At 46.9% G+C, this 143,105-nt stretch overlaps 4 protein-coding genes, 2 non-coding genes and 1 pseudogene across 7 annotated transcripts; 4 read left to right on the top strand and 3 right to left on the bottom strand.

Annotated features, from left to right (window-relative positions):
• The first annotated feature begins 10,627 nt into the window (after positions 1-10,627).
• LOC120844349 lies at positions 10,628-13,271 on the top strand (annotated as a pseudogene).
• Positions 13,272-29,579: 16,308 nt separating this feature from the next.
• Positions 29,580-29,652, top strand: Trnas-gga. Its single transcript has one exon. It is a non-coding gene; the product is annotated as a tRNA-Ser (tRNA).
• A 640-nt stretch (positions 29,653-30,292) lies between these two features.
• On the top strand, positions 30,293-30,365 carry Trnas-gga. The gene has a single exon. It is a non-coding gene; the product is annotated as a tRNA-Ser (tRNA).
• Positions 30,366-37,513: 7,148 nt separating this feature from the next.
• LOC8035530 (immediate early response 3-interacting protein 1) lies at positions 37,514-43,685 on the bottom strand. Its single transcript, XM_002399636.3, has 3 exons — positions 43,511-43,685; positions 43,319-43,414; positions 37,514-37,671 (listed from the first exon to the last, which is right to left on the bottom strand). The coding sequence occupies exons 1-3, from the start codon at positions 43,599-43,601 to the stop codon at positions 37,616-37,618; spliced, it is 243 nt and encodes an 80-aa protein (XP_002399679.2). The 5' UTR covers positions 43,602-43,685; the 3' UTR covers positions 37,514-37,615.
• A 220-nt stretch (positions 43,686-43,905) lies between these two features.
• LOC8035528 (CDK-activating kinase assembly factor MAT1) lies at positions 43,906-73,485 on the top strand. Of its 2 annotated transcripts, none has more exons than XM_002399637.4 (5): positions 43,906-44,109; positions 49,214-49,455; positions 52,416-52,600; positions 63,886-64,174; positions 70,445-73,485. In XM_002399637.4, the coding sequence occupies exons 2-5, from the start codon at positions 49,216-49,218 to the stop codon at positions 70,667-70,669; spliced, it is 939 nt and encodes a 312-aa protein (XP_002399680.2). In that variant the 5' UTR covers positions 43,906-44,109; positions 49,214-49,215; the 3' UTR covers positions 70,670-73,485. The 2 variants fall into 2 exon arrangements, with proteins under 2 accessions (XP_002399680.2, XP_029839035.2); XM_029983175.3 differs by having other exon boundaries at positions 43,914-44,109; positions 49,211-49,455.
• An 851-nt stretch (positions 73,486-74,336) lies between these two features.
• On the bottom strand, positions 74,337-99,322 carry LOC8035524 (39S ribosomal protein L10, mitochondrial). Its single transcript, XM_042289019.1, has 6 exons — positions 99,286-99,322; positions 98,671-98,853; positions 89,616-89,806; positions 85,526-85,660; positions 80,782-80,956; positions 74,337-74,687 (listed from the first exon to the last, which is right to left on the bottom strand). The coding sequence occupies exons 1-6, from the start codon at positions 99,320-99,322 to the stop codon at positions 74,443-74,445; spliced, it is 966 nt and encodes a 321-aa protein (XP_042144953.1). The 3' UTR covers positions 74,337-74,442.
• On the bottom strand, positions 92,985-98,731 carry LOC115322800. Its single transcript, XM_029983174.3, has 3 exons — positions 98,365-98,731; positions 96,116-96,688; positions 92,985-94,109 (listed from the first exon to the last, which is right to left on the bottom strand). The coding sequence occupies exons 1-3, from the start codon at positions 98,585-98,587 to the stop codon at positions 93,988-93,990; spliced, it is 918 nt and encodes a 305-aa protein (XP_029839034.2). The 5' UTR covers positions 98,588-98,731; the 3' UTR covers positions 92,985-93,987.
• Positions 99,323-143,105: the final 43,783 nt, after the last annotated feature.

Below are 143,105 nucleotides of genomic sequence, written 5' to 3'. Positions count from 1 at the left end.
CCTTTAACAAATTTTCCTTTGTAGAGCTTTTTATTGGTTCTTATTTAACTCGCACGACAGATTCGGTACCTTGAATTCTCACTCGGCATCAACAGTTTTATATATTGATGTATTAGTGAAAGACAAGATGTATGGTCTTGAGTACGGCCCAACAAGCACAGATGTTGAGAAAAATACTGAAGAAAACTCAAATGTCAAAATAAAAATAAGCTGGAATGTGGATACAATTAAGGACATGGTCATGAATACAGTAGCAGATTCAATATGAAGAATACGTGTTAGACGCACGCTCAAAGAAACCTGTTGCATCTATATTCATGCAAATTACTTCGCAGAACCCAGCGCTGCAGTCTCGGGTGCGAGTTCGCTGAATGAGTCCACTGAAAATGAGTGCAGACGGAAAAAGCAGTTTGATCTGCGACAATGAGCATTACATAGGCAAGTGACATGTCATTGTTACTGTTACAGTGCCGAATGTTTCAAACTGCCAGTCGCATCATTCTGGAATTCCATCCGTATATTACAGGGTTTGGCTCTCTCGAATGCTTTGCGAGAAAAATTATCAACTGGAAATGTCTAGCGTAGTTCTAGAAAAACTACTTCCAGAATCCTAACTCAGCATCGTAAAGAATATAAAAAGTTTCTAGAGATAAGGTTAGTGCAGGAGTTGAATAAACTAAATACTTAGTTTTGCGAAACCATCTTGCCGTGGTAAACGTATGAAGTTCCCCTAGGTAGAGCTAGTCATTACGGATGATTGTGCCCATTGCATACTATAAAAATTTAATTTGCGACCTACAATATTTACAGACTCAACCAACTCTGAATAAGTGGAACACTTGGCACTAAAGATTGGTCTCACCATGACTGTCTGCAAACATCCACATAATAATTTCCATAAACCTATGCATTTCAAGAAAATATTTGGAGCGAGCTGTTTAAACTGACTTAACACTTTTTAACACTAATAGAAAGCCTGTAGTGGGCCACAACTTGAGCAGTTTTTACTTCATTATGAAGGGCAATAACAAATATGTGAAGCTTAAAACTAGGCCTGCACTGAATTGCTTTCTTAAGTTGAACGTGCTATGCTCGGTTCAATTTATTATCTTTGCAGAGCTGACAATGTGCAAGTTCCCATTTTTTTATATTTCACATCTCCCGACTGCTGGGTGGGGTAGGTACATAAGATTGATGACACCAACGTAACACAATGATTATTTTAAGAATTTGTTTGTGTATAGCACTAGCGAAGCCATCTGCGGGAAGTTATTTCTGTGACTCTGTCGAACCTACATCCGTGGGCTTTAAGTTCACATGTGAATCATGTCTGCAGACGCCTTTTTGTAATTGGAACTCCATCCAACCCGAGATTTGAATGTTTTTTGCATTTTAAGCTTAGTAGTGGTTTTGCTGTTTCACTTCAAGAAGAGGTAAGAATGCTTATTTCGAGTAGCATACCTAACACTTGGTGGCATGAGGACTCCCTTGTCGTGATGCTAATCGAAAGTCACAGGCAGGGAGATACTGTGATGCTCTTGTTGCTGGGATTACCTCCCCCATGGTCCTGGCCGGACCACAGAAGAAGATTGAGTCCAAGCTTGTGGCCACTAGGATCTCCAGATCTTGAGGCAACCAAGTAGCTGGAAATAAAAACAAATCACAATCAAGTACTTGGCAGAGCTACATTAGAATGGCTAGCATATTCTTTCGTGATCAGCACAGAGATCCTTTTGTTTTTATACTTTGTACGTGCACCTATTAAAAAACTGCTCCTTCACAGCCACAGTCATAGACACACCCCAGGACAAGGCCACACAGGCCTTGAAATGATGGGTACCGAATTAAGGCGAATGATCAAATGCATTCATTTAACCCTCTTTCACCCCAACCAGGGAGATTTCTGTCAAATATTCACATTTAACTCTAAAGACTATAAAAAAAAAATACTACTGCAATGCAGAGCCGTATAGTGGGAGAGTTTAACCAGTGGGCGTGGTGACAAACGTGACGGAGAGGAGGAAAAGGAGGAGAGCGCCGAAGGAGGGAGAGAGAAGGCAGCAAAAAGGAGACGACCGCTATTTTGACGCAACGCTGTTGGCGCGAAGCACTGCTGAGGCTATGTGTCGTCTGCTACTGGCTTAATTGATTTTTGCCTTTATAAAACTTTGCGTTTAAACATGAAGAAACTTCTTTCTTTAGGTTTTTAAGCCACCGAGGAATAACACTGTATTATTTTATTGCCAAAGCCTGCCAAATAAAAGCAAAGGGCAGTTGTCTGGATAGAAAGAGTTTAGTTGGCGCACCAAGAGGCTAACCAATAAAAATGGGTACCACTCTGCGCAAAATGCCTAAAAAGCGTGCATCTCTACTTGACACTAACAGCAGCACACACTATCTATTTTACTGACTAAAGGGTACTAGATCATTATTTTCAGCTAACTAGTCAAAACAGACAACGGCTAAAAAAAAAAGCAATGGCAAAACCAACAATCGAATTCGCCTGCTCTCCAGTAGCACGACATCTATAGAAGGCAGACCTGCAGAATGAACAAGCAGTCTAAAGAAAAGTATGTCCCATGTATAATTTGTTTCCATGCTGCAAAGCAAGTGCTGGAAAGAGGTTTCACGACATTAACACAAAATTTCTTTCAATCAGTTGAGAACAAGTTAGAGCAGTGAACTTGTCCTTGCCCTTGGCATAACGTTGTTGCCCATGGAAACTCAAATAAATTTGTGAATAAAAACAAAAAAAGACTAACCTTCATAAAAAAAAATCTAACTTTCGCAAAGAAAAGTTATCTTGAACAAAATATGCGGGATACAGTTGTACAGCATCCATTTTTGTGCTGAACCAATTTTGAGGCAAATCTGCGACAATGAAAAGAAAACGCCCGAGTACAATTAAGGGAAAGACAGAAAGGATGCATACCTACAACAAAAAAATTTAGAACGACCACGGGCAGGAACCTCTGGTGAGGCTCTCGGAGTGACTCCCTGCAATGGGCCTGCGAAGACCAGAGAACAAGATCGGTCAGAGCTTGCAGCCATAAGGTGCTTCATACCATGAAGTTTCAGAAGTAGCTGCACTTGGAAGCAAAGTGCATTTCATTTCTCTGCAGAATGGAGAGTTTAATAGCTAGTATGCATTCATAAGGTGATACAGTCACGAATGCAGATTTTTCAATGCAGCACTATATCACCAAATTGTTAACCGTGCCGGGCAACACTAAAAACCGGGAGCATTATTCCAAACTATCTCAGTTTAAAGTTAACCACGGCAGAAGCTGCAAGCCATGTGACCTTCTAGTTGGATGCCATGGTACGTCGAGCTTATAATCATGTCTCACACTGTTTTTGCTGCAATGGCTTGTAGTGTCAAAAGTGGTCCAGCTTAAAAGAGATGCAAAGTATAGACGTTTGTGAGTGGGGCCCTGACCTAGTCTTCAGCTACATTGCGAGGTAGGATGTTCCAACCGGGATGTTTGCTGCCTGTAACCACACGACCAGCTTGTGCACAGCGATCGCTCGAGCCGAGTACATGTCCTCGACAGTGCCATTATTTGACAAGCAGTTTTATGAATGTTAAACATGACTGACTTGCAGAGAGACTGCATCTCAACGACTAATGACTTGGGATACCTAACTGAATACTGATATATTAACTGAATGCAAAACAAATTACCTGGCAGGCATTAAATTTATCAACAGGGTGGGTTGACTCCGCATTAAGTTGGAGTCGATGCGTCAGGCACGTAGCCAGGATTTTGTTTCAGGGGGGGGCCCCCTCATGACAAAACGCTGTATGAGGGGGAGGGGGGAGAGGAGAACCCATGCAAAATGGAAGATATCGGGGGGGGGGGGGGGGGCGGGCCTCATAAGCTTCCCCCTGGCTACGTGCCTGCGATGCGTAATAGGACAATACAAACAAAGATATGCCTTACAATTCCTTTTGCACCCCCAAAATGATGTGTTTTTGAAGGTAAGATACACAATGTTCTTGATTCAGAAAGTGCCCCAGCTGTACCTCGGCTATTCTACCTCAGCATATGCAGTAAGGGCACTCGCCAAGCCTATTCTCCTCAGCTCTGTGCAGGTTAAGCTAAGTTAGAGTATACAGGTACACGCTCACTGACAGCATGAGAAAGGCAGGGAAAAGTCTCCGTTGTTCCACCACCAGCCCGTCTGCTACCTTCGATGACGTTTCAGCGCCTCATGAGCCTGGAGCAAGCACATCTGTCCAAAGTGGGGTGAAAAGCACAAGCACGTGCTGGAGGACGCCCAGCCATTCTCTTTTTGTCATCGGCTATTCTACATATTTTAGTATGACATATTTTTAAGTGAGAAAAAGTATTGCAAATATGCAGTCCAACTTTGGCCATAATACAGAAGTCTGATAAAGATAACAGTTGCCATTCACCATTTTCCAAATAAGTGCTCCCACCTATCGGAACATCTACACATGTGGTGCGTGAGTGGGTTCAGGACTGAGACGCTAGAAAATGAAGCGCTCACAAGGCTTGTCTGGCCCTTGCAACCATGCGGGTACATTCATCACAAATCCCCGATTTTTAGACAAAATGATTTAGAATAAGCAAATCTTGTCTACGCCCGAGGTAGAACATTGAATTGTGATTCCCCCATATTGTGCCAACCATCCTTCAACCTGCGGTACCACCTGCAAATGAACTATGTTGTGCTGCGGCACGCGTCCATGCTGCCTGCTTGAGAAGAAAACCACTGCTCGTGTTGAAGACGACATCCCACAATGTACAGGCAACAATGTTTAACGAACTAAAACAAAATTGATATCATTCAATAGACACAGATAGGCTTACAAAGTGTCGACACCATGATTGTTGTTGTTGGTTTTACTCCTGCATACAAACATAAGTGACTTCCTCTTTCCTCCGATGTACAGTAAAACCCCCTTATCTTCGTGGCCCCTATTTCTTCTCGAATCGGTCACAGAGGACATAATCGCAGCCACTGAATTCTGCAAAATTAAAGGCCGCGAAAATTAAAGGTTTGCCAACATTAAAGAGTTTACTGTTCTTCCGTGTGTCACATAATGTTAACATTTCAAGGAGGCTGAAGGTATTGGTTTAAGGAAAAATTGACCTATGAAAAAAAATGCCCTTCTTCAGGTTAGGCACGCGAGGTTCTTTTGCACTACCTATAAGGCGGCAAGTTTGTTTCGGCAGAGCTTTTGGTTAAACGGAGTCACAAAAGTAGCTATACTTGGAGTCAACCATTTTGTGCTGCATTATAAAGCTAGAGTAAATTCCACTGTGCTTCTGCACAGCACTGTTTGTTGCGAGAGCATATGTGGTTTAGTGTTGCATCCCATTTGCATGATCTAGAGAAACTAGCGCTGACAGAGTTAGAGCACTAAAAAAAAAACAAAAAAAAAACAGTCGACTGTGGAAACATTGAGAGATGCACACATGCGAACTGTGCATTTCTTAAAAGTGGATTCGAGCAAAGGTAAAAACAATATCTATAATTATGGCGGCCATACTTGCCTTGCCCAAGCACGACCACTTTTCCCTCGGTAGCACCATCCAGTAAGCACCAGCAACACGCCCATGAGACGCCGCCGACTCATGGATTGAATGACGACCCGCCTGAGGTCTTGGAAGGAGATCCGGAACACTGCTTTAGGCCAGATGTTGTATCTGGAGGGGGCAGGGACTAAAAGTAAAAATTAACAAATTTATCTGAAGCGCTACATTCCTATAGCATAAACTTTAGGATAGCAGTATTTTTTTTTTTTGAGGTCAATGATGCACTTTAATTAAACACAAATGGTTGGTTTATAACTTTATATGATGAACCAGCAGCCCCTATTTTCCTTAAGTGTAACGGAGTGTCTAACGTTACGTCCGACGGAACCCGAAATAAAAATTAAAGTTACGCCCAACGTAACTGTCAAGCATTCGAGTTGCGTCCGACGTAACCCAAAATAAAAATTAAAGTTACCGTATTTACTCGAAAATAGGTCGAACCCTATTTATTGGATCCACCCAGAACAAAAAAAAAAAAGAATTGAAATATAGGTCGATTTTTTTTTTTTTATTTTTAAGAACAGGGGAAAGTTTGGGCAAAAGAAAGAAAAAAACCTTTATTTGCATCACTCTCAGCTAAATCACGGGGCGATGCCAAACACTTCATCACCGTCAGAACTTCTGGACATGTTATCATCGTCCCAAGCTTCGTCAGCTGGGTAGACATCCTCGCAAATTCGCAGCAATACTTCACTGACACCGTTGTAAAATGACGACAAGAAACGAAAAAAGGTGCGAAGCGACGGAAGACAAACTACGAAGACGCAAGCAAAGCCGCCGTGTCGCCATGAGCAACACGCGAGCCGAGCCGCCTCAAGCAACTAACAAAAATAACATTTTTTTTTTTTTTTGTGCGCGTTTGCGAGGATGGAGGGTAAAGTGCATGGCGCATCGCGTTCCTCTCCTTACCCGTTGCCCAGCAAGGGGAACGCTAGGGGCGCGATGTCGAAATCCGACGCCCGACCGGCCACCGCGGGCGGCGAGCCATTTCGGCAACCAAAAGCTTTTTGAAACAAGAAGCGGCGCGGCTCTACGGCAACGCCGGCTCGGTGACTCGATAGCTTCATGCCTCCGGTAGGGTCGCAAAATTTGGTCGCGAATGTAGGTGTCGAAATTCTTTAGTCACAATTTCCGAAAAGAAAAAGAAGAAAAAAAAATGGTCGATTTATATTGAATAAACACGGCAGTCAGCCGCGCGACGAGACACACATTATGAAAGCGATTGGTGCGAGCGACCGAGGCGATGAGCGACGTTTTCTAGAAGCCCAAGAACCGAGCGGCGCAAGCAGCGAGAGTGAGAAATCTTCGGCGCTCGGCGCCGGCTCTCGTAGCTTCTCGCCGTCGCTCGTCTCGTTGATCGCTATATTGCTAACATGCCGTTCAAAAAGGCGCTCTAAGTGCTTACCATTGCATTGGGACCAGCCTCGCTTCCAACCGTAACCAGTCTTTTTTTTTTTTCTTAGCCGCCCAGGTAGAAGTTAACATCGTACTACATACACCGTTTTCAAGCATGGCTCCTCGTTCATTGCTCGATTTACATTTTCGGCAAATGACCGCAATGAAGCACAATTATTCTAGTTCAAAATTGTCACGAACACTTGGCACGCATGCTTATACTGTAGCGCACCTAACGTAATTTAAAAGTAGAACGAAAACGGGACGAGATTCGCTTACCGTTTCACGGATCCTAGGCCTAACGGCCGTACTTGGAAGTCGCCTGCGGTCCGGCGATCGGACGAGTCGAGCCGGCCTGACGCAGGCTGACCACGCCTGGTTGAACTATGAGAGGTGCCGTCCAGTTGAGAGCCAGAGACGCAGTAGAAACGGACCGCAAAACATCTGTCCCGTAACCGTAAACGAGCCAACGAACCCACACACCGCTCTATCTTCGCCATCTCCGCGACGACCGGAAGTGGAAGCCGCGAAGCTAGAAAACCCGCGGCAGCGGAAGCCACTGGGCGGAAGCTTTAAGTTTCGGTTTCGCTTTTCTCCAACGCAGGCTACGGTCGCTACGGTTTCGGGCTGGTGGGTTTGTCGGGTTTGTGGCTGGCTGCGACGACGCGAGGGGCCACGAAAAGACGCCAAGTTGGCCGAGTACAAGTCAAGGCCCACGATACGAGCAACGGGCCGTTTGCCGCTGTCGACCGGCGATGAGGTATCCGCGGCTTGGTGTCACGATCGGTTTGTTGCCGTGCACGCTGACTCAAAGCTCGAAGTTATGCAGTTCCGTTCCGGCACCAGCCGCACCACGTTTTCCGGTGCATCGCACGTGGAGGCCTTTCGACGCATTCAGTGAACGTAAAGATCGTGCCCGCTGTCTTCGGTGCTGTGGAAGAAGTTGGGAGACGGAAGGCGTTTAGGACTCCAGGCCGGGCCGCCGGTTCACTCTGAACGAGAGGCGACGTGTGTGTGCACGCTTTGAGGAAGCCTCCGCGTTTCGCCGCGCTAGACCTCGCCGATCGCGACCAGACCAACCGGACCCCGAGTCCGAGAGGCTCTTGCGGTGCCAGGAACTGCACCGGGGTAGGAGCTGCTCGTTCTGCGCTACCATGCAGTGCTCTACAGTGCTCGGAGCTCTCGGTGTCATTCGTGCTTGCACCGAAGCCTTTGTGACCCCTTCGGACGCGCAAGTCGTACTTCGCAAAGGTTTGGACGGGGCCGCCCTCACCGAGCAGCTCCGCTATATTCCGCTTTCTTATGATCGCAATAAAAGCTTGCGTTCTCGGGAAAAAATTTGCGGGACCGCTCTCCGCGCCGCCGACGAGGTTGGCCGCCGCCATGTTCTCAGCTGTTCACTCGCTCCCGCAGCGAGCGCCTTCCGATAATCCTCCCCGTTCCAAAATGCGATGCGCTTTGCGCATTATGCCGTTTACATGACCGCATATTGAATGCGGCAACTGGATTCAATACGACTAAGTCGCATTCGTGTAAACGTGGCTTATGTTCTTTTTCGACATGTATGGTGTATGTAACGATAGCGGTGGTGAACGATGGACGTTTTTGTTGGAAGATGGCGGTCGTCTTTCTGCATGTATGATTTGGTTATACCGGTGGTCCCGTGGTATAAGCGTTTTGTTGGAACGACGGCAGTCGCCTACGTCATCGGACGCAAAATCATACCAGCCACACCGAATCATATCGGCAAGCAAAGTGGCTGCCAGTATAGACAGACCCGGAGCCATAGCGGTGCCGGTATCTCCAGTTATGCAGAACGCCAAACCAAACTAGCTGCATGCGTAACACAAAGAAATTACGGTGGTGTCATACCAGAACTGTACAAGCAGCAGGTTTGTTTCTTGTACGTTTTTCCAATAGGGTATCGGCGCCCGGAAGGCCATTATTGGATATATCTCTACCAACCTTCGCACCTTGCTCCGCGCGTATCTTATTATCGCTCCCAATCAGATTAGGGGCATCTGCCGATAAGGACGCAAAATGACAGAGTACGATGCAAAGAGCGTGGACACGGTAAGCCCTGCCTTTTATTAAGGTGTCGCTGACCATGGCCGCAAAAACCAAATCCCCGGTATCACACCCGGACCGCTGTTGAAAATTTGATACGTCAGACTCAACAACAATAAAATGCTAGCCTAGGAACAACTCAACGGTGCATCGCCCCCCCCCCCCCCCACCCCCCTGAATATCGTCATTTTTGTATCCCAGATTATAACCATGAAAACGTACTCGGCATGAGCATTGCAAAGGACAAAGTCAAAATCACACAAAATGATCTCAACTGAACCTTGAACGTACGAGAGACCCAACTTCTAGACCGTCTCCTCACTAATGATGACCGTGACAGACGCACGTCGTCTAAGCAACAACCCCCCCCCCCCCCACTTTTTTTTTTTATTTCACCCCCGCCAGAAGCATAAACGGCCTAAATGCAGCGCGTCCACTCACGCGGAATTCAGAAGCTTGTATACGTTCATTGTTGGAAGTAAAAACCGGTAGAAACAGGGTGGGAAAAAAAGTAAGAAAGAAAGGCATAGACGCAGCGAAAACCTCGCTCCGTGTCCAAAAATGGCCGACAGACACCCATCCCGAATTCGACATGCAGACAAACGGACGGAGCCATTCGACCGCAGACCATTTCGTCCTCGAATCTACGTTTTATGCAAAGCGTCGTCCAACGCACACTACATCCGAATAGGGGATGACTGCCCCCCCCCCCCCCCTCCCTTTCTTCTCATTCAAATGCCGACATGAAGTACTTTGGCGTCCCCAAAATCCCGACTGTGTACACCGTTGGCGGGAAAAGGACGGTGTGGACAGCGGCGGTCTTTTACGACAACGGTCCGATTCGATTCTGATTGTCGGCAGACGTCCCCTTCTCCGTGTACGCCGAGAGCACATCCATCGCAAAGACATCTTCGATTGTGTTCTTGTGTGTGTTTTCTTGTTGCCTGTTGGATACCCGTCTGCACTGCACAGCCTGCATATCCGTGTATTGTGTACAAGTGCGTGTGTATGTGCGTGCGTATCTGTGTGGATATGAATGTAATGTGTTTGTGTGTGAGAGCTTTTGTGTGCCTTTATGTGCATGTGACTAGAGCTTAACGTTGATTAATTAAAAATAATTTAGCCCGATTAATCGCCACCCTTTATATGAATAATTATTCGATTAAACGATACCCTATCAATTTATTATTGCTACGACACTCAATACCGGACAATGGGGCAGGAAACTCACAATGGTAGAATGGGACACTTTCAGACAGATACAAGGGGGCGAGCGCGAAAGCGAGCACGAAGACGAACACGAAGAAGCACGGAACAGTACCACAGGCGCTACTACAATTACAGACATGGAGCAATGGACACCGCAGTTACACAGAGCTGTCAAACAGGCCACGAAAGAGATCCCTGAGGAAGCTGGACTAGAAACAGCCGACAGCAAACTCCTCCATCTGCGGGAGGCTCGTAACAGCCTACAGGAATAGTGGAGAGGCCAGAGGCTGAATCGAAACCTGCGGAAGAGAATAGCAAGGCTCGACAGAGACATCGAGGACCACGCCAACCGCCTAGCCCGGAAACAATGGGAGTCCACATGCAGCAGCATGGAGGGCCAACTCGGGCTGCGCAAGACGTGGAACCTACTTCGCTGTCTCCTAGACCCCGACAGTAGCAAGACGTTACAGAGGCAAAATCTCAACAAGATCACGCACACGTACAACGGTACAGACAAGGAACTCTTACACGAGATGCAGAACAGGTACATAGGCACTACAACGAGGGAAACTCAAGAAGACTACACGGGTAGGGACAACCCCACGCTAGACGAGGAGATCACGGAGGCCGAGGTGAGGGCTGTGATCTCCGACTACGCACGAAGTCAGCGCCGGGCCCCGATGGCATCACCAACAAGACACTCAGAAACTTGAATGATTTGTCGATTGAAGCAATTACGAGATACATGAACGAGTGCTGGGAGCGGGGCGAAATACCGCAGCATTGGAAGAGTGCGCAAGTGGTTATGATCCACAAACCCGGCAAGAAACTACAGATCGAGAACCTCCGACCCATTTCCCAGACTTCCTGCGTGGGGAAACTGATGGAGCACGTCGTTCTCACGAGACTAAACAACCACATGGAGAACCGGGGACTGTAACCACACAGAATGATTGGGTTCAGACCGCATCTAGTAGTAGTAGTAGTTAGTGGTGAGGGTAGCGGAAAGCCGGAACATGTTAAAGACCGCATCTCTCGACGCAGGACGTAGTGCTCTAAATCAAACACCAAATATTCGACGCCCGGGGCAAGGCAGCAGGGCTGAAAGCCATCCTGGCCTTGGACCTCACCAAGGCCTTTGACAACATCACACACAAGGCGGTTCGGGAGAACCTCCGGGATTTGGGGGTAGGCCGCAAAGCCTACACCTACGTTCGAGACTTTCTCTCGAACCGCACGACCAAACTCTCGATAGGAGACATAAAATCCGAAGGGATAGAGCTAGGCAGCAGGGGTACGCCGGAGGGTTCGGTGCTGTCCCCCTTTCTGTTCAACGTAGCGATGATCGGTTTGTCAAAAATCTTAGATAAGATTAAGGGCCTCAACCATAGTCTCTACGCCGACGGTGTTACCCTATGGGTGACAAGCGGCAGTGATGATTATATAGAAGAAACGCTACAGCGAGCAGCGAAGGCAGTCGATCACTACGCGACGGAGAGGGGGCTCAGTTGTTCGCCGCAGAAATCAGAGCTCCTGTTGGTGTATCCCATCACTAGAAAACAGTACGGAGGGGCACCAATCATTACTATAAAAGCGAACGGGGATCCAATCTCCATCGTGGATCAAATCAAGGTGCTAGGACTTCGGGTGCATGAGGAGGGCAGAAACAACGACACACTAAAGGCTCTGGAAAATAGCACACAACGAACAATTAGACTGATCAAAAGAATTGTCAATAGGCGTTACGGCATGAGAGTGGCCGGCCTAATTCGCTTAATGCAGGCCTTCATCATTAGCCGAGTCGTCTATGTGGCGCCGTATCTAGTATTCGGGGTCGCCGAAAAGCACAAAATGGAAGGACTGATACGAAGGGCTTACAAGCAAGCAATCGGCGTCCCCATCACATACCCAACACCAAGCTCTTAGAGTTAGGGCTACATAACACTTTAGATGAACTCGTAGAAGCGCACACCATTGCACAATATGACAGACTAACACAGAGCCCCACGGGGCGGCACATTCTAAAGAAACTTAACATCCACTACGAATCACAAAACGGAGCTAAGGGAGACATAGCCAAGAGTATCAGGAGGGACCTCAAAATCCCTCCACTGCCCAAGAACATGCACCCGCAATGCCATAAAGAGAGACGGGAGGCAAGAGCTGGCAACATGGAACGAATATACCAAGACGTCGAGGACGTGGTTTATGTAGATGCCGCGGAATATTGAAATTGCAAGGGCATGTCCGTCGTAGCGGTGGGCGCGGACGGGGAGCCCCTCGTAAGCGGGACCGTGGCGACGTACAACCCCGAGACAGCGGAGGGATCGCACTAGCGGTGGCCTCCACCAAAGCTAAAATTATTATAAGCGACTGGAAGATCGCCATCCAAAAATTCGCAAAGGGGCGCGTCTCGTCAGAGGCGCTCAAAATTTTAAGAACGTACGGTGACCACCACCAACAGAGGCGACGCGGTACGATCCAAATTATTTGGGCACCCGCGCACCCCTCGCTCCCAGGCAACGAGGCGGCTCACACAGTAGCTCGAGGTCTTACATGCCGAGCCAGTAAGCCCGCCTAACCGGGAACGCGAGGAGACCGCATGTTCACCTATCGAGAAATTACGAATCACTATCGACTGGGACGGGCGCGGTAACCACCGGCTCAACCTGAACTAACTAAGAAGCAGGCAGTGGCCTGGCGCCTTCTCCAAACCAACATGCACCCGAACCCAGTGGCCTGTAGTCGGTTCTACTCGGGACAATTTGAAAATACCTGTAAATTCTGTAAGAAGAAGGCGGATCTGCCACATATCTAAGGGGCATGCTCTCGGGCGGCACCGAACATTGATGGCCGCAAATCCAAGACCGCGAGCATTGGGAAGCCGTACTGCTCAGCTCAGACCCACAAAAACAGGTCTGAGCCACCCGGCTAGCCGAAGAAGCCGCCGAGGTCCAGGAGATCTTGGCCGTCTTCTAGCACGGCGGTGGATGAGACGGCTGCACCCGTCACCCCTCTGACAGTGCTGGGACAATAAACTTTTATTCTCTTCTTCATTTCCATGCATCATATTCTTGAAACGTCAAATTTACCTCTTTTTTTTTTTTTTTTTTTTGCTTTTGCCGAATATGGGATGTACGGCTCTATATATAATTTTCATTAGGAATCAACATAGATGTGTAGTCGAGAAAGGTTCAAAGGGGTATGCGATCGTGCCTTTGAGTGTCCCCGTAGTCGGCGCCTATGCTTCCTGGTGAATCTGTTTTAAAACACGTGGTGCCATCTCTGGGCCTCTTCACGCACCATAAAATGACTCTTTTATTTCAAGTGGTGACCATAGATGGCGCCACAAATCGAATGTTTTTGTACATATTTAAGATCAGAGAGTGCATGCACCACATAGTGCTCTGATTGAAATAACTTTTTTTTTTCTTCTTTTACTTAACGTTAAGTTTACGAAGAGTAGTAAGTTGGGCGAGTTGGTAAACGTTGAACATGGTTAAAATCGCGCTTCAAAGAAAAACAAACGCGCGAGGTGCTCGAGGCGTTCACCATCTTGAGCCTGAGCGATCGCTGCGTTAGCCAGCCGTCGGTTGCTTTGAGTGAAAAAGAAGTTGCCTTCTTGCGATCATTTGACTGCGGATGATCTGTTTCCCCCTGGTGACGTTGTCCCCTGTAAAAAATCGTGCTTCATCTTTCTCTTCTTCACTTAATATACTAGAGTTGTGAGTGCGCGCTTGTCTGTGTTCTGTGTTCCTTCCTCGTTTGTCCTCGTCTCTTTGTGCGCGATTTTAACCATGTTCAATGTTTAAGTTTACGAAATTATGAACATAAAGCTGTAATTAAAGTATCGTGATCAGTCGGCTCAGCGGCACGAAAAAGAGCGGTATGATATAAAATAAAATACATCGTTCAGAAAGGACCAAAACTGGAAAACAAAATTGCGTATAGGCAAACGATTCTTATCAACAGCTTTACAATATAACTATACGAAACCACCTCCAAAGCACTAAATGAATGGGACAAGCAAAGGTACGAAAGACACTGCGAAACATTGCATTTTTACATCGATTTTTTTCCTCTTTGAGGTAATAAAGCGCCGGGCTTTGTTTGGACTCGTGCCATTTTCAACCTTTGCGGCCACCTTCCAAAGAAAAATTATTGATTAGTTTGTTGATTGGACAACTTTTTCCTTCACTTCTGATCAGAACCAGACCTTAACCGATACCTTAAAAAAATAATTAGTTCCAATTGTATTTACAATTACTTGATCTAACAAGTAATGTATTACATTTATAAACTAGCTACCCGCTGTAAAAAAATAATCGGTTAATTATTTTCTATTTTAGTGGATTACTACTGCGTCCAAACAAACACGTCAAGAACCATGCAATGCCTACTGCGTATATTGCCGCGCGCAGACTTGCAGAAGGTTCTCGTTTATTCTTGCTGCGAGCATAAGTTCTATCGTTTATCCCTGCTTTTGTTGTTCTAGAAAGTGCGTGTTCATTCTCGCCCCGAGCGCGCTACGCTCGAACCTTCCCCGCCGAATCTTCGAGACAGTGACTCACTCTAGATAAGAGGCCGCCCGCGACCTTGTTGAGTCAGTCTCGCCTCTGCGCTCGATCCTGCGGTTTCGCCGACATCGACGCCCGCGACGCTCTGCTGTTTTCTTTTGTACCCTTTTATTTTTGGCACAAGTTCGCCACATTAAACGTTTATTTCTTCCTTTTTATTTCCTGTTTTTTGGTCACCACCCGTGACAATATTTAGGACGGAATTTACTGCCTCATCTAAAATAAAATGCGACTAAAATACACTCAGTACAACGAACCACATATTTGAAACGAATAATGTAGGAGGTCGAACCTCTAAAATCATGATCAACTTAAACTGGCGTTCGAGATAAATGGGTTCTACGTTGTACAACCTAAACAGACTTGAATCGGGCGAGTGCGCTTCGAATACAGTTGGGCATTCCTCTTACGCTGGTGGAGGTACGCGCACCGATCGCTATAATCCTAAAGTTCAACGTCGGTGAAGTGCAAAACAGTGAGTGCTCTCCTGTAGGTATGGTGCTCGCACTAGTTGCTGCATGTTGCCAAAGACAATGCCTATTTTTGACCATTTAAGTTTCAAACCCACTGGCAGTGGGAACAAGATGCCGCACTTGCGCATGGACACGTTTCAAAGACTGCATGCGGGATGAGGGCTGCTACCCGACAGAGTGACCCAATCGATCTTTCTTTTTTACTCACCAAACACAACAGAATCAATGCATCCCATAAATTACACACAAAACAGGGGAAGACTGATAGACGGAACGCTCCAAAACCCAAAAACATCACTGATACAACGATATATCTAACGGCTGGCCGTATTTTTGGAAAAGAAGTGCGCGATTGAACACGGTCGAAGAGGCCGACGAGACAAGTCACGTCACGATTCTCATTCCCTCTCCTCCTCGCTACGTCCCGTCGAGCAGGTAGACCGAAACAAGGAGGAGAGAAGCGAGGCCAAATCCCCCCATCCTCAACTGTTCCAGAAGGATCGTGACGTCATAGACATCGTTTGATGGCGCCCTTCTTTTCCAAAAGTACGGCCATCCGTTTAAAAAGATGTTGAACCGAAATTTGGATTTCAGAAAACAATGCAGGAGATGTAGGCGGGACGCTACAATCCCTACAACACCACTCGTGAGGCAATATCTCGAATGGACGGCAGTATTTTTAGAAAAAGAGATCGAGATGGAACAAGGCCGACGAGGGTCGTGACGTCAACAAATCTCGTTTCCTCCTCTCTTCGCTTCGCCACCTCAAGGCGGCGAGCCGGAAAAGACGCGAGGCCGTTTCCTCTCGTTCTCGACTTCTCTCGGAGAAACGACGTCAACATATCTGCCAAATGCGCCTCCTTTTTTTTTTCTTTTTTTATTTTTTTTAGAAAAATACGGTTATCCATTCAAGATATCGCTGTATGAATGATGTATTGGTGCTTGTAGCGTCCTTTAAGATATCGATATGTGCGTGATGGCTCAGAGTTCGTAGCGTCCCATTCAACGCTTCTTGGGTCTTATTTTGCGAAATCCAAATTTCGGTTCAGTATTCCTTTAACCTAAGATTACTGTGTTGTCTGTGTTGCTTTACTGTTCTATATAGTCAGCATATAATTAAAAATGGTTAGTTAGACAAGCTCAAATCAATCGGAGCAATTAGTAGAATAAAAACACTATATTCTCAAACAGTTTTCTAGATGCGACTCGCGAGGCATATCTTTAGGGTAGCGAAATTGTTTTCTTTTTTTCTTGTAATGGGAATTTTGCGGGTACCCTTTCGGTTACTGTCTAATGCAGATTGTGCGGAAGTAATCATGCCATTCGACATCAATGAGATTTCTGTGCCATCCCTTTAACTCAGCATCATGGTGAATTTATGCAAGCCGGCAGAGACACGTACTGAATAAATAAGGCTGTAGACCTGGTCACACAACTACACAGGAAGGCGGAATCATCATTTTCAACATTTCAACGGAATTTTAGGAGGCCCTATGAAGCTGCTCACTGTGCGCGACACTTCTTAACATTTTTCACAATCGTTCATTGCTTTGCGCTCCTAGTCAGTGATTGACTATTTCCGAAACTGCCTCTAATCCACAATCTCGTCTGCTTCATTTCCACCTAGTAAAACCCGAATTTCCTAATCATCGAATATACCGATACAGAAACCTTCTAAGATATATCATGGAATAAAGGATATTTCTATTTTATAGGTTGGCGAAATATACATATTGTCATTATAGTCAGTTTCATCATCATTAGGGGCCTCGTGAACTGTCTTAACCCAGGGCCCCGTAATTTCTTAATCTTGCCCTGCTTAGATATGTCCTGTACGGGATCAACCCCTAATAATAGCATACGTTTTATGCCCTAGAATCCCTCACAACAGAGTCATATATGAAGGTACAGTATTTTTCAAAAGTTTAGACCCAACCGCGCGCGAGGCCGGGGCGGGCTCGAACCCGTGCCGCGGCGCTCTTATCGTCGGCGACTCGGCGCTCGCTGGCTGCGAGATTTTAGAGAGCGAGAGGGAACTTCACTATCGCATCGCGCTCGCTTCGATAACAAAGTGGGGCGAAATAGCGATAGCGAAGTTGCCCTTCGCTCTCTAAAATCTCGCAGCCAACGAGCGCCGACTGGAGCGAGCCCTATTTAACTCTAGTGTAAGCCACTGCTTATTCTTAGAGAAGTCAGGGGGCCTTCCCTTTCACCAGGATTAAATTTTTTGCACATGCCCAATTCGCTAACGAGGCTCCTACCGGAATGTCCTCCAACATTCTTGTTTAGAAGAATTTATGGTGCGGTTTCCAAGCCCGAAGCTTTTCGACTGTGCTCCTGTGCGAGCTCATTGATGCCATCGAAATTTGTGACGCCACTCAGGGTTAGCGCCGCAGATAGTAGAGTAGACAATACATGTTTGATATTACAGTAAAGGGCAGCGGTGTAGCACCACCGACGTTTCTACCGCTTATCCATTAGTGGAAAGTTAAATGACACAAGTAGCCTACGCACTAAACATGTTTACACCCTTAAATATGTACTAAATCAACTTTTTCAGGGCCAACGCCCTAAGGGAGTTGCAGCAATAGCCCTAAAATGCTCGTGAACTCCCAAAATATAGGTTGCTGGCGATTTTAACATTGCCCTATAGGGTGTGATGATAATGCATTTAATCCAAAGGAGCAAGCGAGCTGGACAACAATGACGATAATAATCCCTGTTGGACAATTCGAAGACGCTCATTCGCGTGTGACCAACTCTGAAATTACGAAGGTTACACGCATGTTGCTTTGTTTTCGCCAATACTTCGAGTAATCGACAGCTCGAGAAGCATTCGGGTAGTGGCCCGTGTCCAATCGCTGATTTGACGACAACAGCCGAACCCTAACAATGTCTGGAACTCAGCGCGTGTCCTGTGCCTTGCCGACCCCTGCGCGTGCCTATGATCAACATTGGCGGAATATGGATCACGTGGCCGCTTCTTCTGGCTGCACTGATCGGTTTTCTTACATTTTTTCTGCGACTTCGATTGCGTGCGGTGAAAAGCAAACGGGTGTTTGCCAGTAATTCATTACTCTAACTCTAATTCCAGTAAAATTAGATATTTACAACGAAATAAATTATAAAAAAACTTACATATGACATACAGTAAGCTTGGGAGAAGAGCGTGTTGGTTCAAGTCATGGATAAAGAAAGAATAAAACAATCAAAACAGGGACAATACAACCACATCTTTCAGTTTTAATTGTTTTATTCTTTCTTCATCCATGACATACAGTATTTCCGGTATTTCTAACGGAGGATTTCCGCGTCTGCCTCCTCATCCAAGCGTCTCGATTCCTCCGCCACTCCGCCCATCACCTCTCTCTCCACTTGACAAAGCCTGCATGCGCATGCACAACCAGTTTGCGCGAGAGGTGCCCACCGGTAAATTGCAAGCCAGTAAATTTCAAGCGCATCCACATCCTTGAGTTACTCCCACTCTCAATTCTAGGCTCTCTCGGCTAAGATCGAGCACATTGCGCCATCTGTTAAACGGGAAACAAACTAAACGAAAACAAGGTATTCCGTTCGCTAAACGGAGCAACTGTGCCCTTCCACACAGGACAAATCGAGGAGATTTATTTTCCAGCGTCAGCAGTTATGGGTTCTTCCCACAACATGCGCTCTTGATGTCCTCATTGCATTGGTGTAGTCGTCTCGTGGTTGGCGATGTAGGGCGTCCGTCGTTGGTGTTGTCAAATCCTTGAAAAACCGCCGGCCACCCGCAGGAATCGTTATCACTGAGCTACGCCTCAGCTGCATTAGCACCGACTGACCGCCGAAATGTTCCTGCTCGTGTGTGCACGTCAGTGCAATTGCAAGCTTGTCAAAGCTAGGTTCACGCGCACGCACGTGCTTGCACGCATGGGTGCCAGTCGGGGCTCCATGCTTGCGTGAACCTAGCTTTGAAAACGAGCAGAGATATATGGCGGCGGCCAGCCGTTTTGCTTGCAATCGTGTATAGAGAGAGTTTGGCCATTCATTCGGAAGTATAACAGGCAAATGAGGAGGCGCCATTGTCCGAAAGAGTGCTGGTCGTGTTCCAGAAACGAAATTAATAAGCGCGTCGGAGTAACTCTCGGTAACTGAAAATGTGGTGCACGTGATGTTTCAATCTCGGTCATCCAAAATCATGATGATTCTGGATGACCGAGATTGAAACAACCCCCCCCCCCCCCCCCCCCCCCCCCCCCGCTGTCGTGGCCCTCCGCGACACCACCCTGAGCGCTGCACCCTGGGTGGTCCGCACCACCCCCACCCTTGTGACGCCACTGCCCGAGGCGCCGAAGGCCAAGAATCTGCCGTCCGAGCGGTCACACTCTGTCCAAGCAAAACGGAGTTCGAAAGCACATTCGTTTCTTACACCCTTTTGCGTGATCATAATCGAAACATCACGTGCACCATATTTTCAACCATGAAAAGAACCCTTACGCTCTTATGAAAACTCCTTCTCGCTATCACCGCTAGTGGATTCTTTTGGGCTCCTGGTTGGCCAAGAGGGCATGCCATCTCTGCCCGCTCCGCCCATTGACCAAACACCCTCTATAGACGCTTTACACACGCGCCAGAATACAGCCGCCATTGCTGACCTTCTCTTGTTTTACCGAGATACCGAGCCACGGAAATTGGTGTGGACGAGTCTCCACAAAGGCCAATGCTGAGGAGAAAGACAGAATAAAATCTAGGATGGCAATGACCTAGCCTGCTATGGTAATAATGAAGTTGTAAGGAATGTGAGGAGTGTGTGGCGCCGGCGACAACCGGGACCGTGCGAGGACACTCCTTCCCTGGGGGGGATTCCTAGGGACAACACTTGTCCCCGCTCCCGCGAGTCGCGGGGAGGAGCGAGGGACGGCGGGGAGTGAAGGATGGCGCTGGAAGAATAAAGGAGTGTACCACGTATGTGAAAGTGTCCGCTCAGCCGAGCCAAGCGTGACAAGTGGGGGCTCGTCCGGGATCGCACCATGGACTCCTTCACAGTGCCAGAGGGGCTAGTGCAGCAGCTCCTTCGACAGACCGACGGATCAGCGCTGCAACGTGAGCACGCTGCAGCACAATTGCGGCAAGCCGTAATGGCGGCTCCGATGCTGACCGGCGCCGAAGTGCCCGTGGCGACTGTGGCCACAGTCCATCCCTCCGGTGGCCCTGTGCCCAGGATCGCGGCCCAGCTGCCGAAGTTCTCGGGCTTCAGCGATCTTCAGTCGCCCGAGGAATTTCTGGAGCGGCTCGAGAACTTCTGTTTGGTGACGGGAGTCGCCGCCGACAAACGACTGAGCCAGGTCGTGCCAGCCGCGCTGGAGGGCAGTGCGAAATTGTGGTGGCGCTTTGTGGGCGACTTCGCCAGCTGGGATAACTTCACGTCCGCGTTCCGTGCGGAGTTCGCCTCCATCGACGCGAAGCGTCGCCTCAAGGATGAGCTGCGACTCCGTACACAGCACCCGGAAGAGAACTTGAAGGAGTTCATTTACACGATTGCGGCATACTACGACCGAATCGGAGAAGAGGTGCCGGACTCGGAGAAAGTGGACCGGGTCCTCCGGCAAATGCACCCGCAGCTGCAGGACTTGGCAGAGGGGGCGCAGTTCGCGAACCTGGCGGAGCTGGCGAAGGCGGCCGACGGCCTCATGCAGCGCGCTTGGCGACGGCTGCAGTACTTGCCGCCGCCTCCCCAAACCAACCAAGTGGCCAGAGACCTCGCCTTCAGGCCTGCAGCTGGTGCTCCGGGCCTTCCCAGACCGCCACCGGCGATGACGGCAGCTGCAACGTTTGCTTCCCCGGCCGCAGTTACGCAGTCGACGTACCCCTGGCCACTTCACTCGGCAGCGGTCCAGCCATCGACGGCGGCTGCAACGTTCGCTTCCCCGGCCGCAGTTACGCAGTCGACGTACCCCTGGCCACTTCACCCGGCAGCGATCCAGCCATCCTGCCACCGGGACCAGCTTTACGGCCCAGCTTTACCGATGCTGCCCCCAGCCACCTTCGCGCTGCCGGCAACCCAGTGGCAGCAACCTAACGGAAGACAGGCTCACTGCCAGCGCTGCGGAGGAATCGGCCACGCCGCTCGTCACTGCGCCACCGGTCGGCGGGCTGCGTCAACACCCGCTGCGTCTCTTCTCTGCTTCCAATGCCAGCAGCCGGGCCACTTCCAAGCGCAGTGCCCGGGAAACGGGAACTGGTAGATGCTGCCCCGGCGGGCATCTACGACAGTGCGTTGCAGGTGGCGACAACTGCCGGTGGGAAAGAACCCCTCTTGGACGTGCGGATTGGTTCGACGACCTTCCAGGCACTGCTCGACACGGGCTCCAGCGTTAGTCTGCTGGGACTGCCGGCGATGACAGCTGCCCAAGCTACAGGAGCCAGTCACAAGAGGGAAGTCCGCACGCTGCGCCTCGCGACAGGCTGGTCTCAATCCTCCACATCGCTCAGGTGCAAAATCCAATGGGCGGCCGGTTCTCGGAGGCAGCGCTTCCTGTTTGTGCCCGACCTTTGCCGAGACATTGTCCTGGGGAGAGATTTTTTGACGATCACCGGCATTTCAGTGCACGTGGCACTTGGGGGGTGGACGATTGGCACAGAACCCCAGTGCATTGTTCCGTTTGCTAAGGGTGAAAAGAGGCCAACTGAGGAGCCTCTGGCCGGGGAGGATTCCTACTGCCTCCAGGGCATCTTCACGGAGGAAGAACCTGCCTGCGCCGGCGCCTCTGACCAGACCACCTCCAGAGGTGATCGGCCTCAGAGTCATGCACCGGAAGTGGACACTTGCATGGAGAATGTGTTGGTGGACTTTCGGCCGATGTTTACCACAACTCCGGGCTGCACCACCCTCGCTCATCATCAGATAGACACGGGAAAGAGTCCGCCCGTGCGCTGCAAGCTGCGCCCTGTCAACGCCAAAAAGCAGAAGATCATTGACGGCTGTGTGCAGGACTTGTTGGAACAAGGACTCATCCGCCGAAGCAACAGCCAGTGGACAAGCGCACCAGTGTTGGTGGCAAAAAAGTCAGGTGGCTTCAGGCTTGCCATCGATTATCGGCCACTCAACGCATGTACCAGGGTGCCAGTCTACCCCATGCCCAGGACGGACTGGCTGCTGGCACAATTGGGTCAGGCAGAGTGGTTTTCGAGTTTCGACCTGTCTCAGGGTTTTTTTCAAATTCCTGTGTGCAAAGAGGACATTCCCAAGACCGCCTTCATCTGCCACCTGGGAACCTTCGAGTTCACACGGATGCCATTTGGAGTGGCAGGGGGCCCGGCCACCTTCCAAACCTTGATGGACAGGGTTCTGGACGGCATAAATCACCAATTCACCATGGCATTTATGGACGACGTCCTCGTGTATTCGGATACTCTGGAGAGCCACGTCACGCATGTGCGGGAGGTGTTGCAGCGCATCAGGTCAGCGGGACTCACCATCAATCCAGGCAAGGTCCAAGTCTGCCGTCGGTCTCTGAAGTTCCTGGGCCACGTGATCTCCCCAGGGGAATGCAGACCCGACGATGAGAAGGTGCTTGCGGTGTTGGACTACCCTCGGCCCAGCACAGTCAAGCAACTGCAGGCCTTCCTGGGGTTATCCGGCTACTACCGGAACTTTATTCCTCAATTTTCCATTGTTGCCCGACCACTCACAGACCTCTTGAGGAAGGACCATAAATGGCACTGGACTCATCGTCAGGAGCAAGCGTTTGCCACACTCAAGGAGTCCCTGGCCCACGACGTGGTTGTGAGTCTTCCCGACCTGAATCAGCCCTTCGTCGTCGAGACTGATGCCAGTGGAGTTGGCATTGCGGCAGTGCTGCTGCAGAGGGGCCCAGACCAGCTACAGCCAGTGTCGTTTATCAGTAGAGTGCTGACTGAGTCGGAGCGGAACTACACCGTTCAGGAGTGGGAGTGTCTCGCGGTGGTTTGGGCTGTGGACAAATTCCGACCCTACCTGGAGTTCACAGAGTTTGAGATCCACTGCGATCACTCCTCACTGGCCTGGATGTTTAGTACAGACCAAGCCTCACCAAGAGTCAAGCGATGGGTTCTTCGGCTTCAGGGCTTCAACTGCAAGATCAAGCACTGGAGGGGGCTTGCAAATGTCCCAGCCGACGCCCTCAGCAGAGCTCCGCTTCAGTGTATGGACACCCCTGGACACAGCCTGCCAGAGACGCTTTTCCCCATTGCTGCCCCGGAGACTGAGTGCCAAATCAGTTTTGAACCAGCTGCGACAGTGTCCATGATGGACGATGCCACAGTCCTGAGTGACCCGGGAAGCCTGGTCCACGAGCAGCATCAAGACGCCCTTTTGTCCAAGCTCAGAATGGTGATGAAGGGAACGAAGCTCCCAGACGACAGTACAGACCAACGCCTACTGAACGACCTGGCTGAGACGACAGAGCTGGAGGCCAATGGGTTGCTCGTTCAGCACAGAGGTAACAAAAAGGTACCCTGGCTCCCGGACCAACTTCGCCAGTTAGTGCTCAAGATGGCACACGACCACCCCACTGGAGCTCACGCAGGGTTTTTCAAAACCCTCAAACGTGTTTCTGAACGCTTCGTGTGGCTGGGCATGCGAGCCGATGTATCCAAGTATGTCCGGTGCTGCCAGGTATGCCAGCGGACAAAGGCCCGCCGCCAGAGGCCCGAAGGGCTTATGAGCAGTCAGTGGGCCACTTCGCCCATGGAGGAGCTCAGTGTAGACATCGTGGGACCTCTGCCATCAACGCCTCGACGCCACAAGTACCTGCTCGTGGTAATCGACAGGTTTACCAAGTTTATCGAACTTTTCCCGCTGCACGCGGCAACAAGCAGCAACATTGTGGAGTGTATGGTGCAGGTGTTCTGCCGTCATGGCACACCTGCGACAATATCCAGTGACAATGGAAAGCCCTTCGTGAGCACCGTATGGCAAGGTCTCCTTAAGCACTGGGGCATCAAGGACCGCCATACGGTGCCTTATCGACCGGCAGGACAAATGGTGGAGCGCCACAACGGCACAGTGAAGGAGTGCCTCCGAGCCTACTGCTCCGACCACAAAGACTGGGACCGTCACATCCCCGAAATCGCCTTTGCCATGCGCACGGCTGAGAGCGTAGTGACGGGATACACGCCGGCGTTCCTGTGCTACGGTCGGGAACTGCGCACCCCGTGGGAGCAGCCAGGAAGCAAAGACGACACTGAACCGCCTGCAGCGGCTTGCCATGCCTTTGCTGCTGAGGTCACCAGGTGCCTTCAGGATGCTCTCAGCTTTGCAAGAGAGCACCAGGAGGCAGCAAGGCAAACCCAAAAGGCCAACTACGACCGGCACAGGAAGCCTACAACAATAAAACAGGGTGACCTCGTCCTACTGGATAGCCACACCCTGAGTAATGCGGCCAAGGGCATCACTGCCAAGCTTGCACCGCGGCGCTCTGGGCCCTTCCGGGTGGCACAGTGCTTGGGCGAGAATGACTTCCTACTGAGGGACCCAACTACCGGACGTCGCCGCGGAGTGGCCCACGCAGACCAGTTGACAGCCTACCACGAAGATCGACCAGATGCCACTCCTGCAATTTCACGAATAAAGGGGGGGAGACCTGTAAGGAATGTGAGGAGTGTGTGGCGCCGGCGACAACCGGGACCGTGCGGGGACACTCCTTCCCTGGGGGGGATTCCTAGGGACAACACTTGTCCCCGCTCCCGCAAGTCGCGGGGAGGAGCGAGGGACGGCGGGGAGTGAAGGATGGCGCTGGAAGAATAAAGGAGTGTACCACGTATGTGAAAGTGTCCGCTCAGCCGAGCCAAGCGTGACAAAGTGAAGTAAACGTAATAAGGGGAAACAAAATTGAAGGTCAGTTATGGCAGCGCCCATGCACAGGTGCTGCAAAGCGTCTATATACACGGATCTGGCATAGGCTATTTGTTGTACCCAATGCCCACTGTGCGTGCACTCTAGAAAAAAAAAAGGCGATAACAAAATAGTTTTGTTGTACTGTCAATGTCAAGAGCTTGTGCCGGGAGGCGCGCTTTCACGCGCTACGGAACAAAATAGAAACAAAAGCGCTCGGAACAAAATGGCACAAAACTAAAGCTTTCGGAGCAAAACATATGTTTTTATTTTGTTCCGAACGCGGCACCGATGACCAACAACTTCGCCGTGGTGTGTCACAGCTGTCGCTGCGACTCTTCTGTGGACTAACGCAGGACTGCTCAGTTTTTAATTATTTACGATCTACTGCGTGTGGGACTGGAGTAATGTAACACTAAAATGCAAAAATTAACATTGAAGTTCGCAAAAAATAAAAATAAAAAGAGACTAAACTAAGTTATCGACATCTCACTGCAATGCACCCTTTTCAAAAGTCCGTCGAGCAACATTGATGGTTGCCATTTATTGGGCAAAAAGGAAGTGCTTGGATCCAAGTTTTTGACGCAGCCCTCGTGTCCAATACGTGCTCATGGTACGTGCCCAACTAATGGCGGACAGGCAATGGCTCAAGTTTTTGTATAGGTTCTATTTTCACAGAAAGTCATTTTCTGATATGCTTGTTCCATCAACGTGACTATTTCGTTTCATCACCGATGGGTAATAAAGTCATCCTAATTGCGAAAGAAAAAAAGGCTAAAAGTGTTTTGGTGGTAATTACAATGCAAAAAAAAAAAAAAAAATAAGAGAAAAAAGTTGTATTTTTTGTTTACATTTGGCGAAGGAACAAACGCGATGGTTGTAGCACGGTCCCGCAATGCGGGCGGAATGGCGCCGTCACGTACCTGAGTACGGAGGTGCGGCGTGGTTAATTCTCGTAGCCGTTGTGGTTGACGTGGTGAATGCTACGGACGACCGCCACCAGAGCGCGATGATCCGTGAAGTAAGTGGGTAAGCGCAGGTGGAAGTTTCTAAAACCATCCAACATCACGCGAGTAGCAACTGGATACTGCCAAAGTGAGATTTCGCATAACGCGAGTGATGTTTAAAAACAATTCTTTCAAGCAGACGACACGGAAGGCTCTCCTTTCGCCGCGTCCTTACTGGCGGCATGCCGGGGCGGCCGACGGGAAAACCCGACTTCCCTGGCCTCGCGCCAAGATCAGAGAGGTGGGTTTTTCCGTAGCGGCGACAAGAGACGAAGTCGAAATCACTACAAAGTGTCGCCCGTAAATCTTGCGCTTTAGAATCGCCTGGTTTATATGCCTTATCGGCTGCCCAGAGGGCGCGCCGGAGCAATATGGCGCCGCGCCCCGGCGCAAAAGCGCCCTCCATAGCAGTATGGGTCAGGTTGCAATGGCTAGGAGCGCACTTAAATTCTACTGCATTTTAAAACACGTTATCATTTTTTTAGGGAGGAGGACATTAGGAAAGGGAGATTACTTGTGCATCATGTATTTCTGGTAGAGGAAGGGATAGAAAAAGACGAACATTTATTGAATGCCAAATGCATCTCTCAGCCAAGCGCAGGACAGCGTCGTCTACGACGTCCGCCTCAGGGTAAGGCGTTTCACCGTTTAGTTTTTATCCCTCTTGGCTAACGTTTCCGTAATCACAGAGCTTGAACGAACACAAGAATACTAAATTGTCTTTTTGCGTACAGCTCTGCAACATAATAAAACCAGAGACACGGAAAACAAGAAGGACACACACAACACCGTCTCAGACACAGCTGAAAAAAATTATTCACAACACCCTCCCTTTGTAGCAAGCAAACCCCAGCCGACGCGGAAGTGGAAAAACAGCAAATGCTAGTATGAGCAAAAGAAGACCACCCCCCCCCTTCCCCCCCCCCCCCCCCCCCCCCCCCCATGCCGGTATCTAATCACTTACAACCCGCAGATAAAACCCGTTTGCTCTACTGACGTCTAACTCCTGGTTATAGCTCAGTTGGTATAGCGCTCCACTGAAAATGGAGAGGTCCCATGGTTCGATACCAGGACTTGTGGGGAGCGTTGGTCCCCACAAGTTCCACGATGGCGGGTATAACAGCCGTGGTTCCGAACGCTCGGCCTGGCTGCCATGAGCTCCAACCAGTTCGTGAAGCGTAGGAGGGCCGCCTGGCTTGGGGAAGCTCTCCTCCCGGGGGATCCTTTCTCTGTCCCCTCGCTCATCCGGGAACCTATATCCACGAAACGATCTGACGCCAAAAATGTGCGCAAGAACAAATTTGTATTCGCGAAACGAAATTTTCGCAAGTTTTGCGCAGGTTACGATGAAATCCTCCGACAGCTCCGAAGCTCTTACGCATTTCTTACGATCAAATCAGCATGGCCGACAGCGTCGCTCAGTTGTTGGTCGCGACGACCAACGGACGTTTATTTTTCTACGTGCGCTTCTCACGCGTCCCGACTTCAAGCACCAAGAAAAAAGTAAAAATTACTTGAAACAGATCACGACGAACAAGAACGCTGGTTCCACAAACACCCGGGAAAAGCTCCAACGGCCACGGTTCCACCGACCACAAGCGAGCTCGGCAGATAGGCCTAGCAGGCACTCCGACTGGGCGCAGCGGTGCTCTAGACCGTCTGCCCACGACCGGCTGGCGTGCTGAATGGAATATGCCCACGCGGCCCTTGTGAACCCTTCCCGTATTAGAGTTTGATCGCTGACCTCAATTTTAGACTAAGAAGTAATCTCTTCCCCGTGTCATCTCCTTGTTTTTCGAGGCAGCGGTGACGAACGCTGTCATCAAAAAGGGACTTTCATCGATTCTAACTTGGTTTTGTGTGATATAAAGCTCAAATAAACGCCGTATGGATTACCTTCGCAACACGGTATGTACACTTTGTTATTATTATTATGCCATTTTTATTATGACACGACTGCACCTCACTGTCGATCGCTATAACAGTTCGTGGGTCGCAATGCCGGTCCAACCTTCCTTTGCCGGGTGTCACGTCAGCATCGAGTTGCAGTCGTAAAGGATCGGTCCCGAAGCGCTTATCAATTCGCAGTCCAAGTTCCAACAGCGTGAATCCAGCACTTCGATCAAACGCGCGCGTCCGCTCTGAGTGTGAACAGGTATTACGTGGCTCTTGCTGACACTCGCGTAGTTCAAACGTATCTTTTTTAACGTTGGCTCGCTCCTGCATCTCCGAGGCCGCGAAAAACGCCGCGGCAATTTGCTTACATCTACGTCGCTTTGCAAACGACTGACACGGGCCGTCTTTTACCAACGATGACAGTTGTGACTTCGTAGCGATCGAGTTCGTAGCAATCAACGGAGGCGGTTACGCATCTTGGCCTCGGCGCCGGGAGTGTTTAAATCGTGTTAGCGTAGACATATCACTGCGCAAACACGAACCCCAGACAAGCGGTGGCAGAAAGGCCAGAAAGTGCGCCTGTGTTTGTTATTAAAAATCCACGTGCTCCGAACGGCTCGAACCATGCCGAGCTCTCCGATTGGTTGTTCGTGGTGCCGAAGACGCCGTTGTCATAGCAACAGCTCCTTACGAGAACGTCGCTTTCCTCCTCTCACTTAAGAACGCGTTCGTGAATACCGATTTCTCCAGTTCTTACGATGTTCTTAACTTACGAACTTCTTAGCTAAGTTGTAAAATAAGAAGCTCTTCGTGAGTTGTTTTGTGTGAGGACGACGCCCGGCGGGGGGAGGAGGTCGACCCGCGTTCCCGACTTCGGGAACGCAGGGACTCTTCCCGCGGATGCGATAGAGATCGGACGTGTCGCGAAGGTTTGCCCGCTCTGGACTGCGCTCTCGGGACGGTGTCGACAGGGTGAGCCTTTCATCTGACCTCGTTGGCGCAGGGGTTTTGGGACAGTGTGTCTTTTGGTGTTCCAGTAAACACAGTTAGACCCAGTCCTATTCTGGTACGTGCTCCTCCTTTTTAGGGAAGCGATCAGTTGTGCGGCTGACGTTCGGACCCGCCCGGCGGTGTTCTAGAGAGAAAGCTGCGGGGTGGGAGTAGGCTTGCGTGGCGTCTGCCAACTAGAGACCGCCGCTGAACCTTTCGGTTGCCACCACCCGTGACCATTCCGCACAGACTATACGGATTTTTTCGGTCGCGCACCAGTCACCTAGCTGTGTTTGGAAACTTAGAACAAAACGAGCGTGTTGGTAACAGTAATTAAACACGAGGGAGATACAGAGAAAGGGGGGACGGACAACACTGTCCTTTGCCCCCTTGTTCCCCTTCTCTAAGGATTATTTTCGTAATTATTGTCCAGCTCGCTTGCACCTTTGAGTTATCACAATAATCTTAAAATGCAGGCCGATCACCCCTGTTGGAGCTAGACTGGTGGCAGCTGGTAAAACTTATTTGCTCAACTGACGTCTAACTCCTGGTTAGCTCAGTTGGTAGAGCGCTCCACTGGAAATGGAGATGACCCTGGTTCGATACCAGGACCAGGCGGATTTTTTGGGTCGCGCACCAGTCACCTAGCTGTGTTTGGAAATTTAGTACAAAACGAGCGTGTTGGTAACAGTAATTAAAGGAAGATACAGAGAAAGGGGGGACCGATAACACTGTCCTTTGTCCCCTTGTTCCCCTTCTCTAGGGATTATTTTCGTAATTCTTGTCCAGCTCGCTTGCACCTTTGAGTTATAATAATCTTAAAATGCAGGCCGATCACCCCTGTTGGAGTAGACTGGTGGCAGCTGGTAAAACCCATTTGCTCAACTGACGTCTAACTCCTGGTTAGCTCAGTTGGCAGAACGCTCCACTGGAAATGGAGAGGACCCTGGTTCGATACCAGGACCAGGCGGATGTTTTCGGGCGCGCACCAGTCACCTAGCTGTGTTTAGAAATTTAGTATAAAACGAGCGTGTTGGTAACAGTAATTAAACACCAGGAAGATACAGAGAAAGGGGCGACGGACAACACTGTCCTTTGTCCCCTTGTTCCCCTTCTCTAGGGAATATTTTCGTAATTCTTGTCCAGCTCGCTTGCACCTTTGAGTTATCATAATAATCTTAAAATGCAGGCCGATCACCCCTATTGGAGCTAGACTGGTGGCAGCTGGTAAAACCCGTTTGCTCAACTGACGTCCAACTCCTGGTTAGCTCAGTTGGTAGAGCGCTCCACTGGAAATGGAGAGGACCCTGGTTCGATACTAGGACCAGGCGGATTTTTTCGGTCGCGCACCAGTCACCTATAGCTGTGTTTGGCGATTTGTGTTGGTCCTTTGTCCCCCTTCTCCATGTAATATTTTCGTTATTCTTGTCCCGCTCGCTTGTATTTTTGCATAATGCATTGTCATCATGAACAGGACAAACGTCAGTTGCCACAAGCTTCGGCCGGGTACCGTACAATATATGTACTTAAGATGAAACAGCATGCAATATCGAGGGTCATCAGAGAAATAGGACTTAATCAGGAAATAATTATCATAGAAGATATGAATGCCCACTTAGATTTCGACAGACTCGCGGATGCAACAGGAAATATGTTAGAAGAGTTGTGCGATGGACCTGGATCTGGTGTTAGCGGTGGAAAGATAACGTGAGAAACTCCCACTCAACAATTGACTACTGCGGCTGCCTGACGTCCCGCAAACTCTTGAACAGATCATGAGGTATACAGAAATAGATGAAGGTAGAAAAAGTATAAGAATTGTGACCACAAGAAAATTAAGAGTATACATTTGACACGTCGGAACCTGAACCACAAGCTCAGGAACAGGAAGGTAAATGGAGTCTAAATGATACTCAGCTAGAGGAAGAATCCAAAAGGATTGAGAACATATAAGCGCTCAGAATGAGAATCGACATATGCGGATCTAGTAGGTATTTTTCGGAAGGAATTAGATATATATCAAATTAAACCAAGAGGAAAGCGAAAACGAGAGCACGAACCAAAAAGCCGATGGGAAAAAGAGGTCAAGGCAGCCATAGCACGATGCGATTCCAGCAGAAGTAGCGTCAAAATTGGACAACTTTCAGCAGAGGAAAAGGAAGGCATCAGCTTTAGTACAGGCCAAAATTGGGAGTGCAGGTGCATAGTAGATGATGAAGATAAATTTATAAAGAAAAGAGATAGGAATGCAGCAAAGAGGTTTTGGGAACACAATAAAGCGAAAGGGAGAACGACGGAAAGGTGGCAATACTTGCTGATCGCACAGGAGGGGAGAAAGGTAGACGTGGAAAAAGCACAAGAATATACAGGGTGTTTCACGAAAGGTGGACAAATTTGATATTGCGAAAACTACGCGTCGCAGCAAAAAAAAGACGTGTCGTTTTGGTCCTGGGTCAGGGGCCTATTTAGGAAAATTATTAACGACTGGGATAATTAAGTAGTTAATTATTTTTGCGTAATTCACTTTTTTAATATTGTGTTTAAGGGCATGGTTTGGTTTCAAATAGAAAATTGCTCAGCATCTTCCAAAAACACTAAACCAACAAATTGCAGAACGATAGAAGGCACACGAAACATTTTACGGCTTTCTGAAAAACCGGACAATTTTGACGGGTTTTTAAGTTTCGGTTTGCTATCGGAGCGTATCTCGGCCCCAACGGCACCGCGCCCCGTGGAGAAATAGTGCCACCAACCTCTGCTGCGTCGCGCGAGGACAGCGCAGCAGAGGTTGGTTGCACTATTTCTCCTCGGGGCGCGGTGTCATCGGGGCCGAGATGCGCTCCGATTGAAAACCGAAACTTAAAAACCCGTCGAATTTGTCCGGTTTTTCAGAAAGCCGTAAAATGCTTCGCGTGCCTTCTATCGTTCTGCAGTTTGTTGATTTAGTATTTTTCGAAGATACTGAGCAATTTTCTAATTGAAACCATGCCCTTAAACACAATATTAAAAAAGTGAATTACGCAAAAATAATTAACTACTTAATTACCCCGGTCGATAATAATTTTCCTAAATAGGCCCCTGGCCCAGGACCAAAACGACACGTCTTTTTTTTTTGTTGTTGTTGCGACGCGTAGTTTTCGCAATATCGAATTTGTCCACCTTTCGTGAAACACCCTGCATAAAACAGACAATCGAAGAGGCTTTTTTTTTTTCCAGAGTTATGCAGATAGTAAAGCAAAGAATACAGGAACAAAATGCAGGAGTGGAATGCAGGAGTGGAATGCAGGAGGAGAATGCAGGGAAGGAATGCAAATTCTGGGCGAGCTTCAAAATGGATTCCGAAGAGATAGGAGGCTAGAGCCAAGAAGACAACGTCTTCGTCATCAACTCAATGTGTAGAGATAGCAATGAAGAGTAAGCCCCGTGTAGTTAGCTTATTTGGACATCAACGAAGCGTACAATATAGTGCAGTGGTCTCAGACTCATTTGAGCGTGTGGGCCAGATAGCCGACACTATAGGAAGGCCAACGTTAGACGGGGGGGGGGAGTCGAAAGATTCAAAAGGGAAGAGACCTCATGCTCTATGCTTTTTGTAAACTCAGTTTTGAAAGTACCATCTTTAGATTTGATTTGTTTATATCATTACTTTGGGCCCTGACCTGATGGGATAACAATGGTTAAAATAAAACCGCCCCGCCAAAGTGCTCGCACTTTTGATAGAACGAGAGAGCAAGTACACTGTCGTTCCTTTTGCTCAATTCACTCAGAAATTAACAAAGCTCAAAATGTCTCTAAAAAACAATCAATTATTTGACAATTCTTGTTTTTCTGACGATTTCTATGACAACACCCAAACTTGTCTTTTAATGGTGGTGTTTTTTTAAGGCGAGAATCCCGAGCTCGTTGCTTTATCTTCGGCAGTTGCTCCTGCAGATCGAGAGTTCGCGCAGCCGAGAAGCGTCCTTCAACAAAGAGCTCGCGCTTGTATAGCCTTGTAGCGGAATTGTTGTACATTACATAAAGTTGAGAAGCAAAGATTAAAGCGAAACAAAGGGCAAATGAACACAGATAAGTAAAAACTATGTGAATACATTAAAAGAGCGGAGCGATTTTTCGAGTGAAAATGAATCGGCGAGATGAGATCACGAAGGCAGATGCCATTTCTAGCGCTCGAGACATTGGAATCGAAACTCGTAGCCGGTTGCCTGCGGGCCGCGTCCAAGCAAGTCGCGGGCCGCATGCGGCTCGCGGACCGCGCGTTTGAGACCCCTGGTATAGTGGATCAGGAAAAACAACGGGGTCAGCTGAAAGGGTATATACTCGGGGACAACTTTTCTTGGCAATGCAGTCAAAGGTGCGGGCACGCGTGCCCTCTCCCTTTTTGAGCGCGGACCAAAGCTGTGCGCGCTCTCTCCTCCTCTCCTCGAAAATGCCAAGAAAAGTTGCCCCCGAGAATAGCTTAGATGCAGATTTGATTACCGTAATATCCCGAGAAATAGCGCACCTAAAACTGAGAGGAAACTTGATGAGAATAAGGGGTGGGCTAACTTTCGATGTGCAGTCAAGAAAGGCTAAAACAATTATATTTTCAGATAATGTGTTATTGCCAAACCTCTTATCGCAGCGAGGGGCATGTGCACATAGACATAGGCTGGTCGTTCCCCGAGAGTGGAGAGGAAATAAATCGGATTTTGAAGTAAGGTTAACTGAAATGGAGATACCCGTTGGACGCAGAAAATATTCAAGTATTTATACATGAAAAGTTTAAACACAAAATCTACAAACCGAACCCAAAAGTTGACATTAAAATATCCGCACACTTGTGTTCGGGCTGAGCAGAAAAGCTCAGTGAAAGAGGGAGTGAAAGAAGCAGAAAGGAAAATGTTGGAGGGAAGAATGCAAGAAAAATCAACTTTAACAATATGCAGGTCACAAAAAACAGGATACAAGAAAGTAAAAGGTGTTTGATAATTAATGTGGAAGTTATTTACTGTCCGAGGCGAGAACGGGAGTGTTAAGGACTATAGGGCTAAATTTCAAGAGATAGACACATTATGTGCCGTATGCCATAGTATGAATGAGATGCTAAAACTTTTTGTTTTGAAGATTATGGGGCTTTGTCCTGTCCTTCCTGAAGGGGTAACGGATCTGGTGGGGGTGCTGGGTTTGGCTGGCAACGTTGGAAGGACGGAAGAGAAAAGGGTTACAGTTAGGGGTGTCGCGAACCGGCCGAGGTTCGAGTTCGACCAGGTTCGACTTTTTCGAACTTTTCGTGAAAATTTCGACGAACCTTGTATTGAGGTTCGACTCGTGTGCGCATGCGCGACAGGCTGGCCAGTTGGCTTCGGATTGGATGGTGATGGCTAAAGAATAAATTAAGGGCACCGCTGATTAGTTATTTCAGTTAATACAGTACAAAAACTTAAGTTATTAACTTCTTTAGTGATTAGAATTGGTTTCTTTTAATTGCAACTGTTCATAAAATAAAATCACCCTTTGCATAAAAATAAATTCTCCAAACCTAGACATGCTTGTATCAAGGACTGGCCACACTGTCCGCAAAGTCGAACCGGTCGAATTTGGTGCAAAGTTCGAAGGTTCGTCGCACTGGTTCGACCCGGTCGAACCTCGAAAGTTCGACCTAAAAATCCGGTTCGACAAAAGTTCGCGACACCCCTAGTTACAGTTACGAAGAGAGGTTAGTAGAATGGTAGAAATTATCCAGTGAAAATGCAATGAAGTAAAACTAACTAACACAGCTGGGTAAAATTTGGGCTGCCTCCCACGTGGCTCCGGCCCAGTCTCAACCCTGTTTCCTAGTGAACCCAGTGTTGGGGTAACGCCGAATAGGTATCACAGAGGCAAGTTGGCAACTCCCTCGCCGGGGGGAGAATGCAAGAAGTGATGTTTCTAGTTGTTCCCCGATTCTTTAAAGATGGGGATGTCCCACATAGTTACAAAAATTTAGAGGGGACGCTTAGAAGGGAGAGAGGAGGAATCATATTTTTGGTTTCTAGGCTAGATGGCGCAAGCTGCCGCCCGTTACATAGGGTATAGCCATTATTCCACCCTGGAGGCAAGTTTTATTACGTAACACGAGGCTGCGCTGCGGCGAAGCGACATACCCAACTTGGCGAAGTCAAGTCCGCGGACGCAGCTTCTCTGCAGTGCATGAGTGCACGACGAGAAGCGCACTCAAAGGAGCCAAATAAACCACCCGAACAAATAGAAATATCCCTAAACTTCCGACTATTAAAGGGGCAATGCAATGATTTTTGTACTTTGCGCAAATACCGCTTAGAACGGGTCGCTGAAACAGCCGTTCGTTTTTTTACCACACGCAATCAAAGTCGCCGAGAAAATTAAAGAAAAACGAGCAGCGTTCACCCCCTCAACACACAGGCAAAATAACCGGTTACGTGATCTGAAGCCGATTACATGCCGCCAATGCTGATTATAGCCACGCTGAACTTGGCAAGGTACAGGACAAGCGCTGAGTTCCAGATATTGTTATGGTTCGGCTATTGTCTTCATTGCAGCGATTGGACACGGGCCACTACCCAAATGCTTCTCGAGCTATTTATCACGATCCCAAATTGAGCGCCCGCGCAATGCTCAGGTCCAATCTATGAGCCGTATTCAAATATTGTCACTGGAGGATGCTGCGATCCCCCAGTTACGTCATCAAGTTTTGCGAAGGAGAGGTTGATTGAAAACGCTCGCATTTGTCCTTGAAATTACACCGCAACAAAGGAGTTTTTTTGGCCAGAGGCGTTGCGCGCGAGTATCCTTGAGTCCCACTAGCGCCAGCAAGTTCGTTTAAAGTAAAAAAAAAAAAAAAAAAAAAAATTATTCCGATTGAATAATCTTGCATTGTCCCTTTATTGAGTTACATTCGATACGAAGATCATATAAAATCGCATATTATTCTGAGCGATACTGGAAAGTTCTGAAAATTCAAGTCGCAAGCTTTTATAATACTTACTAAAACAAATCGGCCGCGAACAGTGAAGGATTCCTTTAGACTCATTCCGCCTCACACAAAGCAGACCACTACAAAAAAAAAAAAAAAAAAAAAAAAGGTTAGAGGTTTGACAATATTTTTGGAGGATTCGAAATTTCAAATACTCTTTTTTTCCTCACTACACAACAATGGAACTGCTTACTTGAATCACATGTCATGATTCGCATGAACGATTTGCTTTCCTTTTTCAATGAGAACATTCAATCCATCGTTTGTGTTTCCCTTCTCGTAGCATTGTACAGTAACTTTTTTGTTTTATTGTTCCCAGAAGTGTTCTGCTTCATAGATGTGTGTGCGTAGATTATTTTTAGACCATGTAGCCCACCCCCTTTTCCATAGTGCTGTTGGGCTCAGAAGGGTACCTCGAATAAATAAATAAAATTTCCCCTTACATACTGACAGCGTACGACGACTGAAATGTTAGCTTCTGTATTGGTAAAGTGCACCGAGATTTCGCTGCAGTGTTGGTGCAAGTTGGGTCAAATGTAGCAGGGCTACATTTGATGTGGCTAGTTCCTTTGGTGCAGTAATCGCAACACTCAGAAAAATGTGCTTGTACTACCCTTGCATAGTATCCTTTCATTCTTTTTGGCTGCTAAATAGGATTTGAGGTAAGTAAAAAAGAGACATGGTGAGTGAATGAATTTCCTCCGAGATAAATAAATCTTATAAGTGTTTGAATATGGGCATGATTGTGCAAGTTTCATTTCGCACACATGCACATAAGTAGAGGCAGACCTGAATTCAAGCTGTGTTCAAAGCAAAATCGAAGGAAAATTATCACAACAACCAAGAATGAACATAAGACCATAAAGAAAGAAATTCAAGTACTGAATTTAAATGAAAACAAGAAGCAGACCTGAACTTCTTCAGGTCTGCTTCTTTTGGTGTTTTTTTTTTTTTTCCCAGATACTGTGAACGACTTATTTTTCGCGGGCTCTATAGTTCGTGATTTAGGTCAAAGCTGAAGTTTTGGAATAATTCGCCGGTTCTAATTTTCGCGACGCGGTGGGATCTCAATATGAATTCCAATGTGTTTACATTTTACCGGCATTGTTCGTGGATCCAATTTTTCGCGAAATTCGCAAAAATGAGGTCCTCGCGAAAATTAAGTCGTTTACAGCAACTTATTTCAAGAAAACACAGTTTGGTACTTACCCTGTTCATTTATTTTAAATTATATGTAATGCTAGAGTAGGAGCAGACTGGAAATTTACTTCCCCCAACCCACAACCATTTAGGTGTTCATGCAATAAAATTGACAATGGGATTGACTTCCCAATTCAAGGTGTAGCTTGCATGACTGTGCTATGGTAGGCATTTCAAGGCTCTACGTTTCTTAGTACAATATTCTTTAAAGGTAATTTGAAATAGCAGTTGAAGGATTATCACCATGTAAAGTGGCTTTGAAAGCATCTTTCGAGCGTTTAGATGCACTCACAAAATGACCCGCCGTTCCGTACAAAACAACAGAGATTTAATATATGCACAGGATGCTTGACACGGCCATCGGGCACCAAAAGTAGGAAACGTCTCTCGTTCTCCTCGCAGTCGTCCTCAACCCAGTAGTAACTTGAATATGATGACGAGGATGTTGATGAAGATCAGGGGAACTGAAAAACAAGTGAAGAGAGGCTGAGAGTCAATGTACTGCACACCCTTTGTCTCAATGCTAGCAGTAAACTATCGTAACACCTCCAAAGATTGTCCCCCCTGCACAAAAGCCAAATTAGCTCAAAAAGGGAAGCAAAGCCTCAAAAGCAACCTGGAAAAGCTATAAAAAAAACAAAAACGCTAGACTTGCATTTTTAGGCACTCACGTCTGCATCAACTCCTTTGTGGGTGGTGAGCGCTACAGGGGTACTCCAATTTGCCTCAAAATTGTCTACACACACCAACAAACATAGCTAATACCCCTGTCCAACGGGCATGTTAAATGACATTTAAGCGAAATGACATTACAGCTCGGCCAATCCGCGTGTTAAATACGCCACGCGGCGCATGCACGCGCCACGTGCAGACAGGACCGCAGGCTGATTCGACGAGCGGTGAATGACATTCGATCAAAATGACATTTACTTTCCTGTCTGACAGGGGTATAAGCTAGTTTGCTGGTGTGTCCTTTTAAAAATGAAAGCCTCTACCTTTAAAACAAACAAACAAACTGAAAGCCTCCACTGGTAACAATGAAAAAGTGATGCCAGCGGAAGGCAGCAGTTCACTCTTTGGGCAGTACAATTGGTTCCCAACCGAGTTCACGCAGTTTGATGGCGTCCAATGAATGCTTTGGAAACTGGCTCCAGCACTCGCGTAGCAGCACGAAACAAATGTACTGCATGCTCCGTTTTCTCGACCTGCAACACCGTCTGCCAGTGACGTCACGGCACCGAAAAGTGCAGGTATATTTGAATGCTGTTTTTGGCATTGTCTTCATTTGTTATTTTCATAATAACTATATTGAATTTAGAGAGAACTAAACGGCATGAAGCTCTGCCCCCAGCATGCGCCCGCTGCTTTCTGTTGCGCATCGGCTGCGCGTGCTTCCGAGGCACCGATACATCATTGAAAGTACAAAGCTTGCACTGGGGGCCGAGTTACGACTGTATCCTTATCCTGTCCCCATTTATAGACTACCCTTTACCGTACCATAATACAACCTCAATGTCAATCGAAAGAATTTCGCGTTTTATGGGTTTATGTCTTTCTTTCAAGTTTGGTGTAGATGAGAAACAAATATTTATTTGGGATGTAAGAGTGAATGCTTATCTATTCAGGGATTCTATAGAACATAACAAACTAAACATTGCACTGCCTTATAGCAAAACGGAGTGACCTTTCTAGGCTAGGTGGCGCAAGCTACAGCCCGTTATGAAGGGCACAGCCATCATCATCCATCCATCCATCCATCCAGTGCAGGCAGAGTTCATGGTCAACCCAAAATGAAGATGTATCTAAAAGCTTCTTAAAATTTAAGTTACTTCTTCCTTTCTTAATACAACAAGCATAGCTTTATTTTTTCTTTTTAATATGACGAGCTATTTTGCTTGCTTTGTGCAGAGTGGGTAAAAAAGTGACATCATGGCACAGTTGTAGCGATGGCTGCCTCGCCTTTTCTGCGGCTCTTCGGTTCTTTACTCTGATCGAGGACTCAGCCTTCAAAAACGGGGAGACAAAATACCTCGAAAGGTATGCTGCTTTTGTCGACTAACTACCAGGTGCGCTATAGTAAATAAAGAATTCGCCGCCGAAGTGTTAACCCACTAAAGAGAATGTCGTCTGCTGGAGATTGGTGGGACATGTGCTCAATCCCTCTCCCTCTTTTTGTGCCTCCTTATGGATGCACAGAAGTGTATTGGTGTAGGGAGCCTTCATGTGCGCTTTGCTAGGGTGATGCCACCCTTTGTAATACCACTCGCCGACAAACCAGCAGCCATTTTGGTTCTCGGCGATAATCCGTGGGGCTTATAACCCTCCGGGAAACAAGCACCTTATCTCACAAGTTCGGAGCAGCGTTGTGGAACCCACGGAGGGAGGATTAGCATTTCCCCCCTCGGATGGGAGGACCGATGGACACAAAGGCCACTTTCCGGCGCACGGGGAAACAATGAGATGTACAAAATGGCGGTGGAGGAGGGTGTGGGAAAGGGAAACAGGCAGTTGGCATCACCCTATGCGAAGCGCACATGAAGGCACCCTACACATCATTCCATTTAGCGCTCTCTGGGCAGCACCATTTTGTTCCACCGCAGCGCCCTCTCCACACATTCGGGAAGTTCAGCGGGTTCGGCGGGGTAAAACGAGAGAGAGGGCACGCGCCCGACTCCGCTAGCAGACGACAAACCGGGAGGTTGCCGTTCTGCATCTTTGGGCTGTATCGGCGGGCTCTACCGAACACCGAACTCTCGCTCGTGGCTGCCGTTGTGAACTGGTTCGCGTCCTTAGAATAGGTTTGGCTACTCCAAAATCAGCCTATAGCTCTCTGTTCTATTTTGCTAAATGATCAACTAGCCTATCTTTTCCGTTACTTAAATAGCAGTTGAGTCAGCCGGCAGTACTACCCTCAACTACTGCGTGTATTGCGGTAGGAGAGCACGTTTTATTTATTATTTCAGACTTCCACTCATGGTCGCTAAAGGCCTACACCAGTACAAACTTTGTATAGTAAAAAAAAAAAAAAAAATACAGCAACCGGATTTACTTTTCGCCAAAGAGACCGGTCAATCTGACACATTTTTTCCCTTTTTTTTTTTTTTTATTTGCACGCTGGTAACAGCGCAATTGGACCCTGTGAGTCTTTTTATCTAGCATAATATTACACGACATCTGGCATACCAAAATCTGCGCATCTGCGCTTGAAAGTTCCAAAATTACGCGATTTTAAAAAGAGTTTGCACGCCAGCCGGACGCTAGCTACAGCCCACTCGGCGGAGCGGACGACATACGGGGTGAGAGGGGGAGTGCATTTTTTTTCTCTTTTACCCTCTCTGCTATGACCCTAATGGAACGGTCTATATTATTGGTGGACTTCGTCGTATTCAAGGGCAGCTCAAAGTCCAATTGATCTTGACGACGGGAGCACCACAAAGAGACAACCAGAAACTGATGCTAGAATTCGTGCACCGAGTTCTTCTTGGAGAGCGAGTGACATGTTCCCGCCCTGTGACTTCACTTCCCCAAAAAAAGTGGCTGCGCCGACGGAAAAGTTGTCGAGACACGAATTGCTGCACTTTTTCAGTAGAATCATACATAGCCCAGAGAGTAAAGATGACCCAATTGGAAAGACAAAACATCAATTAGTAGTACAGAAAAAGTTAGTTTGTGCATCTGGCGTGAAAATGAATTAGCGTGCTGCTCTATTGAACAATGGCGGTGTGCCGACGGCATGTCAACAGGACTTGCTCTCGTGCGGCAAGATGGAACCATGGAATACCCCTGGAAAGTTTGAGGATTTCCTGAGTTGACAAGCCAGTTCAAAAATGCTGCCCTTCTTTAAATCTGGGCAGGATGTACGGGCAATAAATAGAGTGGTCACTGCAAGCTTCTGTCAATCAACCATGGTGTCTTTCTACCTATGTGGTGGGAGCAAGCCTCCTAAACCTTTCCAGATTAAAACCTTAGAATGTGCTTCATAGCATCACCAACATTTTTACTTTACTTATATGACTGAAATGAAATTTGTAGGGGGGTTTTTAGGATTAGATAAGGGGGTACTACAGAAATTTTGGGCTCTCTAGGGAAATTTTTTTAGAAGCTAGACATTTGTGTATGAAGCTGTGGCACCCTTCTCTAAAGCCGTGGTCACACTGTCATACAAGAGAGTCTGCAAGCACAAGTCACTGCAATGTCTGTGGTTCGGATGCCGCATGTCAAGTTTTCTCCTTGAACTCGTTGTCATGCGGCATTCGAAGCATGCATCTCGCGGTGGCTCGTGTTCGAATCTGTATGCAGACTACCTTTTGTATGAAGTATAAGCAGTGCGACCCTGGCTTAAGGAATCTATGACATGCAAATTAAGCCAATAAACCACAATTTATTGCTCAAACACAAAGCAGAAAGTGTAAGACTTCAGGCTATTTATTTCATATAATGAAAATATAAATACTTGTCAAAGAAAAACTAGAGCGATAAATTAGGAGAATTTTCTTTGTATGCCGATTTAACAATTACATCACATTTTCCTAATTACGACTTTAACCTAATGCCAAATAAAGCAGATAGCACCGTGCCCCAGTAAATTTCAGTTCATAAACATCTGAGACAAGGTATAGGAATATTTTCACAATTGAGCGCAAGATTCCTTCGGACGATGTTTGTAGCAAAAAGGGGAAACTGAGAAAAAATTCAAAAGTTGAGAGCCTTTACTTTATTAATATCTCACAATCTGCAGGGCTTTTGCCACCCGTGCCCCACGACATTTTGTGTTTGTATCATAACCGTGCGGTCGGAAGTGACTGTGCGACTTGACAATAGTTTTTGGCTTGCCGCGCTCCCGTACAGTATGCTCCGTTCAGCTGCTTGGGGCTTCATCAAAGTAGGAGTACAGGACCCAGGACTCAGTGCGCCTATTAGTATGAGTAGCAGAGGACGCCGGAGTTCGCCATTGCACCTTCCGCACAAGGAGCGGACGAACTTGCTCACTCTGATTGGAAGATACAGCATGTAGACAGAAGTAGAAGGAAGCCTATGTCCCTGCCCACTATGCACTCCAATCAGAACCAGCTTCTCGAACGGCAAAGTGCCTTATATGACATGATGTTAGAAACAGGAGCTGGTGCCTACATTACTATACCCGTTTTCACCTCAAGAAAAAAGAAAGTTTTGCTCAATGTTCATACGCCGCGTGAAGTAGTTCTTACAAGATATGGTTGTCGGAGGTAGAACCAATGCTTTTGGCGTTTGAAACGTGGACGTCTCGATAGGGTAACATATCTAATCTAAAATGCACCTACATATATCACACTTCTCAGCATAAAGAGGAACATTAGTAATATTCCGCGAGAAGCCATATCTTTTTACTACGGCTCTTGAGGTGAAAACAAATATAGGTCAATTCAGTTGGAAAACTCCCACCGAGAAGCGAGCCACACTTTCCCCCAAATACCACCGCCCGTTGTCCGAAGCACTGTACAGACGCCGCAAACAAAACTGCATTCTTCAGAGACACTATGGCAAAGTGCCGTCTAGACACCATAGCACCCATACCCAAAATGGGGGCATGTCGAACGACGGGAGACAAACCTCTGGGGGAGAGGTGGTACCGTACATGGAAGTGGCGTCTATGGGCAGTGGTCGTGGAAACGCTGCTATCACATCATACAAAAGACAGTCTGCAGTCAGTGTCTGAGGCATGTTCATTCCTCGTGTGACGGTCATGTTCAAAGCCTAAATAAGTACAAGGCAAGCTTCTAAGATGCTCAAAGCATACCCTTAAACACTACTGTCATCATGTCTGAAGTATGACGTATGAGCAGTGGGACATAACTGAGTTGATCTATAGTAAGTTACAGCTCAAGAACGCAGGACGAGGAAACGGAAGGCCGAGTAGGAGGAAGCAGACGAAACGCTGGAGAGGAGAAACAGACCTCTTCCTCTCTCCAGCGTTCCGTCTGCTTCCTCCTCCCCGGCCTTCCTTTCCCTCACCCTACCTTCTTGAGTTGCCTCATCTTCTAAGCTGTCATAGAAGCAGAGGTGATTGCTCTCAAAACTCGAATCGCCTCCACTCTCCGTAGCGCCGACCACGAACAGCGATGAGCCACTCACTTCTCATGACGGTCCTCACGGAATGGATCAGGTTGATGATCTGCGACTTGGCACCGGGTTCGAATCCCTGCGATACCTGTTCCCGGCCCCAGTTTACTGCAAATGGGTACAGACAAAGAACGATTAGGCATTTCTAGATTATCCCGACAGAAGCGAAGACACCGGTGGACGATCAGTCGGGACCGCGCTCACTTTTTTCCAGGAACCTTTTCTCGTGAAGTACTGCAATCGCGTTCACGCATAGGAGTGCCGCTTCGAACAGGTTGTAGAGAGTGATTGCCATAATGAGCCGGAATTATGAGACTCGATCGAATATCTTACACCGGCTACGCAGTCAACACGCAGAACATTTCAGGCCAGATGATGACATTTGCGGATTGACTTGTGGCTTAAAACGGCTAGTACGACATAATGCCACGCGGCAGCCGTCACTATTAAAAGAAAGCAAACGTAGTAGACTTGATATTTTTATAAATATTTCGAATAATGTATTACCAATAACCAGTCATATTTTATTTTCTGCGAGAGTACATAAGCTCTTTGGAGTACAAATAGAGGCGTTTCACAAAGTCGATTTTGTAGTCAATCCAAAGACAAGATTTAATTTCCCAGTGTGGAACTGAGTTGTTGAGCTGTGGTTTCTGTAATCTTGAGAAGGCATACTAATATTTTGTGCTGCGAAGTCGCATTATTTAAAATCCCCAGGAGGGTCGCGAGTTATTCCTTTCGCAATTCTTAGGAATGCTGCGGTTGACGTGAAGCTCTTGCCGAACTTGTCAAGCAAATCGCACGTGAGTTGCTGCTCGTCGGTGTTCGCAGTGTGCTTTGTCGTTGTCATGTCGTTTTTAACGAGCGAAAAACGCGTGTAATCTTAGTACCTCGCACTTCTCAGTCTTAACGAACTCCGCGTCGTTGCAGGCTGCTGTCAGTGAATGGTTTTCATCTCCTGAGCTCTATCTCAGCGAACGGTTGGCGGAGTAAAGCTCACCCGCGAATCTGCTAGTTTTCGAGAAGTGATTCACGCTTACAGAAACCCGTATTTATTAACCAACCAATTATTTTTATCTACTGCGTACAGGAAGATCGAAGGTCGTCCTTACTGGAAATCGGTAGCCCACTTACGTTGATAAATGTGGTTAGGTTACCCATAAGAACACCGCAGGAAAGCTGCATTGCAGGGAAAAGGCCAGATGTATAATTTAGGAGAAGTGAACATTGGCTACCCTGCATCGTAACGAAAGCTGGAAAGAAAAAAAAAAAAAAAAGGAGTTGCAGATTGTTAGTGTTTTCCTTCACGCGAACCACACTATTTTTAACACTTTCAGTTTTACTTCACCTGGAAGTGGAAGAGCAGTGCACCCTTACTATTTGTTCGTCAAATGTTGCTTGTCCCTAAAATAAAGGGGGTTTACTTTCTGAATTACGTGAACAATTTAGTTCCCTGTTCAATAAACAAAATTTATAGATTGAAGTATATTTCTCCCGTGCTTCTGCCTCATTGCGTTTGTGTGACGGAACTAACATTCAATGAGTCCTGTCAGCAGGTCAACATCATTGTACAGATTTAGTAGACATTTTGGGCTTAATGACACGATAGAAAAATGTAGCACGGCACCCGAAAGCAATTTTCAGGCATTAGTGTGTAAGCATGGTCCAGGAACATATACTATATTATACAAAAAGTATGCCAATAATGTGCCATTTTTTTTTTTTTTTTAGTATAGTTTATTGTGCAAACGAGAGATGCATTTTGCTTGCTGTGGAATTGGGTTGTACTTAATAAGCAAGTGGCATACCGTCGCCAAAACAGGACTTCAGCACCCCATTCTTTGCGATTCATTCTGAACACTTCACATGCCGATGATGTGCTTGAATTCAAAGGCCTGCTCTGTACACACTCCAGCGTTTACCATTCCACAGCCCGATGCGCAATGTCAACAGTCCAGCACAAACGGTTTACTTGCTTTGCAAAGAATGTATGCAAAAACACTGAAAATGACAATGGCCAGAAGCCCTTCACCGCCGCTTCAAAGTGCCATGTTTAACCGTCACATTCAGTTTAGCACGTGCAAAGCTTCGCTGCAGTCTCTGAACTGTTCACTTACCGCGTAGCAGACGTCCCTCAAAGGGCTCGACAACTGTGGTGTCATCTGATGGTGTGCATGAGAAACGGGGACAAAAGTTGGATGCCTCCAGAGATGGCATTACTCACCGAGCTTTCTTACACCATGATAGCAGCTACGTGAAACACTTTAAGTTTTGCTCTTCACAGCCATAGGTAATTGTGCAGAGAAGCTGAGACCTGGAAAAAGAGATGGTGTATTGTACAGGTGAAGCCAACTTTAGGGGGAGCTAGAGTAATCTGAAACTTGAAAAACCATTCACGGTGTGACCCTGTTCACTAATAGCCTGCAGGTTGAACAGACTGGAGAATTGGCATTGGAGATCAGTTTAATCTCATGCAACATTGGGTGAAAACTCTGGTTTGCAAAACTTGGTAACTAACTTGGTGTTCACTGTTTCAATTATTTATTTGATACCGCAGACGAATGGATGGACCTAGCGGAAAGGGCAGAAGAAAAAGAAAAAACAGCAAGGCCTATGCAAGATCATACAACAAGTTAATAGCAGATCATCGAAAAAACCAACGGTCAAAATGTAGCAGGAGCATGTACAAATATATACCTTCTTTGCACTAAGTTACAAAATAGACAAAAAAAAAAAATGTAAGAGTCTAGTGAATGTGAATATTTATAAAAATATATTTCTCTGAAAACAAGAAATCCTTCTTACCCTTACCCAATCATTGCCTTATTTCACTGTGCATCTATTTTAAAACTATCTTTTGGACGCCCAAGAAAAAGAAAACACTGAGTTTTTGATTAAGCAGGTCATGAAACATTTTAATGACATTCTGAGCTATATGAAATCCTTTTCATTCATTAAACAACCCATGCTCATTCTTTTATACTTCTGGATTCATTTGCTAGCGTGAAAAAGGTGATTTCGGTTTCCTGGGGAACTTCCCTCTCAGTTCTACAAATACATCACAATAGGTAACCAATAGGAAATTTTTGTTTTCTGCGCAAGATTGCAACATAGACTGGACTTGATGGGCAAAGCTAGTGCGTCGGATATCTCTCCAACTGCGGTGCCATAATAACGTCACGTACGCGAGTCGACGGATTACATCTGCCAACTGCTATCATGCTCAGATACTTGTAAGATGGCCGACACTCATTGAGCTCTAGCATCGCCCATTACACTGCAGTCAGCTTTTAGGTTTCGAGCCGTACGCCGACACCGTATGTTGTTTGTGCTACCCTACGTCGCGGAGAGTTTGAGGAAATTGTTTGCGACCTTGATCGATCGAGTCGTGTTTCGATATGATTGTCTAATGAAGAGCTGTGAATGTGTTCTCGCTTTGACCAGAAAACTGCTGATTCACTCTCAGAAAAGGGATGAGAAGGCTGGAAATATAAGCGAAACGAATCATCCTTGCGTACTTGGGGAGTGGCATGTCAAGTTACTGCCGAGAAAGATTGCGGTAAAGAAAAAAATAACGGAGAACTCGCGACCCGAGTGCCGACCGCGTAAATACCAGTACAACGTCCTACAACTACACCCATGAAAATAAGCGGCCCAAAACGGGTGTGATGATAGTAGAGAGGTCCTGCGTGCCAGTCTTTCCTTCCTACTGACTTTGCAAAGTTTTAAGTTCAAATCCTCTTGGGAATGTAATTTTATTTGTTTCACTTTATGTTTTATTATAATTATAATTTACAGTGAGCTTCCACAACCGCATTCCGCAATGAATACGAGTTGCGGCGGGACAAGCAGCATGGTTACGATGGTTAAGAACAGCAGTAAATGATGCTTTTATCACTCGCAATTTATTATTTTAAGTTTAAATAAAGTTGATTATCGGTTCAACCTTTTCCCATAGCTAACATGACGTTTTATTGCTCACGCCACCCTAGGGTGTTTCACGGTCGTTACAGACTTTTAAAAAAATCAAGCACCGTTTGTAAAATGCAGATGCAATATTTTGCTATAATACTTAGGAATAAATGTCTTCGTCGTTTAATGAATATAAAAAAAATTAAATTCCTGCAGATAAATTTTATTTTCATGACCCCTGTAATGAAAATATAGTTAATGTGCAGGAGAGCTGATAGGAGTTTACCGTGGATGATATTAACCCAAGACTGGGATGCGAGGAAAACTAAAGTGATAGAGAAAACAAAAAGAGGGACAGACGTCGTCTCAAAGAGAAAACAAAAAGAGGGACAGACATCGTCTCAAAGTCTTGACTACTGCATGTATTCAACTACCTTCTTTCTATGCCCTTATCTACCTCATGCGTTTCTTGCATACTCTTATTTATTTAATCATTTATAATACCTCATATTCCCATTCAAGGGCATAACCTGGGGGAGGGGGGAGGGGTATTTACAAGATAGAGTAGAATGCAAAGATGTGCAAGGAAACCAGTGATACCTTAAAAAATATTAAAAAAAAGATCAAAAGACAGGAATTGGAAAAAGCATATGTAAACAGTAATAATACTGGTTGCAAGATATGTCTTAACAATATAGAGGAAACATGAGTCAGCATGAAAGAAACTATGAACAAAATGGATATATTGCGAAGCAATATGCAATGATCTAACCTGGAAAGGGGGATCAGTGGCCGAGTATGTTAACTTGCTACAGCATGGAGCATGACAAGCGAAAGCTCATCCTGCAGAACCCGAGGATACTGAGCTCGATCCCCATCCCTGCTTGTTTCGATCTGGATGAGTATCGTACCGGTGTGCGATCATATATCACTGCTGCATGGTGCACGTTAAAGACCCCGGGCTAGCGGTCGTACTGCACTGGCTAAATTCTTCATCTACAGCTGAGACAACAGACGCACATTGGGGCTGACTTCCCGCTGTTTAAGCGAACATGCAACAGAATTACTTTTCCTAAATTGGACTGAAAAAACAAGCTCTCGCAAGTAATACTTATAGTCAGGACAGCACCATATGCTGTAAATACTCCTATGTACTTCAAATAGGGTGGACAGTAAATCTTGCGTCGTAAGACAAGCCAGAAAAATTCGTGCCTGCACATAGAAAGGCCAAACATTCACCGTATATACATTGAGATGGTGCATTTTAGCTGGTGAAATTTTAAGGCGTAGCTCTCTTCCTGCGCAAAATTAGATCAATGGTGGACTGGTTTGCAGACGACCAAGTTAGCGATACTTATGACGCGTGGCACCATCTCCCGACAGGTGCGGCGAGCCGACAGCGAGCATCGTTAACCCTGTCAAATGCAAACTTGCCCACCGTCGACCTCGGCAAGTTTGTTGGTCTTGTTTTCCACAAAAAAGGAGCTACGCCTTAAAGTTTGTCAGCTGAAATGCACCATCTAGATTCGTATTCGCTGAATATTTGGGCTTTCTATGTGCATGCGCCGGTTCTTCCGGCTCCTATTTTAGCCTAGGATCCACCGTAGCCACCCTACTAGTATTGTCACGAATAAAATGAGCAGGCAGATGATAGTAAAATTGAAAATAAATGTTTAATGAGGCAAACTCGTGCCTACAAACTTAAAAAGAAAGGTACCAGCATTTTGCATCGGCGAAGGAAGGGTGACTGTCCTGAAGCAGCACGTCACCGCTGCTCTTATACGTGCGGTACATTTGGGAATGTTCTGCACCAGAACACACGATGACAGCCAAGAATTGGCTTTAACTTTCCAGGAGAACATTGGTTGATAAAAGAAAAGAACTAGGCTGAGCGGGGCTCGAGCCCTGTTCCTGTGCGTGGCAGCCGCGTGTGTTGCCAACTCTTTTATGCACGCAGTGACATTTCTTATATGCCCCGCGTGCCGATTCCAGCAGTCATGGACGACCTGGCGTGCCCGCGCTGCCGGACGACCAAGTACCGGAACCCATCGCTGAAGCTGATGGTGAACGTGTGCGGGCACGCGCTGTGCGAGAACTGCGTGGAGCTGCTCTTTGTCAAGGGGTCTGGCTCCTGCCCCCAGTGCAACGTGCCCCTGAGGAGGGGAAACTTCCGGGTGCAGATCTTCGAGGACGCCGGGGTCGAGAAGGAGGTGGACATACGCCGCAAGATCCTCAAGGTGGGACTTGAAGGGATGCTGTGTACGCATGACACGGTTGTGGGAAGTTGAAAACATCCCAGCCCATTATTGTTGCACGGCCCCTTTAATCTTCTAAGTGGGGAGTGTATGGGTGCGCAATCATGCCCTGGAAAAAATATTTTCACTCAAACACCTAAAAATAATTTTTCACATAAATTTTTTTTATTGGTTTGTTTAATGTAAACGAATAACACATTGCCTTTTTTTGTGCTAAGGTCAGGCACGTAGCCAGGATTTTGCATTGGGGGGGGGGGGGGAAGGGGGTTTGCCCATGACAAAATGCTGTTTGAGGGGGAGGGGGGAGAGGAGGTCCCAGCAAAATAGAAGATTTTTGGGCGGGGGGGGGGGGGGGGGCCTGGGCCCTTTGGGCCCCCCCCTGGCGACGTGCATGGCTAAGGTGCAGAGAGGGGGAGGTGCTGTTCATTTTTTACTTGCAATATTTTAAATGGTAGGTCGTGAAGACGTTTTTTTTGTAAATAAATTCCAGAAAAAAAAAATAAAGGTGTCGTACATCTTTAGGCATACTCCTAATTTCAAGGCCAAAATAGAGGTGCTTCTAAAGACACGCCTCCCCTTAAAGGGGCCCTGCAACGACTTCTTGACTGGTTTTTAATTTGCACCAAACCTGAGCAAACCGGACGTAGTAACTTAATGAAACTTTTCTGTTCTCGTAATTTGCTTTATTTTAAAAGCGATAGGCAAATCAAAATTACAAAAACAAACAAAAAATAACCTTTTTCACGACGTCCTTGGTCTTGGCTTGGGTGGCCAATGGTAGAAGCGAAGCGATTGGCCGATCGGCTGTGGCTTATGTTGATGGCTGCTTCCCCTGCAGCCGCACGCTCGTCAACGCATTGTTGCTTGCTTCAGCCCGCCACCGCTCTTGCGGGCATGGATTTACTGGGTCTGTCGGAGCTGGAGTTCCGAATCCTCGATAGAAGTGCGGAGGTGGGAGTAGTACCGTACGAGGACACTCCTCGTAATTGTCCAGAGCACGCTGGCAAGGCCTCTTAGCCCGAAACTCGACGACGCTCAAGTTCCAAGCGCGAGACCACAGGAGACAGATACTTTTGCTTCTTGCAAAATGTACTGCCGGCGTCATGCGTCGTCTGCTAGGGTCCGCGGAAGTGCTTGCGCTGACCTGCGCCACGTCTTGAACTGCTTGGTGGCGGGTATGTCGATGGGTCATTGTGCGTTGATTCTCGTTTCCGTGCTTTCTAAACTGCATTTGTTTCTTTTCGCATCTAAAATACTGAACAAAAACTACTCTCATACATAGTTGAAACAGTTTGTGCCACTTATATTTTGTATTTTGACTAAAAAATAGCCCTTAGTCGCAAGGCAGGAGCGGACTGGGACCGACGATGTCGCGAATTCGTCACATACTGCGCACGTTTGGCACCACGGGGCGTCTCTGTCGGAGGAGGAGGAGGTTTTCGCATCGTCTGGTCAAAATATGACGCACTGATTTTTGGCAACTCTCTTCGTGCCCGCTGGGTTGCCCAAACCACAAGAGATGTGGAAACAGCAAAAAAGGTGATTGCAGGGCCCCTTAAAGGCCGCCTACCAAACTTGATATTCTGCAAGGCTTTTCCTCCTTTCACGTCTTCGAGCAAGGGAAGCGAAGGATGGAGAAAAGGGACTAAAGAAGCCAAGCACGAGTCCGCGCGCGCCCTTACGGATTGGGGGTGGGGTGTTCATTGTGCGAGTATGTGAATGGAGATAAGCCAGTAAAAAGGGTACCCCTACAAGGGACACGCCACAATCTGTGCACCGGAGGATTAGCGAAGGAAGCTTCCAGAACCAGGAAACGAGAACCAAGTTTGTTTCTCGCGTTGAGCGGTACGTCTTTTGCTAGATGCTTCTTTGATCAGTGCAATTTTTAATGAACATGAATTGATGTTTTTCTTTTGTTTTAAATAACTGCTGCCCCCTGTTGGAAGCCTGGATCGGAACGCATTGGTATGAAAATTTGAGGGCCATATGGAAGGAAGAGTGAAGAAGCTTCTTTGTACGAGGGGTGGGGGCAAAAGATAAGCTGCAGATGAGCCTCAATATGTACAAGGGATATAGTGGGGGAACTCAATCACTCACAGGCTATTGCATCTAGGAAGCAGGATCTAACTTTCCCTTCTGGGGAGGCCGTGTCTTATTTCACTCGAACGTGCAATCACGTGTTTTCATACTTACAACTTTCGAACCAGTGTCTGCGTGAGGCTGCGCATGCGCAGAGAATATTAAAAAGAATTGTGGATATCTCCTCGATAAAACGAAATGAAGAAGTAAAAAACAAAGCGCGGCTTCCAGTCGTACTTAGCAAGCTCTCTCTCTCTCTCTCTCTCTCCCCCCCCCCCCCCCCCGAAGAGAACAAGTAAAAACTCGAAGGGGAACATATAAAGAAATACCAGTGCACGGCTTGCTGACTAAAAAGCTGCATTGATGCCAACGGCATTCTAACGCACAAACTTAAGGCTGCTGGACAATCATGTTGGAATTGCTCTTTTGTATCGTAATCCTTTTTTTTTTTTTCTAATTGGAGTCTACGGCTTAGCCGCCGTGGGCTTAGCAGAGCAGGGGACGAGGGGGTCAAGGGGGAGGAAGAAACAGACAATGGTAGAAAGGGAGAGAGGAGGAAGCAAGGGAAAAGTGTAAAGCATGAATTGGTCGTCGTCCTTTAAGGTAGAAATGAAGGAAAGCGTAAGGGCTGCTTCATAGGCATTTCTTTCGAAGTTCCGTCGCCCTCCATTGTTTTTGTCGATTGACAAAGCAGCAGCAGTCGTCGAGATACCCCAGGCACCCCTCTCGCTGATTTCCGAAATGGTCCATTGTGAAATTGCTGTGATCTTTCTCGCGATTGGCCCTTGCAGGACTACAACAAGTGCAAGGAGGACTCTTAGACGTGCAGGTGCGGTAACGTTTCTCGCGATTGGCCCTTGCAGGACTACAACAAGCGGGAGGAGGACTTTGAGACGCTGCGAGCGTACAATGACTACCTGGAGGAGGTGGAGACGATCATCTTCAACCTGGCCAACGAGGTGGACGTGGAAGCGACGCGCCGCAAGGTGGAGCAGTACAAGAGGGACAACAAGGCACAGATACAGAAGGGCAAACTCAAGCCCTCCAGGTGGGTTCTTGGGCTTTCACTAAGTCATTCCATCACCCTCAAAAGTCATTCACCATATCTTCCGGACTGCCGTAGTATACCGAGCAAGTGCCCACCTAAAAGTTTGAGGTTATCACTAAAAATGAGGGTGGAAATATCTTTGGCTTGAGAGTGGAAAAGGAGAAGAGATGCGTGGTAGGGTAGGCCCTTTCTTGGCCCTTTGTTGTCCCGACGAAATGATGTAGGACCGGTGCAGAGGTCTGGTGGAACCCCTAATGTTTAAGGGGGGACACTACCCAGAAAAAACAATTTCTGCAAAAAAACTTTCATTTTGAAAAATGTCATATTTACATCCACAAACATCTAGAGAGTATTCCCAGAAAGTTTCATTAGATTGTACTGTATAGTTAATTTTTTATAAATTATTTTCAGTTCACCAATGCTAAAGAAAAGGTAGAGGTTGGAGCACTCTGTTTTTCTCCATTCCACTTTCTGACATAAATTTCACTTTAGGAAAACTATCATTTTGTTATAACATAACTTGGATTCATTTTTATGAGTTTTTCTGGGGTGAAATTTAAAGGGGAAGATAACTATGAGCTTGTATTTTTTATTTTTGTCATTTTTCATGCTCAAAAACTAAAATTTTGGACAAAGGATGGAAATCTAAGAAACTGTATTTGTGCTTATGTGACTTTTTTTGTCATGAAAGATGGTATAACATAGAAATATAGCTCCATAGTTATCTACTCTGAACTCTCCTAATGCAATGTAAGACATGAAAACGACAAATTTATAAGTAATTTCAAAACGATAGTTTTCCTAAGCAGACACGGCCACTTTCGTCTTTGAACGTTTGCAATTTTTTTTGTACTTCACCCAGGATAACAAAAATTGGCAGAAATGTTCTCAACATCAACAGAAACAAGCCCTGTAAATATAATTTAAATCAGACAAGTGGTTTAGAAATTTACTTTTTTGGGTAGTGTCCCCCCTTAAAGCAGTGAAGCTTTACTGCTTTAAATCGTAAGCTTCCTAGGTTAGAGAATCTAAAACTAGCATTTTTTTAACTTATTTTTATCGCAAACCGAAAGCTAGCGTGCTCCTTATTTTCACGTGGTTTGCTTTCAAGGGTGGGGTGCTCCAGGCAAGTAGAAATAGTCACAAAACTAAAAGCATGAGAGATAAGATGTGCAAAAACAAGGTGAAAGGAAACGAAGCGATGTTTTGGGCGCACGCCCTTCGTCAGACTGTGTGGAAACTGAGGGAATCTAAGGAGAAGAACGCCAGGGCTGTTGCAACATGACATCACAAGATAAAGCAAAAACAAAAAACGCTGAAAAGGGCACAGCAGCAAACAACAACCAGATGGGGTGACGAAGGTCGGGAAGAGGGTTACAACTGCTATGAATGGGGAAGAACAGGGGAATGAAAGAAAGTGGGAAATGGACTTCACAGAAAAAATTAAAGGGACCATGAAATGATTTTAAAATCGAGTTTCATCCACCGCACGTCGTAAAAGGTGTGAAAAGAAACACAAAAACACAAAAATAGGGAGTCAAAAAAAATTATTTGCTATAGAACTTTTAAAAGAAAACTGGACTCTTTTGCGCCTTCCTTCCTTCGCTTGTTCACTACGATGCATCCGCGGAAATGGAGCACGTCAGCCAAATCCAGGTCGCCTATTGGGTAAGAGCCTACCTCACCAGCACCGCGATCGTAAACAATAAATAGCCGGCGAATGTTTCCTAAAAGTTTTGTTAAATAATATTCAGATCCACATTTTGTAGCATAATTAGAGATGTGTGGCGAAAATTGCCAAATTTGATAATGCTGAGAGCCAGGCGCCATCTATCGTGTGGTAAACGAAGCAACTACTGCGCGTGCGCAGTAGGGCAGGGCCGACAGTTACTTGGGTGGCGGCCAGCGACGAACATTTATTTTCTTTGTTTTCCTTCCTCTCAAAACTCTGACTGACTGAACGTTTATTTTTCTATGTGTTCTTCCCGCGCGTGCCGACTTCAAGCAGCAAGAAAACAGTACTTAAAACAGACCACGACGAACAAGAACGCTGGATCCACCGACTCCGATGAAGCGTATAGGCCTAGCAGGCATTCCGACTCGGCGCTGCGTTGCTTCGTCGCAAGACCGTCTGCCTACGATCGGCTGGCGTGCTAAATGGAATATGCCCGCGCGACCCTTGTGGACCCTTCCCGTATTATAGTTTGATCACTGACCTCAATTCTAGATTGAGAGGTGAGGTCAATCTCTTCCCCTTGTTTTCCGAGGCAGTGTTGACGAACACTCGTCGAAAAGGGACTCTCGTCGATTCTATCTTCTTGTTTTGTGTGATATAGAGCTGAAATAAACGCAGTATGGATTACCTTCGTAACACGGTATGTACACTTTGTTATTGGTATGCCATTTTTATTCTGACAGATTGCACGTCACTGTCGAGCTATAACAGTTCGTGGGAGGTATACGTACAACCCCGGTCCAACCTTCTTTGCCGAGTGTCACGTCAGTATCGAGTTGCAATCGTAAAAGAACGGTCCCGAAGCGCTTACAAACAGCGCGAATACAAGACTTCCATCAAGCGCGCGCGTCCGCTCCGAGTGTAAACAGGTATTTACGTGGCTCTTGCTGACACTCGTAGTTCAAATGTATCTTTTTTAACGTCGGCTCGCTCCTGCATGTCCGAGGCCGCGAAAAACGCCATCTACGTCGCTTTGCAAACGACTGACACGGGCCGGCCCTTCTGCCAACAATGACGGGGTAATTGACTTCTGGAGTCTTCACCGGAAGACTCGCTGCACTTCCCAACAGGCATACCGGCGTATGGGACTAGTCCCATGCTGTCGCTGTAGCGCAACATATCTCATTGAATTTCGCTCAGCTGCGATGCGGCGATGAGAGGCGCCGATTCAGGAAATACGTCGGTGACATCAGCGCAGTAAAACCTACCGGCGCACCCCAACTCGTTGCCGCTAACACTCCCATTCTCCTACTGCCGAGAGAACTTCCGGTTCCGGAAACGGCCTACGTCACGGCTTCTTTTGCGGTCAGTTGGAGAGAATGAAAGAGTCGATATTTCAATAATTTTTTGTGTAGAAGTTAATAAACCGAGACGAAAACGGATGCCTGTTCGGCATTCAGTGAACATTGACGGTTGAATGTAAAAGTTATCTGGAAAAAGTAAAAAGGTCATTTCATGGTCCGTTTAAGGAAAACTAAGGAAAAGAACGCGAGGGCTGTCGGAACATGACGCCAGGATAACGAACAAGCAAAACAAAAAGGGGAAAGCACGACAGCAGAACAACAACCGGATGTGTAGACGAGTGTCAGGAAGAAAAACCGCGAGGGTCAGGACTGGTAGGGAAAGGGAGGTCGGTGAAACGAGGGAGAGTGGGAGAATGGTAGAGGGGTGCGGCTCCAGAGGAAAGAGTGCAAGTATTAATAGCCTAAGATGAGTCTATTGTTTAAGCCGTTGGGGAATTCAGTGCGAAGATTGAATGCCATGCGGTTTTCGTTTTTTCAAAGAGTGGGAGCAAATGAAGCTAGATTTGATGACGCGCATATTGAATTCACCGCGTCCATTTTTGGAGAAGGGGTCGGATAAGGCCAGTGAAGCATGTTGTTCATGCGTTGGCGCCAGTACTAACCCATATATTTAATCTTTGTATTACCACAGGTGTATTTCCTAAACGTATGCAGATAGCAAAGGTGTCCGTCCTACATAAAAAAGGGAGTGTTAACGATATGGGAAACTATAGGCCAATTTCGATACTACCTGTGTTTTCGAAGATACTCGAGAAACTGCTTCATATAAGACTAATTAACTTTTCTAATAAGTATAACTTAATAACAGCCTCACAGTTTGGTTTCGTAAAACAAAAGCCAACGGAATCTGCTCTGCTTGTTCAGAAAGAACACATACTTCAAAGCTTCGAGGAAAAGAAGATGGTTCTTGGTATCTTCGTAGACTTCACAAAGGCATTTGATTGCATAAGTCATAAAATTTTAATTGAAAAACTAGACACCTACGGTATTCGAGGGCACGCACTGAAGTTAATAAAATCTTACCTGGCACACCGAATGCAGTTTGTTTGTATTGATGGGCACTCCTCAACTACAAAACCGATTATTTCTGGTGTCCCACAAGGTAGTATATTGGGTCCTTTTCTTTTTAATATATTTGTAAATGATATTGTTAACATTACTTCCGAAGCAAAGTTTGTAAACTACGCCGACGACACCACTTTACTTTTCACTGCGGAAAACGTTGATCTGCTGTTCGAATCGGCAAACCTGGCGCTTTCTAAGTTGAACGTCTCGAGCCGCATCAATTCGCTACAAATAAACGTTGCAAAGACAAAAGCCGTGCTTTTTCGTCCCAAGAGCAAACTTGTAAATATCACCAAACATATCGTAATAAACTCAACCAGGATTGAGATTGTCAATGCTTTTAAACTGCTTGGTGTCACTTTTTCCGAGAATATGTCTTGGGACGATCACATCAATTATGTTACCTCGAAGTTATCACAGATTGTCGGTATCCTAAACCGCAACCGCTATGTACTGCCAACAAATGTTAAATTATTAATATATAACTCCTTGTTCTATTCCCATTTAATTTACGGCCACCTAGTCTGGGGTAAGACGACATTATCAAATCTTGATAAAATAAATTTTTTGCAAAAAAAAGCCATGAGGGCAATTGCAAATGTAGATTTTGATCATCCTACAGCCAATCTATTCATGAAGTTCCACATTATTAGTATATATTCTCTCTACGACTACAGACTTTCCACTACTCTAAAAGTGGAAGAAATTAGAAATACTAGCTTTCTAGTGAGCCTTGGACGCCTTTCCCAATATGTTCATCCTTATCCCACTCATTCTGCGAGCTGTTGGGAGGTGGTCACTCCCAGAACGAACTACGGAACACAAATGCTCCGATACACTATTCCGAAATTATTAAATTTATTTCCCGAACAAAACTTCGATTGGGAGAAATTATCTGTCAAGGATATTCGGACCCTTCTGTTTGATGTCGATCGTGTGCATAAATCCTTTTCTCCTGTTTTTTATTAGTTATGTCGCGATTGTATCACATTTCTTTTTTCTTTTTTTCAAAAACTAGAAAGTGACAATAAGTTAACAATCCTGTGAATCAGCCTTAACAAAGTGTGTGATGACGAAGGTCTTTTCTGATATCCTTTCTATAGCTTGTGCTCTGTATGTATTTTATACTGTGAGTATCACGCTGCTCTGCTGCTTGTAGGCGGTCGGGGACCTCGTCAAGCTGCTTTCTACAGCTTTTTGTCCCTGATCGCCACCATAAAAATCTTATGGTGAAATAAACGATTATTATTATTATTAAACGTGCTTGGAGACGTTAGGATCGAGTTTATTAGTGAGCTTCAGGGTTGCGAGGCTGCGGTGTTCGCAGAAACGTTTGCGGTGCTTGCAGTCGATTTCACCAATATAAAAAGTGTCGGGGCATGCGGTGCGGAAAATTACGTAAGCGATGTTAGCAGATTTGCAGGTAAGGTTGTCTGGAATTTTGTGTTTGAAATTGGGGGAAGAGGAGCAACATGGCTTGCAGGTAAAGCATCTAGGGGCATTGCATGGTGTGGTACCGGGTGATTATTGTGTGGGGGAGTTAAGGGCGACGGAGTGAAGATGGCATTTCAGCAACAGAGATCGGAGATTTGGGGGGCGGCGGTGGGCAACAGTCGAGGCTTTAAAGTTGTGTTTGGAAGGGTGGAGGTGGCCAGTGGTGGAGGGGAGCTGATGAGTGAGTTTACGGAGAGAGGGGTGGTATGTCTGAACAAGTGGGTTGACGGGTTTCTCTGGGTCAGGATGGAGAGAAAAGGGCGTCGGAATGGGAGATGTGGGAAACGCGGTCTAATGCCTTTGTCTAGGATGGGGCGAGGGTATCCCCGGTTCAGAAGAAATGTGAACATAGAGAGGGCCTGATTATGGAAATCGTCATCATCATTAAAGGAATCAGATGCGGCGAAATTGTGGAAACGGGATGGAGTCGATTTGGTGCGTGAGGTGGCAAGAAGAGTAGTGAAGGTAGTTTTGTGAGCAGACGTTTTAATGAACAGACGTTTTAAAGTGGTTGTTGTCTATAGAGATGGTGAATTTCAGAGATGGGGTGTGCGTTTTATAGTTGTCGAAGGAAAGAATTGGCGGCGTGTGGTGGGCAGAATCTGAGGATGTTGTCGATATAGCATCCATAGAAGTTGGGATGGGGAAAGGGGACCGCATCAGAAAGAAACTTGTCAACTAAACCCACAAAGTGGTTAGCAAAAGAGGGACCCGCCTTTGTGCCCATGCAACACCACATTTCTGTCGGTAGACACAGCCGTTAAATTGGAAGGCGTTAAGAGAGAGGACAATTTCAGTAAGACGGACAACGGTGTGAGAAAGGGTTTCAGGAGTCGGTTGTCGATCGAGGAAGTGTTGGAGGGCACGTAAGTCGTCATGGTGGGGAATTGCAGTATACATGGAGTTTTTTTTTAGCTGCACCAAATTTCTAAAAAAATAAAACTGGCATTAGGTCACTTTTAATTTTTGGATTAGCCTACCTGACTTGACGGCCACTAGAAACAAGGTTTCTTGCGCAATTCGGAGGCGTATTAACGGAGATAACTTAATTAATGTCCTTTTCTAAATTATTTTCGGTTTGAGGAAGCCCGCAGGAACTAAACTTATTTGGCTGGTAGCGCCTGAATGCTTGCGCGCTTATTACAGCTTGCGGCTGGAGCATACAGCCTGGAGGTTGGGCATTAATCTTGTAAACGCAATATGCCCTCTAAAGTCCTTCATTAAAAAGTTAATTAAAATATTTCTGTTAATTAGCCACTTAATTGTGCGAACAACCTTGTTTCTAGTGGCCTCCGAGTCTGTTAAGTTAATCCAATAAGTAAAACTGTCCCAATGTGACTCTTATTTTTTTAGAAATTTGGTGCAGCTAAAAAAAGACACCCTGTATAAAGAAGTGATGTCCACGATGAAAACCGGAATCGGGGGTGTAGTGACATAGACGTTGGGGGACAAACGTTGTGTCTTTGATGTAGCTAGGCAAGTTCTGAACCGGGGTTTGGACTATTGACTCTACAAAAGCTAAAATGTGAGTGGGCGGCCGGTTTGGCAGATTACAAGGCATTGATAAGAATGCCTCGTATAGTGGTCACGCAGTATATGGGGTGTTTGATTTTAATTCGGACAGATTTTTTCAAAAAAGGGGGTAAGCGATAAATGACCGCTGTTTTCAACGCATATTTATCGGGCTCGGCGGACATTTGATGAAAGAATAATTGTCGTAGCAAGTTAGCTAATTCACTAAAATTTGGTAATTATGTTTTTAAATATTGGTTTTAGCCGTCCCGTTGCAATCGCAGTATTGACGGCAAATACTATCACAGGCCACATTAACCGAAATAATTTGTGGAAGTGTAATACTTTTAGATATTAATGATTTTCATGTTTTTCAGACAGATATAAAAGTTGCGCGCAAAAAGAGCACCTCATGCCCTACCCACAATGATGCTTAGAAGTGCGACGATCGTTTTAATTGTGTCGTCACTATCTTGGTAGCTTGTCCTTGGTGGGTGTGCCACAAGTGACGGCGTTACTGAAATGGCGTCCCTTCTGTAAGCGTCATTGTGGGCAGGGCCTGTGGTGCTCCTTTTGTATAAAATTTTTCTATCGGACAAAATACAGTTGAAACCCGATTTTACGAATTTCTCGATTTAACGAACAAATTCGGATTCCACCCCGCAGTTGCCCATAGGCTTAATGCGTTTACGAACTCGAAATAACGAAACAAACTTCGCCGCCAAACCCGATTTAACGAAGCATTCCAGGAAAAAAGATTCATAGAAAAAGAGGTTTTCCAAATTTATGGCGTCTAGAATGTATGGCAGTGTGCTCCCGGCGTAGGAGCGGTACAATCGACGCAGCGGATGCATTCTCGTTTTGGTTCTTACGAAACTACAAACCGAAACCGCACGGAACGACAGACTGCGCAGTTCTTTCGAGGCTCTGGGTCAGTTCCACCAGATGGCGAAAGCGGCGGCTGGTGCTTGTACGAAGGATCTAGTGAAGGTGGGCGCAACTCAAAACCTGGAGAGCGTTTGCAATTTAATGGCGGCGCCTGAGGGAGAGGATTCAAGAAAGGATATGCGCCAGTGTTGCCTGCACGAGAGCAGGCACCCGCTCTGTTGCAACTCTGTTGCTCCATGCGCCTTTCCTCCTCTCTCCTCCCATTGCAAGCAACGAGCGCCTTGGCGCAGCCTCTCTTGCTTCCTTCTCGCTCCGAGAATTGCAAACGTCGAGCGGAGAAAGCAGGGTTGCCAGACAAGTAGCAACGTCCAAGATGGCGGAATTTACCATTTTTCGCGTTAAAAAAATACTTAACCTATCGCAACAAAACTGGTGGCTATGGAAAAGTAATCATTTATACCTTGCGTAAATTATTCAAGCACCTTAATGGGCTTTTATGACCCGAGTTAGGAAAGAAAACGACCCTTTGCCCCATAGACTCCCAGCAAAATTTAGCAATTAAATGGCGTCCATGTCCCGTGATCGCCGATCTAGCAGTTGCACCCATCCTCACTTGAGCCTCCCTAGGTGCTTGATCTCGCATGCGACAGAAGCGCCCTTTAGCTCAGCTCCCTCCGCGCCTCCGCTTGCCTCCGCTACTCTCGCTGCTCTCGCCACTACCGGTTTCCACCACCCAATCACCTGTGTCACTTCAGCTCTTCGCGCACTTTAGTTTCCTTTCATCTGCTTTGCTCTGCGCATTCTGCGTCGTCGAAGGATAGAGCCTCCAAAGAAGAAAAGGAAAGTACTGACCCTTGAAGAAAAGGCGAACATAATCCGTGCAGTCGCGAGCGGACGGAAAAAATGTGACGTGGCCGCGGAACACGGCATCCCGGCGAGCACGCTTTCGACCATCTAGAAGACAAAGGACGCCATTATCCTTGCGACTTCCTCTGGGAACGCATCCAAGAAAAAAAAAACCTAAAGACGACCCCGCACGAGAAGCTGGAAGAAGCCCTCTTTATGTGGTTTAACGACATGCGAGCCAGAAACGTTCCACTCAGCGGGGAAGTGGTGCAGCAGAAAGCGCTCGGTTACGCGTGTTTGCTCGACTTTGACGAGTTCAAGGCAAGTCCCGGCTGGCTTTTGCGCTTCAAAGAGCGCTACGGGATTGTTGGCAAAGTGTCGAGCGGGGAGTCATCCAGTGTGAACAAGCAAGGAGCCGAAGAGTAGTTGTCGGAGAACGTGCTGGAGATCCTGGGGAGGTACGCCGTGCAAGACGTCTACAACGCGGACGAGAGCGGTCTGTTTTATCAGATGCTGCCAGGCAAGACGCTTGCTCGGAAAGGGGAGCCTTGCTACGGCGACAAGCAGAGTAAACAGCGACTAACACTGTTGCTGTGCGTCAACATGGGTGGCAGCGATAAGCGTGATCCGCTCATCATTGGAAAGGCCCAGAATCCTCGGTGCTTCAAAGGAGCTAGAAAACTATCGGCGGAGTACGTGTGGAATACCAAAGCCTGGATGAGCCGCGCTATCTTCTGGGAGTGGCTAAAAAGCTTTGACGACGACATGGGCCGCCAAAAGAGGAATGTGTGTCTGCTGTTGGACAATTGCACGGCGCACCACATCCTGGAGCTTCACCTGAAGAATGTGGAGTTGCGGTTCTTTCCCCCCAATGCGACTTCCGTCATTCAGCCCCTAGATCAGGGGATCATCAACAGTGAGAAATGCGCATATAAGCGCAGGGTCATCGAGAAGCTCCTGCTGAACTTGGAAATCAAACGTGAGACGAAGATTGACGTGTACATGGCGATCGAGATGGTGGCAGCATCGTGGAGAGCAACCCGGTCCTCGATCGTTGTTAACTGTTTCCGGCATGCTGGCTTCCACACTTCTACTTCCGAGGCTGCGTCGGGCTCCACAAGCCCGCAACACGAGCAGGAAGAGGCATCGCCCAGTTGTTGGGAAGAGCTTCGTCGGCGTGACCAGGTGGCCGCAGATCAGGACTTCGACGACTTCGTGAACGCCGACGCAGACGCGGACACTGATACAACAGAAGTTCTCGACGACGAAGAGATAGTGCAGCTTGTTTCCGGCGCACAAGAAAAGTCTGAAGAAGCGAAAGGTCCGGATGCTGTCGAAGCTCCCGTGCCCACACCAAGCCAGGTGATGGACGCCGTCGACCTTCTGAGGCGGTTTGCTGGGGCACACGGGGGTGCCGAGGACGCTTTGACCTCACTCGCCAGCTATGAGAAGTGTGTGCGCCCGCTGCTCACGAAGCGCGCGCAGGCGAAATTAGGGAGTTTTTGTAGATCGTTTTCGCCGTCCCGCAAGGCCCTCCGCAACCCGCTACGATAGCGGGAACTCCACAGTCAAGGCTATCGGCGCGCAGGCACAGTAGCAACTTCTTCGTTGCAGAACGCCTAGCGGAGGGGGCAGCGCGGTTTACGAAAACTCCTTAATTACAAGCTTTTTTCACTAGGCAATAAATTTGTCGTTCTCTCGAGAGCTGCGAGCTTTTTTTCTTTTTTTTTTACACGCGCACGCAGTTGTGCTCTTGCTCATTCGCGGAGTTCTTGTGCGCGCATTTTTTAAAAAGTTTCGGCCCGTGGACTGCGCGAATGTGATACCGCGGTAGTTCGTAGGATGCCACTGCGCTAATACTTCAAATTTATCCAATCCTACGCCCGAAAAATGACGTTCCCGATTTTACGAAGTTCCCGATTTAACGAAATAATTCGCGGGTCCCGGTGACTTCGTTAAATCGAGGTTCAACTGTATGCGAAAATTTATCAGTTATATTTGAAAACCCGTCACATTTTTGCAAATTAGGTATGTATAGATTGGTCTCCAATAATAATTGCTCTCAATACTAGAATTGAAACATGCACCTTAATATCAATCATTAAAAAGTTAATTAACAGAATTCAGTTAATAAGTCAACTTACCATGACGATTATCCCATTGTCTAATGTTCACCGAGCCTGATGAATATGTGGTGAAGACGGCACTCGTCTAACTCTTATCTCCCTTAAAAAAAAGTCAGTTCGAATTAAAATCAAACAGTCTCTGTAGGTAGTCATGCAGAAATGATTAGAATGCCTTCTATTGTTATGCAGCAGTGATAAGAATGGCTTATATAGACACGCAGCAGCGATAAGAATACCTCGCGTAGTTCGGAAGCGGATAGGGATGCCTCCCAGACGGGACCAAACGCCGAGAGTTGGAACGTGGCCACCTTGCAGGGAGGAGGAGTTCCTGGAGGAGGTGCTGGAACTGGAGCAGCAGGAGGCGGAGCTGCGGCGAGAGCAGCTGGCGGAGCTGGAGCGGGAGGCCCGGCGGGAGAAGATCAAGCAGAAGGAGTCGCTCATCGACGACCTGATGTTCTCGGACCTGCCGGCCAACCGGATCCTGGCGAGCCACGGCAGCAAGCTGAAGGCGTCCGCCAAGCCCCTGCCACCCAAGCCCCCGGCCGCCGTCTTCTCCACGGGCATCAAGTTCAGGCAGAAGGAGGCCTTCCTGCCCGTGCCCAAGGTGGGGACCCGGTGGGGGGGCCTCAATGCCCGGAACGCCTCTCGGACCGGCGCGTTTGGCGTCCTGTTCCTCCGGCACATCGAAAGTACTCTTGAAGTGGTAACGAAAGGCGTCACAGAAACCGGAGCTCATGCACGCGTCCGTTGCCTTCCCGCGCTTTGGCTACGGGACACGCCCATTCTTTTCCGCTACAGTGTAGACCGCATATAACGTATGTCGCGGGAGTCGCGAAAATCCGCACTATAAGCGGTATAACCAAAACATCAATTTTTCAGGCCAAAATACATGCCACGAGACAACTTACCTTTGTAAAAGAATTTATTTTATGTTAGATGAAAAATAAAGCTTAGTTTGAGGAAAGCCTTTATTTCACCAGACTAGTACACTTCTCTCTCAAGTGTGTCACACATCTTAAAAGAAATGAGCGACTCTTGCCTGGTGCAGCCTTTTAAGTTTTAACGGCGTCGCGGGTTGTGGACGGACGTTGCGAGCGTTCAGGATTGCTAACCCTAATCACTTTTCTCCGGTGATGAAAACGCGTGAAAATTTGCATCCTTTATATGGTAGCGCCAGTAATACCTTCAACTTTAGCACAGGCATGAAATGCTCCAAATAAGAAATCCGGGCGATGTTCGAAATCACAAATGCTTAGAAAGCACACCTGTAGTCGAAGTAAACAAACACGACGACATGGGCGTTTCTGCAGTCTTGAGAGTGCCGCCACGACATCGCCGCACGAGTAGGTGGATCTTCCCTTCTAGTACGTGCTGGGTTATCATAGCGACACACAGCGAAAATTCACAGTCAAGAATAGCGTTTTTACGCGGAACGATGAGCTTCCACCACGCCGTCTACGTCGACGATCACAACCGACGCCATGTTTGCGGATAAAAGCAGCCGGCCCGTGACCAACATGCAACGCGCGCGAACACTTTTCCTCGACCTGCGATTGGTCTGTCGTTGTGGTTGTTTGTTACCAACGCAGCGGAGGGACGCACGCACGTGAACGACACGTGCGTGCGTCCCTTTGTCGCTATGGCAAGTGAAGCCTCTCTCTTCGCTTCTCCCCGCTTCTTCGAGCAACCTCCTTGCCCTGCGAGTGCCGCTTGGCCGCTTGCAGCTAGCGCCGTCAGCGCCGTTATCTAGTGTCGCACAGGGAAGTGTGCTCGCTGCGCCGGTCGTCGGCGCGCTGTTCCAGAAACCGCACTATAACCAATATTTCCCTTCGCGCGCCTGCATTTTAAGCGGTATGTAATTACATGGAGTTCTATGGGAGGCGAACCGGTGGCTTAAAAAAAACGCGTTATACCCGGTCCTGCACTATAAGCGGTTACGTTGTAAGTGGTCTATACTGTACCAGGACATCATCGTGGTACACTTGAACTCCAGAAATGCCTTGTAACAAGGTCTCCATTCTCCTCTGGAAGATTGAAGGGGCAGATGCAACACCAAAAGGTAGACGGTTGTAGCTATATAGGCCCTTGTGCGTGTTGATCACCACCAACTTCTTGGACTCCTCGTCTAACGGAATTTGGTTATAGACTTCCCAAAGGTCCAGCGTACTGAAAAGGTCACCACCATTCAGTGATGCGAAAATGTTCTCAATCAGTGGTAACAGGTACTGCTCCGTCCGACAAGCCTTGTTCAAGGTGAATTTAAAATCCCCGCTGAGTCTGATACAGCCGTTTTTCTTTACAACTGGTATGAATGACTGGGGTTGCCCATTCAGAATGGGTAACAAGAGAGAGGATACCGTTCTCCACCAGGCGGTCAATCTCATCGGTAACCTTTTGTCGTAGCCCGTACGCCACAGGTCTGGCCTTCCAGAACTTTAGTGTTGCTCTTGGGCTCACGTGCAAATGTACTTCGGGTCCTTTGATTAGGCCCAAGCACGGTTGAAAAAGTTCTTGGTACTCCGCCAATACCTGATCCAAGTCACCCTGTTTAGTCTTCAAAGACAACAGCCGAGTTGGAAGGAGGCTGAAGGCTCGAATAACGTCGCTGCCAACCGGACTTGGTTCATTGTGTCCCAAAACCGTTAACTCGGCTTTTACTTGACGTCCTTCGTAACTGACCGTCAAGCTCAACTTCCCGATGATTGGCACCCTACCGAGGTAGCATGACAGACTTAATGTGGTTTCTTGCAACCAAGGCCATCTTGCTTTGTTTTCTTGATATACTCTTTTCGGAGTGACGCAGACCGGAAAGTCGGTGTCCAGTTCCATGAGTAGGTCAACACCACCCCCCCCGTGAACAACCGTTGGACCGGCGCAATCAGGTTCATCAAGTCCTCTTGCTGTGGTCATGCAAAAAGGCTGTCAGTACCACAGTCGTCTTCAGATTCTGCTTCAGAAAAGATGTTGACCCCTCCATGCGACATAGTCTCGCGTGAAGTGCAGCGCTGGGCAACATGTCCAATCATCCCACAGCAAAAACAAGTCCTCTTCCGAAACCCGCAGTCCTTGGGGAGGTGCGAAGTTCTCCCGTAACGGTAACACATCTCCGATGCTCTTACCTTCTCTTGGATCTTTCTTTGGGTTTGGGTGGGAGAGGTCCTGTTCCCTCTCGCGGTCATCTTCTGGAGTTCTCCCTCTGGCTTGACCATTTGTGTGGCATCTTTTGTGGCTGCTTCTGCAGCAAATGCCACGTCCACCGCCGACTCCAGCGTCAAATCCCGGCGTGCCAAGAGAGTCTGCTGTAGCTTCTTGTTGCTCAGCCCACAAACTAGCCGATCCCGTAGCATGCAGTCGAGCATCGACCCAAAGTTGCACTTATCCGCGTTGCGCCGCAGCTCCAACAGCTAATCGAAAACTGTCGTTTTCTCCTTGTCAGCGGTTGAAGAAACAAGCTCTCCGCTATCTCATGAGGCTCCGGCATGAAGTAGTTATCCAGGTGTTTGACAGCTTCGTCGTAGCTGAGCTTGAATACTTGTGATGGCGTGCAACTTGCCGACAACACGCGAATAGCTTTGATTCCTAATGCAGAGACTAGAAGTGCACGCTTCTGAGGCGCCGACGTGATCTTATTCCCCTCGGAGCAGACTTCGACTTTGATGAAATAAGAGTCCCACCTGTCTGTAGCCTCGTTGAAGGGTGGAACGTTGTACGCAATCCTGTTCCTCGTCGCCAATGTTGTAAAGTACTACCGAATCGCCGGTGTGGCGATAGGTTTTACTAAGAGCTGAGGAGCGAGGATAATAAACACACTTACTCCAAGATGGCAGATCCCGAACGACGCCGCTCGCGCACTCGGCTCCAGAAAAGCGTGCATTGTCATCGTTGTCTGGTCTCAGTTCAGATCAATTACGAAGCCCTGGCCTCAGTATTTGCAATAGGCCCAGTTTTGATATAGCGAATTACGGGATACATCAAACTGAAATGCGTGTCTGACAGCATTCGTTATAAACGGGTTTGACTGTACCAAATCTGTCAGCAGAAATGAAAGCGCCAAAAAAACAATGCATACTGAAAAAAAAAAAAAAAATCATTCCAAAACACGGAATTTTAGTTGCAACCCGAAAGATTGCCACTGCTCAAACAGCCGCACGAAAAAAAGGATGGGGAACACGCTTTGTGAAACGGGAATCTCCGAAGTCGCATGCGGCCGTCTTTCTGTCCCCTCGGACATTTTGTCATACGTACGTACGTCTTCCGACTACTAGGAACCCATCGAGGTAGTCCCGCCCTTCGGATGTCGCGCTTATCCAGAGGCAGGAGGAACGCTTTAACGGGAGTGAAACCAGGCGGACGTTTCTCAAGTATTGAAAATACGCGCAATTTTGTAAGGCTTTCTTGGACAGACTGGAACCTTCGTGAAAACGGGTTGAAACGAGACATTGTATTTGGCACAGTCGCCATCACTTTCGCATACATTCTGCCAACGTTGTGGTGGCAAACGAATCCCACGGTAGAGGAGGAACGCCGACTTTGAGATAGAGAAGTAATGGGGGTATTTGCAAACATGGCCGAGATTTGCGGTGTGCTAGGTGCACGGGCCAGGTTGCATTAACAGCGACGCAATCGTTGCACCGTGTGTAGCAACACTGCTCGAAAGGTTAATTTCAGTTTTTCAGTACTGAAACTAAGACCGCGAGCCCCGCCATACTGCTAGATTGTGACGGTAGGCTTATGCGAACTTCCGGAACTCGTAATTATTGCTTCGAATAACTCACTTTTTGTTTCCCTCTTCGTACTGAACGCCGATGTGGTTGGAACTCCGGCAATATGTCTTATTGGTCGTGGTCTGCTTGAGTGGGTTAGTTAGTTCCGTTGAGTGCACTTCCCACCGTGCGATAATGAAGAGAAGCAACACGCACAGAGTGGGCATCGCAACCTTGCGTATCTTGCTTAGGGGATCTCCAAAATGTGAAAATATATGCATGAGTAGGGATGACAAATAAAAAGGATACTCTGTGAGTGCCGATGTAGCAACTTAACCTTGAGGTAATTTTATTTATTTATGTATTTATAGATACTGCTAACCTTTTTTTGGAGGTTGTGGCAGGAGAGGTTGGCAAGAACTTATACAAGAAAACAACAAAATGTTGTGAATACACAATAATATTACATAGTAATACAACAAACGGCAAAACAAAACAGTCAGCTTTTCACTGACAGCCTTCTAATGTTTTTAAAAATAATTTGACTGGTGACGAGTTCACCTGTACTTCAGGAAGGCTGGAAAGGAATATGATATTTAAAATAGGGCTATGGCCAGTATTCAAGTAAGTACTGTACATAAACTCAACTAATGTGCAGAAGGACAATACATGCGTCGTCTGTGTTGTTTGTTAAAGTGAACTGAAGGACAGCGTTAGTGAAGCCCAGCATACGCAGCTAATGCCAATCCACCTTTTAACAGTGATTAGGTGGTTGACTAAGGACCTTGAGATTTTTTCCTATCATCCGTCTCAAAAATTTGTACCCACAAAATACTCCTGTACTCTAGGAAATTGTGCCATATTTGCGGAATATCAAACTCGTGAAATAAAAGTTGTTCACGGTAAGTAGGGCTCCATGTTTTCGGATAAAACCTAAATAATCGGAAAATTGAGACGTTTTGTGTTTGTCCTTTTTTTCATCCGTCGTCTCCGTTTTTTTGCAGAAATGTGTAACTCAGTTTACCGGTAAATTTTTTAGTCAGTTCAGATTTCACAACTGAAATAAAAGAAATCCGAGATTTCGAAGCTGATTGCCAGATTATTGTCCTGGGGAGAGTTTCTAACCTCAGACTGTTTAATAAGTCAATGTTGCTCTATTTATGGACCACGACAGTAGCCTATCCAAGTATGCAATTGTGCTAGCTGTTTTTTCACCTTCGAGTTTATGGACTGTGCCATTTGGGTCTCTCGCAGGGAGGAGATCGAAGTGTTCTAGTAACAGAAGATGCCATACCCTACAAAAATTTTGCAAATATTGGTCACAGCTAGCATTTTTGTGTGCTTTTGCACATAAATATTATATCTTCAATCAAAAGTTTGAACAACTGGGAATGAAACAGAGCAGTTCCAATGAACTCGAAATTTCTAAAGATTGGAAATAGAACAGATTTCAACTCTGAGGAACGGCGTATTTCCCCATTAAAAATAAACACAGAAAAACACCCTCCAGATTTTATAGAAAAATAAACTTATGTTATACATATATCTTGAATCACAAATTTTATGTTTTTGTGACAAAAAAAAACGTTCTAAATGCCTGATCATGCTGACGAAGACCGGGAAACACATAATGTCTAGAGTGCAAACTACCACCGCACAGAATTTGGCGCCACCCGACTTGAGGTCACCTGATGTCACCTGATGTCACGTCATGCGACATCAATTCCCCCGCTTAATGTAGCGAAAAAATTGACATTATGAGACTTGCGATCACATGACATGGTCACGTGATGTCCATTTCCCCGCTAATTTAGCTGTGAAATTGGCGTCACGTGACACTATTTACCTGCTAAATTTAGAGAGAAAAATTACATTGCGTAACTTGACGTCTCGTGATGTGGTCACGCGACTTCCATTTCCCTGTTAAATTTGTTGGGGAAATCGGTGTCACGTGACATTAATTTTCCTACTAAATTTTGCAAAGAAACTGATGTGACCGGTCCCGTTTTTGACGCTCCTTTGTGACAGTTCTTTGCGATGGTTTTCTTATGGAATTCGGCTGATAAAACACATTCCGCATTAAAAGAACCCTCCACGGGGTTATCGGCTCGCCTTCTGAAACCTCCCAACTTGAGTGCTTAAAGCTGTTGAACCCTCGTCTTTTTGTCCAGGTCTCCGAGGGCCCCCTGTACAGCTACGTTGCCCTCGAGCAAGACTTGTGCGGGCCACCCGTGCCAGCCTTGGACGCCCTCACACCATCCGGCTACACGGCCCACGTCCGAGCCGCAACCGAGCCGGAGCTGGCCGGTGGCTTCCAAGCTGGGCTGGCCTGTCACAGAGCTCTGCAGGACGCTTTCTCCGGACTGTTCTTCAAGGCGTCCGAGGAAGTGTCCTGACAGACTGGCGAGACGGCAGCTTCTGAAGTCGGAGTGAACTTTGAAGGTTCTTCGGGACAGACACTTGACATCGTCTAAGAACTGGAGTGCTAGAGGACTGAACTGGAAGACTGCACAGTGCTTGCAAGTGTGTGGATTACACTCAAACGCTAGAAGACCGTGGACTGGACTCCACAACACTAGAACCATGGGCTACTCTAGAGTACTAGAAGACCATGAGCTACAGTGCTTCCAAAGTCTAAGAGGGACTTTGGAAGTTCTTAGCGGGGTGCCAGCCAGGGTTTTAACATTGTCTAAATACATAGTGCAGTGCCAGAGGACTGAACTAGAAGACTGTGCAGTGCTCGAAGAGTATGGGCTAGACTGTTGAGTACTAGGACTACAGTAAAACCTCTTTATAACAAAATGGGATATAACAAACTAATGGATATAACAAAGCAATCATAATTCCCCTTGCTTGCTAATAGTGGGAAGAAATGGACAGTGGCTATAACAAACTAATGGTTATAACGGAATAATTACGACCGCTCCTTCACTTTTGTTATAACGAGGTTTTACTGTATTTCAAAGCACTAGAAGACTGCAAGCTACAGTGCTTGTGGAGACTAACTGCCGAACTCGCAAACCTCACTCCAATTGAGGTGCCCTTCCACCTCCTCGAGGAAGGCGTGGGGGTCGTCTATCTGTCGTCGCTCTTGGCCAGCGCCGGCTCTCGTGCCTTTTTTGAGGAAGTGGAGAGGTGCCTCATTGGAGCGAGGTTTCTGAATTCAGTGGTGAGCAGGACTTCGGAGGTTCTTAGTAGGGTGCTGGACAGGCCCTCAACATTGTCTATATACTGGTGTACTAGAAGTCTACACTGTCTGGAGTAGACCCTAGAACACCAGAAGACCATGGAGCACTAAGGCTATTGACTATTCTTGAGCACTAGAACTATGGTCTACTCTGAAGCACTAGAAGACAATGAGCCACAGTGTAAGAAGATTATGAACAAGACTCAGACTATAGGCTACTGTAGAACACTAAGAGGCTTGACTACAGTGCTAGGTCTTAAAGAGTATGAACAAGACAAACACTAGAAGGTTATGGACTAGGCTCTGGAGCACCAGGGCTATGGACTCTGCTCTGGAGCACAAGGACTATGGATTATTTTAGAGCACTAGAAGGTCATGAGCTAGTGTTAAAAGACCATTACCGTATTTACTCGAGTAATAGCCACAATGTTTATGAAGAAAACCTGAAGGTTCGCTTTTCCACAGAGCACGCCAGATGGCCAATCGCCCCGTTCGACAGCATGATTCCATCTGTTTACAGGACAGAGATACCATCTTCGTACAAAGATACCATCTGTGAAGATTGGATTAGTATAGAGAATAGTGTTCTCGATCTGGTTATTCGCTATCTTATTTATGCGCACCGCAATGATTGGCTGTATATGTGTTTTGTGGTAAAACAGACACAAGGGCCTTGTGCGTAAATAGTGCATCTATTACTCGAGTAAATACGGTAACTAGACTCGGAAAGGAGAAAGCAGAGAGGTTAACCAAGGTGGCCCGCTTGTTTGCTACAGTCTCAAACGCTAGGACTATGGGCTACCGTAGAACACTAGGAGACCGAACTGTAGCGCTAGGAAAGTGTGGACTAAAAAGGTAGAAAAGTATAAACTAGGCCCTAGACCACTGGAGAATTATAGACTACAGTGCTAGAAGAGTATAGACCCACCACAAAACCTTCTCTACTCACTTTCCTTAACTCGTACATTCAGATCTGAAAACAGTCTCTCGGTGTATCGGCATTTCTCTTGGTATAACGTGTCAACAACACCAAGGCATTGCTCAATTATGACACAGACGGTTAAAAGCCACACTGGTGATCGACAGCCACCTTTTGCATTCATGAAAGTGCTATGTTTTAGTAGTTCAGATTCTTTTAGGATTCCACTATATTTAGACAAAGTCGGAAACTTGTTTTGTGAAGTCCTGAAAGTGTCCGTGCACGATCGCAATAATGCTGAAAGAACAGTGTGTTGCGTTGTCATTATTTTATTGCAAAAAAAAATGTTAAAAGCAGGAGATTGCTGAACGGCTAAGCTCTTTTTTGACACGAGTGGTGCCACATTTTTTTTAAAAATATATTTATAGTTGTTGGTACAACTTATTTGGGGATGTAATTTGTGTTTCAGTTCTGGTAAAGTCGTAGAGCAAATCGCTGTGTAGGATGTCGAAACAACGAAGTGCCATCTTTAGGCACACCTTACACGGACACTGAATTCCCTCCCAGCTTTCTTGAGAACATACCTTTCATTGAGAACTTGGCTTGCAACTTGCTATCCAAAATTTTTTATCCAACCTCCTTTGTGACTAGGATGCCCTCTTTCTTTGGGGAAGTTATAGGCAGTCATAGCGGTCCAAATGTTTGCATTAAAAACCTGCAGTTTGCAGGCAGAGGTTATGTGAATTAGAACATGAGCTCGCAGCCTTTGCGAGCGGGCAGACATTTCAACATTTGAGTGCAGCAGCGTGTGGAATGGATGAATCGCAAGGCGGGATTCTTGAAAAGTTTATGCTCTTTTCTTTCATATTGTTTGAAAACCTGAAATGCTGTTTCTGCCACTTTGTTGTTTTTGCCAGCTCAATGCCAAAGAAAGTGTTGCAGAAGTTTCATAACGAGGTACTAATTCATGGTCCGTTGGGTGTCGAACAGACTTCCCTATACCAGTTACTTGAGAAGAAAAATGTATTTCTTAGTTACTTCAGAAATATGACCTGAAAGGAAACAAATGCTGACATCACTAATAAAGAAAATACAGCAACTGTTAACAGGTTTCTTCTATGAAAGGAATAGGAAGGGAGCATGAAGAAGCAACCATAATTTAACTAGTTCCCATTGCCCATTTATTTAAACCCAATACAGTTGGACGTAACCTTAAATACTTCTAGCAGCTCTAAGATAGAACCTCTCTATGGTAAGGTCAATCTTTCCAGTAAAAGTCTTCACTATGTTGGTTTAAAATTCTCACACCAGTTTTCCAAGCATACTTCAACATTGCCTCACTATTCAAACCTACACAGCAACGACCAAAGAGACAGTGCAACCAATGGAGGTTCTAAGACAAACCGCAGTGCAGACGATTTTTTTAATCACCCTCGTATAAGCCTAAGAACGGCAGCATCCCCACTTGCTTACGATTCCGACGGGGCGAAGCATTCTCGCAAAAGGTCGATCGTAGCTGCGCCGCCATCCATTAATGACAAAGCTAGCATCCGTTGGGGGAGCATGCAAACCTCAGTTTGAGGAAAACATGCTCCTTTAAAGGTGCTGTGCAACAATATCGAGTAGGAATGTTTCTCACTTTACACAAGCTCACTGGCACTAGTTAGACCCAAGTGTACTCGCACACAACGCCACCGACAAAGGAGTGCCTCTGTCGCCGCGTGATTTCGAGGATAAAAGCGGCCGCTCTCTTTCAGTCTCTGTTTCGCAAAACTCGACGACGAAGCTGTGGGGATCGCATTGTTGGCATCGTCAACATTACGAACCCCGTCACTTTGTCATCGAGCTTTACGATCCCCGTGGCAGCTTGTTTTGGCTGCGAGTTGAGGAAATGAACGCCGCTCATTTTTCTCGAGTCTTTCCCACCGACTGCCATTGCGTGAAAAAAAAACTAATGCACATACAAAGATGCCCTTTTAATGTCGGCTTTACAAACACAACGTTTAATAGATGCAAACCAGTCATTCTCCTAGTCTCGCTAACACGCAGTTCGTCTCCTAACGTCACGGCTGGTCGGTTTTCGTCTCCGGAGCCTCCGTCTTCGTCTCGCCGGCCGTCGTCTGCTGCTTGGCGTGTGACGCCAGTAGCAGCGACAGCCTGTTCTGGTGGTGGGATGTGAGGCGGTAGAGGCCGCTTGCCGTCGACGACAGTATTCCGCACGTCTGTCCCAGGAGGTACTCCACGTTGGGTACCGTGCTCAGCCACTGGAGGTCGTCCCTGCTCAGGAAACGGTCGTGAGCTATGCCGGCTGCAAAGAAAGTGTCGACAATCAACGTCGCAAAAGCGCCTCTCTAGCGTCTCATTATTACGGGTAATTAATGTGAGTTGTCCGCAACAGCGAATTTAAGATCACAATCAGTAGACCCTTTCCGAAATTCGGTCCGGCAACTTTGATCACATCATCGCCTTAATGTGTGGCAAAAAAATTAATTCATTTAGTCGCTGCTGTGATGTCTCTATGATATGGACACCTCCATTCCGCCGAAAAAGCGTCTGCAATGTGAGGAGAGAAAAATATGCGTATCTACCAGGTTCGTACACCGAAAATGTCGTCTACATGGCGAGGTATTCGTAATAACGGGGTTTGTATTAGAGAGACAAGACTTTGGTCATTTACACAGCGGGAGTTTAGTCTGCTAGAACATGGCGACATTGTTACCCACTGTAGATGAGAAATTTAGCCAGTGCAGCATCTGTGCCAAACGGATGGAAGCCTTCGTAAGGTCGACGAAGGAAGAAGTCGAATATACTACCGAGCGGAAGATATGCAAGGTCTAAACGTCCGAGACGTCGGTACAACACGACGCACGAGTTCGATATGACGGCTGCGTAAGCATTTATTTCGGGGTGGGGTCCCCCACCACCATCTTCTGACGGCTGAAATTTAATTGAGGCGCTTGCGGGTCGCAGCTTTGTACCAGTCAGTTCTTATGTTCACGCCGTCGAAACTAAAACAAATTGAGAAAGAGTTACGAGGGCGATCGAAAAACCGATTCTCGTCTGCCATTGACGCGTGAAGGCGACGGTGCTCAAAGCAATAGTTTCATGACCGCCATTATTTTGTCCATAATGAAACTGCTTTCTGAACCTCCAGATGGCACTATATTTTAAAAAAAGGTCTAAAATAAACGACGTGTGTGGCCGTAAAAGACTCCGGTCTCGAGCCGCTTCTGTTTGACGGTAAGGGCAACCGACACCTGACGGTTGTGAATTGCTTGGCGTACTCCGTGACCAAGAAACCTCTCAAATATATTTTGTTTTACTGTTTCTAGAAAGTTTGTGTTCATAATAACGAGAAAAGCATGCACAAAGTATAACCTCATTACAACAGATCTGGTTACAGCAGATTTTCGTTTATAACTAGGATTCCGTGGTTTCTGAGTTTATATTTCTCACGAAATTCGGAGGCTGTTTTTCAGAGTTTATTGTTCGCCGAAAATTCTGCGTTTATCAAAGTTTATATTTTTGTTACTAGATTCCCAATTGTGAGAAATTTGCAATTTATCTTACTATACCCCCCATTTTCAAAAATTCACAAACAAAATAGATAAAGTTTCCGTATCATGACCTACTTTCCTGAAGGAACCTTGACAAGTATAGTTTGAGATTTCAAAGGAAACTGAAGGGGTATCTCCTTAGGGCTACTGACCTTCTGCATTTATAAAGTAAAGTATATAAAACACCATCTCTTTTTTTTATTTATTTTGTTGTGGTGACATTGAAATTCTTAGTTTTTTTTTGGATAACACCGAATTAAGAGAAAATTTACCGGCGAGTGTTTTTTTTTATTTTTTTCAAATTTATTTGAAAGCACAGAACCCTAATTACAACATATCAATTTGTGAAGCCTGGTTGGTCTTCCTATTTATGCCATTAAGCCAACTTTGCTTGCTACAGATTCTGTTGTGGGATACGTACTGAAATAACAGACTATATTAGGAAGTTTGTAAGTAGTTCGCCATTCTGTTACAGCAGACTTCCACAGCAGTCATTATACCATACATCACGTGGCTTTGGTTCGGTAGTGGTGGCACCCATCTTGCAAACTGCGATGACGATCGTCTGTACGGCTCGACAAAAAAAACCCTTGAAGTCCGGAAGTTTAAATAAACCGGTTCTTTTCTAAGATCCATTCACATTTCGACAGTCTCACCGGTTAGAACAGACTCCGGTCACAATTCACCTCAGTGTCTGTAGTAAGGATATCTGCATTCTGCTTGCTCCTTTTACAACGGACCAAAATTTTCATCCCTATCGAGGTGCGTCGCAACGACTTTGTACTGCACTCATGCGATTACTTTCCAAACTAGCCGCCCGTGGTCTGGACTGAGTGATTCTTTGTGAACGAGGCAGACTCGTATGGGGACAGACCGGTCCCCAAAAATCTTGTCTAGTACAAGGTGGGGTGTCTATATTTACAGGGTCTTATTAACCAGAGGCGAAAGTAACGGCGATGCCTCGTTAATACAAACACCTCCGTTGCCCCCCAAAGTTGTTCCCGGTTTACCTTGAAAGGATATTGGCAGCATCAAACTTTACAACTTAGATTAGCCTAAAGAATGAGCACTTTTACCATGGCTGTGGTGAAAGTGCCCTTCACTTTTTGAAGAAAGAGCATAAAAGACCAACTATCACTTGTCCGGGCTAACAGTGTCGCACACTCCGCAAGGTGTGGCATGGTGTTGCTATTTCTAAAGAACCTTTCACAGAAGCCACATGTGGTGGAATGCGTGTCGCTACTGTGTGACGCACAATTGAGATAGAAAGTTGGCAGTCTTGCTGGGTTTTGTTGCTAGCGAAAAACAGTTGCGAGCGACAAAGAAACTAGAAATCTTTTTGGTGGCGTTAAAATGTAGTGGCTCGAGGGCACGCGGCTCCACGCTCGCGAGAACTGCCAGCACATCCGCGGTGAGTGGAGAAGAAAAAGACAAATCCACTTGAGATATGGTACGTGAGCTCGTTGGGTTGTTCTTTCATCGACCTTGTTTGCCACCTCCACACTGGTGACCCGGAGGGAGCTTGGCACCGGCGCCACGACCTCAAAACTTTTTTTGCCATCAACAACAAATTATCTCCATTCTGGACCACCAATCACAAGCTCTGGTTCATTCAAATGGAACCACAATTTGCCGCATGACGCGACGCATCGAACCTTGCAAAATATCATCGCGCGGTGAGCAGTCTGCTGACCGCAACGGCGCTTGAAATCCAGGATTTATTATCCATTCCACCCGCCAAGGATACGTACAAAACACTCAAGGAGGCCCTTATTTGCCAGGAGTTGCGGCGGCTTCGGCAACTTCTTCGCGGAGAGGAACCTGGTAACCGGAAGCCGAGCCAACTTCTCCGTCACACGCAACATCTGTTCAACACCGGAACAACACATCTCGACAGCGTAATGCTTTGGGAACTGTTCCTCTGGCGGCTCCCCACAAACGTGGGGATGGTGGTCGTTTCTAGCGAAGAAACAAACCTACCGAAGTTAGCCAAGCTTGCTGACCGGCTAATGGCCGTAAAACCTTCCTCCATCTCGGCCATGCAAGTGGAACCAACTACTTCGGATCAGCTGCAAGATGTGCAAGCCGAAATCTCGCACCTAACCGACACAGCGGTGGCCCGGCAGGCATCCGGTTACGCACCTTCAAATCGGGGTCCTATGCCGCGGCCGTGATGGCTGTGGAAGGAATGTTGGTACCACTGCAAATTCCGCAATGCCGCATGCACTTGTCGGTAAATGGCCGGGGCCGTTATTGACGGCGACCAGTATGTCCGCTTTGCCAGAAAGTTGCACCTCCGTCTTCTTCCTCACCAAACGCGACAAGAGCGTTCGTTTCCTCGTCGACGCGGGCGCGGAACTGAGCATAATCTTGGCATTGCCCGTCGACAAGAAACGCTAGAGCTCGTCTCGACTATCTCAAAGAGATGTTCCTTCCGGGGACCATAGTGACTGAAGTCAAGTTTGCAATCCTGAGAGCAGACTCCCTTCGTCACTTCGGTTTTTTAGTTGACGTGTGCAACACGAGGCTCCCGAGCCTCTGCTCGGCCCCACGCTGCTAGGACCGTCGGGTACTACACGATTTGCTACCTTCTCACGCAAACTCTCCACCAGACATGCCGGCCACCAGTCGCCAAATTACCACTGCAGGCCTGCCCGTCCACACCAGAGAGCGGCGGATAGCTCATCAGAACTTCGACTGTACGCTCGAGCTCGGTATCATCCACCCATCGTATGGTCCCTGAGCACCTCCGCGGTTCAGAAGCTGACCTTTCTTGGTCACCTCATCTCAAGCTTGGGAATCCAACCCCAGAGAAGTTCGAAGCCACTGGAAAGTTTCCCCTGCCGAGTACGAAATGCCAACTCCGTGAGCTTCTCGGGCTGGTGGACTTCCATCGGCACTTCGTTTCCCGTTGTACGGCCATTCTGTGTCCTCTTCACAGCCTCTTGGCAACACCGAGGAGCGCAACTGCACTAGTTCGTCGGATCGATGAGGCGGTAGAGGCTTTTCTATTAATCGAGGACAGTCTTGCCGACGCCAGACTCCTCGTCTACCCTCAGACTGGGATGCCGCAATGTGTCGCATTCGACGCTTTGTTACCGAGTTTGCTTCGCAGTTTATATTTGCGATGACTTCCAATGACTCGACTGTTGCGGAGATATTTACGGATGGCGTTTCCGTAACCGGCCAACTGCAGACTGAAATTTTAAATGATTGAGATGGTGAGTGCCAGGGCAACCAATGTAGATTGCCTCGCGCGGTTTTGGTCATCTGTATGTTAGTGTCTGTTTGTTTCCTGCTAGCAGGCAGGGGAGGTAATGGCGCTACTTTCTGAAAATCCTGTGACTTTACGTGAGAGTAGCTTCCTCTCTTGTCTGTATTCGTTGTAGGTTCTGATGCGTTTCCACGTCTTACTTTTTTTTTACTGCAGTCCCCTGAAAAACAAGTCGATGCGGTCATTCCACAAGGCATTCACGAGTACTATTCGGTCGTAACAAAGCCATTTAAATGACCCAACGAACAGAGTGCAATCACACTTTTCACAAAGGTGTCAATGGGTGATGCAAATAGCGTTTTCAAAATTTGTGAGTACACGTTTGTGTAAAAAAAGAAAATCCAAGAGAAAATGACAGCTGCATGCATTTGAGATTTGTGTCGTCCTGTCCGTTATCTTATATTTCCTTGTCTCAGGGTTCAGATTACGTTATTTTCTAATCCATTTGCCGGTGTACTTTCGCTCCTTGTTACGTTATTTCGAAATTCTATGCACAGGAAGAAAAACGGAGACAAACTGCCTGGTAAAGGCAGCTACAGACAGATGGAGCCACATGCGCTAAGATCTGCCGGATCCGCTCTCGGGTATTCATCTCAAAGCTTTTTCGTTTTTGTTTTGTGTGAGGTAGTATCGCCAGTTTCCATTTCCTCGCCGCGCGTAGGAATAACACTTTTTTCTTTTCTTACATCTCTTCCCGTAGACCTAAACGCAAGAAACTTTTCTATATGATGAATGCAGCACCGAAAAACACCTTTCTGCAATTCTTTGCAGTACTCCGGTTACTGGCTTATGCCGAGTGTTTCAGCAAAGACTGAAAAATTCCTACCAATAGGGTGGTTGAAAAAAAAGAAAAGAAACTATCTTCTAGAACATTCTGCCAGTCATGGCGGAGGTCAGAGATTCCCAACAAGGTACCAATTACCGATCATTGACTAAACCTTACTAATTAACTTTTTAATTAGTTACAATAAACATGGTTCCAATTATTAACTGGCTGATGTCATCGAAAATCTCTAAATTAGTTCATTTTAGGACCACTTAAAACGTGTGCACATGAAGGTGGGCTAAAATTACCACACAAGGCTGGTGATGGAAAAGCGCGGACAATATTATTGTTCACGTTTTTGCATTGCCAGGCTTATGCAGGAGTGGCAACTTTAGCACATGGCCATGCCTTACATGTGTTTTTAAGCGTTCCTAGAATTAACTGATTTATTGGAGATTTTGGATGATGCTCAGCAAGTTTCTAATTGGAACCACATGTTTATTTTCACTAATTAAAAAGTTAATTGGTAAACTTTAGTTCAACCACTTAGCTAATTAGTATGTTTCTTGCAATCCCTACCGTTCGCAGCGGCTGGCAGTTTGTTCCCGAAACGAGTTTCTTTTTTTTTCCTAAACCACCCATTGGTAGGAATTTTTCAAAGCCTCCGCTGAAACGCTCCGTATATACATTTTCTTTTACGACTGATGAGCGCTTGCAAACAGCCTATGCATGTTTAAAACTCTCCTTTGCACTACAGTCGGTCATGTTGTGTATTGAGGAATAGCGTGGAAGCGACTGAACTCACCCAAGAGCACGAACTGGGGCATCTTCTTAGTAAGCCTGAAGAGGGTCTTGAGGTCTGGCTCAGCGCTGAGCAACAAGGCGTTATAGGACTTGGTGAAGGGTCTGGCAGTCTCAAACTTGGTACCCGCAATGGCCAGCTGGACCACTCGATTGCTGTAGTTCTTCAGAAAGAAGCCCTGCAAGGACAATTTCAGCTTTTAACCTGTGGAGTGCCGTTGTTTTCTCCGCGCGCTGGTGCGCGACTGAAAAAAATCCGCTTAGTCCTGGTATCGTACCAGGGACCTCTCCCCCCTGTTCCCCTTCTCCAGGGATTATTATTATCGTTATCGTTGTCCAGCTGACTTGCATTTTTGAATTAATTGCGTTATCATCACAACCTTAAAATGCAGGCCTGTTAGACTGGAGGAAGCTGTTAAAACCCGTTTGCTTTACTCATGTCTAACTCCTGGTTAGCTCAGTTGGTAGAGCGCTCCACTGGAAACGGAGAGGTCCCTGGTTCGTCACCAAGACCAGGCGGATTTTTTATAATATATGCATAGTACATTTTTATGTAAAACTGTTAACTGCACAAGCGCCTGTCCCCCCTTTTTTCATGATTATATCCGAAATTTGAGTGGGTGCTTGCCTGGTATTTTACGGTGGTTGTGTTTTGAGATTTCTAGATCCGTGTTTGTTTTTTGTCTGCCTTGTTCGATTATTGTTCAAATGTAGGAATTACACGAAAACATTGTTCGACTTAAGCCGCTTATGGATACGTTAAAAACATAGCGGGACAACCGAGATTTTGAAGTATATGTCTGAATTAACCACAAGTATGAAAGGTTTGAATTATCGCGAGCCTACTGTATACTTGGGATACTTAACCTCATGTCCCTTCCTAGAGGTGCCCCAAAAGGTGACCTATAGATGCTAGGCATTTACAGTGCCTTTGGAACATACCAAAGAGACGGGCTACTCTCCTCATCTTCCATGTCATCTTGCGTTTCGGCGTAATTGTCAAGGCTGGCTCAGACATTTGGGTCTGAGTGAGGCCCGACTGCCTTTTGACTCCTTGCATTCCATTACAACGCGTTGCAGGGACATTGGTTGCCATAGCAACCACCTGGTCATAAGGGGTCACACGTGGTCGGTCGCACTGCAGTCTTGTGTTTTGGGCTCCAAAGTCGGGTCGGGTAAAAAATACATCTCATTTCCGGACGTGTTAGGGAGAAGCCCAGTGTCGTAGCCAGAAATTATATTCGGGGGAAGGAGGGGGGGGGGGGGATCTGCATGACCGGGGATTGGGGGGCTTTGTCCTATCTTTGCGTGTAGTAGCCAATGTAGTGTACAATTCAAGGGTACGGAGACCGCCGTCCCCAGCCCCCAATCCCCCAGCTGACTGGAACAATTCGGTAGTCATTCAAAATTTGTCTTCCTTCGCTAAAAAAAAAACTTTCAGCCTTTCCACTCTGGTGAAGAAGGAAGAGCAGCGAAGCTGTATTATGTGCCGCCATCTATGAGTGATGGCGACAACCAGACAACCGGCAAGCCGGTTGTCTGGTTGCCGCCGTTGCTTATAGATGGCGGTAGCTGTTCAGAGGGTTTGTGTCAAGATTTATTTTGAACTAACCCTTAACAGCTCCGCTGTAAAAAAAAAAAAAAAAGGTGATGATTTGGGGGAGGTTTGACCTCCAAACCAACCATCCGCCTATGCCACTGCAGGGGTACTGATGTTTTCAAAGACAACTGTTTCAGGGGCCTCTTATTACTCTAAGGATTAGTAGGTCATCATTGCGTACAGATCTAAACAAAAAGTTAACAATGCAGAGGCGAGTTCATTGCAATCGTGATTCTCCGCGTGGATTGTCCTCCCATGTACGTCGGCGAAACAAAGAACTTTCAGGAGAGGGTCCGCCAGCACGCAAACGACATTGGATATTTTGGTCATGGACATGACACGGTTGCTGAACATTGTGACGTCAAGGACCAACGCACCGGTTTAAAGAGCACCCTCTCTATTGACACTGGGACTACAGGCCAGACGTCAATCGACACAGCGCACAAAGAACGAAGACGAAGTAGAAGGGGGTGCACGAAAAAAGCCCTTCTGGTTCGTCTTTGTTTTTTGTGCGCTGTGTCAAATTTACGAAGTATGAACCAACTAGCCCGCATCGCCACCCTAATCCAGTTCACGTGTACGTCGAGGCGTTAATGCAGTGCCGACTTGGACAAAAACATAGCACCGACGCGACACAGTATCACTAATGTAGAACGTGAAGGCGGTACAGCATCAGCAAGGTCGGCACTATTTCCAGCACCGAGGTAGAGCCGTGGCGTAAATGTGGACGGGCCTTAACCACCGACAAAGAGTTTGCTTAAAATCTTTACTCATTCAAACCACTCTGGAAGAGGTGAGTAGGCAGGTCTCTCTGCACTTTAGTATCCGCCCACATCAATGGGATTTTCCACATTGCCGATACAGAGAGAAAGACGCTGCCGCAGAAGACGAACCTGCTCCTCTGTCTATAGCGCCGAAGAAGAGACTGAGTAGGCCTCAAAACGTTGTGTCCCGGGGAATTGGGGCTTGGTAGGACGTCCTTCTTTAATTACTTGCGAGTGTCGGGGCTGCATCATTGACCATGGCCTTAACGTTCCGTCCATCTCCGTTGTTGTCTTTGTACGACAGAGCCTGAGGTTCTCAAACATGCACTAATTTGCAAAAATGGTCACTGCACTTGTCCCCGCCGATCACGGGAATTCACCACGGGCACTCACTACTAATTGCCAACGCTTAAATGTATGAAACAACTCATCTTGAAGTACAGAACAGTGAGCGGAACAAACATAACTGCAAAGGAATCGCACAGCGAACGGATCCCGCAATGCATTTCGTCTGCTGCGTGCGGAAAAAAAAACAACAACAACAATCGCACGGTTGGGTGTAGCCATGTGATTTCCGCCACTCGCTCTCTCCTCTCCACTTCTCCGTGTATTGCGGGGGTTTCAGTTTCGGTTTCGAGCAGTTGCGTTTTTTGGCCTTATTAAAAAAATATGTGACTCTGTAGCAAAATATTTTGGGGGGTGTCAGTGTCCCTTTAAGGAATTAATAAATTTAATAAATGAGATATTGCACAACAAAAAATTGTAGAGCCCTTCCACTTCACGTGAAGGTGGAGGACCAGCAAAGCTGTGATTTTTATGACGTCTAGGACAATGCCTAGAGGACGACGTCTAGGACGACCTCAAGAATGACCTCAAGGACGACGCCTAGGACGACCTCGAGGACGACCTCAAGGACGACTTCTAGGACAACATTGAGGACGACTTCTAAGACGTCTAGGACGACCTCAGGGGCGACTTCTACGACGACACTGAGGACGACGCCTGGAGGACAACGCCTAGGACGACCTCGAGGATAATGCCTAGAGATGATAACAAGGGATCAGGACCTCACTATCTAATAATGCCAAGAAAGGCTGACTCACGCTGGTTGCCCCCTCTTTTTACTTTTTATTTATTCATACTTGCCACGACCAATAAGGGATTTTCTGTCAACATCCGCGGACGCATTTTTTTTCCAGATCCTAGCGCATAACGGCTTCGCTGTAAAAAAGGCTAATGAAGGGGAATACCGAAATCAACATTCAAATTTCTCCGCACTTTTCAGTGGCACTATGTCACCGGTAGGCAGACTTGCAGGTTGAACGGGAAGTCTAGAAAAATGTCGAACATTTTTGGGGGCTCCTAAGCGAGTACCAGCGGGAGCTTCCACATTGTTCCTTTCACATCATCAAACTTCTTGTAGTTGGTTTGGAACAAGTAGTCAACGGAGATGTTCGGTTAAAAAAAACAAAAAAAAAACAATACGACCAAATTTCAAAATATAGGAATTGGTTGGAGAAAAATAATTAATGTGACATGATACTTTAATCAGTGCGCCATTGAGGTGGTCGTCGCCTTTGTGCTTTTGCTATCGACGACTAAGTCGATCACCCGGACCGGTCACGCAGGCCGATCATCCAGCTCTTTTTTTTTTTTACCGCGATTGGTCTAGCCGGTGAAGCAGACCCCCAAAGACGAGTGCAGTGGCGATGCGCTTTGGCACCACTCAACAGATCCTTTCCGAGTCTGGCCACTTTGATCCCCGTCATCATCCGAGGAATGGCATATGTGTTGTACTAATGGCGGCCTCGTGGTTGCCGATTACGGAAGACGTTGAAGATGCCCTGAAGCAGACGATGCGAGGCCCACGGATTTGAGACGTCGGTACGACGCGACGCAGGAATTGAATACGAGAGCTGCATAAGCGTTCATTTCTAGCTCGGGTCCGGTTGGCTCTAAAGCCTTTTGATGTATAAAATTTTATCGCGGCGTCAATGTGGGTTCGTGCTTCGTTGTTACCCCTCGTATGTATGTCGCCATCGAAACCTAGAGATCCAGGAAGAATTGTCAGGTAAAGGTCACAGTTTCGTATGACTTTGACCAGTGAAAGTGATGGTGGCCGGCTAAATACTGGTGATTGCAGGTCGATTTCTAGCATTAGTACGGCGAAAAGGTAAACTGCTATTTGAGCCAACCAAATGGCAGTGAATTTTGAAAAGGGTGAGACTTAGAGTGAAGCGGAGTATAGTTCAGCCATATTTAATGTAACGTGGTGTGTTAAGAAAAGTTTGAGAACAATCGTTGTCTACGAAAAACGCGGCAGAGTGCTTTTTCAATTGTCGGCAAAAAAGTTGGCTCTGGGTGGGGAGATTTTTCTTTTTTACCTTTTTGTAGAGCATGTTGTGGATGTCTCTGCGGTCGTCCCTGAGAATGGGGTTCTCGTGGAAGAAACAGATAAGGCCGGCCTCGTGAAGCTCCGCGCGGAGCTTATCCGCCAGTATCCGCTGGTAAGGGTGGACCTAGGAAAAAAAAAAAAGAAATTAGCAAGAGAGCTTTTAAATCTCACTCTCTACACAAGTTCCGCTTCCGGTTTTCTTTTTCTTTTTTTGTCATGCAGAATGTGTTGGGATTTTTTTGGGAAAGTGGGATAGAATGGGGTGGAAACTGTTGTGAAGTGTGTAACACCTACTTCAGAGGATCTGTCGAAAAGAGCAGTAAAATTGAGAAGAAAGAACAATGTCCTAGAAGCGCCCCGATGGGAATCGTGCCCACGATCCAATCATTGTGAGCTCGACCATTCTACCGCCGCGCATATTAGTGGGTAAATGCGAAGCTAGCTGGCTTTGTCTCCATTACGGCAGTCTATGAAGGCGATGGAAACGCTGGCGCTAGGCGTTACGGTGTTCCGCGTTTAACGTTTACGGTCAGACGGTCTATGGGAATAAACAAGAAAAGTTCCAGACAAGCCCAACGTCACATAAAAAAAAAAAAAAAGTAAAAAAAAAACAAAAAACTTTCATGTTTATAACAAGTTTTGAAGAATGCCATGGAAACATGTTATGTATATACCAATTTTATCCATAGAATTGAGATAAATTGAGCCTTTTTTTTTTTTGTTATACGTACCGGAGCCATAAGAGTTTTTTTATAAGGGCCAATTAAAAAGTAATGGGATAAATTTATTTATTTTTTATTCAGAATTAGGAGATTCTACAGGCTCTGATAATTTTTCCTTTCCAAGCCAACATCCTTCACGTTCAAAAACACTAAGTAGAATGTTTAAAAAAATAATTCAAAGAAATGAAGAAGACTGTTTTGCGACGTCATTTTCAGCATTGCTGCTGCGACTTTGTTTGCTTCATCGTACAAGGAGAACTTCCTTCCTTTCGGTTTTCGTTACTTTTTTTCAATGTTGAAAATGCCCAGAATCCATGCAGTGGTAAGTCCACACTATGTAAAGAGTATTATAGAGCAGTTGCCACTCTTTCAAGATCAACGCATAGTTCCACCGGGCACCTCTGCCGTCCTATCACGAGCACAATCTCCGTCCTTTGCTACGAGGCCACGTTGGAGGGGACTTCGCTAGCTGCGACGGAATGCTATAGGCTACGGCTGTCCGTCTGAAGGTTCAAACTTGTAGATGTGTTACCTTTGTGAACATCAGCAGAACACCGCCCGTCTACCTCCTTGCAAGGAAAGACACAGAAGCAGTCTTATTACTCCTCATTTGGCCCTCATACAAAGTGACTACTAGGTTCGTTACAGCCACATGAGATATAAGTAACGCTTGCAGTTATATTCTTATTAACGCATCTATGGTTACTCATAAAACCCGATATTCATGAACAGTAATGAAGTTACATTCCAATTTTAGAACATTTCGATTTATCAAGGCGTGCCGCAACCGCTCACCGACTGCAGTGACCGGCTGACATGAAGCACCAATGTTGGTCTGTCAACGTGAATTTGCGTACTTGCGAGCATAATATTCTAAACCAATTAACTGAGCTAATTAAGTTACGAGCAACTCCGAAAATGTAACTAAGTTACAGTTAGTAACCAGAATTTCTTTAATGTGGCTACATTTGTGGGCCTCATGTTTGACGAATCTGCCAGAATGCCATCATTTGAAATACTTCATTGTAGCAAAATATCACGATTGGGAGTAAGTAACATTTACAACTTCAGCGAATTATATCGCCATGCATGGCTGATCAATTTTTGCTGTTATTTTTATTAGTGATATTCAACAATATTAAGTTACCCTAAAGTAAATGACGTCCAACAAGAAAAGTTGCCAAACTCATTACATGAAAATTGCAACATGCTCTATTGCTGATGTTCAAAGGACTGCCACCTGGCTGGTTTCTGCACTGGCACAGCCGGTCTTTGGATAGCAGGCCAATTACCGGTACATAGCCAAGATCAACCGCCATTTTCATTTTCCTTTTTCTTCAACTAAACACAATTTTTTTATGAGCATTAATTTATAAATAAACTTTAGACCGATACTGCAACAGCTACCACTAGGAGTATATGTCAACAGCAGAAAATATCTCCTAAAGCTTACAAAAATCCACTGTAGCCTACATATATCCCAAAGTGAAGAAAGCATATGACCAAAAGAAAAGGCTTGTTGAGTGCCGACTCATTTTTCGTGTTAGAATACACAGTCAGTGTGGACCTCTCGGAACATCAACAGATGCCAACCTGCTCGTTTCTCCGCCATTCTTTCCGAGCATTGGTTCGTGCTGGTATGTTCAGGCTTACTTTCCCAAAAAAAACTGACGTGTCCGCCATCTATCCAAAGTGAAAATAATCACAAATGCTGCTCAAGCAGTACTGAGTGCAAAACTATGCATTCTGTAGTACACCCGCCGGCAATATGAAGGTGAACACCTTACCTGGTTTCTTGCCTGTTTTACAGCTCCCTAAAGCTATATTAACTCTCAATGTCTACAAATGGTACGTGGCTTGGGGGTCTAAACTTTGTGTTCTAGCCCTCTTCTGGAACGGAGCTTGTTCCAAAACTTGCAGGAGCGTCAAAAACAAGAAGAGGGCTGTTCACCTTCATATCGCTCACGGGTGTACATTTCCTACTGGAGAAAGGATCTTGGGAAGGGGGGGGGGGTCATAGTGGTGGAGTTTCCAAGGTTGACCACCAAAGTTCAACTCTATTTGTCAAGAAGTTTTCTTTTTAGTGCCCACAAAGAGCAGAAGCAAGGATTTCAGGTCACAGCCACCGCAAGGGTGACCTCACCCTTGCGGCGGTATCTAGCCTCCTTTATTCGAGAAAGCCTGTCAATTGCACGACAAAGCCATTGAATGGGCGGCCGCCGAAAAAAAGGCGAGGAGCAGCGCCGAACGGTTACTACCCGTATGGTAGAGCAGCGCCACTTCTGGGGTAACCCTTCAGCCAGTGCCAACTATACACGCGGTGGCCTCTCCGCGAATCAACAACAAACCGCAACAAAGAAAGAAGAAAGGAGGCTACGGCACGTGGAGAAACGGGAGACAAGCGGAATAGAGGAGGGTCAATGCAAGATATTCTCCTTTCCTTAAAAAAAACAACAAACAAAAAGGCGTGCATCCATGTTTCCTGATTTTACCGCTGGGGCATTTCTTTGACAATGCCAGAGAGAGCCCCGGCGCCCGCCCTCTTCTCTGATCTCCTTTCTTCTTTACAGCGGCCACATTCTATCTAGAATAAAGACGGCCGTGATCGAGACTTGTGGCAACTGTCAACGTGTGTTTTCTCTACTGATTGCCAGCTCCTGGCTAGCTCGGTTGGTAGAGCGGGCTCTGCTAGTTTTCGAGGCGCCCCAAACAAGGTGGATCTTTTCAGCAGCCACCAGTTGCCTATAATTTGTTCAGCCGTAAGTGCTGAACACTTACGGCTGAACTTAAGTCAGCGAGAGTGCAGGCAAAGCTACAGGTGTGAGCTGATCTGCGCTCCCGACTTTGAGACAGATGTTTCTGGTGTGAAAATTCATTCTGTGGAAGAACGTTTCAAAGCAAATACCTCGTGCTCTCGTGCTTATGGCACTGGTTGCAGTCTTAAGGGTGATTGGGATATAGGGCGTTTTTGTGCGACGTTAATCTGCCACTTTGTTGTTAGTTTTTGTTGTCGAAACACACTTTACTTCTCCACACGCCAGGCTTCCAATGTCAGAGTGACGAAACATGCAAGCTTCTGTGCACTACGCATTTGAGGGTGTCGTGCAAATCCTTGGAATACTCGCCTTCGCCACATGCCAGACAGCTCATACCAACAAAATGGTCGACGAAATTACGTCCGTGAAGAGAACCTTTAAAGGTGCGAGCTGCGCTCCATTTCAGCTGGAAGCCAATTTATTCTTACGTGAATCTTTACCACATCGGGGTCTTTCCGTCAGGCTCATTATATCTAACGTGTATTACGAAAAAAAAAAAAAAAAATAAAATAGTGCGCCGAGAGTAGCAGGAAAAACGTACGAATGGTTCGGGTGTCTCAATCCTCTTGGTCAGGGAGCATCTCTCCCAGGACGGGGTCTCGTCACGGCCGAAGATGGGCTTGCACACCTCGAGGATGGCCTTCTTCTCGAAGAAAGGCTCGCGCGGGTTCCGCCCACGGATGCGCCGGAATCTCACCTGGGTCACCGTTGGCGACACCGCGCGTGCCAGCCCTGCAAAGACGGAGCGCATGAGACAGGCGTCGCCCCGACCCGTCCCTTCCCGCTTCTGCCGTCGTCGACGTGAACTGGCCTTTTAAATAGGTCAACTCCCAAAATTTTTTTTATAATTAATTGCCTTTATAAAGTGCAAAATAACATTTTCCCTAAAAACATTTTTTTAGCGCAATATTTACGTCGGCGATTCGGAAACAATCTTCTATCTTGGGGTCGATGTATCGAAATAGAAGCGTGTCGTGGAATTGTTCCTAACTCAAAATCTCTCGCTCAACATAAATATTGCGCTAAAATGTTCGTTGCTAGCCACTTTCTTGGGGTTTGCATCGAGATTGCTCACAACCTTTTTGCTGCGTGCAACCCGCAAGCCACGAGGCAAGTTTAAGTGTGACGAGTCTTACACAAACTAGTTCCCATCCATCCACTGGCGATCATTGCAAAAAGGGAAGTCTCGTTCTCAATATACTGAACGTGTACGAAGCACGAATTCTGAAATTTCTCGAAAGGGACGCTCCTTGGAGAGTAGCAATGCTCTTATTTTCCTTCCTCCAATGTTGCAACTACGGTCGTTCGTGCCTTGGCCTCTTCTTACTTGAAGCTGCATGGGCAACGGGGGCACTCAAGTGGAATCTGAGATAATCTGTTTATGGTCATAACTCAATATATCGGCTCCAAGCATCCTAAGAAAACCGAAACTCCACTTGTGGGCGGCTGATTTCCCTATTAAAAAATTTGACGTTTTAATTCTCTGTAATGCCGAATTAGACTGCAACTCTCGAGGAGGAGGAGGGGAGGGTATGGGGGGGGGGGGGGGGGTTCGCTCCCTTCCTCCTTAAGGAAATTTAGCGAGGAAAGTTTTCCGCTAAATTTACATTCATTCATGTGATGTCATACATGAAGGCACGTGTGACGTCACGAGGGTAAATGTTTCTGCTAAATTTAGCGGAGGAATTTTTCCGCTAAATTTACTGGAAAACTTTTCCCGGGTTGAGTGGCGCCACGTGTGACGTCACGAGGGTAACATTTTACCTGCTAAATTTGTTGGGAAATGTTTCCGCTAAATTTAGCGGCAAAATTTTCCAGCTAAATTTAGCAGAAAAGTTTACCCGCTAAATTTAGCGGAAAAATATCCTGCCAAACCTAACCTAGTGGGAAAGTTTTACGCTCGTGACGTCACATGTCACGTCATTATGCCAAACGTCCGATAATGCAACATGCGGTTACACCGACGGCGACAGCGACGCTGCTCAACCCAGAAACGGGCGCCTAAGAGCTGCGCTCTAAAATTCAATCAAAGGTTTGACATGCCCCTTGTTCTGCACCTTGCAGCAGACACCAGGGGGCACCGTTGGACCAGGGCGCCAACATGAAAAGTCAGCATTTCCCTGGCAGATGCCTGAAATTCCCCTATTTCTGCCGAAATTTACCTTGCTTGCCCCGATAATTGTACATTATTAAATATTGATTGTTTTCTGCATCACCTTCATTCTTACCAAGCCTTTACGCCACGCGTGCATTTCGCAAAAATAAGTTTATCGGGCCAAAGTGCAGCTAAAGCAGCACTCAAGCGGGGTGGCCCTCGAAGATGGAAACTCGCGTCACACAGCCTCGGTAGTGCATTCGTTCGGACCGTCTTAGGATCGCTCCTATTCCATTTCTGTATAAAATGATGTTTATAGTTAAATAAATCTTAATAAAAGGTCAATGTTTTTCTGTGCTGGGCACTGACAAAACAAAATCACTGAAAAACAAAACACTGACTAGGGCAGCGCAGATGCAGCATAGTTCACAAGCTGCTCAAGCCAGGCTCCGAGAAACCCAGAAATTCCCCGTGGTATCCAAAGGGGTTTCCTAGAATGCTGACAGAGTTTCCGGGCATCTTTCGTGGGTATCCGTAGGTGATCCTCGGAGCCATCCACAGGATTTTCCTAGAGTACCCCTAAAGCAACCCAAGAGCACCCCTCGAAGCAGCCAGAACGACCTTACTGAAATATGGTAGGATGTTACTGATTTAGGGGACGCCTCCAAGTGGGAGATTTACGGGAGAATGAATTGACTCGACCTCTAACTAATATTTGTGTTGCGTGTTTCATTAAGCAGCGAGAAGCTAGTTAGCCCCAATGGGGAGTTTGGTGTCTCCAGTGCAAGTGAGCAATTTAGCCAGTGCAGTACAACCGTTAGCCTGGGGTCTTTAACGTGCATCACGCAGTAGTGATACACGACCGCACGCCGGTACGATCCTCATCTGGGTCGAAACGGGCAGGGGTGGGGATTAACCTCAAGATCCCTGGGTTCTGCACGAGCTGGTGTGCACTAGCCCACACAGCCGCCGACCTCCCCGACGTCTACCCGCAACGGAGAGCAACTCGTCTCCTCTAGGTGTTCGGTGTGCCGTCCAACAAATATGCCCGGTTTGAGCTTTAACCCCGGTACTTCTCCAAGACTAGCAAAGCACTCTACCAGCTGAGCTAACTGGGAGTTACCCATCAAAAGAGCAAAAAAATGTTGATAGTTAAAACCAGTCTCAATGAATTAAGGCTGGTAGATACTGTCAATATCCGTTAATTTGCTTTACCGGCGGCCAACACCAGGTTAGCTTGAGTGGTAGAGCGTCCCGCTGGTCTTCGAGAGCTTCCGGGATCGAAACCCGGACCAGGCGAATGTTTTCTATGGCACGTCGGCCATCTAGAAACTGCAAATCCCGCTGCATCTCGTTTGGAAGCTGAGTCAATTTATTTCAGTCGAACTGGAAAATAAGCTTTGCATGTATGGTCATGTCGGTGGTCGAGTATGTTGTTGCACTGGAGCTCGGAGCAAGCGGGACGGAAGCTCACGTTGCAGAACCCAGGGATCCAAGGCCCGATCCTCGCCTCTGCTTGTTTTGATCTGGATGAGCACCGTACTGGCGTGCAGTCGTGCATCACAACTGCGTGATGTGCCTTAAAGACTCCCGACTAGCAGCGGTACCGTACTGGCACAAACATCTCATCGACAGCAGATGCAGCAGAGGCCGACTAGGGCTTACTAACTTCCCAGTGTCTAAACAAACACACGCAACACAATTAAAATGCTACAACCTGCAAAGACAGCATGCAGGTTCTGCATCTGAATGAGGCATCGCTGTACCCTTACAGTCACTCAAAATACATGCAATCAAGACAAACTCGAGGCGCAATTCCATGGCACAGGTGTTGCATTTCTCTTTAATAACAATAAAAACAAATACATTAAAAAACAACTCAACTTCTTTTTTGTTTAAAAAAAAAACAAACAAAAAAACGCAGCTTTTGTTAGTATCATCTAGAAACACCGCACATAAAATATTACGACATAGTTCTGTCTAAATGTATCTTCGGTCCGGCAAACTTTGGAACACGACAAGTTGCCAAACTCGGCCGACTCTGGCGGGTGAATTGAGGCGTGATCAACAGCGCAGTCGAGGCTACGGTGTTGGTGTTGTTGACATTGAGCTAAACGTCATCGACATTACTACGTTTTGCTTGTTTTTGCTTTTCCGAGTGAGCGTAACAGGCGACGTGAGCAGCGTCTCCTCTTGGCACTGACCAATTGCGTTGGCTCAGCGGTGTCCACGTGACTGGCATGACGCGCCTGCGCAGCGCACTTCTCAGCCTTGGGAGCCGTCCCGTCGTCTTCCGAGCACCGTCGTCTCGTCGCCTCGCCGGCTCTGATAATTGTCTCTTGGAGTTTCAATCACACTACGTGAACAGACCAATGCCGCAGTTGTGCAGATGTCGTCGGATATCGTAGACACCGAAACGTGATGCAGACTGCGGTGCAGAGGACACTTGCGCTTTGCACACATCAGCCCTAATAATGGCCCACCCCGATTTTGCCCGTCATCACTTAGAGGATCACGTGACTGCTTATACCACACAGAAGCCACCTTTTTAAAGGCCCAAGGCCAATGTTGCCCGACAGAGGCAAAGCTTTGGCTTCGGTTTCTGCTCGCGTTTAAAGTAAGATTTCACAAAATATTTCTCATTTTTACTGAAGCAAAGGATGTAGTGCCTTTTATCGGTACTTCTTAATGTGATATCACTTATCCTGAAGAATTGAGTGGAGTTGTCCTTTAAAAGAACACTGCCACTATGGAGCACTATGGAGCCTGGAGCAAATCAAAATGTCGACCCAATGCTGGCTGCACGAGTCCTCGCCCATCAACCACTGCTGGAAGTCGGTTTCCTCTCTCGCAACTCGTGCAACTGCCTCCTCAGGTTGCGGCACTCGAGTTCCAGCGCAACAATGTCTCGTATCTTCAGTGTGGTCTGGGTGCCTACGCCTGCGTGAAGAAATGTAAGGTCATACGAAACATTACGATCTGTGGCACTTTATTTTATGCTTCAGAGGCGCTCAAACATGATCTTGTGAGCTTTCACGCGAAAGCGTTTCAATAATGGGATTGTACCCGAGGAAATTAAAAAGGCGGGCCGACATGGGTACCCAGCCAGGACTGAGGGGACTAGAACTGGCAATATATACACCTTTTTCGTTTAGCCTCGCACCCAGCCACGTTGTCCCTCTATCCGGTATGCATTCCGAAAAAAAAAAAAAAGCAGGAGATTACAACCCTCAACAAGTAAAAAAAGTATAGAAGGGTCATAACAAGAATGTCCGACGGTTGTAATTAAAATTTTAACATGTTCTACTGTCGAGGAGAGAAGAAAGCGATGTTTTCACGCATACCGGAAGTTCCAGAATTAAAGATGGCGGCGCCCACATAGAAAAGGTGCATACTCTTCTGCCAAAATTACCTGGATTTCAACATAAAACTACACAGGCACAGGTATATGAACAACAACTGACATGCAACAGCGGCCTAGCCAGGGGCCGAAGGGGGCGGGGGGCACTTTTGGGATTGACCCCCCTTTCAAACTCCTTATACACGTGCATTGCCCACCCTCCCCTGCATCCCAAGTCACGAACGTCCAATCATCTTAGCCAACCCCCCCCCCCCCCAGGAATTCGGGGGGAGGGGAGGGGGGCAAATTTCTGGTTATGCCACTGGCACGTTATGCAGTACATAACCAACGACAAAAAATAGTGCAAGCATAAGAAGACCAAAATGACAGGGTGCGAAGCTTTCTGCAATTGGATGTTGAATATTCTGCATGTTATGCGAGCAGTCGCACCACTGTACAAATATAATGGGCGCCTTCTCCTTTTCGCTGGTGCTACCACTCCAATTAACCCATTCACTAACAAAGCCGGCAAATCGCCGGGTGTGCCGTCAGGGGCCATACTGCCATTTCATAGATGGCGCGCTATGTAGACTTGAGGTAGTGTAGTTAGATGCATTGCCAACAGATGGCAAGGGTCGTTCTGTTCACTGTGTTTCTATGAGCTTGTTCTTTTGTGTGTCGTTTTTCCCGCTCGATCGCTGCCTGCTTGGAGAAGATGGCAGCGTCCAGTGCACGGTGTGGCCTTTCCGACAATGAAATCATAGATATCCTCTTCGACAGCGATCATGACGGGACGTCTGGTGAAGATAGTGAGCTTTCGGAGCCTTCTGTCGATGACAGGAGTGATTCCGACAGCAGTTCTGAGTCTGAATCACGACAAGAGCACACTGGTTGTGTGACGCCTAAGCGACCGAGGATGGAGTGCTTCAAGATCTTCCATACAAGGAAGAATCTGTGAGGGCCTATTGATTTAAAGACTTGAACGAACCACTCAAGCAAGTAAATAAACATGTTTTCTTGTTTTCTGCACCGAGTTTAACTGCAAAAGCTTATTATACAAGCAAAACAGTTACACCTAGTGTAGCCCTGTTTTAGGAGAAAAAAATGTGGTACAAACTACCCGGCAGCGCGCGACGCGCATGGTAGCGAATGGGTTAAAGAGCCTGCACTTTGTTCGTCAAAGCCGTATGTCCGAGACAATGCCCTTTGCGCACCAAGCACCTTTTCATTTTCTACTCCGCAATGCCGATGGCGCGCCGAGTTTTCACTTCGGAAACAATGCTGCTGCTACCTTTCGCGGGCAATTTTCGAGATGTGGCCACTTTATACGTCACAGCTACTAATGAAAATATGCAATTAATTCCAGTGCCACTTCAGGGCTACACTGAAATAAGCAGCCCTACTTTATTGGCTGAAAGCTAATCAAAGAATTATTGCACGGTTATGTTTGACCATCACTACTTTCATAAAAGAGATGCTCCATCCAACTGCGCCTCTGCGTTAACCCCTTAACCAAAACGTCACACTCTAAGACGCAGACTCGTATCTCTGATTCCATGTTGCACAGGCGTGGCCAGCTTCACTCGCATTTTGCTAGTAGTCTCACCTGTTTCTTGTTCCATATCCACATTGCCATCGTAAAGCTTCAGCCATTCTTGAACAGCTGACAGCCCTGTTTCTTCTCTCGTTCGCATCCCCGCCAGCTCCAGCAAGCCTTGCGCTGCAACTTCTTTGCTGACTGCAACCTCCTTGTCCTCTGCAACTTCTTTCTCGTCTGCGACTTTCCTGTTTCCCGTAGCCTTCTTGACGTTTGCAGCTCTCTTGTTGCTTCTAACTTGCCTGTTGCTCAAAGCCACTTCGGTGTTTGCAGTTTTTACATTGCCCACAACATTTCTCCTGCTCCTAACTTGTCTGTTGCTCGAAGTCCTTTTGTTACTCAAAACTTTTTTGTGGCTCAAAATTTTGTTTTTGTTTGAAACTCTCTCGCTCGCAACCTGGTTGTTGCCTGCAACTTCCGTGGCCTCCCCAACTTCCTTTTCATCCGCAGCTTCCTCTTGCCTCCTGCTTTGCACTTTCCTCGCTCGCCGGGGTCGAGACGGCTTGGGGCCGTCTTCTCGGCCGAGTTTTAAGGAGGGCAGCCAATCGGGATGACTGTCGTGCATCAGGTAGGCGGGCTTTCCTGCAACACGCATTGTGACAGTATCAAACAAACATATCCGTAGAGCACCACCAACGCGGGTGTACATTCAACACGTAGGGGGTGCCCCCAAAAATAGATTTACAGTGTCTTTTTCACCGCAAAATTTAAACTATATATCGCCGAACATTCAGTCTCCACACAAACCCCCCTCCCCACGGGGCGGGCATGCAACCCGTAGATGAGGATCTGCATTTTCATGTAAAAGATGCGCTTTTGAATCAATCAATCAATCCACCCAAGTGTACCGCAAGCAATCCAGACCAGGTGCCAACGTTTTAGAAGTAACTGTATTTTTATTCAAAAGTTTTAAGTGATTTTTCGGAACTTTCAATGGGAACATAGGCCCTGGTCCTAGTTGCTGATGCCATTTGTCACCGCATATTCGTGGCTTTGTCAAATGCTACTTTCCCCCCGAATGCTTGCAAAAGAAATTGCTCATAACTTTTGAAAAGAAGTGCATGTTCAGAGGCCGACAACCTTTTAACTGACCAAAGACTGTTCACAGAAACGTTTGGACATTACAATTTCGAGTGAGTTGCATTAAAAGCACGACGCATACCACATGCTAAGTTTTAAAATAAATTTAAGACACGCTTTCTATCCTCGCAGAACCTGAGAGAGCCAAACTCTGACCGGAATGATTACTCCGTAGAGACAAAGGCAGCAAAGCTAGCTGCCTTCGTTTCTACTCAGCCTTCCAACGCCTTCGAACGCAAACCAGCAGCATTTGCATACGAACGCGCCTCAAGAGTGAGTGGAAGCAAAAACAGCTGGCTTTACGTCTACTCATTAATCATTCCAGCCAGAGCTCGACTCTCTGATGACTTTGCACGCTCTCGTCTCCTCCTCTCTCTCTCTGTTCGTACCCCCATAACAATTAATAATCCGCCTTCATAGGCTAGTTGTACCCGTCTCAAAATGTTTGAACCGTGCAAAAGTACCGTGGAGACTGAAGTGGTTCGGTTACACTACAGAGACCATTGAGCAAACAATATATTGCTACAATAGACCCTCTTCAAAATCCCATCAAGCAACGCTCACAGTTGCCATATTTTGGGCACCGACGCAGCAGCACTGACGCAGAAGGCGTGATGAATACATAGGAACCCGCATATGCACCGAACGCCGATGCATTACTCGCGTCAACTGCTTGCTCAAAGTGCATGCCCTAAATATGGTGGCCTTGTACAACGAATGCTGGGAGCGTGCACACTTTTCAAAAGGGTCAATTCTACTCGTAACAAGATTCCCTGATGCACCGTTCGTATTAATTTACTGTTTGCCATTCACTTCCTCGCCAATTGCAAAAAAAAAAAAAAAATAGTGGTTAGATTTTAAGGCATTTAGCATTGATGTCTATCCAATATCCTTCAAATCAAAGCCAATCAGAACTTGGCACCGTTCTGACGTCAACGCCACCCCTGCGCAAGAAGCAGAGGAGTTGCTTTCTACATTGGCTCGGAAAATTAAATAAATAAAGCTAAATAAATTTTTCACTCGCAGCAACATTCAGGGACTGCATCGGATGCACTCGTTACTGTCGGCGCACCGAAGCGCAGGTGCACGCATCGCAAAAATAAAATCCCGTAACAGCATCGCGCACATGTGGCTCAAATGAATACATGAAGAATGCAAAAGAAGCAAGCGAAGCTCACCGGAGATAAAGTGGACGCTGCAGATCCGGATATCCTTCTTGAAATACAGCTCGCGCCGGTTGATTTTTTCCAGCCACAGTTTCCGACGCTTTTCGGAAAGCTGGCGGGTCCGATCGCACTGGTTGCTGATCACTTTGGGCAGACAGTAAAAGCTCACGCTCGGCGTCGTCGGGTTGCGGCGCGAACTTCTGTTCGAACACCCGTTCACCGCACAGATCGTCATTTTTTTTTTTTTTGAATCGCTTTTACAAATTTATTTGAGCCGATCTGAACAGTAAACCGCGCTGAGAAATCTCACGTCCGCACCGTCATAGCTCGGGCCCACAAAAATGGCGGACAGCAGCCCCGGACGGGCTTGGATTGTATTGGATTGAGTCGGCTGTGTCGCTATCTGTGTTGTCGCCACCGATAGTCTCGGGGACAATCGAAGAGTTTGGTTTCGGCGTTCTGGGATTGCGGAGGCGGCGGAGGGTAACTTCGCTGTGTATGCTGACGAATCGATCGAACTATATTGAATGGGCAAAGTACTTCTCGGACGCTTTGGTATCTACGTAAGACAGAACAGAAAACAAGAAGTGCATAAGCGGCTCGTGCGACTCTCCAACCCGCGGTGGGAGATGGTAGGAATTGGAACATTTCGCTTTTCCTCGCATAAATGCACCCTCAATGACTGATCGACGTTGTGATACCGTGTGCGAGCAATGATATACCGAAATCGGGTGTACGCTAACTTATGTTTAACATTTCACTTGTTCACTGCATGTGGCACACATATGAGCTAGGTCCGAGCATTTGAAGCTACTTAGTATGTCGCCTTAGACTAACACTACTTTTATCTGACTTGCGCCTGGCAATTCGTGTGTGCTCAGTAAATGGAATTAAGAAAAACATTGATACGCGAAGGAAGGAATAACAACTTACTCGAGTTCAGACTCGCGATAGCAGACAGCGTCGCCATTTTGTAATGATGTTGATGTTAGCGTCGATTCGTACAATGCAAACACTTCTCCCGAAAACGAATAATAAAACACCTAACACCTAAACAATGTTGTGAAGCAAAAAAAATTTTAAAAATATTTAATAAATATATAATAAAAAGGTTAATTTACTTTCATAAGCAGCCCATGCATTCGCAACCTTGATTTAAAAAAAGAAGTTTATTTTTGTACGTACGCGCTACAAAAATCGCATAAATCTTGTAATTTTAATTTGACATCCACTGAGGAAAATGGTTATTTTCAAATGCATAAATATTTAAATCTTTAAATACGAAACGCCTTCAACTTCAAAGACTGATATCCGCTATATTATGACGTCATGGTTTTGTGACGCCACAAGCGACGTCACAGCGTGCGAGCGTCAGCAGCGCAGCGTCAAGCAGCGGGCGGCGGCGGCGCCACCGGCGATATCAACAACACACAAGGCGGCGCACGAAAGAAAGAGGGGGTGCGACGCAAGCCATTCCTCGGTCGCTGTCGGTCGTCGGCGGCCGTACACGGGCAGAAGGTGACGCGCATCTCATCACCAGCAGCGTTCCTCCCGTGCGGAGTCCACCAGCCTCGGCCGCACGACGCCGCCCCTTCACCACACCGGCAACGCTGCTTACTCACCAAAGCCCGTCACCGCAAGTCTCTTCAGCATCCAACAACGCAGCTTCAGCACCGCTCAACCGAGGGAAACAATCAACAACGGGCATGTCAAATTCCACGTGAACTTGTTTGCCTTAGTGCGGCGACCGTGAAGTTTGTGTCGCGACGACTCGTGCGTTCCCCCGTCCGCCGCTCACTCGACAAACCCCCGTGGTCGTGACCGAGAACCCATTTCGCCCGGCGGTCAGGCCGCAGTTCCATGTGGTCCGTGGTCGCTCGTAGTGGGGTTCCCGTCTTCGCGTCGCCGCCGCCGGCACTACCATGTCTCGGATACTGATTACGTCGTCGTCTCCGCTGTCCCTGCTCCTGGGTTCCTTCGTCTTCGTCGTCGTCGCCGGCTCGTCTTCGGAGCCCATCTACACCGACCAGTTTGTGGTGAACGTCGACGGTGGTCCCGACGTCGCCCGAGACCTCGCGTCCAAGCACGGCTTCCAATACCTGGGACAGGTGAGTTCCGTCTCTGAGGGTTTCCGAGGGGATATGCTGCACGCGGCGTGGAGGAAATAACTTTTGTTTTTGGTTGTTTGTTAGTTTGTTTAGATACCTCTATATCTGTTCCATGTTCTGTCCCCCTTATTTCTTCTTTACTTTTTTCCTCCCGACGCTCGTGCGGTTTTGTAGAACCGGTTTTGTCGGTAGTACCTCACACGTTGTACGGACGTCTCTTGCTGGCTCCGGACCTTTTTCTACTTCTCCGGATGCACTTCTTTCGTACGCGTGGTAATTGTCCATTCTAGAATTCCGGGAAACTCGGATTTTTTCAGGTCAATTGGCGTCTATTGTTTATTTAGATTTTTTTTTTTAGCCTCTTTGTCATAGTGTAAAGAAAAGAAAAAAAAACCTGTAAAACGACAATTTCTTTTGTTTTTATTTTTCCCTTGCTTTTAGGATGCTTCGGTGTAATGCTTGTTCAAAGCCTTTTCGGTAGAACGTTCTCCGAATACAACTACCGACATTATGCGGTCTGTTACGTTTGATTTTATGGCGTTACGCTTATTTGCGTTTGCTGCGATGGCAAACCATGAAATTAAGTTTACACTTCATAAAAAAAAAGAAAACCTTTGCCCTTTTTATTGCGCCGTGTGCGCGCGTTGGAGACAGCTTATTTGTTTAGATAAGTGACGCAGCTGGTTCTCGTCCGCGTCAGCGGGACTTCCGGCTTTTCACGTGTTTCATTGGCTGATTCAATCGCTTAAGCTTATTACAGTTAATACAGCAATGGCCGCTAACCGCTTACAGTAACGACTTAAAAGATGGGAGATAAAAATCTGGCCTTGAAACTTGCGAGCGACGTGACGAGGTCAAGGGACTGATCTTTCTAAAACCCTCTCAAATGCCCAGCTGTAACGTAACTAAAGAAAAATATTCGAGTATCTCTGCAGTCAGCTATATGTTAGGGAACTTTCAGCCAGTATAAACTTCGGTATTGATGGACGAAGAGCCTGCCAGTGCGGGTCAGGATTTAAGACGTAATAGACATGAAAGACAAAAACGCGTAAAAATGAAAAAAAAAAAAAAAAAGAATATCTGGAGCATTGGAGGGCAGATGTCGACGTCATGGGGTATTTTAATGAAGTATCGAGAACGGCACTTTTGTACCGTAATTACCATTCAGCTTGCACGTGTCTTAGTGATTTTGTAGTAGCAGCTTTTACGTTTTTTGCGGTCCCTTTTGCTTGCCCTTTTACTATGTTCTAGCTGACATTTTCGCTGGCGTGATATGGAGACGCTGACATTTCTGGTCCTATCTGTAATGGTGGGGCGGCTGCTGCTCCGTTATCGCTTTAGTGTTTTTCGTCGTCACTTCCTACGTTGTTCTGCGGGTTATGCAGCGCGACAGCGTGTAACGAGATTGGCTGGTGAAAATCTCGGGCAAAATGGGTTTGCGTGTCAGTCGAGCGAATAGCTGATTAGAACCGCTTTTTGGTCCAATCAGCCACTAGGGAAAGAGAAACGCCTCCGTGAAAGACGAATAACTCGTAGATAAGCCATGCCTGAGTTTGACAGAAGAGGCCGTTTAGGCCTCGAAACGACGGTCACGTGCCGACTGCTGGAAGGTTGGGACAGGTAGTACGTAGAGAGGGGGGGGGGGAGGAGAGAAGACATTTACATGGCCTTGGATTGGCTATGATGGTTTGTAACATCCGCTGCAGTCATTTATTCTTTCTTGGCATGCTCAACGTTCCTTGCTTCAGACGCTAGGTGGCGCCAAACCAAACAGCAGAGGCCCTTTCGAAATACTGCCCTCTGTTGTCAGCTGTGGAATCCCTGCACAATGGCGGACCAAGACCGCAATAGGCAACCTGCAATGCTGTTTGGTTTGGCGCCATCTAGCGACTGAAGCAAGGAATATTGGGTACCCCTGGGAGTGGCGGCTACATTGTTCAAATGTGAGCTATTACTCTGGTGGCGCCGCTTAGCCTAGCGTCTGAAGCAAGAAATACTGGGTATCCCAGGAAGCCGTGATCGCGTAACCTGCCAGTAGAGTGGAAGCTACGGCCCTGGCGGGCCAATCGTAACGTGACTGCGTATCACCGGAGCGCGCCTCAACTCCGAAGAAGTATCGGGCTTTTCGCTGCGTCATGCTCCAATATGTGTGCACTGGCGCACACATATTGTGTGCGCATTTCGAAGCCTTCGGCACGCAATTTGGGGCTTATCGTTCGCCGTTTGCCAAGTTACAACAAGATAGGGTGTAACCGTGCGCTCTCACCCTGCTGGCGCCGCCTGGCCGTTGCCAGCTGCCTATGTCGCGGCACACTTTATGCGTTTGGTTGGAGTAGGAGAAGCACACCCATGGGAAATGGTGATGAGTGCAGTGACGTTGCAATTTCGACACTGTTTGATTGGCTCGTCGGCTCCTAGCAGTGCCCGCGCTCCGATGTTTGCTGTCATTATGAAATGACTCGCACGTTTCACGGTGTCAGTTGTTCCGCCATTGTGCAGTGTTCCGACCTTCTAATAATCGGCACGCCCATTTCGAAAGAGATCTAGGGCAGGCTGCCTGTTCCTGTACCTTTGCCTGCGACTGCCGCAGTCTTTCTCGAATGCGCGTCAGTGGGTACGGTATCCGACTGATAGCCTACTATCGCGCAAATATCCCGGATCCTTTCTCGACGGTGTCCTTTGGCCGCCGATATGCCGCCTTCCTAGGATTATCTTTAATTATTTTTTCTATATTTCGGTATCTCAAGATGTCGCACGGACTCGGCCCTTTTCTGTTCACACCCAAAGTAATCGTATCGTTTTCGTCAATAATTACTATCGTGAAAAAGTCCGTTATTGCTGTGTACTTTGTACCTTCTAAGTTAGGAGTTCGGCGCCTCTTCAGCGTTCGCTCTACTAAAGTGGAAGGGGGGGGGGGGGTGAAATTCCTTATTTCACAGCGATATTAGATTACTTGTGGAAATATGTAGCTTGTAATCTTACCTTGCAGCCGATATTTCTTTAAAGGCCGACGACCAGACTCGAGATTCTGCGAGACAGAAGATCGTCCTCACCATGGGGGAGGAGGAAACGGACAACGGTAGACAGGGTAGAAGGGGGAGAGGAGGAAGCGAGGGAAAAGTGGAAAGCGCGAACTGGTCGTTGGCCTTGAACCAGAAAACCTGGAGCCAAAGAGGTTTGGTTTTAAAGGGATACTTCAACGAAAGTTGAAATATTCCCGTCGTGTACTAAAATAGGTTGAATATGATCCACAATATCCGTAAATGACAATCGTACGTTTTTATTTTGAGCCTGGTGGCTGTATTTTTTGTTATAAACGGCCCACTCTGGCAAGCGCTCGGAGAAGGCCCAGGGGAGACCACGTGACCTTCAACGCAATCGTGACGTAGGTCGTCTCAGGACGAGCAAAGCTTCGGCGAGGCTGACGTCGAGAGGATGGCCTAGTCGTTCCAGCCACCGAAGCGGCTGCTTTTGTACGAATTTTGAGTGGCGGGTTAATCTTCTGTAATCTTGTTGGGGGACAATAGCTACTTCTGCGACACACAAAAGGCATTCTCGGGAAGAGGGGAGTTCCTCCTGCCCCTCTTCTTTCGTCGTGGCCGGAGGCGAGACAACCTCCGTCACTAGCTGTCAAGGTTCCTAGACGGGCATTACAAGCGAGGAGTTAGCGACATCCACCAGGTGCTCTTTGCTAATCGTTTAATTCGTTTTAAAATTACTTTTCGTGAATTTTTTAACAAGATATTGGTATGTTCGATGTGATGCTGCTCCTTTGAACACATATAGACCAAAACATGAGCGCCGAAATTTCGTTGTGGTATCCCTTTAAGAGTGTCCACATACGAAATATGTCAAAAAAAAAAAATACAGACCGAGGCAATTAAAAAAATATTAGCTTCGAAATATAGTTTTCATTGCTGGTGGTGTTGAGAATCCTTATATTGTACCTGCTCAGAACCCCCCCCCCCCCCCCCCTTTTTTTTTTCTTCTTTTTTTAATATAGTGTACATACGACCTGCGCAGGCTTCCCTTTTGCATATTGTAGGAACATGACTCGATGTTTTGTATATATATATATATATATATATATTCCAGAACACCTCCGATTGGATACATTTCGTTTCTTATGCATTAATAAGACAGGTAGGAAACGCCAGAAACCCAAGGTCGAGTGGTGTAGAGGTTAGCACACCCGACCGGACATTGGGAGGCCCAGAGTTGAAATCCTGGCTCCGCCGTTTTTTGGCTTTCGGCGGGTTCCTGAAAAACTTTGATTCTTTGATTAATTGGATTAAGTACGGTTCATTCATCTGCACATTTTCGTTTATATCCTCCTCGGAGACCACGTACGATGGTGTGAAGTGCCCGTGTTGTATATTCAATAACGTGGCTCTTGATTCTCGCAGATGATGATGATACCGTGTCTCTAAAGCTCATAAACAAATAATACTACATGTACACGGGACGAGACAAACAGTGGGAGGATTTCTGGTGCATAAACGAGCACGTACCACGTGACACTAAAGCCTATACTTCGTTTCAGCTTCGGTCCGAGCGCGGCCGACGTTATGAGCCGAAGGACCAGTCAAACAGCGAAAGAGGCAGAACGTCATGGCGTGCTCTCTGCAGTTGATAGGACCAGCCGGTATTCGCAGTCTCTCTGTGCGCGCTCCTCCGCCGGCTAGCCCTATCAAGCGCAGAGAGCACGCCATGACGCTGCGCTTTTTGCGCTATTTGATTGGCCCTTCGGCCCATAACATCGGCCGCGCTCGGACCGAAGCTGATACAAAGTATAGTTCACATGCAGCGGTTTTGGCCCTAGAACGGCGCGATTTTTGCCGTCGCGGCGCTCTGGTCAGCACCAGCAATTCTGCGGCACGAGCGCCGCGACGGCAGAAATCGCGCCGCTTTGGGCCAAAATCGCTGCATGTGAAACACGCTTAAGCGTCGTACCGCGTTCCACGCGGCGGCGTGTGTTTCCAGAACACCTCCGATTGGATACATTTCGTTTCACGACTCCGATAACGATTCCCAGAAGCTCCGCTGCCGCCTTTGTTCCTGCATCGCCAGCATATACATGGTACTTATATAGCGCTTGCCCCTAATACTTCTACTTTAATCTTCGAGTGTTTTGCGCGCTGTATTTTATTTTCTTCGGTCATGATATCGGAACCATCTAATAAAACTCCCTCCTAGTAGCGGAGGATCTGAAAGATTTCATTGGCCTTATTGGTAGTTGTTCCAAGTTGCACGATTCGCACAGGCGTTCAACGTAAACGTTGAGGCTTTCCATTGATGATGACTGGGCCCTTTCATGTTGGCATGGAAACGTGCGGAGAAGGTTAAACTGGCCGCTCTAAGTGGTGCATGTTTGACTCGTGGTAGAAGTTGCATTGAAACGTCGTAATATATGAAAGATTGACTCCTTGCAGCACTATATGCGATGGAACGAAGGCAAAGTAATAACGCGGGTGACTGTGTTCTGTCAACGTACGCCCGTTGGAGCGCAAACAAACGGAAACGAGCGCGTCTGTCAGGCAGGACTTGAAAAAAGCAGAAACCAGACAAACGTGACGTTGAGCAGAGTTCTAATGGATGGAGCGTTTTCTGGGAAGCGAGGACACTGTTAGCAGGAATACGAACGAGCTTACCGCTTAAGTTGGTTTCCCAAGCGAGCATGTTACATCGCGCTAGTAGTTTTGGAGAGTGTTTCGATTCCTGCAAAAAATAATCTAAAATAAAAACCGCCATTGGTTGTTAGTGATAAGTGTCGCGCTCTGTACTTGGCCTGGATTGGCAGAACAGTGCTGTGCTTGTAACACCTTTTTCTTCACCTTTTTTTTTTAGTTTTGCGCCGATTATATTCGACACAGGGCTTTAAATATCTGTGCGTTTTTCTTCCTTTATTTTTTTTTAAAGAATAATTGTTACCATGTCGCCTGCTTTTATTTTTTGAAGCAGCAGTTTAGTACATCTGTTTTTGAACTGACCTGATGGCACTTACATAGTGATGTGATTGCTGCGCCAAAGTGCTTACCCTGCTTTATCCTGCTACATTTTGCCAAAATTTGAGGAATTTGCGGCAACATTGCGCCAAAAGTCAATATCACTTAGTCCTAAAAATATAATAGCCCGGGCCTCGCTATACAACCAGATTGTTATGGTAGGCTAGGTTGTGCGAATTTCCGGAAGTTATGAATATCGCGCCTTGTAATCTGCTATTTGATTTCTTCTTCATCAAGCACTGGCAGTAGTCGGAAATTTCCCAATATTTCTCGTATGCGTGGTCTGACAGTTTAGCTGGTCTTGTTGAGTGTGCTTCTTACCACGCACTGGTGTACTGCGGTAAAGCAACAACCGCCAAATGCACATTGCGATTTTGCGTATCGTGTTTTACCACAGTGCACCCGCGTGCTAAGAAGAAAGCACTCTTCAGAGCGAGAAGTCACACAATCAATCAATCGATACTTTGTTTCACACCGAGAGTTGATATAGGATGCAGGGGCAAAAAAAAAAAAATCAATAAACTGCAATATTGTGACATGTCTTTTTTAGATCTGAGGTTTAGTAAGGTACTTGAGTATTGCTAACATATTCATATGGAATGTTCTCTAGGTTTTATTTTTTGTTATCTTTCTTGGTTAGGCTTCATATGTGTTCGATGACAGAATGAATACAGTAAATTAAACAATAAATTGGTTGAAGCAGTGAATGGAAGTTTGGGAACAACGTTGACAAGTTCGTAGAGATTGTTTTTAAGAACGTATGTTTGTCATTCACATGCCGGTTTTTGTTATTAAATTCTACATTTAAAATGGTATTGATGTTCATATTCAAATACAGAAACTTTTGCTTTCTGTCTGATTTAGGAATTGCAGTTTTATCAGAACTTTTAGAATTTGAACAAAGCGTCAGCTTAGGGGTGCTTGGAGTTTTTATAGTTTAACGTTATCCCAGTGGAATACACTATTTGCTTTACCCTTGATTCTTTATGGAAAATAACTATGCACTGCAGTTCTTACTGTTCTCCTTCAATCCGCGTCTTCTTGACATTTTATGCGCTCTTTCGCACAACTATAAGCAGCTTGTTCTTTGTTGAAGGAATCAAACCTGCCGTGCAATTAATGCTAACAAAACATTGCACAGAAGTGGGAAAACGAAGTAGACACCGTCTTTCACTTGGACAGGCAACACATGAATTTTCACAAATTACTCGAGCTGGTATAAAGGAAAACGAAATGCGTGCTATGCTGCAAAAGCTATTCTGCTGCTTTAAAAGGTGCTCCAAAACGATTCCGACCAAACGAAATGCGTGCTTATGCTGAAAAAGTTATTTTGCTCCTTTAAAAGGTGCTCCAAAACGATTCCGACAAATCAGATCACTGCTTACAACGTAAGGAAGAAGAAGAAAATAAATGGTGCTATGGAGAATTTGGCAGCCTTGAAATGGCGCCGGCTAGGCAACGTAAGGCTTTCTTTTTTTGTTTGGTTAATGGCCCCTTAGAAATTTCCTACACCTTTATTAAGCCTGGGACTATAATTGTCATGTTCTCGTGTTTGTCAGACAGTTTTAGGTACTGAGGTGCACTGCCAGTCACCTTTTGGTGTACACACTAATTTGTACCACGGGGCTATAAATAAACGGGGTCTTGTAGAAAATAAGTTACGGAAAGTGCAAAGAGGGTTTCGTTACGCGGGAGTTCGTTATTTCGAGGTTCAGCAGTATATTAACTTTTTCGGGTGTACGGATTCGCGTGTGAGAGGGGTTTGTCGACCGGACTAATTGCTGGATTAAGGAAGCTAATTAGGTGTATTAGTGAACTGACCGCGTTGAGCCGAATCAGCTTTTGTAGGCTGCTTCGGCTGCATAGGAATAATAGAATTTTGTAAACCTAATAGGAAGTCTTTTATTTTTTAACTTCGTTTATTTGTAGCGCTTTCTACGGGGTCGTCAAGATAAATTCGGACATTTTTTTTTTTTTTTTTTCATATTTTGTCTCTCAACAGTACAGTGAAGATAATCGGCCGTATTGCGTTTCTGCGGCCACGTGATCCGACAACGTGCCATCGCATAATAAGCATTTCGCGACTACTCAAAAATTGGCGGGGAGTACGACCGAAGTGCAGCATTACTTAAATCGCTTCGCGCCGGAAAGTCCCCTAAGCAAATCATTGCGTGGTATGACTACAAGAAGACGCTAGTTTATAGCATTGCCAAGACGTTGAGGTCATCTGTCAGCCAGAAAGACGTTACAGTAGACCACCGCGAGCACATCGCAGAAAACGGTCGATATTAATTTTATATTTGTGTATAAGACGTGTGTTCTCCTGAATGTAGTGAATTTTCCGGATTTGTATATAAACACCGGAGTTTTTTTTTTTTAAATTTTTGAAATTAACTTTTTCTTTGTTTCGTGGGAAAGTACCAGTACAGTAAGGGCTCTAATCGCACTTTGAGGATTCAGGCTTGTGTACTTTGCATCAAACCATACAAGTTGCACACGCCAAAGAACAAACCCAAAATACAGGGTTTTTATCACCGCCCAAAAAGCACTACGCATCGCGGACCGCTCATTCTTCGCTCAAGTGTAGTGCTGGTGGTTCGAACCTGGTGCCGAAGTTTCAAAACTAACCGTAATCTCGTTTGAAATTTATATAAGAGATTTTATTAAATTTTCCGTGTGAAAATGTTGCCCGGCAGAGCAATGGTACCAGTTACCGACAGCGTGCAAAAGCTGGCCCCATTTTCTATTGAAAGTTGCAGACAATCACTTATCAACTTTTGATTGAGATAATTAACTGTTAGTCCTGAAACATTGGCATCTGGTTTTTAGCGTCCGCGGTACATTTGGGCAGAGAGGACGATCGTTTGGCGATGTGCAGTTTATCTTTCCTTTTCTTTTTTCTTTTTTTGAAAGAAAAACAGAATTGTTTTTTTTTTTTTTAGGCCGGTTGCATTTTGGATAGCACATTTTGAGTAACATAAATATTAAAAACTGTAGAAGGGACGCTGAAGTGAATTTTGAGATTCTCTATTTAAGGTGATATTTCAACAATCTCCGGGCTAAACAGACCCGGAATATACTCATGGGCGGCCAATTTCCCTAGTAACAAATCGAAGATTGTGACACGAACCTCTTTCTGCGCCTTGGAGCGGAAGCCAGGGGGCCACCGTCGGACAGCATTTTCAACCAATAATTGCTTTCTTACGTCTCCTACACCCAGTGATTTGACGTTTCTGTCAAAATATAGTGCACAACGCGCCTAAAAAAGAATACTGTTGAGATCTGTTATAACGAAGTCAACGGGAGTGGGAAATCACTTCGCTATATCCGCTATTTCGTTATAACCGACTTCTGTTATAACGAGGTGCGAAATGGAAGGGGAAATCGTGATCGCTTCGCTGTAGCCGCTATTTCGTTATAACTGATCTCGACGTAGATCTCGACAGTAACTATTTCCATTGTTCAAATTTTATGGAGGTGTTGGGGACCCGAGGGTAATTTTTATTGACTGAAGCCCAACAAACAATATGCCATGAAAAACAAGCTTCTACAGAAACCACTCGGTGACTCTTAAAGCCAGGTTCACAGATTTGCGGTTAAGCGTCATCGACTGAACCGTTTGTAACGCCGCTTCTTACGGCAGTGACAAGAACTTGGGCCCTGGAGAAAGCTTCCGATCCGTTTATAACTAGGTGTGAGGTCATTGCAGCATCTTGGAGACGAAGTTTACGCTCAGTCTATGATAAATAGTGGCTCGTAACACCGATCAGAACTATTTCGTGCGTATACGGAGAAAAAAAAAAAAAAAATGAAGCGTAACATTTACGCCGCATACATGTTCCAGGGTCGTCGGATAGATAGCGCCAGTGTTTTCTGCTCGTCGTAGGGGCTCACGAGTGGTTGTTTACGCAGATCCAGTCTTCAGTGTGTGCTGACCTATAGCCTCCTCTATACTCACAGAGCCTGGCAGTTCGACGACGGAGCCACAGAGTGCCCGCGGTCGCAGGTTTGGAGCGCGAGGATCTGGTAGCACAGAGCATCAAAGAGCCATTTCTCGGGGGATCTAGAGTTCCCCGATATATATATATATATATATATATATATATATATATATATATATATATATATATATATATATATATATATATATATATATATATACAGGAACTCTAGGGGAACCTGGACGTCAGCGCACAGCTTTTGGAGCGGCGAGGACCCTGAAAACCCGGAACACACTCGTTCGCTCGGAGAAGTGTTTCGGCGTCTCGCCGCAGCGGGGCGCCAGTCACGTGGCTTTCCTCTCATACGTTGTCTGCCGGCCGCTCCGCCTTTTCCATATCGGCGGCCGCTTCTTGTGGCGATCTGCCAGGCTCTGTCAGTATGTAGTAGCTTATGGCTTACCGGGAAGCGAGTTCTTGTTAAGAAGTTTATTCGGGCCAAATGGAGACCTTTCGAGCGCTTATCATTGAGACGGAAAGTGCCGAGTCACGTGGCTGTATACGCACAGCGCACCGTCTGACATTCTGCAGAAGCTGCTCAGAAGGCATTCCACAGCCCGGTCGGACCTGTGTAAAGCGGAGTATTGGAAACGACGTAAGCCCAGGGGTGAATAAAATCATCGACGAGACGATAGAAAATTTTATATCTCCCGTGTGTCGGGCTGTATGTTCTGACGTGTGCTCTCGTGCATGGCTCGGAGCGGTCAGACTTTTTCGCCGCAAGAACTCGGCGAGTCGCGTCCACTTTGCCCCCGCGGCTATGCTATATCGCAATCTCGCTAAAAACTTGCCGCGCCGCGATACAGTTTGTTTTGCGCGAACTGCGGTGTTGCTTGTTGAGGTTTAAAGGCGAGGCTTTGGAGGCAGTTCAAACGTCGACTATTTCCGGGGGCTACCAACCTTATCGGCCCGAGCCTGGAGTGGCCGGAGAGCCCCTTGAGTCGCCGACCGACCGTTGATGACCGCGCGGCGCGAGCGGACTTTGAGCGCGGCGCTTCGCTGGCGGCACTGGTTTCGCTGAGACCGGCCGAACGACGCGGGTGCAGTTCGGTGCTCGCCTGTTCACCGCGTAAAAAAGCTCGTTCACGCACTGGCATGTGTGCTTACGACAGAGTTCTTGTGATATTTACCGACGAGAAAACGCACTGCACTCTTAGAAAAAAGGGTACGGATAGTCCTCCCTTACGGGAGGAACGGTCTTGTAACCTATGTTCCTTTAGAAAGGGAGAAACCTTCGTCCCTGAAGCAGGGGAGCAAAGTTCCTCCGTCGCTTGCATCTCAATATGGCGGCCCCGAATCGAGCAAATCGAGCCCAATAAGGCTTAACGAGGACGCTACGTCTCTTGTACGGGACGAGAGCAGCAGCAAATGAAAGCGTTACACGAGCTTTCCGCAAACTGTGTTTATTTCCGAAGCCAGATTCCCCCCACAGGTACAGAAACCTGCGTTTCGAAAGCAGTTACTCAGTCTTCTCGTCAACAGCACTGCGATGTTAAACGGAGACAACCGATACCCAGTTACTTCGCGCACATTGCGTCTTACCTTTGGTGTTCCTCGAATCACAATTCCTTCGTCAACCGCACATCACGGAGAAGGGCAAACTCACTCCGCGAAACTAAAAGCCGCTCTCGAAAGAACGAACTCGAAGCCGCTGTTTATCGCGTAGCGTGAAAGAAGGTTAAATCGCTAGCCACCAGATGGCGGGGTCAAGCAGAGTAATTGCAAGTAGCTAGGCTAGGTGGCGCTAGGTACCGCCCAATTCATGTTCTACAAAAAATAATTTGCTTCTTTCAGGCCACTACTGCGCCTGAGGACCCTCTACTATACACACATGCAACCCATACACATTATTACAAGCATCAGGTGAACATACATTAAGCACATGCACTGCTCACACAAATATCAATACAACGGACCACCACACTAACCCGAACACTACACCCGTGCTCTGCGTTTCCGTCTTTTATACTGGTCGTTTTGAACGTGCGGAACTTTTCGGTGACTCCCTAAGCAATAAAAAATATTCCCAGCATGTTGAATTTTTCCCTGCAATGACATACCTCTGAGAGTATTTTGAATGGCTCAGGGGTTGAATCTCTTATTAAAAAGTAAACGCTCAATCATGCCGTAATTATTTGAAAGCCAATAAATCAAGCCGCTCCAATGCGGTTCGAAGCCATGGGTTTGTTTCCCCACACGGCACGTCGTAGCTTGTATTTCTATTTGTTTTTCTATTTGTGCTGTTCGCGCAGAGCTGCAATTGCCGTTTGAATTAATCTCTGTAGAGCGGATATTCAGTAGCTGGAAGTGATGCTTCACGGACTGAGAAATTGCTTTTCGATCAACTTGAATGTAGTCAAAGCCGCGACTTGCGGCAGGTTTAAGTGTACGGAACTACGCCGTGGCGAGCCCGAAAACTTCTAGCGCTCATCCCAGCGCACCACGGAGGGCAGTTTCTCCAGCAACCGTATAATTAAACAGCAAAATAAAGGGTAGCTTTTTTTTCGATTTTACCTACTATTGTTTTTAATGCCGAAATTCCATACTGTAAATATACGTACTTTACGTCACGATTTCGTACTGTTCAGTCCTTGCCCTTGAGCACAATCGCTGTCGGGGACGAGACAATTCCGACAGTCACATTGGCCACTGTACGATAGGAGCTTCTACTGTTCAGACCATGACTATCCGCACGTTGATCGATTGCACGTAATCCCTCAAGTGGCATTAACCTTTTAAATGTAAAGCGGAATGTCAACCTGCGACACCCCGCCCCCTCCGATCACAACCCGACCAGCGGCATCAATGCCCAACAGTTTACGATCTTATCTTCTTGTTACACCACTGACACGCGAACACATGGTCACATCGGCGATAATTCCAGTCTTCTGTTCACAACCCGACACTGTCATCACGATGTTGCAGCTATGTTGCTGACACGCACAAACACAAAACCACGTTGAACGCCGGTTGCACTCGGCATCGGAAAACAGAACCAAACTCGGGGGGGAAGGCACCCAGGCAGCCGGCAGCAAAACCTGCCTGTCTTGGACGCAGTTCCTGCGGCTTCCATAACGTCGAAAACGTCGACACAGTTCCGCGTGCTTTCGCTACTGTAGTCTGTAGTGCTGCAGCCTGCAGTGGCTGTAGTTCCGTGCCGCGCGAGTCACGCAATCCGGAGACGGCCATCCCCCAGTGTACGTGGCGCTGCTGGCACTGCTCCGGGACTTCGCTGTTTCTAGCGGCTTCGTTTGCTCGTTTGATAAAATTAGTGATAAAAATGTCAATGCAACCGAAATGTTCTGGACGTTTAAACTAGAAGACAGAATTACAGGCGGCCTTCGCTGCTGCTGAAGCTCAATCGACTCAAGAGCTATTCATTAAACAACGTGCGCGACCTGCTCGAAAAACGAAACCGAAAGACGATGAGTCGGGAGGGCGAAAGCTTTCTCCCGTCTGCCTGGAGAAGGAGAAAAACATTTCGTTCCTCCCCTTTTCTCGTGTCCGCTTGGAGGCGCGTCGATAGAAGGGAGGAAGGCGCGCCGTTGCTACTTTTTTCCTCCCTTTTTTCTTAGAGTGTGGCGCCGTCGATGAGGTGACCCTGGAAGTGCATTTCACAAGAGCGAAAGTTTTGCGGTATTCGCGATACCAAACACGCGCAATATTTATGAATAATATACCTATTGCTACATTACCCAAGCATCAAGGAGAATGCAGGGATTGGTGTTCCACGCGCCACACGTGCTGGCATTTTGCACGCGCTTTCGTCAACGCTTTATTTTGGTTATTTACTTCAAATCTTTTATACAGGGAAGGGGTGCGCGTGTGGAGCGTGGAATACCAATTCCTGCATTCTCCTTGATGCTTGGGTAATGTATATTCCGTTTCATACTTCATATGCAACGCTGTCAAAGCTACTGGCGCGAGCGCGTGGCTTTGTCCATGGTTTCGTCCGCGCGAGCACGCGTGCAAATGATCAACCAGATCAAGCCTCATGCTCGCGCCAGTAGCTTTGACAGTGTTGTACGCCAAGTGTGAAACAGAGTATAGTAAACATTGTAAAAAACAATTAAAATCCACCCCCCCTCACAAAAAAAAAAAAAAAAAAAAAAGTGACGCGAGAAACAAGGAAATGTATACTGAAATTGGGAGTGTTCCACGGCTGCTTGATACATGGCGGACAGTGACTTCTCTCGTCGTAAGATATCATATGAGGTCAGCGGGAGATCTGCGCTTCATATTGAACGTGACGACCGGTTCAAAGCGAATGGCCTGGAACGTGACATTCGCGGCACAAGTGTTTCGGTGACTCGTACGCAATGTAAGAAAACGGTGCTGTATGAAGCAAGCCTCCCAGCACTCGATCGTACACAGTTCCGAGTGTGTGTTCCAGCATTAAATAATTATAGACCCTTTTTATGTTAAGACCCTTTTACGTTCTAAAACTCTTGACATGTTTTTATTATTTTTTTTTTTGTAGGTTTAAGCGTTTTTTTAATCCCGTCCTTCGCCGAGGGGCTCTCCTGCCGGCGGCTTTGCCAGGTGCCGTGCGGGAAGGAGGACGCGCCGGGTAATTTGTAGCGTGTATCTTACGGCGCGCTTGAATTCCCTTCAGCGCAGCGTGCGGTCTTATCTGGCGCGGCCGTCGCGTTTCGCCACCCCCGCCATGGCGAAATTAGCGCACACCGCGCAACGGGATTGAATGTTCGCGTTTCCCGAACCGCGGATGGCCGGAAACAGTGTACCCTGCACCTGTAGACCGTTCACACGATCACCTCCTGCGCCATCTTTGTCTGTCTGGGGTGTGGAATGTGCGGAATATCGGGCTTCGCGTCCGCAGCCTAGCGACATTTTTCGCCCGAGATGCCGGAAAGGTGGACACTGGAGCGGCGGCACTGTTAGCGCCAACACGACTTCGGCGGCGCCCTTTCGCATTTCACTTCGAAAGGGTAAAGTGGCGGGCATCAAATGTTACCCTTTTGGGTATTCTAGCTGGACACTTTACACCGCTAGGAGTTTTTTTTTTTTTTTTGACGGTACTTTAATACTTTGAGAGAAATGCGGAGAAAACCGCCAATGGCTTACTCGCGCTTAAAGTGTCGCGGTGTGTGTGTGTGTGCTCTTTTGTCGTGCGCCAGCATATACGTGGTTGCACGGTTGTCCTGGCGGTCTGGTATGGCCTGCCATTCTGGTGGTCTTTATTGCTGAGCGAGTAGCTTCCGCCGCGTCCGTCTTAAACCGCCGGATTTCTTTTTCTCGATGAGGACGAGTGGGAGTAATGACGTCCAGCATGGTGCGGTTACGTCGCGTGTAAACCACGTTTATTTTGCGGCGTGACGGGTCCTTCTTCTTCGATGCACCGTTGCCTGTGCCCTCCGTGTGCTCTTGTCTTTTGTTTCGATCCCCCCCCGATGTCGGCGGGGGAGCGCCCTCGCTGGCGGTTTGCGGAGCGTGGGAGACCGCCGCAAGTGTGTCAAGGAGACCGGCTGACCGCTGGGTGTTCCCCCCGGACTGTCTTCCTTGGAAGATGGAGCGCGGTAAAGGCTAGAGGGGACCGGCTAGCTAACCGATTGCGTCGCGAGAACGGGGCGATCGCGCGTCACCGCGTTGTTCTGCCACGGCGGCCAATAGGCTGGATGGATGGATTAATGCACTTTACTGAAGCCTCTGAATCGGGTGGCCGCTTGCGCCACCTAGCGAGTGTCTTTAACTTCTGTCTAAAATAGAAAACATTGAGGCTTTAATTGTATATGGCTATATCGAGATTAGGGTGCGTCAGTGCATTGTTTGACCATGGCGGCCAATATATGCTCTGTCGAGGGCGCGCCAGGTTGTTCTGCCACGGCGGCCAATGGGCTGGACTGAAGCCTTTAATTAGGCGGCCTCTTGCGCCATCTAGCCAGTGTTTTCTTTTTTTTTCCTTGACCTCTGTTTAATATAGAAAGCATTGAGGCTTTAAAGGGATAGTTGAACGAAATTCGAAATATACCCTTCGTGTTCAGAAATAGGCTGATTATGATCCACAATATCCGTAAATGACAATCTCACGTTAGTATTTTGAGCCTGACGGCTGTATTTATCTTTATAAACGACCTACTCTGGCAAGGCGCTCCAAGAGCAGCCAGCGGAGAGCACGTCACATCCCGCGCAATCTGGACGTAGTTTGTCTCGGGACGAGCAATGCTGCGGCTTGGCTGACGTCGTTGAGATGCCCTAACCGTTCCAGCCACCGAAGCGATCGAAGCACGCCAGTGATCCGGCCACCGCTACTAACTGCAAAGCTGCTTTTGTGTGAATATTGAGTGACGTGTTAATTTTCTATAATTCCGTGTAGGGATAATAGGGACGTCTGGGACACACTAGTGCCAGTAAATAAGCTACGCTTCAGAGTAACGACACTTGGCCATATTGTGTCTTAAAATCATGGTTGCGAGTTATCTGAAGCTTTATCTGAAATCACTAGAAACGCTTTTCCGCCCTCCACAAATGTTTGAACAATTCGTGTCAGAGCAAAGTAATATTGCGTGACCTTCCTAACACGAAATCTAATGCTGAGGAAGTCGCACTTTTGAAACATGACGATCGGCAGTTGCGTCTGCTCTGCATACGAGCCAAAATGGCGGCGTCCACAACAATGCCGGGGAACGGAGTGCCGATACTCTAAGGGCAGCTCATTTAGTGGCTCTAGGACACACAAGAGAGTCCCATTAAGTGGGAAGTTCCTCTTTCCCCTCTTCTCTTGTGCTGCCCGTAGAGCTGTCGGGACGGCGTCGAGACAGTTACCGCCACTACCTGTCAAGGTTCCTAGACGGGCATTACATACGAGGCTTCAGCAACATCCACCAGGTGCTCTTTGCTAATCGTTTAATTTATTTGAAAATTCCTTTTCGGGTCTTTTTTAATGAGATATTGGTGTGTCCGATCTGATACTGCTCCATAAGCGCCGAAATTTCGTTGTAGTATCCCTTTATTAGGATAGGCTATCGAGACTTGGTGCTCGTCACTGCGTTCTTTGACCGTGACGGCCAGCGAGCTTTGTCGAGCGTGCGCCACTGTGTTCGGCCACAACAACCGATGGGGTGTTGATGGCAGCCACGTGACCGTGGCCTTTTAGCCGAGCGAAGGAATGCAGTGATTTGAGAATGCGAATGGAAAGAGCGTATAGGCCTTTCCTTGGTTAGCTGCGAAACGCGAATAAATGTCTTCAGGTAATGAAACATGCGAGAGCAGCGAAATCTATCAATACTTCGGTCAAGAAAGCCGCCTGCTGTCTTGGGACGATCCGGGGGGCGCCACTGAAGAGGCAGGAGTGGGAGAGAGCGAGAAATAAAGGTAAAAGAGTGAGGACGCGGAGGAGGAGGACGGTCGTTACTTTTCCTTGTTCAAGGGCTCTGCCATCTCGGCTCCTGTACCCCGAAGGCGAACTATGGCGCAGCCTTTTCTGAATTCGGATGCGCTTAATCCGTGCTTTCGTTCGATGAGCTGTCTCAAACTGTGTGTGATGGCAGCTCGGTTGCTGTGCGTGCAGCCTGTTATCGTCGTGCCGGGTGTACTCTTAGCGAAAACTCTGTAAGGGCGAAGGCGAGCCGGTGTAACTTTACCAGTTTGTTAAAACTCCCGAGCCTGACTGAGAAAATTTCGAAACAGCCAAAGTAGAAGGCTGGGAAAGAAGTGGGTCGGACGACGTCTCCATTAAATGATGATTTGGCTACGCCTTGGTGGTTCACAATAGCGCCGCGATGCGCCCGAGACAGTGAGGACTTGAGTGGGATCAAACCCGGGAGAGAGCGGAATGGAGACCCGGCGCGATAAACGCTGCGCAACACCGCAGACCGGTATGCAGTCCGTAGCCCGTCCCGTAACAATGGGACCTATCTGGCATCTCTGGGCGATCGACGTTAGCGGCGGAGCTTGCGTGTTGGCCGGCATGACCTCCATTTTGAGATCCGTTTCGGCTTGTTGGTTGGTGCGCTGCCAGGAGATGCGCCCTTGTTCGAGAATACTCGTTCGGTCCGGGAGATAGCCGCGGCTGTTTCGCTTTAATGGCGGCCACGCGTGTCTAGCGTGAACACGTGATCGGGCAGACACTGTATGCAGAGACCGACACGCCAGGCCATAGCCAGGCATACCGATAATAGAAAGTATTAGTGGATCGTATTTCAGAGCTGCGCTTTAAGCGCGAAACACATGTACGACGAAACCGTCCGATCCGACGTCCGACCGCGCAATACGACGGTCGGAGGCGAGGGTTTTCGACGCTCTCCGATGCTACGAAAACCCTCTCCCCCCAAGGTCATTCCGGCAGTCCGCACGTCGGATCGGAAGGTTTCGTCGCACATGTGTTTCGCGCTTTATACTGGCGAAACGACGAACACGCACGTACTGGGCTGTGATTTTGTACACATTGTAAAGGTGAATAATCAGAACACGGTAGCGGTTTGTTAAAAGTCTCCAAGGACGGTGCAAACCGGAACGCTACTTACGAACAAGTCGGCGTTCTCCCAGAGTATGTGCGAGCATGGCGTGGCGCTTGAGTAGAAATCATATTCGCGTGAGGCAGGGCCGCGCGCGCCGTGCTGACAACAGCGCCACCGCTGAGGCGTGACGTCAGAGCGGCATTTCGTTGACGTCAGAGTGACGTCAGTGCGGGGCCGAAAAATGCGGAACCATTGGGTTGTAAACGCACGCGCAACGTCGGATGTTCCGCGGACGAGAATTATCGCGCATGCGCAGAACGGGGTTCAGATCCCAGTATAGACAAGTAAGGGTCTGTACGCGCTACAAATAAATGAAACGGCTAACTCGTTGAAGGTTGGTTCGCGCACTTGGCTAAAAACAGGTTTTAAGCCTCTTGGGATCTGCTTACGACCGACTGCGCCGATGCGCATCCGGTCCTAAGCAGCCACGAGAGGCGTAGAAACCCGTTTTTATCGTCGTCTCCGGTCGTATACGCAGTGGCAACTGTGTGCAGTAGCCTTTATCGTTTAATTGCTCTCGCAACTCGATTACTTTTCGCGGAGAGTGATACTTTCGGAGACCGCACGTGTCTGTTCCTTGTTGGGCGTGTGCAAATATTACGGCTGCAAATCTGCGCCCGAGGTGGGCAGTGCGTGCGACCGATGTGGCCGTCGCTTCACCTGTCGCTTCTCTATAAACCGCGCGAAGAAAAAAAAAATGCTCGTCTCTGGCTGCTGCTAAAGTCACCAGTGACTGTACCAGCTGCTAAAGGAGATAAAATGTGATTTTATCTTTTGCCCCCTCTTTACAACCCACGGCAGCTACTCTAGGTCTGCATAGACGCGTCGCGATTTTCGCGCCACTTCTTCCGATAGATGGAATAGACCCTTTCACAGTTTCAGTGCCATCTAGTGACCCAGATATCGGTCTACATTTTTGCACGCTAATGGCGGTTAAGGTTGTGGGCACTTTGACGGCTCCCAGCCAAGTTGTCCGACTGCGAAGCAAAGGTGCCGAACTTATCCCGGCGACCTCACGCCAGCCACGCGCACATCGATCATATGTGTCGCCTAGATAAGGCGGACGAGAGGTGGCGCACAGAGAGTCGCTGCCTGGACTCAGGCGCCACTGGTAACCATGTTAATCGTCTCGTCCATGTCCCATTAAATGTAGTTTCTTGTTGTTGAAACCGTTGGCTCCGTGTTATTCCTTCGGGTCGGGTATGCACAAAGGCAAACCGACCACAAGGTCTAAATCCTGTTCATCGACGGCACACGTACGAAATTTACGGCGTTCTTCGTTGTGCAGGATTTTCTCTATTTGTTTCATTTTCGATAGTGTCAAGAAACGACCGGTATGTAAGAGGCGTTTAGTTTAGGAAAACTCTTCGTAGCATTCGCCACATTTCATTGTCACGAGCATGAGCTGACTGGGGCGTGCCGAAGTCGAGCGTTCCAAGGATTTACATGACACCCTCAAATGCGTAGTGCGCAGAGCTTATAAGTCGGTGACAACGGACAACGATACAACGAATAGGCCATTTTCTATATTATCCAAGCATCAAGGAGAATGCACAGATTAATGTTCCACGCGGCACACGTGCTCGTCTTCCCCGTAAAAAAGATTCGAAGTAAATAACCAAAATAAAGGGTTGACGAACGCGTGTGCAAGATGCCATTTGTTTTGGGTATTTGCCTTAGGAAAGTCTACTGCTGAGGCTAGCACGTGGGGTGCGTGGAACACCAATCCCTGCATTCTCCTTGATGCTTGGGTAATAGAGCAATAGGTCTATTGACGTCCGTAATGTTCAAGCTCCTCGTGGGTACCCGTCTTCAGAATTATTTCTTCTGTATCCACGAAAATGCCGCCATTAGCATGTATACAGACGATACGCATATGGTGATATCAAAGTGGCCAAACTGAATTTCGGAAAGAATCTATTGGTGCGTAATTACGCGTCAATTCAGAATTTTCCCATTAAATTTCACGGGGAAACGCTTCCCGCTAAAATTTAAGGAGGTAATTGAATTGGTCTATGATTATACTACAATTCAGGCTTTCCGTCTAGGGAAAAACCTGTATTGGATTTCCCTCTGCCGCGCGACTGACTTTTCAAAGAGGTCTATTATAATCTCGGAAAGCAAGAAAAAAATAAAATGTTTTATTTGCCTCGCTGGTTACATTCAAGCACGCTAGGGGGTCACAGTTCGACCGCCATTTTGTGGCAATGTCCTCCCTTCGAATCTCTCCCCTCCACTCAAGACCACACCGTGTATAGCGTTCATGTTTTGGTGGGCGGCTGACGGTTTGTTTTCTCGTAAATCTAGGTTGTGTATACCATAGGTTGCAGCAGGGGTACGCACGCTCTCGATCTCAAGGTTTCGAGACTGCTGTCTGTCTCGTACAGCCCCCTCCTTTCCTTCGTCGGCGAATCGGACAAATGGCAGCCGCCGGAACTATTTTTAGCGTCGGAGGGAGGGGGGCAAACCGTCCGCGGATGGAGACGCGTCCTGCGAAGCGGCGCGCGTTCCATACCCGGCCCATGTTGAGTGGATGCGTACATAGACACGATATTTCTCGTGGACGCTATAATGGCTTCTTTCTTATCGTCGTTGCTTTGTGCGGGCTGCGTGGGTTGACTTCCCCCGCATTCCTCGCTTCACTGGGATGGAACGTCTGATTGGCCGTTCGCGCGGAAGGGCATTGAGGGGAGGTAAAATAGCTGTAACGTGTTTGTTGCTTTATGGTTTTATGACTAATGACACTCTGCGCGCTTGCGCGTTGGAGATCTATCAATCCGTGTGACGTGTTGGGCGGGCGTTTCGCCGCTGCCGGATTCCAACATTGCCTTGGTCGGCGCTTCCTGCGGTAACTTTGGCGATAGCTACTTTGTGGCGTTCCAATATTTATAGACCAACAGACTGTGTACAAATAAGTACGCGTTGGCCCACACTAGGTTGGTAGGACTTGGTAGTTAAATTGGTTCATTCGATACCCCCGCCTTGTAGAGATATTAACCCTTTAAATTCCAGCTCTATCGAATGAGTTTTTTTTCCGATTTTTAGTACTATTTAAATGAGGGGAATAACGGAATAGTAGCACTATTAATGAGTTCAAGAATTTGTATTCTCCAATACGTTGCTAGAACAACCTGCCCCCCCCCCCCCCCCCCCCCCCCCCCGGGCCCCTCCAGAAAAAAAAGAAAAAGGTAGAGGAAGAAGAAGCTTGTGTGTGTGTTTTATGTTTACCGCGTAATTAAAGTACGCATCACGAAACGCGGAGTTTCCGCCTAAAGGTGGCGCTAGTAGTCCGGACCAGACGCTGAAGTTTTTGAAATATTCGTTGTCTTTCTTATTCAAGAGTTATATCTTGGGAGATTTTCTGAAACGTTGAATGGGAAAATGGTGTCCGTTGTCGGTGCAGTTTACGCTATTCAGCCTCATGTGTTCGTGGGTGTTGTCGACCACCATATTCGCGTGGAAAATTTACGAAAGTCGGTTATTACTAAGGTTTTATGTTTTCAAGATTTATTATTATCTTTTTTTTTTTTTTTTTGAAATTTGGGGTATTTTTAGGGGGTTAATTTTTTTCCCACAGATTTTTGGTGTCAATTTCCGGGGTCAGAAAAATAATCCGCGTTTATCGGAACTTGTGTTTCAGAAAATAAGCCACGGGAATGGGATTTCCTAACCTTGTTCCGAGGAATGGAACAGCCTCACAGAGACAGTTCGGTGGGGGTTATATTTAGGGCTAACACACAACGAAAGTGTAAACATAATTTTGATCCCTCGTAGCTTTCGCCTTTCCTAGTCGAGGACAGCTCCGAATTCGGGGTTTTCCGGCTTTCCCCGATTTTTGATAGAACCATCTCGGTGGTTAATATTCGGGGTTTATCGGTATTTACCGAAAATACGTAACCTATGCCTATGACTTTTGAAAAAGGTAACGGTTCGTCTGAAACTTTGGCATCTGCTCCGGATCGCGCCACGTTTGGGTGGTAACTGAGCCTTCGACAAACAAATTTAAATTGTTTTTTTTTTTTTTTTTTTTTGTCGCGGGCACATTGCATTCATTTTTGTGTTTCGTTAACGCTTAAATTTATATATAGTCCTCCTATAAGAACGAGTTTGCGTCGCAGAACGACTGTAACGTTAACCGTCAAGCTGCCGCAACCCCGAAGGTTGTCCGTTGGCCTTCGGCTTTCGCATGGCTTCTTCGGATCCGTGATGTGGAAGTCATCCCCGTACCGCTGCCGGATAAGAAAACAATGGGCCGGCAGTTTCGGAGGTCGTTTGTTCGTCTCCGGCGAATCGTTCGTTGGTCTCGGCGCTTGTCTAATGCTAAAAATGCCCCCCCCCCCCCCCCCCCCCAAGAAAAAAAAAATAATAATAAAAACGCTACGATGTTTCAAGTCTACGGACTCTCCCTATCAGGGAGGTTTCGTAGACCGAGTTTTGCCCCTCCGCTAAGCCGTCCGCAACGAAGAAGCCGCTACTGCGCCTGCGCGCCGATGGCCTTGACTGTAGAGTTCCGGGTATCGTATAGCGGGTTGCGGAGTGCGTTTGGCGTCCCAAGCGTTGTTGTCGGTCCCAACAATAGTTTTGTGGCGAGTAAACGACGGCATGACTCTAGCTTGCTACGGAAATGAAGCTATTCACGATTGAGGAATGGAGACTGGAGTGCGTTTTCGATTGTCAGAAAACGCGTTTACGTAACTTAAAAAACCGCAAAAAAAAAAAAAAAAAAGTCCCACCAACCGCAAGATAACAGTTTTTCCCGCTAAACGACCCAGAAAACCGCCAGGTTTAGCGGGGGAAACCGCTAAATTGGCAAAACTGACTAGACGCGGGAACGCAATAGGCCGCTCCCTGCCCGTGGTTTCTGAGATCGTATATTGGTGATTAGATTGATCCGGCGTTCGATTTCCCTATTAAAAACGCTATCGAATACCGTAACACGTCCGTTTTAGAGCGATGTGACACTGAAACCAGAGGGCGCCACCGGACGTGCGGCAGCCAATCGTGAGGGATCGCTTCTCACGCAGACAAGAGAGCTTTTTGCAGACGACCTTTTTTATGTCACGTAGTAACATCATTTGTAACACAAAATATGTAGCTATTGTTACGCGCTATCTGTAAAGAGAAACGCAATAACGTCTTTTGAGAGAAGTAAGATGAACTGTCTCTATGCGAAAACCCGGAAGAGTTAATGCGCCATATATTTTTTTTCTTCTTTAGTTTCGCAACGCAGGTATAATACCGTTCTTCTCGCTGACCTCGTCCTTCGAGCTCTTTTCCTAATGGGTCTGGGCTGGAAACGACGACGCCAAGGCCAAAAACTTTTCCGCCCTTCCTTAATCGCTTCATTCCCTTCCAGGTCGTATTTTCGTCAGTTTGGATCTCAGGTTGCTCGTTTATTTCTTTCAATCAAAAGACGGACGTAAAATGAAAATATATATAAAAAGTCATCGACTCTTTTATGCTTGCATTATTATATCGTGTCGAAGAGGGGTTCGTCTTACCGAGTTAATGGGCGTTGGTATCGGATTTCGATGTAAAAAGCGAAATAAAAAGATAAAATAACTCGAGCACGACATCATCGCGCGCGATCTTGTCTCCCGGGAGATCATTTCTCCGGCGTTTCTGTCGCTGCGGCGGTGATGAAAGCGACGGTGGCGTGTCGGTTCGCGCCGCGTATGACCGCCGTCCCGGGCAATGCCTGCCAAAGTTCGGGTGTAAGGTTTTGGCTACGTCATTTGCAAATCTTCCTTCACTTTTCTTCGTTTCTTTCTTTCACTTTCTCCTTTTTTTTTTTTTTTTTTGATTTCTCTTTTTAGGTGTTGGCTCTGCGCCTACTGCGGGCAAGGCCTAGTTTCCTTTTTACGGCGCATGCGTAGATGAAAGGGGGAAAAAACGTGGATGTCTTGCGACGGAGTTGCTTGATGTTTTCGTCAGATTCTGGATAATCTGTTTTGGGCGTCTTCCACATTCTCGGCGTGTCGTGGAGAAAGTGGCGCAGCTGACCTAGAACCGAAGCCGGACATTGAAACAAGTTGGATATCTATCCTCGCTCGAGGTTTCTCTGCGAACGAGCTGGCTGGCTACTCGTCAAATGTTTTGATGGGTCAGCATACAGCAGATTATCTTGATAGTACACATGGTGGCGCAGCGAACTGGTGTAAGTTCATCATTTTCTTCGAACACCTGAAACTGGGTGAAAAGAAACTCGTTTCTTTTTTTTTTTTTTTTTTTTTTCGACTTTCTCCACCCAGTCTCGCGCGTTTACAAAAAAGAAAAAGTGCGATGTTCTCGACTGTTTTTTTCGTTCGTATAAGACATACGCGTGAATGCCTCAAAGACGCACGAGCAAAGATACGCATATACGTTTCCGCTTAAAGGCCGACGACCAGAGTCGAGATTCTGCAAGGCAGAACATCCTCCTCACCACAGGGGAGGAGGAAACACAACGGTGGGCAGTGTAGAAAAGCTTGACGCTGTTGGATTGCTCCCCTTGGCGCCAGCTGCATCTGGACTTGCAAGGGACACTGACAGGGTATTTATGCTCGTCAAGGTTGTTATTCGTACATGACATAGGAGAGCTCAACTACCCGGACCCCAATTCGTTCTCCTTCCTCCCGAAAACCGCCGATCGAGAACTGGCCGGTTTGAGTCGCGCTCACTCTCGTCTCCGTGGTCACGTGCCGTTTTCTATGGTTTGGACACAACCGCCAAAGATAATCAAAGTGTGGGTCATCGGAGGTACGCACTCGATAATAAAAATAGACAAAAAATATGATACCCATTTGTTCTGGCTTCTAAAAAGCTGCTAATATGTTGATTGAAAGAAAAAAATGTTGCACAGTTACGTGAGTTTCGGTATCTTTATACTCCTCTATATTTCTTCTTCCTCCCCAGTCCACTTTCGGTTTAGAGCAGTCCCGTTTTCTGACTTCATTAAAAATATACGTGACGTTTTAGGAAAATACTGATTAGGTTGTCTTGTGACACCATAATAAATCGTCTGGAAAAGGAAAGAAGTAAATATTAGGGGGGGGGGGGGGGGTCAGTGTTTTTTGAAAGCTGGTTCAAATACTTGGGACCGGCTCCGACGCAACCTGTTTTTAATTCTCTTGGGATTGGTGGCAATCACTTCATCGAATGACTTTTCATCGACAGATCGTTTCATTGACACGCGACGTTTCATCGACAGATTGTTTCGTTGACAAATCGTTTCATCGACAGCTCAGATTAACTTTTTTTCTTTGTTAGTGATACACGCGTGACGAAATGCCCTACAGCGTGCCATTCGCGTAACGAGTGTCGACGAAACGTGTGTTCATGAAACGTGTGTCAACGAAATGTGCGTCTATGAAAAGTTGTCCACGTAATTTCGACGAAATGATAGGGGACCTCCCGAGCTCATGGCGTCGTCGCTGAACTTGATTGGGGATGCAGGCGTAAAGTATAGAGGCGTGCGAGTAGTAGTCGAAATGTATCGAACGCTTCGTCATTCGTAGCCTTCTAAGTGCAATTGCCTTTTTTTTTTTTTCGAGCTAGGGATTAGCCGCGCCGCTCGATTCGAAGCCGCGCCAAACGTTCGTCGTCGCTGCGTGTTCAATGATGCTCAGTGAATGTCCCCCTCCGCTTTTTTTTCTTTCCTGCAAGTCATTGTTTTAGCAGGCGATAGGGACAAACGCGACGATCGCCGCGGCGATGCTCGTTTTAACGAATTGGCGTTGGGAGCGGTCGCGGAGCACAGGGACTACGAACTCTTGGCACTCGATTGTTAAGGAGAGAGCCTTATATGGTCTCATCGTTCAGTCGACCTTCAAAGTCCTCGAGCGAAAACACGTCGGCGACACGAAAGGTACCAAAACGTTTACGTGACTACTCAGGCGAATTGGAGGCAATGAAATTAAGAAGGATGACAAAGCGAATTAAGAGGAATTAAAGAGAATTAAGAGGACTACGAGGAATTGTGTGCGTGAAGTCTAGAAATAAGAAATGAAACAAATAAAGAGAATGTGAAAAAAAAAGAGAACGTGGAGCAAAGTAAGTCATATGTCTGTTTGTAATGCATCGGCGCTTGGGCTTTCGCATTCAAGTCGTCTTAGGGATAACATAAAAGGCACTGTTCTTTTTTTTTTTTTTTCATCTGGGAGGGGCTAGGCAAAGTTGCAACGGTTGCGGTCGAATGCAACCGAGACGACCGTACCGAGCAACGCACCGCAACAGCCGCGACTCGTGGATCGCTTCGCGAAGCTACTAGTACGCCTTGCGTCGATGCCGCGTACTTATACGGCGAACATTTGTTCCGGTGACTTAGTCGTTATGGTCATTTCGGTTGCATGCGAGAACGCAACTAAAGCAGATGTGTGAACCAGCCTTGACGTCATCACACACGCGCTGTGCGTTTGTCTTTGACGTAATCCGCAGTCGTTACACGCAGTGCGGTCACATCGCTCATCCATCTTACAGAGATGTTTCCGGCAGACAGGACGACAGACTTTTCTGCGGACAGGCCCCCAGGCCGTCCGAAGCATCTCTGAATCATCCTCACGTCTGGTTCGATCGTGTCTATATACAGAGAGCTTTTGTATACCCATGGGAACGCTGCAGACAAGAAAGAAACGCGCGTCAGTGGCTTAGCTGACAGCAGACGACCAAATCCAAGGGGTAAACGCGGTAGCATTATACTACGCTCGAGCGTGCAAAAATAATATCGTTATCATTTCGATGGGTAGCTTGCAACGTCTATACACAAACTCAACTCTCCTACGTCACGCCGCGGTGGTGGCGCGTCGGGCGCACTTCCGGTCTGGGGCGGTGGGCACAAGTCGCCGTGCGAGACATGGATTCCTGTGTTCCTGTGGAAGAAACCTGACAAAAAATCTGCCTTCTCGTCAAAATGATGTGACGGGAGCTGTGTCGAGAGAGTCTGGAAAGGTTTGAAGATCAGTTTTCATGTGTTTCTGCCCCCTCCGGTCGTCCGAGAACGTGGATAGTAGCCGTGAAAAGAGCAAACCACACGCTGTCGAACTACGATTGCTTGTGCGGGCAACACTTTGTGGTCGCCAGATGTATTTTCTTTGTTCCAACATGAACGAGAGAAAACCGCCAAGTTGTCCGGACCACCCACGGGTTTGGTGCGTCTTCAAATTCACATGGCCGCCTGATCGTTCGAACTGTCGTCTGCTCTTTAAAACTTCTCTGCTTTTTGTCGTCTGCTCGTTCAAACAAAAGCGGCCCGTAGACCAAACTTTGACCCGGTGATTGCAATAAGAAGTGATTGCAGGCCTCAAAAGACTTAAGTAGGCTCGGTGTAAACAGTAGATACAAGATGTTGATCATAGGTACCGGTGGCCATCACCGACTTGTTACGCTTGACCTGTTCCCGCTTCCGATTTTCAGTATCGACGTCGATCATCGCCGCTACCTTCTACACTTATGAAGCGCGAGCGACGTCGCGACGGAAAGTAGCTAGAAGAATCTCATCATGGTTTTGGCGTCAATTCTGCGGCGTTCATGTGAATGAATCGCCGCACGTCAAATTATTTACGCAAAGTTTAGCGGCGTAACGAGCCTTGATAATTTCGCTCAGGCGAATAAAGTGGTAAGACATTGCGATGAGGACGTAGAATCGAAGATTCCAACGCGAAAAAGAGTATGCAGACTCACACAGACGCCGACAACGTGTCATTTTAACGGTTTGTTGACGCGGGACGCGGTGCTTCTTGCCCGTACTCCTTTGCGCATGCGTTCGAACTGTCGTCTGCTCTTTCAAACCTGTGTGCTTTTTGTCGACAGCTCGTTCAAGCGACAGCGGCCCGTAAACCAAACATTTACCCGGTAATTGCGATAAGAACCAAGTGCAGGCCTCAAAACACTTTTGAAGGTTGGTTCGGGTAAGTAGGCTAAGTGTAAACAGAGACAAGAAGATGTTGATCATTGTTACCAGTGGCCATCACCGACTTGTAATGCCCGATTCTACTTGCGGTTTTCAGTATCGACGTCCACCATCTCGGCTACGGTCCACGCTTTTGCAGCCCGAGCGACGTCGCGACTGAAAATAGCGAGCAGAATCTCGTCATGGGAGTCGGGCTTTACGCCCATTCTGCGGCGTCCACGTGAAATGAATCGCCGCACGTCACATTTTTCACGCAAAGTTTTGCCTCGTTAATTTTTCTGAGGCCGCTCAAGTAGTCAGACATTGTTAGGAGGATGTAGAATCAACAATTCCAACGCGAAAAAGAGCACGGGGACTCCCACCGACGCCGACAACAACGCAATTCAATGGTTTGTTTATGGGCGACGGCGGGCTTCTTGCCCACCATCCACCGCGCATGCGCGGCGCCGGTGGCGTCCGCTAGGTGCGCTCCGGTTTGTTTGTAAACATGAGTTGGTGTATACAAGGTCGAGCCATTACGTAATTTTGGAAGAATTGTTTCGACGAAACCGAAGGCCGTACTTGCAACGACAATTAGCGCTTTTTCTCCCATTTCATTGGCCTCATCGCCTCCCGTCCGCTGTTATCTACCTTGTAATAAAATCTAGCCCTCTTTTTTTTTTTATGGTTTCTTGGCACTTTTTGGGACTCCACCCTTACTGCGCTTGCTGCACCCAATCTGGCAGCTAATTTAATGACGACTCGAGGGCGCGGTGGCAGGATTTGAAATGTCCAGAAATTGCGCGGGGCAGCGCAATATCCGTATTACCGAGACGACGTTTGGGGCGGCCTTCTCCTGGCTCGCGTGCTCTTGGATTTCCGGTGCACGCAGCGTGCCCACTCGCTTTCATCGTCCAAGTTGGGGTGGCATCGCGCCTGTGCACAATCGGGCGTCTGTGTTTTTCGAAGGACGCTGGCCTCCTCCCGACCGCTCGGGCGAGTCTCGTGGAAAACCATCCGTTCTTGCGGCGGTGCCAACTCGTCAGCTCGCTTCGCCCGATGGATGACGCCATCTTGTCGTCACAAGGTCTTCTTTTTCTTTTTACCAGTTTATATCTGGGTTTACGTGGCGTCATCTCGTCCTGCTTTGTCTCGCATTCGCGATGAAGTAGAGCGCCGAGCAAGTGCGACTCTTTCTGTTTTTTTTCTATTGCGTCAGTCTTGCGATTTAAGGTAATATTTCTTCGGTGCTTTATTTTGTTTAATTTTTTTTTTTTTTTTACGCAGATTTTGTATAGAGTTGGGGTACATTTTCACACTGAATGTATCGGGAAAATTGAATTGGTGGATAATTATACGCCAATTAAATTTCATCACTCGCTAGCGGGTTAATGTACCGCTGACATCGGTCGCGGTAGGAAAGGAAGCGTCTGACGACACTCCAACACCGAACTGAGGTTGGAACATAGCCTTGCAGTTCGACGACGGAGTCAGAGTGCCCGGTCGGAAATTTGGAGCGCGAAGATCTGGTAGCAGAGAGTATCAAAAGAGCCATTTCTCGGGAAACCTGGACGTCAGCGCACAGCTTTTGCAGCGGCGAGGACCCGAAACGCACTCGTTTGCTCGGGAGAAGTGTGTTTCGGCGTCTCGCCGCACCGGGGCGCCAGTGACGTGGCTCTCGACTGAGTTGCGGTGAGCGGACGTGTTTCCTGGTTCTCCTCGAGCATCCGAAGCTAAGTGCCAGTTTTTCTTCTTTTCTCTCTCTTTTTTTGAGAGTTGATTGGAAGTGACTATGCGGTAGCAGTATTAGGTTTGAACAGCAGCAGTTAACGTTAGTTTCGCAAAGTAGGCTCTGTTTGAATTTTTGGCGGGAAGGGACGGTTTGTTCCCGGTCTAGACATGGGTCTAGATTTGGGTCGGCATGACAAGGGTGGGGACGAGTTGGTGCAGTGCGAGGGGTGTGGGAGGTGGTGTTACCTGGAGGAGACGGGTTTCGGGAGCCTGGAGGTGGCGGCGGAGGTGAGTTTCGAGTGTCGGCTTTGTGTGAAGCTTCAGCAGGTAACTGGGGAATGGGAGGGTAGAGTTCGGGAGATTGAGGCCCAGCTTAAGGCAGAAGGAGAGAAGCGGGTGGGTCTCGAGGCCCAGGTAGAGGAGCTGACTAGGCAGCTTAATCATGAGAGGGAGCAGCGGGTCGGCCTCGAGAAGCAGGCGGAAGAGCTGGGGGAAGTATGGAAGGCGGGTTTAGAGGAGCGTAAGAGGGAGTGTGACAGTAGGGTAGAGCGCCTGGAAGGGGTAATTCGAGCGAGTGAGAGTAGCGAGGGAAGAAAGGAGGAAGTGTCAGTTCTAGCGGGACGAACCACCAGTCTGCAGGCTGGGGTCCCTGGTGGTCGGGAGTCCGGCCTGTTGGCAGGCGGGCTCGACGACGCTGGAGAGCTGATTGAACCTCAGCTCAATGGCGCCTTCGAGCAGCAGGCGTCGGGCAGTCAGGTGACAGCAGATAAGTCGCAGGACAAAGGCGCGCAGGCACCAGGGGGATCTAGGGTACTGGTAGTGGGGAGCTCTAACGTAGCACGGGTTAGGAGGGGTGTACATAACAGGGTGAAGGGAGACCAGAGGGTAACCGTAGAGGTCCAGCCAGGGAAGTGTATGGTGGATGCTATGACCGCAGCACGTGAGGGGGTGTGGGATAACCGGGAGGGAAGGAACCTAGTAATAGTTCATGCGGGGCTTAATGATGTGCTGAAGGGTAGGAGCCAGAACCTCGGAAAGCAGCTAAACGTGGGAATACGTAAGCTGAGGGACGTGTCTGAGAATGTGCATGTGGTTGTGTGCACCATTCCAGAAGTTCGGGGGCAGTCCGGGTTAACGGAGAGGAGGGTTGTCGAAGCCAACGGAGTAATTAAGGGTATGAGTCGACAGCTTCGGTACGACGTAATGGAAGTAAACAGAGAAGTGTACGAGGCTGGCTCCCGCCCTTTTGCAGATGGCATTCACTACAGTGAGGCCACGGGTTACAGGGTGGGGGATAGGATGGGCCGCACGGTGACTGCTTTTTTGGGGGGACCGAGGGCCCTGGGGGCACTGAAGTAACTGAAAACCCAACAAAGTCAGGAGAGGCACCCAGGGTTAAAAAGAGGAGAAAACGTAAGAACAGGTATAAAAAATCAGCACAATCAGACATTGGATATATTAACATGCAGGGTGGTAGAAATAGGTTAAAATGGGAAGAGGTAGAGGAGCAACTAAGAAAGGAGGATTTAATGGTGTATGGGTTTGTGGAAACACATCTCAGAGACATGGAGCAGCCACCTTGCAACCCTGACTATGTGTGGGAAGAATGCAACAGAATGGAGGGAACGAGGAAGGGAGGTGGAATTGGAGCATTCATTAAGAAGAATATGAACTTTCAAAGGATCAGAAAGGAGTGCGCCGAACATTTGTGGCTGAAAGGAAAAGTCGCTGGGGAATCAACAGTCCTTGGAGTGGTTTACTTATGGACAGGGACAGGTGCTAAAGAGGAAAACAGAAAAATGATTGATTGTATATCAAGAGACATTAGTGAACTAGGGGAAGGCTCCGAAATAATTATTATGGGAGACATGAATGCCCATATTGAGGGTCTGGATGGGTATACGGACTCAACTGGAAGCATATTACTAGAACTGGTGGAAAAACATGACTTAGTTTTATGTAATACCAGTCAGAAGTGTGACGGGCACATAACTTGGGAAACTGGCAATCTGCATTCAACTATAGATTACGTACTTATGTCACACAAAATATATGGTAAGTTACAAGTAATGAAAATAGATGAAGAAGGTTCCAAAAGTCTTGGTAGTGATCACAAACGTATTAAGCTGAATTTTGCCAGAGAAGTAAATGCTGAAACTAGACAACATAATTCAAAGCAAACTTTCTGCAGCGACAAAGAGTTGGAAATAGTTGTTGAAAGAATAGAGGCAGCAGTTTCAGGGCAACGGCATACAGATTGGACCTATGAGAGCCTAACTAGGCTTTTTTCTCTAGAACTAGACAAAGTTAAGAGTAAACGAAAGGGGAAGCAAGGACATAGACCAAAAAGTTGGTGGGACAAAGAAGTGAAGCAAGCGATACAAAAACGTCAGGAAGCCTCTAGAGAACACAGGTATTCCAAGCGTAGTGGGGAGTCCGAAACGGAAGTAAAAAGAAAATGGGACAATTTTGTAACATGTCGCCGAGAGGCATCCAGTTTGATCAATGCGAAAATTCAGAGAAAGGGTGAGGAATGGATGAGTAATGTAAGTAAGAAAGATAGAAATGCTGCCAAGAAGTTTTGGGAGCACTTGAACTCACTCGGTGAAACAACGCAAGCTAGACAGAGGTTTATACTCTCGCATCAGGGAGATCAATTAGAGGGAGATGATGCGATACAATATATAGGAGCAGTGATGGAGGAGAAATTTCGGGAACGGGTACATGTGGAAGATAGGAGAACCGAAGGAAGTAGCAGTCCAGTTTGTGACATCGCGGATTTTGGACAAAGAGAATGGGAAAAGGCGGAACGAAGAGTCCCTAGTGGCACGTCGACAGGCACAGATGGTATCCCTATCAAGCTGGTGAAGAATTTGGGTCCTAAATCTAAGGCAAAACTAAGGGAGGTAGTGAGTACCATGATAACAAAAGGAAATATTCCAGATGAATGGAGGCTTAGTAGGATGAGTATGATATATAAGGGAAAGGGAGATAAGTCTGATATTAGGAATTATCGTCCTATAACCGTGACACCGGTTATTTACAGGTTGGTAATGCAGATTATAAAGAACAGACTGGAGGAATGGGTAGATTGCGAGGGCATACTGGGCGAGTTACAGAACGGGTTTCGAAAACAAAGAAGGTTGGAGGACAACTTATTTTCTCTAACACAGTGTATAGAAATAGCGCAAAAAGAAAACAGACAGCTCTGGCTGGCATTTCTGGATATCAAGGGTGCCTATGACAATGTGAACCAAAGCAACCTGTGGGACATAATGGAGAACTTAAACCTAGATGAAGGACTAACAGCACTATTAAGGAACATTTACAAAGATAACAAGGTGATTATAACATGGGAAGGAAAGGCGACAGGGAAAATAGAGATAAGACGAGGCCTTAGGCAGGGGTGCCCGTTATCGCCTTTGCTGTTTATGTTGTATCTGAGAGGATTGGAGGATAGACTAGAGAAGAGTGGGCTTGGGTTCAACCTTTCTTACAGTAAGCTAGGCCAAAAAATTCAGCAATCCTTACCGGGATTGATGTATGCGGACGATATTGTACTAATGGCTAACAACAGGACAGAGTTGCAGGAATTAATGAGCATCTGTGGTAGGGAAGGAGAGGAATTAGGTTTAGAATTCAGTAGCGAAAAATCGGCAGTCATGATTTTTAACGAGGATGAAGTTGAGAGGCTGAAGATACAGAATATTACAGTTGAGAGAGCTAGTAAATACAAGTATCTAGGAGTATGGATATGTGATGGTGCAGAATATCTCAGAGACCATGAAAAGTATATAATAGGTAAGGGCAACAGAAATGCAGCTGTAATGAAAAATAGAGCACTTTGGAATTACAACAGGTATGAGGTGGTGAGAGAGATTTGGAAAGGGGTCATGGTGCCTGGCTTGACTTTTGGAAACGCAGTGCTATGCATGAAATCCGAAGTGCATGCGAAACTAGAAATAAAACAGCGCGGAGTAGGTAGACTGGCTTTGGGGGCGCATTGCAAAACGCCAAACCAGGGAGTACAAGGAGACATGGGATGGGCATCATTTGAGAGCAGGGAAGCGGTGAGCAAGGTAGAATTTGAGGATAGGTTGAGGCTAATGGATGGGGAGCAATGGGCACGAAAGGTTTTCAGCTATTTATACATGAGGAGTGTAGACACAAAGTGGAGACAGCGCACTAGGAAATTAAGAGGAAGGTTTTTGGGCTATAGCGAAGATACGGAAGAGCAAGTCTCAGTTAAGAAGAAAGTTAAGGCCACAGAAAGAGATCGGTGGCTAGAGGGAATGCAGACAAAGACTGCTCTGGAAAGCTATAGATTAAACAAAAGAGTTATTGCCAAAGAAAGCATTTATGACAATTCTAGGGGAAGCTCATTGCTGTTTGAGGCAAGAACGGGTGTTCTGCGAACCAGAACATACAGAGTGAAGTACCAGGAAATTGATACAGTGTGCACTGCTTGTGGAGAGGAGGACGAGACGGCTGAGCACTTGATACTCTACTGTAAAGGGCTTCACCCTATGCCTACCGAAGACAACATAGATTTAATAAAGTCATTGGGTTTTAGAGACAGCGAAGGGAGAGTGGATTTCAAGACTGTAGAGATTACCAAGCAAAGATTAAGTGAATGGTGGCAGAAATCGAGAGAAAACTAGGTATTTTCTTAATCACTGATGGCAAGGGGGTTTCATAGCCTCACTTTCTTTGCACTGCGGAGTGAATATAGATTTCACATTTAAATATTCTAAGCTTAAATGGTAAAACAAAATGGCTAGGTGGCGTAAGCTACCGCCCGATCCAAAGGGCTCAGCCGTATTCATCCATCCATCCATCCTCTCATTCGTTGTCTGGCGCTCCGCTGCCCTTTTTCCATTTCGGCGGCCGCCGCTTCTCGTGGCGACTTGCCAGGCTTTGTCTGCATATAGGAGGCTGGGGTTGGAATGATTAGTTGGTAGACCTAAAGGTATAGCTGCCTTTGTCTCCACTGCCCCCGTTGACGGCGTTCGAATGCGAGAGCCAAACGCCGGACTCCTCTCCGCGTTTTTGTTTGTTCGTAAAGTTTCGAACTTGGGGGGGGGGGGGGGGGGGGGGGGGATGCTACGACCCGGAGCCTCCTCAAATTTTATTTGAGGAGACTGAGACTGAGATTGTTTAACGTCCAAAACGAAAAGGTTTTAGAATTGTCCATTTCTGATATCATAAATGTAACTCTGTCAGTCCGAACGTTCGTGCAGTTTTCGATTAGGTGAGCCGCGCGAAGGATATTGTATACATAATATGCGTTTATCCGGTAGGCTGCTGTACGTGGGACGAGGCAAAGCCACTCGAGTCCAAGCGCTCTATCGAAATGTATGCGAATGCAAACGTGTCGTGTGTACTTTTCGCTGTTCATTTTGTTTTTTTTTTTAATTTTTGTTCGTTATATAGTCACGTTTTGCGCTTTCTCGCCTAACGGGGACAAGCAGTTACAAATGGAAGGACCTTTCACCCGCCTTCTCTGACCTGCTTACCTATACTCCCGTAATGCGTTTTTTTTGTTTTGTTTTGTTTTCTTTGCGTTAATGTTGTAGCTTCTGTTTAGCTGCCGGTTGGTGAGCTTATTCTCCGGAGCACGTGTTTTTGTTTTGTCTTGCCTTTTCATTATTTAGGACGCTGCGCACGATGAGTCCGAGGTGCGACCTCGATCTTCAGCGAGGCAGACGATCCTAGTAGTTTTCCTCCTCCCCTTAAAGCGGGAAGGGAAAAAAGCAGGCGTCGAAAAGGCTATACACTGTTAGTTGGGCTCTTTTCCTCGTTTTACTTTCAAAGGGTATTGGCGGTCACCAAACTGTACATCTTTCGTTAGTGCCGAGGATTAGCACGCCCTTTCCACCACCGCAGTAGTTTTGGTGACTGACAGCCTTTCACTTCTAAAAAAATAAAAAAAATAAACAATTTGTACGCATTTATTTTTGAAGAGGCAACGCCATATGGATAACCCTTGAGCGGGTGTTGGCAAAAAAAATAAAAGAAATCGGAAGTGTATAAGTGTGAAGTCCCCCAATCTTCGATCCATATCGGAGATCCTGCGACGGCCGATGTACAGGAACTCTCAAATGGCGTCACTGACTCGCGTCGCCGCTCGTCTGAAGATGGTTGGGACACGCCGCGCTGCCGGGAGCCTTCGCTATGCGCCGCTCTTTATGCAAATTAGACAGACTTCGCCGACCTCCTGCTCCTCCTCCACACTCAAATACGATCCGCGATTTCTCTCCGATTCTCACGTCCGAGGATGTGAGCGAGGCGATTGGGTTCACTTCCGGGTTTTCTTAGGCTTTAGGGTTCGAAAGCGTGCTTATCGAACGTTTTAATGCTCGCGCGTCTACTAGAAAAGTGAAGTTCGATTTTTTTTTAATGCTCTTAATTGAGATGTTTTTATGTCACAAATTTGTTCGCCCGTGACTTTTTGAATTTCCCCGTTATATTTAGTAAGGAAATTGACGTCAGGTGCCGTTCACACCAATTCGATTTCCCCATTCCAAATTGAGTGGGGAGATTTTCAAAGAATAGGTTTATCTTCTCTCCCAAAACGACCGTTTACTGTCTTCTAAACCAACTTTAAAGGATCGGTCCTTATGCACTGTATGTATTCCATGCATTTGAAAACTTTAAAAATAAAAATCGCTGACATTCTTTTTTTTTTTTTTTTTTTTTGTAGCGTGAGGCTGTTTTGAGGCATTTTTATTTCGCGTGAAATTTTTCCAACCTTTCATTTCCAAACTTTCATTTAAAATTTGACGCGATAGTAACTTGATATAACACCGTTAAAAAAAATTAAATTTCGGGAAAGGGGGAACGTTTGGATGTAGGCATCTTGAAAATCAGTCTTCGTTTTGAATTAATGGGGGGGGGGGGGGTAGGTTGAAAAAAGAAACGGGAGAGGACGGTGTCTGTGCGTACTTTTAACCACCAGAATAGGGGACAAGATCGGCGTATTCAAGGGGATATGTGGGGAAGTTAATAGGGTTGTGCGAATATTTGAAATTTCGAATAGTAGCTTCGAATAATACACTATTCGTTATTCGCTTCGAAAAGAACTGCACTATTCGAGTTTTTCGAAGTGTTGATAACGGTGGGTTTGCCCCGTTGAGTGCGCTTCTTACCAAGCACCGGTGCGCTGCGGAGAAGCAAAACCCGCGGAGGTGAGCTCTGCGGGTGCTGCTTCTCCGCATTACATCGGTGCTCGCTAAGAAGCGCACTTAACGGGTAGCCCGCTGTGATAAACAATATCGTAATTGCGTGCTCAAGAAAAGCATACATTCAAAGCGGGATGGTGCACCCGTGCCGACTGTATTTGAAAATAAATGGAAAGTTTGTGAATGTGTATATCTACATTGTAGTAAAAGTTTCCAAATTAAACTTTCATGGAAGAGTATACTATGTTAGGCAGAGATGCTTTTACAACCTGTGTTCATCATGCGCGACTCATTCTTTTTAACTTGGGATTAAAGAAAGAATATTTTATATATCAAGATTTGTAAATTCACTCAATTGGTATAGTTGGTCATCTCTATAGGATTCATTTGATGTCAAATCCGTCGTTTACTTGCCATCCGAAGACACCAGACCTTCTGAGATCACAGTTCATAAATGTAGGTAGATTAAGCCTTGCTTATGTTTATGTCTATTTTTATTTTCAGTGACCCATCAACAGCTTAACGCCTCCTTAGGGGTGCACTTCTTCCTTCAGAAATGTTACGCTAAACAGGATAAAAGCGAAACTTTAGGAAAAAAACAATAGCCTCAACACACTGTCGAAATTTACGCTTTTCATCAAATATATCAAGGCTTTTCATCAAATATATGAATGAGAAAGTGGAATAACCTTTACAGGTTTAGCTGGGTTTTCGTCTAAGCATAATGCAATGGTAGCGAAAGGCGTGGAAAAACTATTCGATATGCGAATCGAAAATATTGTTCAAAATCCACTATTCGCACAAGACTAGAAGTTAAAGATATGAAATATTTGGGGGGGGGGGGGTGTTTAGGAGTTCAGGTTACGTAGGGCACATAAATTAGAGAGAGCAAAAAAAGGGTGTAAAATAAGTCTTCTTTTGGTACCGCCACGGGAAATGACCGGCCAATATAATGAAACTTATCGGGACTGGCAGCCAGTATAATAAATAGGCGGCCAGTATAAGAAATACGATAGGGTGGAGGGCCCACCAAATTGTATTTTCAGAAGAGTAAGAAAGCAAGGCAATTGAATGAAAAAAAAAAAAAAAACATAATAGGGGACCATAAGAGAAAACTCCTAGACTAAACTAATTGAATCGCCAATGCATAGTTCCTCGCCCACGCCTGTCCGCCATTGCTCGATTACGTGCTCTGAGCATGGATTGGACACGAGTGTGACGTCAGCGTTCGGCGAGGACTCGGGGTCGAATCAGGCGCTGCGCGTCCGAAAAAATGGCGACCGCCAGTGTTGCTCGACGGGCTTTTGAAAAGGTTCGATTCCAATTGTGCCGTAGGTTATTTCACCCGCTGCTGCGAGCCGAACGCAGGAGTGAAGATAGAGTAGAGGAAATCTGGCGAAATCGGGTGACCCTCGCTGGCCTCCGAGCTTGGAAATGCCGACGATGACGTAGCGACGCCTAGTGATGGATGACGAACAGACGGCGCAGGCCGCATGTTAAGCAAGAAACTCTGCCTCCCCGGCTTTCTTTTTTTAAGTGTTTTATTTTTTATTTTGTCCCAGCCGTTGTGGATTGCTTGTTTCCCGTGTTTTAGTAGTGGACAGTGTCATCGACTGCTAGTTTGCTCTCATCTAACTTTTTCTTCGTATTTAGAACTTTATTTTTTTTTATGTTTGGTTCTTATGGGGAAACGTTTTGGTGGTTTTTATGTCCAGTTACACTGGTTGTATACAGGGTGGGTGTTTTCCGGTGTTTATTCATAATAAAAATCGGCGAATGTTCTTTTTTTTTTTTTTAACACCGGCGTATTTCAGTTTGACGAATCGTGAGGGCTCAAAACGGTGATCATCAACCAAAAAACAGTGATTTGTGAAAAATAAAAAAATAAATAATGTGTGAGACGGACGCATTTTTTCAAGCAGATCTGCAAATTTTATTTTAAGAATCAGCGTTCCCGTCGGGCGGTTGCTGAAAATGGTTAAAACGGGAATCAAAAGTAGCCATTTTATGTGTCCCACCCACATTTCTGAGAAATGTCATAAAAAGTTAAAAAAAATAGGCTTTGTACATCCTTAGTCAACGTGAATTCGGCTTTAATCAGGGCGAAAGCATTCAACCACCGGTGTTTTTTGGTTTTAGCCGATTTCGTATTTTCGACAACGTCGAATGTTTTTTTCGGTTAAAACCAGTAAGTGCACATATAGGCAATGTTTGCATTAAGTATGGTCGATAATGACCCCGAAGATGCTCTTCATTTCTGGTAGACCTTAAAACGACGTTTCGGCTCACATTTGTTTTTCGTTATTAAGTTATAGAAGTAGTATTCTCTGAATAATGAACTGGGGAAGTAGTTCGAAATCGTTAAAACACTTAAGCTCACTTGTTTTTTACTAAACGTTTTTTTTTTTTTTTTTGCGTTGTAATTTAGTGCGGACAGGTGTCCACGACTTCTTGCTTGATAAGACTAGAAATTTGGGCTTATATAATACGCCCGATTAAAATCTGCTTAAAGGGAAGAAGAAGAAAAAAGCATCCGAGAAAGTTTTAGTGCTCTGATTGAATTAAACATTTCGCTTTGCGATTCTTTTTTTGTTTTTTTTAATGTGTGTTATTTTTGTTTGTTTTTATATTTGTAATATATGCGGCAACGCCCGGTGGGGAGATTTACGTTTTGCATCTATATTGGATGACGTAATCGCGGCGCTCCAGTGCGCCATTTATTTTCTGCGTGGACACTCGACGCCCGTTAATATTTCAGGCGTCGCTCGCCGCCGTTCGCGTCTTCATCAATTTTGTACCGGATGTCCCGTTTATCTGTCTTGCCGTCCTGGGAGCTTTAATGAATTATCGCGATTTATTCCGTCGGCGCGTATTTCCCTTCAATAGGATTTCAGAAATTCTAGGGGAAAAAATGCTAGTTTTAGCATAGGTGTCGTATTTAACTTCCCGATCAAACGCCAGCTATCGCGGCCGTTATTAAATAGGCTGCCGTGTTTTCGGGGTTTATTATTTTTTACCACGGAATCGGTGTCTTTCGGGGACTATTTTTGACGCCGGCTAGAAATAGGCGTGTATGGTGGTTTGTATTGGAGACAGCTGTATCGAGGCAATCGTTTAACCTTCAGGGAGCAAGGACACGACCGTAATGCTTGTAAAGCGTCCGGACACCGGTATGACAAAAAAAAAAAAAAAGGCAGTGTGGTTTGCGAATAATTAAAAAAAAAGACAAATACAAAACAAAAAACTTTAGGACAGTTTAGATTGGTCAGTTACGGGTAAACGAAACGGAGCCGCAGATACAAAGAGAGTTTTAGAATAAAGTACGCAAAAACTTTGCGAATACAAGAAAAAATGGCGTCATCGCCAACTGCGCGCGCGCGTAGCCCGAACCGTGGTTCTGATTGGCTCGTACGGTATCGTAATTAAAGCTACAGTTAGTCCAGCAATTGACGTGTGGCGCCCTTTGCAGAAAACATGTCTCTGCCGAGCTTCGATGGACGTTTCCCGTGGGACACGTGGGAGTATCCGAGTACCGCTGTAGTTCCACTGTCTCTGCCAACTCGCGCTGTCACAGCACCCGTTCCCATTCGCCGGTTTAGTTTTTTTTTTTTGTTGTTTTTTTTTTGTTCCGTTAATCAAGTTGAAATCAGGTTTCAATCAGGCTCCAATCCCGCTTAATCCGGTTCCAATCTGGCTTTAATCTCGGGTGTAATCCGGTTCGATGCTGTTTTCACCCGTTTTGTTGAAGCGACACGAGCCGGCTGATCGCAATCGCATTGCGCTTTTCCACGAGCCCACGAAGCGCAGGAAAACAGGTTAGCGGCAACCCCTCTGCGGCCCGCGTTTTCCGGAGAGGTTCGCGAGTCCGCCACGACTCGAGCACGTTCAGGAAGGAAGCCACTCGAAGACTTGCCCCCCCGACCACACCGCTGACCCTCGCGCCGTTTGGTTACTGGAACGGGTTAGAGAGCCTGGAAATTAAAGAGGGAGCAACTTGAACCATGGAGAGCGTTGGCAGTTTAATGGTGGCGGCCGTTCATTGTGACAAGAAGGAAATCGGGAGAAGACGGAGAGGCTTGCTCGCGATCAACGCTTTCGTCAGCTCGTATCGCGAACGCGGCGCATAAAACACGTGATTCCGATGGAGCAGCTGGAAACACTCTGTGATCTAGGCACACTACTACGGGTCGCAGCGTTTTTCTTTTGTCTTCGCTCACTTTCTTGTTTTACTGCTGACTAAAGTAGAACGCCCCCCCCCCCCCCCCCCCTTTCTTTTTAGCGGGTTGCCACGTTGTTAGACTCGCGGTCTCTTTTTTATCGATTTTTTTTCCTCTGTTAAATAGCTTTACGGTTCCTCGAGAAAAAAAACGATTTTTCCGCATTGTTCATACGCGGTGGGAAGTAGTTCTCACGAGGTTTGATTGTCGGATTAAAAAGCGATGCTTTTGGCGTTTGGAATGTGTACGTCTTGATAAGATAACATATGTATAATCTGAAATTGACACGGATATATCTTAATTGTTCACATAAAGGGCGAGAAGCCGGTCCTTTTTACTACGGCTCTTGAGCTGAAAACGGGTATAGTCGACCGGTTTTGGCAGCGGTCGGTCCCCGACTTCGACGCGGACTTCGTCTGTATGTCGCGTTCTGTAGTTCGTTTTTGTCTTACATTTGTACTTCGTACGCGTTCCATTCTGGTAGCGGTAATGAGTTTGCTGCGTGATCGTCGGGTTGCGCCGTTTATATATGGCACGCTATGTGCGCGAATGTGACAGCCATACACTTCTTAGATAACGAGGCCATTTTTTTTGCGTCACCCATACCGGAAGCTGACGCGGCACACGGATTGGACCCGAGAGCCTCGTCAGCGCTCGGCCGGAACTCGGGTGTCCTATCAGCGAGGACTTGAAGACACCCCGCGCTGTCCTCCGGTAGGGGACGTAGAAATGGCGGCGATAGACGATTTTCGAAAAACCGTCGAGCAACATTGGCGGGTGCCATTCAAGCTTGGGCACGAAACGCGGGATTGGATCCGAGCCCAATACATGGTATTCATGCTTACACTTCACGGCGCGCAAGAACATACGCACCTCAGAAGTTTACTAACGTAAAGAAAGAACACTGATACTGCGCTGACTCTCGACTCTGGTTTGTATTGTGCTTCATCTTCATCTACTCTATACTGTCGAAACCGGTTATGACGAAGTCAACGGGAATCGGAAATCACTTCGTTATATCCGCTATTTCGTTATAGCCGAATTCAATTAAAACGAAGTGCAAAAGGGAATGGCAATGTTAGTGTCACTTTTTTTTTCTGAAAAAGTTATGCAATTAATGAATGCCCTATCCTCACAAGCTCGGAAATGCTTTGTAAAACAACGCTGTTAC

This window comes from Ixodes scapularis, unplaced genomic scaffold (genome assembly GCF_016920785.2).
Source record: "Ixodes scapularis isolate PalLabHiFi unplaced genomic scaffold, ASM1692078v2 PGA_scaffold11__112_contigs__length_91849675, whole genome shotgun sequence".
Lineage (NCBI taxonomy): Eukaryota > Metazoa > Arthropoda > Arachnida > Ixodida > Ixodidae > Ixodes > Ixodes scapularis.
This window is presented reverse-complemented; position numbering and strand designations above follow the sequence as displayed.

What these genes read in the sequence shown, in the direction of transcription:
- LOC8035530 (XM_002399636.3), bottom strand. Translation starts at nt 43,601, where the DNA reads ATGGCAATCACTCTCTACAACCTGTTCGAAGCGGCACTCCTATGCGTG. An exon ending in GAAAAGGTTCCTGGAAAAAA is followed by an intron (nt 43,415 to 43,510) that starts GTGAGCGCGGTC and finishes ACCCATTTGCAG; the next exon opens with TAAACTGGGGCCGGGAACAG. An exon ending in CGTGAGGACCGTCATGAGAA is followed by an intron (nt 37,672 to 43,318) that starts GTGAGTGGCTCA and finishes CTTGTTTTTCAG; the next exon opens with TTCCCCTGATCTTCATCAAC.
- LOC8035528 (XM_002399637.4), top strand. Translation starts at nt 49,216, where the DNA reads ATGGACGACCTGGCGTGCCCGCGCTGCCGGACGACCAAGTACCGGAAC. An exon ending in GGCAAACTCAAGCCCTCCAG is followed by an intron (nt 52,601 to 63,885) that starts GTGGGTTCTTGG and finishes GCCACCTTGCAG; the next exon opens with GGAGGAGGAGTTCCTGGAGG. An exon ending in CCTTCCTGCCCGTGCCCAAG is followed by an intron (nt 64,175 to 70,444) that starts GTGGGGACCCGG and finishes CTTTTTGTCCAG; the next exon opens with GTCTCCGAGGGCCCCCTGTA.
- LOC115322800 (XM_029983174.3), bottom strand. Translation starts at nt 98,587, where the DNA reads ATGACGATCTGTGCGGTGAACGGGTGTTCGAACAGAAGTTCGCGCCGC. An exon ending in CAGCGTCCACTTTATCTCCG is followed by an intron (nt 96,689 to 98,364) that starts GTGAGCTTCGCT and finishes TGCGTGTTGCAG; the next exon opens with GAAAGCCCGCCTACCTGATG. An exon ending in GGATATGGAACAAGAAACAG is followed by an intron (nt 94,110 to 96,115) that starts GTGAGACTACTA and finishes TTCTTCACGCAG; the next exon opens with GCGTAGGCACCCAGACCACA.
- LOC8035524 (XM_042289019.1), bottom strand. Translation starts at nt 99,322, where the DNA reads ATGGCGACGCTGTCTGCTATCGCGAGTCTGAACTCGA. An exon ending in TGTGGGCCCGAGCTATGACG is followed by an intron (nt 89,807 to 98,670) that starts GTGCGGACGTGA and finishes CCGTCTTTGCAG; the next exon opens with GGCTGGCACGCGCGGTGTCG. An exon ending in TTGAGACACCCGAACCATTC is followed by an intron (nt 85,661 to 89,615) that starts GTACGTTTTTCC and finishes TTTTTTTCCTAG; the next exon opens with GTCCACCCTTACCAGCGGAT.